Consider the following 144,179-nt stretch of genomic DNA (forward strand, 5'->3'; position numbering starts at 1 on the left):
AGAATATGCTCCAGGGTTGTTTCACTGTCTTTCCAGTAATAAAAGATGATGCGCTATAAAAATACTCAGGAGCGTGACAACCCAAGAACAGGCTACCTTCCCCTTATGATAACTGAGTCGTATCCTACAGGTCTCACCAGCAACCCCACCAAGTGTGCAGAGAACCCATTCTCCAGTTTCTTTTATTCTCTAGCTGTTTTGTCTCATTCATATAACTGTGGTTTATCTTCTGTTCCTTTTCTTCTTCATCTGATTTAATGCTCTCCTTCAAGCAGTCCTCCTGAGGGGAATCATTCATAAAAAGTGAGGTCACGGATAACCAACCATTCATCCACCAGGGAAGGAAACACTCGTTTATGGGGCCCTATTCTGGGCCAGCCCTGCAGCGGTCCCTTTCGCTACACTGTCCCCCAGAATTCCTTAGAGCCCCACAGATGGTCTCACTTGTCCCCATTGCAAGGCAACTGTTGCTAATAGGGTTAAAATTACTAAAATCTGAGCCCAGTTCCTGTAGACTCCAGGAATCACTGCCTCAGGAACACTTCAAGGCAATGGGCAAATTTGGTCTCCCTCAGGTAGGCAGATAAAACCTCATCTGAGGACTCAACAAAACACACTGCTTGATCTCCTTAAAGCATGCTTTTTCCTGCCTCACTTTGTAATTGAATAAGCTCATTGATGCCATAGATCATGTCACCACCATGTGCTCTGAACCATGGAATGTTTTTTATTTTTCAATTACAGTTCAGGTGTACAGCATAGCAGTTAGACAATTATACTGGGTCGTGCAAAAGTAGGTTTACAGTTCATACAGAAAATAATAATACAAGAACAAACCGTGTTTCATGTACTCTCAACTGTAAACCTACCTTTGCCCCACCCTTTATAATTTAACAAGTGATTTCCCCTGGATAATTCAAGTACCTATTCAAATACAATATTACTATGTTCCCTATGCTGTATACTTTACATCCCTGTGACTGTTTTGTAACTACAAATTTGTACTTCTTAATCCCTTCACCTTTTCACCCAGCCCCCAAACCCATTCCATTGGCAACCATTAGTTTGTTCTCTGCATCTATGAATCTGTTTCTGTTTATTTTGTTCATTAGATTCCACATATAAGTGAAATCATACAGTATTTTTCTTTCTTGGTCTTGTTTCATTTAATATAATACCCTCTAGATCCATCCCTGTTTTCACACATGGAAAGATTTCATTCTTTTTTATGGCCAAATAATATTCCATTGTATATATGTACCACCACTTCTTTATCCACTTGTCCATTCTTGGGTTGCTTCAATATCTTCGCTGTTGTAGATAATGCTGCAATAAACATAGGGGAGCATATATGTTTTCAAATTAGGGTTTTTTTAGATACATACCCAGAAGAGGAATTGCTGGGTCATAGGGTAGTTCTATTTTTAATTTTTTGAGGATCCTACACTTTGTTTTCCATAGTGGCCTGCACCAATCTGCATTTCCACCAGCAGTGCACAAGGTTTCCCTTTTCACCACATCCTCGCCAACACTTGTTAATTCATTGATGATAGCCATTCTGACATTGTGGTTTTAATTTGCATTTCTCTGATGGTTAGTTACACTGAGCATCTTTTCATATGTCTACTGGCCATGTGTATGTCCTCTTTCGAGAAGTGTCTGTTAAGGTCCTCTGCTTATTTTTTTTTTAATTGGATTTTTTTTTGGTGTTGAGTTGTATGAGTTCTTTATAAATGTTGAATATTAACTCCTTAGATGTATCATTGGTGAATATCTTCTTTCATTCAGTAGGTTTTTTCATTTTGTTGATGGTTTCCTTTGCTGTGCAAAAACTTTTTAGTTTGATGTAGTCCCATTTGTTTATTATTTTATTTCAGTTGCCCAGGAAGATATACCAGAAAAGAATATTGCTAAGAGAAATATCATAGAGTTTACTGCCTATGTTTTCTTCAAGGAGTTTTATGGTTTTTGAGTCATACATTTAAGTCTTGAATTCATTTTGAATTTATTCTTGTGTATGGTGTAAGTTGGTGGTACAGTTTTTTTTTTTTTGCATATATCTGTCAAATTTTCCTAACACCATTTATTGAATAGACACCATTATATGCTCTTGCCTCCTTTGTCGTATTTTGATTGACCATACAGGAGAGGGTTTATTTCTGGGCTTTCTATTCTGTTTCATTGATCTATGTGTTTGTTTCTTATGCCAGTACCATGCTGTTTTGATTACTATAGACTTGTAGTATAGTTTGATAACAGGTAGTATGATACTTTTGTTCTTCTTTCTCAAGACTGCTGTGGCTATTCAGAGTCTTTTGTGGTTCCATATAAATTTTTGGATTATTCTAGTTGTGTGAAAAATGCCATTGGTATTTTGATAAGGATTACATTGAATCTATAGATTGCTTTGGGTAGTGTGGACATTTTAACAATGTCAGTTCTTCCTATCTGCATAGTATATGCTTCCATTTATTCATATCTTCAATTTCTTTCTTCAGTGTCCTATACTTTTCCAGGTACAGGTCTTTTAACTCCTTGGTTAAATTTATCCCTAGATGTTTTGTTTCTGATGCAGTTGTAAATGGAATTGTTTTCTTAATGTCTGTCTTTGATAGTTTATTATTGGTGAATAAAAATGCAACTGATTTCTGAATATTTGGCATCCTGCTACTTAACTCAATTTATCTATCAATTCTAGTAGTTTTTTGATGGAATCTTTAGGGTTCTCTATATTATAATAGTTTAATGTCACCTGCAAATAATGAGTTTTACTTCTTCCTTTCCAATTTGGATGTGTTGTATTTCTTTTTCTTGTCTGATTGCTATAGCTAGGACTTCCAGTATAAGTGGTGAAAGTGGACATCCTGTTTTGTTCCTGATCTTAAAGAAAATGCTTTTAGCTCTTCTCCATTGAGTATGATGTTAGCTATAGGTTTGTTATATATGGCCTTTATTATGTTGAGGTATGTTCCCTCTATTCCCAGTTTGCTGAGAGTGTTTATCATGAATGGATGCTGGATTTTGTCAAATGCTCTTTCTGCATCTACTGATATGATCATATGATTTTTATCCTTCATTTTGTTTCATGGAATGGTTTTAATTTTTATTCTACATCTTATTTTGTTGAAAATGAATAAATATGTTTACATACTTGCTCAAAAGTTCAGTCCTTTTGAAAGGTAGAAAATGAAGTAGAAGAACATTGTCTTTGGTGCTCAGACTCCATCTGACAGCCTGTGCTCCATGCAAACTTTGCTACTATGAGAGGAGCCCAGACACTGGGAAGGCAGCAGTCTCCAGGGCACTCCTCTTGGCTCCAAACAGCTCTCTTATGATAGCAGGGTGATCTGGTGACAAAATCACAGTAAGATACCAAGGACGCAGGAGTTAACCCTTGTCCAGTAGTATTTGCATTTTTAGGGGAAGAGGCTAATTAACTTAGAGAAAGGGACTCTCAGATGACCCAGGCAGTGGAGCCCTCTACCAGCATCTCTGCCGCTCCAAGGTGACCCATCCTCTGCTTGAGCTTACCTCCCTGCCCTCATGGGAAGGGGAAGGGGGGAGGCCATCTCTTTCAGATAACAGGGAGGATAGGAAGGGGTGCAGTGGGCAAGGCTTCTCTGCACATTGCCAGTGACATGGTTAGGTGCTTAGTCATTCGAAGACTAGGTGCTGGTGTGACCTTTATCCCACTTTGCTTCCCCGGCCTGGGCCTCTGCCACCCTGGCTACTGGGGCTGTGCCGGGCTGAGGTGGCAGCCCTTCTCCCACGATGCGGCTTGCAAAAACTGCCACTGTGTCATTGTGCTGTTATTTTTCTTATAAATGTAGAAGGAAATTGAACTACTTCTTGAATCTATGGTTTTATCATAAGTGAACAAATAAAAGACCTAAAATGCCATTTTAAACACTGGAAAGGGCACATTTCTTTGTGGAGATGAAGAATGTTTAACACCTGGCCAGTTTTCCCCATCTCTCTCATCTTCCTGGCTTGGGAAGGAACTAGAGCTTGTGACTCCTGCAGAGGCTGAAGGAGATTCTTTCAGAAGCTCCAAGTAGGTGTGTTTTTGTTTTGTTTTTGGATGCTTAAGCCAAGAAGAAAGGATGTGCATTTTCCTGCTAGTTCCTTCGCCCTGAAATCTGGCCAACTGTAGAGTGACAAATCCTTTCATCAGATAGTTCATTACTGAAGGATCACTGTATATGTTAACAGTGGGGATTTCGGGATGCTGAGCTGTGTGGGTCATTCTTTCCTTTCTTGCTCATGTATTTTCTGCACAAACATGTAATAGTAGTAAAATAAGGGGAAAAGGGTATTTGAAAAATTCAAGTAACCAAATTATATAGCTTTTATTTTTGTGGAAACTCTAGACAAAAATCATTATATAGGTATTTAGAAAAGAACTTCAGAGGCAGACTTTTGAGGGGCATTTTTTATTATAAATTTAATATGATTGATTAATGAAAAATCACAATGAAGTACCGAGAAAATGTCTGTAAATATAAAAATTTTAGCAGCATTTCCATAGTTTCAGGCTCTAACATTAGTCATACTTCCTCCCACTATCAAAAAAAAAAAAAATCCAATGGGACTACAGTAGAGCATCAGGATGTTCAGCTTAGTGAAGGCCTCAAGGGAATTCTCAAATCCAGTGTATAGTCTGATATTTCAACCCCCCCCCCTCCTGAATTTCCAGAATGTCAGAGTACTTGCCTCAATGTGTGAGACAAGAATTCCTTCCTTCTGGCTGCAGGGGAGAATAGGAGTGAAAATTAAAACTGGATTTGACATGTAGTGCTTGAGTACACATCCTGTGTACATTCTCTACACTGACGATAATGAAAGGGCCACTGCAGGGCTGACCAATATCTGGCATGTGGTGGCAGTGGTGGGGGTGGGTGGGATGCGGAAGCGGGAGTGGGACGAGCACAGGATTGGGGCTGGTGCCTCACTGCGCACACTGCTCTGGGCAGGCCAGAGCACAGCGGTCTTGCCACATCCCAGGTTAATGGTAGGGTTATAAGGAGGGGAGACAAACAATATGAAAATATAATACTGGCAAACTATTCCCCTGCTTCTTTGGTACTTTCCAAAAATTCTCTGATCAAAAAAGCTAGGAAGCGCACACCATTAAAAAATTACAGTTTTAAGTATTTACAGAAGCAATTATGATATATTACATAATCAATACACAGTATATGAACAAACTCTTCAGTGAAAGCACTTGGGAACTCCTGTTCCAGTATTATTCAATAGCACTCTGACATTCGTACACCTTCCCAAATTTGTATCACACATCCTGTATCTCAGCTATCTTACAGTATATTAAATGGGAAAAACAGCATTTTCCAATCTACATTTTCCTTTTAAAAGGTTTTCAAAATTTGCCACTGAAATCACTATGTACAAAGATTTGCTGAATATTGAATCTAGGCAATTATCTCCACTCCCGTTTTGAATATATTTGAAATAATGCTACCTATTCTATGTATACAATATATATTTACTATATAAGTAACTGCACCACGTTATATCACCACAATACCAGCTTAATGCACTTATTATGTACAGTAGTTAAGTTAGCTCTGGAAGATGACTCTACCACCTAGGTGAACAGTGTGGTTTGGAACCATCTGAAGGTGCATGGAGAGGCTGGTTGGGAGACAGCCGGTGCATGGGCAGGATGCATGTACGTGTGTGAAATGTGGGCACACACCTCCCATGCATCCCCATGCCAGACTCTCCCTTGTTTGCTGGTTGGAAGAAGAGAAATCACACATATGGAAGGATCCCGTACATGAGGAGAGCCATGACAGCAGCACTGAACAGTCCAGCCACAGGGACAGTCACAAACCACGCCAGAAAGATGTTCCGGAAGAGGTGCCAGTCCACGGCCTTCCGGGAGCGGATCCAGCCCACAGCCACCACAGAGCCCACCTGTAGGAGCAGAAACATTTTCAAGTTAAAGGAAGCCCACAAATTCAACCAATGTAAACTGGCTAATCTCAAATAAATTATAAGATTACCAATTCTCTCCCCTAAATTTGCTAAAAGCTTCTAAAACAGTTTAGATTTTAGGTGTAATTGTGTTAGGATTATTCAATATACAGATCTGATGCAATTTTCCACCTATATATTCTGCTCTATTTGAGTGGAACTTTTAGCCAATTAAATGTTTCCTATGCTTCTGTACCTTATAAACTATGAATGCCCCTGTTTTAAATACTCCCCATGTAGGATATTGCTTACTATAGTATGTGAACCTTCTTTAATTACATAATGAAATGGCAATGATGTATCCTTCTCTTAGAGTAACAGCATCATAAAATGTTGGAGCTGGAGAAGACCTTTGAATATGTGACCACATAGCTTATGTTCCAGAGGATCAAATAGCCCCTGGAGGGTTCAGGGGCACCAGTAGATAATGTAGATCACAGCAGACTGAGGACTAGAACTCAGGCCTCTTGACGTTAAACTGTTTTTCTCCATGATCTCAAACTCCTTGCAGTCCTTGCACTTCAGCTAATTTTAAAAAATAAAATGGAGCATAAATGTTATTGGATCTAAACTGTCAATCAGGCCTCACAGAGGCATGACAGAGATACTTGAAAATGAGATCAATACTGATACAAATATTTTTCTAAATACTCGCAGTTCATTTTATGATCTGTTGAAAATCTAAAAAGGAAAAAAAAGACACTAAGTACCCTAAAAATCCTGAGAAAGTACATTCCCTTTACTATCTCATGCCTCGCTCAGGCCCTGGGGAAGCTCAGGGAGTATATAACAGGGTGCCCTTAAAGATCTCCATAAAATAGGCTTGTCTCTGCTGACCCTCAAATACTTCAAAACTGGCAGTGGCCAGTGACATTCAAATAACAAAAAATAAAATCTAGCACTTTAAATTGTATATGGAAGCAACCAGAATGCCAAAAACAGCCGCATCTTTAAAGGCAGTTAATGTGACATTTTGTCAACTCAAGCCATCAAATCCACAAACACTAGCTTCTGAGATTAAATTCTTGTTATTGACCCTCTCCCCAGAGCATCCCTCTCCAGGCACCTCAGTAAGGACTCACTGAAGTTTCTATCTTATCTATGCCCTCTTCCTTTCTTACATTTTTTTAAGCGTAAAGGTAATAATATTAGAGCAAGTTTATGTAATAGGAGGGACGAGCAATTACTGAGAATGCAACTACTGTCATATTTATACATTCCTTTCTAGTACATTAACATCATAATGTACTAATGTAACATCTTCCCATAGTACTCACAGCCTTTACGATAATCATGTAAAATGGTACATGCTTTAGGTGGATGCGCCTCAATTTATTTAACCATTTCCAGTTTGCTCCCAATTTTTCCCTATTAGAAATAGTTTCATGATTAACACATTCACTCATATAACTTATATTTAGGCTTTAAAAAAATAATATTCTCTGAAATGGATTATTTGTCCAACAGGGCATTTTAGAAACACCTTGAAATAATCTGAAACTTAGAGAAAAGCTCAAAGGACTCCCACCATCCTTACTAAATAATTCACCAATTTTTAACATTTTGCCACAATCTATAAAGAAATATTTCATACCATTAAAATATCCTGCTCATCAACTTCCCTCTCCTCCCCCCTCTGCTAAAGTTTTAGCAATCCGATCTTTATTATGATGGTTGCAAAATGGTGATTTACCAACAGCTTCCCACGCATCAAATGGAATGTTACTTTGAGGAAGGCCTCTTTGTCTCCTAATGCATCTAGGACCTCAATACGCACTGCCAAATAGTTTTATAAATATACAAGGTCGCCCATAATCTGTGAACTTCAGCACTCCACAACAATCCTGTAAATTGTTCTTTTTTGCTAACCAATCAACAAAAATGTGCTACTGTTGTTATAATTTGCATATCTTTAATTATGACTAAGGCTGAACTTTTTATTTGTCCAGTTTTACTTCCTCTAGTTTTTACATACAAAAAAATGGTCTTTTCATGTATTTTGCCCTTTTACATATTGGAATCTAAATGTGTCCCTTATTTATTTATGTGTGGTCTTTATTGAATAACAACTGTGATATTTAATGCAAATATTTTCCCAACCCAGTATTTTGCTTTGTTTCATTTTCAAGTTTCTAACTTCATGCAATAAAATATGCTGCACTTTTCTTCTGTGATTTATCCTTAGCTTGAATATTTGATATTTAATTCTATTTAATTCTAAATTCTCTAAAATCACGTTATATATTATCCTAAATTTTAAAATATTTAAAAATGTTATTTAAGCCATCAGATATATGTTCATATATTTTGAGAGTTGTGGGTCTAATTTTGTTCTTCTAGATTGACAGCCAGCTAACATCCCTTATTGGTTAAATTTTCCCTTCCTCAAACTATATGCTCCTATATAATAGGTTCTCTCTCTCGCCTATCTACTGTTTTTATATAAGTATCTAAGTTTTTCCTGTTATTGTGGTAAAATATACATAACATAAAATTTATCACTTTAACCATTTTTAAGTTGTACAATTTAGTGGCATAAAGTATATTCACATTGTTTTGCAACCATTCTCACCATCATCTCCAGAGCTTTTTCATCTTCCCAAACTCCATCCCCATTAACTCAATTCCTTATCCCCTTACCTCCATCTATTTTTTCCTCTTATTTCCTTATAATATACTTTCTATCTGGCAAGGTCAGTCCCTCCTTGTCATTGTTTTTGTCTGTTTTTTATGTTCTTGCTAATTTAACTTACCAAATTAACTTTAGATTCACTTTGTAAAGTTGTAAGAAAAATTTGGTTGGGGTTGTATTTGAGGAGAACTGACATCTTTACAAAACCTAGTTTTCCCATCCACTAACACAGTGTCTCACACACAGGTATTTCCTGTGTTCTAACTTCCCTCTTAGGAAGCTGAGTGTGTTTCCAGCATAAGGCCACCATCAGGCACTAACAGCAATTGAATTACTGAGAAGTAGGGGAACCAGAGAGCAAGAATTAGAAAATTAAATTAGAAATTATAATCCTAAATTTTAAAATCAGTAGTGCTTCCTATAAGCTGTCCCAAATCCAAAGGCTAGTTAAGTAATCATCTATGTCATCAACAGAGATGAACAATGTGGGGAATTCCCAAAAAAGAAGAATCCCAAGCCCCCCGAATATGAGTTAAAACAATTGGATACCACCACTCTGAATTCCTATTACAGAGCCCACAAAGGCCTGTCTGTATTAAATACTGGTACGCTGAGAGGGAAACAGGAATAAATGAAACCTACCCAGATAAATTGAAAAGCTCATTTTACACAATAGTTTCCTTTTTTTCCTGCCAAGTTCCTAACTTTTGCCCACCACCTTCTAATGGAGGTGACGCTAAGCAAAACACCAAAAAAGTAGATGGGAGACGATGCAGAGAGTAGAAAAAATCCAACAGGGTCAGATTATTCCGGGAAACCCGACGGGATTGTTAGGGTTTTATGTGGGTATCGACACCCTTTGAATGTTCCCAGGCTCACAGCTTCGCTCACAGAGGGCCTCATTCTTACTCCACCCCACGTCTCTCATATTTCATCCCATACTTGCCATTTGGGGACCGTTGCAAGCAAAAGAAAACGTGATGTAACAGAACAAGTATAATGCGGGGATGGCAACTGTGAACTCTTCTTGGCACTCCTACTATGGCCCTTGATGAGTGTCTCTGTCTCCTGCGAGTTCTTGAGAGCCAGGACTCTGGCCTTCAGCTATTGCAATAACTAGCTCTGGGCTTTGTCCAGAAGTCCATGATCAATGACACTGGACAAACTGACTAGATTCCAAGTTGAGCTCTGCCTCAAGTCTATTTGATGGATGACATCCACTGTGGTCCCATGTTAAGGAGACTTGTTTTAACACAAGTGCCAACAAGCTATTCTAACACTAATCAACAGCTCTAAGGAAACAATACCTATCATAAAATTTGTCTAGCTATTTTAGGGTAATGCTAACACACACATTTATTCACTAATGTCCTGTACAAACTGGATATAAATCCCTTAGTAGTGCCTCCTTATTATAGTATAAATATAAATATTGGGGAAATAGCATTTAAAGTTGACCATATAAGAATGTAGTTTTTATAGGCATTTTATACTTTTCATCTATTTCATACGTTGTATTATAGAATTTAGTGTTAAATTAGCAAGATTAGTAGTTTCAGCCATAACACTTCACTCTATGCATCAGTATAGGTTAGCTTACAAATACAGTTTGGTAAAAAACAATAATAACCTAGAAAAAACAAACTTGTGTTGTTTTTTCCAGAGAATCTTTAACCTGGTGTGAAAAAGTTGGCCTTCACTAGGCTTGCTCAAGTGCAGGGTTAATCATTAAAAAGAGGGTAATGCTTATTTTCAAGCAGCCCCAAAAGACTATTTATACCTACAGAAAAGTTTAAACCCTACTTCCTTGGGAAGGAATGAATATATTTAACATCATTTCCTCTAGGCTCCCACACACCACAGTGAGTTGAAGCTGAGCTGGAGTAAGGGGGAAGATGATCGCCTTTCATCCCATACAGTATTGTCTGACATATTTCAGTGAACATGGGCTCTCTTGTAATTTTTAAATAACCAAAATTAGAAAAATAACAATGGTAGGAGAACGGCAGGAGCGCACCACCTTCCTTTTCCTGCCTGCCTTCTTTGGACTTGAGAGGCATGTGCATGGAGGGCTGGGGAGCAGGACTCTGGGCCCCACTGCGCAGGTTGGACCTCAGCAGGCCACTCGCCAGTTGTGTCATCACACTGGACAAGTGAGGTAACCTTTCTACGTGTCAGTGTCCTCATTGGTAAAACTGGGTAGCATTGGCACTACTCTACCCTCAGAAGGTTTGGCGGAGGGTTAAGTCAGTTATTCAGTGCACTTAAAACAGTGCCCAGCAGAGAGCGCCTGCCCCACGCCCCTTACTTGTGGTTGGTGACCAGGATTATGATGATTATGATTACGATTAGAAGGTCCAGAGCATGAGGTGAAGGTCTGAATGCTTCTATCGCATGTTAAATGTATGACCTTGGGAAAGTGACTTAACTCTGGAAGCCTCGGTTTCCTTATCTGTAGATTGGGCATACCAGTAGCAATTTCGAAGGGCTGCTGTGGGGATTAAATGACGTACTTTGTACATACAGGGGTAGGCAAAAGTAGGTTTACAGTTGTATGTGCAACAGAGTTTATTGTTGTATTATTTATTTAGTAATTACTGTATGATTTGTTTATATTACTTGTCTTAGTAGTAGTAGTAGTTATTCTTTTGCATCTTTACGATTTATCTTTTAGGTAATGATGGCTGATAATTTAACCTACTTTTGCCCACCCCTGTTTAGAGCACTAAACACAGTGCCTGGCACTCTGTATATACTCAGTAAGTGGAAGTAATTTTTACAATGAAAGTGTGTAGAAATTGAAGTTATTTTATATTCTGTAGCAAAAAAAAAAAAAGAAGAAACAAGAAAACACAAACCCTCTCCCATAAGGCTGATTCTCCATGTAGGGCTCTAGTTTTGTCAGCTGGCCCACTAAAAAAGAGTCCCATGAACACTGCCTGGCCTTAATAGTTGAAGCACCACGCCATTCACATTTGTTCATAAACACAATGGTTGGAGTTTTTAAATTGTGTGTAAATGTAGAACAGTACCTCACACACAGCAGGTACAAATCCATTTTTCTTGAATGATACAAGCAAATAAACCTAGGAAAAATCTGGAGGTGACTTTTGCTTTGTAGAAGTTAGGGACTATTTTTGTTTACAGGGGGCCCATTAAAGCTGTTCTAGAATTTTCCAGACCTGGGTTATCAGGCCTGGGTTCTAGTCCTGGCTTCACCCTGAGTGACCTCAGATAACTCCCCAAAACTCACGGAGCCCATCTCCTCTTCATGACTCTTTAAGGCTCCTTACAGCTCCAACATCCCACCCCTATAGCAAGGAATTTCCTCTCGCACAGCCCTGAGTTTTAAAGCATTGGCAGCGAGCAATATTAAGCACGACCCCTCATCTGGAATTTCTAAGGAAATGCAGTCACTTTGACCATCATAGAAGGAAAAAGAACTGAAACAACTATGTCTTACAATTCCATTGAGATGACTTCTGCTTATCTCTAGTTCCACTGTCAACTCCCAGTCCCCTGCAATGGGTTAGAACTGAGTGGCCTGTCCCCTTTGAGCCTACAAATATGGTTAGCGCACACATGACTTCAATGCAAAATCCACCGTGGAAACGAGAGAGAAACAGGACAGATGGAAAGTGTGAAGCACACATCGAAGGAGAAAAGCTCTTGCCAGGCATGCATTGAAAAGCAGTCTGCACTACCACAGGTGTCACACTGCTGAGCAGGAGAGGTCGAGAGAGACAGTCTGAGAAAAGCAAACGCCCCACATCCAACAATGCTAGAGTGCACCCAGCAAGCCCTGAAGACTTTTTTCACAAACAACAATATATAAAGGACAACCAGCTTTTCTCAGATCCCAGCAGCCTGAAGAAAGGGGGTGCTGGCGGGGGCCTACCTTGCAGTGAGTGGTGCTGACAGGAAGCCCCACATTGGAGGCGATCACCACTGTGAACGCTGAGGCCAGTTCAATGGTGAAGCCGCTGTGGGAGGGAGAGAGGAGACACATCACAGGCGCTCTTTGTATCCGCCTCACTGACACCCCAGGGGCGCCAAAGTCTCACCAGAACATTCTTTGAATCGACTGTGGACTCCTGACTGGGCCAGATGACATTAATAGAGCTAGAAACTGCTGTACAATGGCAACGATTCACACTAAGGCTCCGCGTTACACTGTTTACAGCCCCAAACAGTCTTGTTTTTCTGGTGTTTTGAAAACCCACACCCTGTAGTAACTGGGTCAGAAATTCCTGCTGTGTAAAAAAATGACCACTTAGTCATTTCTAAAGTGGAGCACGAAAAGCTATATACTTTCATTTTTAAAATGTGTACTTATGAGGTAGTCAAAGAGGGGGGAAAAGGGGTACGTCGTAAAACTTTCAACAATAAAGATAAATTTTTAAAATGTGTACTTATTACCAAAAAAGTGTATTTTTCTCAAGATCATTAATTTTTCTTGAAGTCATTCTTATAAAAGAATCATTAAAATTAATTTCAAGAGGGAAAAGATTTCTTACAATAGGTAGTTCCAAATTTTAGTTGTATCTTTCTAAAGTTCTCCTGTGAGTTTGTTATTTAACCCCTACTCCAGCTAAAGGTTAGCGAAAAGGACAACAGGACTACAGAGAAAACCCGGAGTCTCCGGACCCCACCACCTCAGAGGGCTGAGGTTGGCAGGGGGACAGGACACAAAGTAACCTCAGAAGGGCGGCAGGTGAGAGCTGCTTGCGTCCACTAGGTGGAGCTGGTGTGGTGGAGAATTGGGGGAAAAGCAGGCCCTGGACCATGGGTGTGGTTTGCAGCCCCTCATCTCAGTGCCACTGGGGATGGGGCCTCAAGAGCGCCTGCGGGAGGGCGGTGATGGGTGGACAGCAAAGGTAGGGTTTGCTTACCCTCTACGCCCTGCTCACTGCAACTCCCAGCTGCACAGTGTCTGTGCTGAGGGGGTCAGGGGGTCGGGACGCAAAAGCAGCACAAGAGGACTTTCAGACATACCAACTCTGCACAGGCCTCAAAGGGCCAGCCCTGCCAACCAGCCTGTGCCCCTGGCTTACCTGGATGGTGTGATTGGAGTGAGGTCTCTCCCCATGGTCTGGATCACTCGTCTTCCCCACACCCAAAGCCCTGTGCAAATTCCAACTCCTCCATAAAACAGCAGCCAGATGGGAGTAGCTGCTTCTTGGAGGACTGCACCTTGTTCATAAATCAGCCACAAGGCTACCAGGGGACCAATGGCATTGCTGGGAGAATAAAAAACAGATGAATTATGCGAACATTGTACGGACAAACAGCACTGTACACAACCTGCAGTGACTTCTCAGTCTTGAGAATAGCCCTTCTTACTGTATTTATGGCTTGCCTATATATAGTCTAGTGGTGATAAAAATGATTTATTAATTTTTTTGTTGTGGTAAAAAATAAGAGAAAATTTACCATTTTAGCTATTTTTAAGTGCACAGTTCAGTAGTGTTGAGTATATTCACATTGTTGTGAAACAGATCTTCAGAACTTTTTCATCCTGCAAATCTAAAACTCTATAGCTATTAAACAATTATTCCCTTTGCCCCCTGCTCCCAGCCCCTCGTAACCACCATTTCACTTTCTGTCTCTATGAATCTGACTACTCTAGGTACCTCGTATAAGTGGAGTTATACAGTATCTGTCTTCTGAGACTGGCTTATTTCACATAGCATAATGTCCTCGAGATTCATCCACGTTGTAGCATGAGTTAGAATTTCCTTCCTTTTTGAAGGCTGAATAGTCCACTGTATGCATATACCACATCTTCTTTATAAGTTCATCCATTGATGGGTGTTTTGTGTTGCTTCCACCTCTTGGCTATTGTGAATAATGTTGCAGTGAACATGGGTGTACAAATATCTCTTTGAGACTCCTTTCAATTATTTGGGGTAAATAACCAGAAGTAGGATTGCTGGATCATAAGGTAGTTCTATTTTTAATTTTTTCAGGAACCTCCAGACTATTTTCCATAGTGGTTGCACCACTTTGCATTCCACTAACAGTGCACAGGAGTTCCAGTTTCTCCACATCCTTGCCAACACTTGCTATTTTCTGTTTTCTTTTATAGTAGCCATCTTAATAGGCACGTGATTTATTAATTTTTTAGAAGTACTGAAAAATCACAAGAAGTAGACACAAAAACCAAATTATTTTTTCTCTTTTTCCCCTGCCCATTTTCACTGCCAGCACTGCTACTAAGATCAGCTTCAGTTTTGGGCAGCGGTGTCGGGTCCCACACTGTGGGATCACAAACATTGCTAATCACTAGTTCTCACATCCACCCTGCAAACTAGGTATTGTCATTCCCATTTTACTGATGAAGAAACTGACACTAAAGTCCTGCCACTAGCAGGAGGCAAGATTGAGACAGGAGCTCAGGACTCACTCAGGCACTCACGTCATTTCCCCAAAACCTGCTATTATCATTCAGGCCCTTGGCAGCCACACACTGACTTTTTGGGGAGGTGCTACAGCTTCTTTTTTTTTTTAAATTTATAACTAAGACCTCATTCCTTTAGAGCAATTTAAGGTTAACAATGAAACTGAAGGGAAGGTACAGATTTCCCACAAAATCCCTGCCCCCCCCCCCACAGCCTCCCTCATTATCAACATCCCCAAGATAGGAAGAACTGACATCTTGACAATATTGAGTCTTCCTGTCCTTGAACATGAAAAAATCTCTCCTTTTATTTAATTCTTCTTTGACTTCATTAATCAATTTTGTAATTTTCCACATATAGATCTTTATGTATTTTGTTAAGATTTATACCTAAGTATTTCATTTTGGGGGATGCAAATATAAATAGTATTGTATATTTTATTTATTTTTTTCAGGACACAAAGTTTTCTTTACATATATTTTTGAGGGAAGGGATACCAAAGTTCTACTCAATTAAGAGAAACATTTTTTATCAGTACAGAGTTTTTTGTTTTGTTTTGTTTTGTTTTACACTTATGCCATGAATTCATAGCGAATGGGTTCCAGGAGCTCAGGCTCCTTTCCTTTCTCACAAAGTGTGCTTCTCTGGGTGGAGCAGGCTGACCCTTCAGTTGAATCCAACTACCTTTCTCTTTGGCTTCTTTCTTTATCTGATCATTTTCCTTCACACAGTTCAGGAAGCTATCTTGACTCTTAGAGTGCTTAATATGCTTCATACAGACATTATTCTCTTGGCAAGAATCTTGCCCTTGTTTGTTTACAACAATGCCCACTGCATGCTGGGTGACACTGCAGACTCTTCCAGTTTTGCCATGGTAACATTTGTGGGGCATGCCTTTTTGAACAGTGACCATTCTCTTGATGTCTACAGTATCATCCTTCTTGTAGATTCACATGTATGTGGGTGGCCATACAACTCCATGTTTTCTGAAAGGTCTAGAGAACACATCGCAGGTGCCTCTCCTCTTTCTCTCTGAGTTAGTCACTTTGGCAAATTGCTGGAAGATGGCAGTTCAGCTGAAAAGCAGTATTGTGTTTTAAATTTCAAATTCCATCTGTTCATTGTTGGTATGTGTGAAAGCAAATGATTTTTGTATATTAACCTTATATCCTGCAATCTTGCTATATAACTGCTTGTTAGTTCCAGAAGTGTTTGTTGATTCCTTCAAAATTTCTACATAGACAATCATGTCATCTGCGAACAAAGTTTTCTTTCTTCCTTCCCTTTCAGTATACCTTTTATTTCCTTTTCTTGTCCTACTGCATTAGCTAGAACTTCAGGATGGTGTTGAAAAGGAGTGATGACAGGATCCATGCCTTGCTCCTGATCTTAGTGGGAAAGCTATTTCTCATCATTAAATATGAGGTTAGTTTCAGGTTTTTTGGAGATATTCTTTACCAAGTTGAAGAAGTTCCCCTCTATTCCTACTTTACTGAAGTCTTTTTCAAAAAAATCAGAAATAGATGGTAGATTTTGCTAAGTGCTTTTTCTGGATCTATTGATACGATATTGTGATTTTTCTTTTTTTAAAATTTGATGGATTACATGAATTGAATTTTGAATGTTGAACCAGCCTTGCAAACCTGTGATAAATTTCACCTGGTTGTGATATGTAATTATTTTTATACATTGTTGGATTCAGTTTCCTAATACTTTGTTGAAGATTTTTATATCTATGTGCATGAGAGATATTGGTCTGTAGTTTTCTTTTCTTATAATGTCTTTGTCTGGTTTTGGTAATTGGGAAGTACTGGCCTCCTACAATGAGTTAAGAAGTATTCCCTCTACTTCTATCCTCTAAACAAAATCATAGGGAACTGGTATAATATATTTCTTAAATATTGGTAGAATTCATCAGTGAGCCCATCTGGGCCTGTTTCTTTCTGTTTTGGAAGATTATTAATTACTGATTCGATTTCTTTAATAGATACAGGCCTACTCAGATAGTTTGTTTCCTCTTGTGTGAGTTTTGGCAGATTGCTTCGGTCAAGAAATTGGTCCAATTTCATCTAAGTCATCAAATTTGTGGTCATGGAATTGTTGATAGTACTGCTTTATCTTTTTAATGTCTATAGGATCTACAATGATGTCTCTTCTTTCATTTCTGATATTAGTAACTTGTGTTCTCTCTTTTTTTCTCATTTAGCCCACCTAGAAGCTTATCAGCTTTATTGATCTTTTTTAAAAAACACAGCTTTTCATTTCATGGATTTTCTCTGTTGGTTTCCTAATTTCAATTTAATTGACTTCTGATCCAGTTGTTGTAATTTTTCTTCTTCTTACTTTGGATTTGATTTGTTCTTTTTCCCCCCTAGTTTCCTGGGATGAATATTTAGATTATTGATTTCTTTTTGGTTCTTTCCTAATATATTTATTCAATGCTATATATTTCCCTCTATGCGCTGTTTCACTGTATCCCACAAATATTGGTGTATTATTTTCACTTAGTTTAAAATATTTAGAAATTTCTCTTGATGTTTCTTTTTTGATCCATGTGTCATTTACAAGTGTGGTGTATAATCTCCACATATTTGGGGATTTCCCAGTTATCTTTCTTTTATTGATTTCTAGCTTAATTTCATTGTGGTCAGAGAGCAGGCATTGAATTAGTTCTATTTTTTTTTTTAATGTATTTAGGTGCATTTCATGGACCAGAATGAGGCTTATTTTGTTGAATGTTTTATGTGAGCTTGAGAATGTGAATTCTCCTGTTGCTGAAGTCTATAAATGTAAATGATATATAGTTGACTGATGGTGTTGTTGAGTTAAACTTGATTGAGTTCAACTATGCTGAGTTCAAATCCTTACTGATTTTCTGCCTGCTGAATCTGTCCATGTCTGCTCTGTCTGAAATTAATAGTTAGCTACTTCTGCTTTCTTTTGATTAGTGTTAGCGTGATATATTTTCCTCCTTCCATTTACTTTCAACCTGTATGTATCTTCATATTTAAAGTGGGTTTCTTATAGACAACATATAGTTGGGTCTTGTTTTTTGATCCAGTCTGACAATCTGTCTTTTAACTGGTACAGTAGATAGATGTCTGACATTCAAAGTGATTTTGACATAGTTGGATTAATATCTATCATATTTGTTACTCTTTTCTATTTGTTGCCCTTGTTCTTTGTTCTATTTTGTCTTAACCGAGCATTTGATATGATTCTATTTCCTCTCCTTTCTTAGTGTATCCATTATACTTCTTTGTTTAACTGTTTCTACCACTGGATCCCTCTGGAGTCTTTAACTCTCAGACTTGTCCCCACTGAGCCTGTAGGAATTCATCACTACAGTTCAGATTTTCCCACTGGGCACTGGTTCCCACAGCAGCTTCCACTCTTGAGCCTCTCCTCTCTGACTCCCTGTGTTTGACTGTATCTCCAATCTTGGGGGCAGTGGTTTGCTCTGTGTCTTCCTCTCTCTTCTGGATACAAAAAGAGTTGTTGAATTTTCAGTCTGTTCAGTTTTTTACTTGTTTTTAGGATAGAGTGACAACTTCCAAGTTCCTTACACACAGAACTACACACAGGCTTTTAACGGCTTAAGCTCCAGTCTCCTCCTCCCACCCCAGGCTACACTCTAGACAGAGTGTGGGCTGAGAGTCACAAAGAACCCAGGGCTCTCAAGTCTGCTCCTCTCTAGCTGTGCTATCCTGGGCAAGCATCATCACGTTTCTGAGGTTCCGATTCCCCACCTGACCAATACCACTGATGACCTCAAAGAGCCGTTTTGAGAAGAATGAGAATAAGTTACAAATGGTTCGGCACTGAGGCCTCGCCTGACAGAGACTTTTTTTAAAAAAGAACAGAAATGCAGTTTCATGTGGGCAGGCAGTGTATAGAACCCATGGCTGTGAAGTGGAGAGTCATATAACTGGGCAATAAAAATGCAACAACAGGCCCTGGCCAGGTGGCTCCGTTGGTTCGAGCGCTGTCCCCTGCACTGAAAAGTTGCTGGTTTGATCCCCGGTAGAGGCGCGTCCTGGAGGCAACCAGTCGATGTTTCTCTCTCTCTCTCTCTCCCCCCCTTCCTTCCTCTCTAAAATCAATAAACATATCCTGGGGTCAGGATTAAATTTTTTAAAAAAAGCAACAATAGCATCTTTGCCTGATTTGGACAGAAACATTAGCCCTGCATAATAATTATAATAATAGGAATAGTGAAAATGTATAGATACTGATTATGGGAGGAGCACCGTCCTAAGCATGTTATATAAAGCATCTCACTTAATCCTCATGAAAACCCCATGAGGTTGGTACTAGTTTTACTTCCATTTTACAGATTAGGATACTGAGGCTTTCAGAAAATCGAGTGACTTATCACTAGCTACCTAGCTAGTAAAAAAGGAGTAGAGATTCTATATATTCCTACATATTTCCTACATATTCCAGGACTCCATGATCTGCTAACCTTACAGTCTACATTCTCCCTCTGTGGCCTCCTTGCTCTTCCTAGGATACACCAGGCATATTCCTGCCTCAGGCCTTTGCACCTGCTGTTCCCTCTTCTTGAAATGCTCTTCCTGCAGATGCTCACATGGCTGGCTCTCTTCACCCTTTCAGATATCACTTAGTGAGCCTTTCCCTGAGCAGCCTCTCCAACACTGCCATCCCAGCAGCTCCAATCCCCTTTCCAGCTGACTTTTCCCTTTAACATTCATCACTGCCTAGCGCAGTACACGTGCTACTTCATTTCACTGTTTGCTCTCTGTGCCCCACCCCGCCGTGACTGACGGGTTTTTGTCTGTGTTGTTCGCTGCTGTATCCTGGCACCCGGAACAGTGCCTGGCACACGCAAACCCTTGGTCCATACTTGTTGAGTGAATGAATGTCCTCACCTCACATCATTGCCACCGTGTGCAAAGGATCCAAAACAGGCAGTCAGCACTTGCAGGAAATGGAAGAGGAGGTGGACCTCGGACGTGTCTTTCTCTTCCTTTTCTTCTTCCACAGGGTCCTCTCGAGGCCGGCTGGCCTCTGCCAGCTCCGACGCCAGCTTCATTTCCACGCCTCCCTCCTCCGCCTCTATCTCAGCTTCGGCTACTGCATTGCAGTAGCTTGAGTAGCTGTCATAGCGAAGTCTCTTTTTAGAATAGGACACGGTGTCACCCACCAGCTTTTCGCTGTCCTCGGGGGCAGGTGACGAGTCAGCAGCTTTGAAAGTGGAGTGGACGGGCATCCCGCAGATGGCCGCCGTGTAGCAGGTGTAGCTGTTGTTCCGCCGCAGGAACCGGTAGTTGTTCTCGGGGGCGGGCTTGTCGTCGGGGCCCCTGTCCGTGTGGATCCTGTGCAGCAAGTCTTTGTAGAGCCCCGAGTCCTTGTGAACGGTGTGGTACACGTGGCCGTCGCTCCTCGTGTGGCCGTCGAAGCCGAACGTGCCGTTGGAGATGGGTGATTTCGTAGAGCCGTGAGTCATGGAAAGTGCCCTTCCTGAAACGGGTGAGGAAAGAGTCTTATTTTCTAGCCTTTTGCATAGAAATCGTGTCTGGAAGGAAATACTCCCCACCGCGTCAGGATGGTAATCTCTGCAAGGCTGGATTATGGGTGACTTAAATTTTTCCCACAGGCCTTATTTTCTAAATTGACTATAAAGGACACGTAATATGGTTAAAACAAAAAAGGAAACTTGGAAACAAACTACAAAAGGGTAAAACTAATAATATGATATTTGTAAATGTTGTTATTTAAGTTCTCCTAAAAAGTGTCTTCCAGAAATTACTACAGCATCCTCTCCTGTTTCTAGTAACCAATGAAAGGAGAATCCTTATAAGGAACTTACATTAGAAAACTTCATACAGAAGGGGCAAAACCCGCCTCCCTGTGAGACAGATATTCTAGGTGCTCGTTAAAAGGCCAGTCATGACTGTCAAAGGCAGTGTGTCAGATCTGCGGGGCAAAATTAATTTGCTTCCTCTGGGCCAAATCTGAGACCACACCTACAGAGAGCGGGTGCCAGGCCCCCACCCTGCAGGGAGGTGGGCAGCCGCCCCGACAGGCCTGGCAGAGGCTGGGGCTCGCCCACCATTGTCTGTAAACGTTATGGGACAAAAGGACACCGGGAACAGTCTTGATGTTTTCTGAGGTTTCTCTATGGCGGGAGACCGCCTTGGTTCCAATTTTAGCTTCCTCTTTATGTCTGTCACGAGGAAGGCATCCTGATTAAGCTGGGTAAGCCAACCTTGAGCAGTTAGGTAACTGCAACGTGGAAATGCGCCCATGCAGCTGGAAATGTGCGCACGCAGCTGAGTGAGCCGCACAGCAGCACCACGTGCGCACCCTTGGCGCCTCTGATAGACTATAAATAGTTATTGGAAGAAAAGCACAGGGCAAGAGTAATCCTGCTCTGCTGATTGAAGGGCTGGTCTCCTGAGGCCTCTTGAGTCCCTGGGTTTTCTCAAAACCTAAAACTGGGGGACACTTTTGTGCACTGAAACCTAACCACCCACATGCAGGCCCAGCTGCTTACCCTGAGGAACTGCTCCCCGCCACCATCCAAACCCAAGCGCTCCAAATGGGTCTTACCATAGGCAGTCCGGGGGTGGTTGATCACTGATGTGCCTTCTGAGGCCACAGATGTCTCCCCAACCGGCCCCGTGAGAGGGACGGTGCTGTCGTCGTTAGCCTTGACACCCGGGAGCTCTTTAAATACTGGGGACTCCGTTTCCTGAATTTTATTGAGGCTTTCATCAGAGACTCGTGATAAAGCACCTTCTTTTTGTAATTTGCCTAAAGAAAATATAGTCATAGTTGAAAATTTTGGAAGAATTCTTGTTATTGAAAAATAAATACTAAAAATGAATATTTATCTTTATACCTTAGTGCTTATTTTGGAAATGAAACAAAACATTACAGCTAGATAGAGAAAATTAAATAGAGAGTTCAACCGATTATCTGGGACACTTAGGCCAGAAAATTCAGCTATTGAGGAAAAGATGGGGGCGTGGGGCCTGAATTATCTCATCAAAAACCAGCAAAACATAGCGGGTTAGAACTGATTCCCAGGGTCCCTGTACAGGGCTAGCATTCTGTAATTCTTTAACCATCCAGACTGGCCTTCTATTTTCTTAAACCAACCTCAGAATCACTGAAATGTTATCCTTTTTGTCTTCGCAGACATTGTTATAGTTTGTTTGGTTTTCTTTTGTTCAATAAATTATTGGTCTCAGATTTCTCCAGATCACTAAATCTTAAGAAACAAGTAAATCATTTTTCTCAACCCGCCATGCCCCCTCCCCCCAAAACCCAGAGAGGTCCTACTTATTTTTAAAAATCCTTTACTTTCAAAAGAAACAGGGGATTTTTTAAAAGCCGCTTTAAAGCTCACTAGCACTCTTTTTAATCAAATCTGTTATGTGGTGCTATTGACTTAATGATCTTACCCTTGCAGAATTTCCTGAGCAAATTTCTAAGCTCTCACCTCTGCTGAAGACATTCACACATAATCTCTCTCCCTATCATCTCTCTTCTCTCTATCTGCCTAGTCAGACAGAAATAGGTTTTTTAAAACTAAATTTCTTTTACATACTACAGGGGACAAGAAATGTACATACAGATCTATTGACTTCAAGTTGCTTATAATCTAGACGAGAGAAGATAATACTTGTATAATAATTAAAACAAAGATTGTTAACACATGAATCAGGTATTATTTTCTGCATTTTACTAATGAGCAGATTGAGGCACAGAGAGACTGAGTCATTTGCCAAGGTTTCACAGGTAGTAAAATTCAGGCAGTTTAGCTCTACAGTCCAGGCCCTTAACTGCCAATCTATACTTAAAATAACAGAACAGGAAATATAAACTGAAATATCAAAATGTATGACGTTGACAAAAAAAATCTCCTAGGAAGCCAGAATGGGGAGCAATGTCCGTTTCCTGTTGTGACGTTACCGTCTAAGGCCGGAAAGCAAAGCTTTTATGGCCCATTTGACATTTGGGTTCAGCTATTAGGAAAAACCTTTAAAAAATATCAAAGCATTTAAGTCTAGTTTATCACCCCCATGCAGTTAAATCAAACAAGCAGTATGCTTAAGGGGGCACATCTTAAGCTAGTACTCAGTGTGAATGGAGGAGGTGGTATTTATTCTCTGCAGACAGCAGGGAGTGGCTGGCTACCCAGGAAAGGAAGAACCAGAGTCAACATGGATTCACTATTTAGTTTTGAGGTTGCGTGTATTAATACGGATTTTTTTGTTATTAGTTTTTAAATTTACATGCAGTAAATGGTTTCTATGTGTGTACCAAACCGATTCTTATACATGTCTGGGTTTCTGTAACCCTCATTACGATCAGGATGGAGAAGGGGTCCATCACTCCCCAAAGCTCCTTTGCCCAGAGCTAAACCTTGACAACCCCTGATCTTGTCTCTGTCCCTATATTTTTGCCTTTTTCAGGATGTCATATAAATAAAGCCATAAGATATTTAATTTTCTGAAACTGGCTCCTTTTACTTGGCATAGTGCCTTTGAGATTCATCCATGTTCCTATAGGTATCAACAGTCCATTCTTTTGTGTTGCTGAGTAGTATTTCCACATAGGGATGTACCATAGTTTATTCATTCTGTGGATAATCTGGGTTGTGTCTAGTTTTGGATGATCACAAATAAACCTGCTGTAAACATTCAGATCTAGATTTTTGTGTAAATGTAAATTTTCATTTTCAAGGTAAATATCTAGGAGTGGGCAAGTGTATATTTAATCCTGTAAGAAACTACCAAGCCATTTCCTTGAGTGGCTGCACCATAATGTATGAGAGCTCCAGCCCCTCCTCATCCTCATCAGCACTTAGCACTGTCTTTTTCTTTTTAATTAAGCCATTCAAATAGGTATATAATAATATCTCATTGTGATTTCAACTTGCAGTTCCCTGATGGCTAGTGATGTTGAGCACCTTTTCATGGACTTATTTGCCATTCATATATCTTTTTTGGTGAAGTGTCTGTTCAAATGTTTTGCTCATTTTTTTTAACTGAGTTGTTTTCTTAGATTTATGTATTGTGAATGTAACTCCTTTGTCAGGGGATTTGCAAACATTTTCTCCCAGTCTACAGCTTGTCTTTTCATTCTCTTAATAGTGTTTCTCACAGAGCAATAGTTTTTAATTTAATGAAGTACAATTTACCAACTTCTTTTATGAGTCGTGTTTTTGGTGTCATATCTTAAAACTTAATCCACAGTCACACAATATTTCCCTGACCTTTTTCCCTAAGAGTCTTATTGTTTCCTATTTTACATTTAGATCTATGATGCATTTTGAGTTAATTTTTTACAAGGTGTAAGGATTAGGTCAAGGTTCTTTTTTTGGCATATGGCTGCCCAGTTGTCCCAGTACCATTTGTTGAAAGACTATTCTTTCTTCATTGAACTGCCTTTGTACTTTGATGAAAATCAATGTGTTATATTTGTGTATGTCTATTTCTGGACTCTGTTTTGCTCTATTAATCTAGATGTCCATCTGTTCACTAATACCACACTAATAGTTTTATAGTGAGTCTTAAAGTCGAGTAGTATGAATCCTCCAACTTTATTCTTTTTCAAAAATGTTCTGGCTCTTCTAGTTTCATTGCCTTTCATTATAAAATTTAAAAGCAGCTTGTCTAAATCTACAAAATATCCTGCTGGGATTTTTATTTAAATTATGTTAAATCTGTAGATCAATTTGAGAAGAACTGACATCTTTATACTATACTGAGTCTTCCAATTTATGAACATGGTATGTCTTATTTGTTTGGTCTTCTTTGAAATACAGATTTTCAAATTCAGATATATCCATATTGAAATGTGACTGTAAGGTCTACTGTGAGGCCAAAAGTAAATACTTCTTTTCTTTTGAGAATTTGGAGAAAACATGTGGCCTTAAGGTTTGGAATTCAATTATGTTGCTATTATGATAGTGACAGAAAAATAGCTCTTGCAGCTTTCCAAGCAATATTCTTCTTCTTTCTTTAAAAACTGTTTTTACTAAGGCATAATTTACATACAATAAAATTCATACATTTTAAATGTTCAAGTAGATGACCTATGACATGTGAGTATACCCCATAACCACTATCTTATTAAGACAGAATACACTTCCATGTCCCTGCAAAGTTCCTGCCTGCCCCTTTGCAGTCTGTCTCCTGCAACCCTTCCTTTGGCCTCAGCAACCAGCAATTTCTATCTATAGATTAATTTTCCCTGGAATCGTACAGTATGAACTCTTCTGTATCTGGCTTCTTTTCCTTACCATAAGGTCTGTGAAATTTGCCCTGTTGTGCCTATAGTGGTAGGTAGTTCATTCTCTATATCATTCAGCAGTCTTCTAATGTATGACTATACCACAATTTGGTTATCTATTAACCTTTAATGAGCATTCGGGCTGTTTCCAGTTTGGGGCAATTACAACTAAACAATCCATGTACAAGTATTTTCATTAACACACATTTTCACTGCTCTTGGATAAATACCTGAGAGTGGAATTACTGGGCCATATGGTAAGTGTTTACTTTATAGGAAACTGCTAAACTACTAATTTCCAGAGGCTGCACCACATTACATTTCACCATAAATAAAGTTCTTCCACTTCTTCACCGACACTTGAGATTGCTAGTCTTTTTACTTCGAGCTGTTCTTGAGGGTGTGAAGTGATACCTAGTGTGGTGTTAATGTTTTTCATCAGGCTAGTGGAACTGAACTGTGTAGTTAACTTCATTATCCACGGCAACCAGGGCCTTACTGCTCACCTGAGGCACAAGTTATCAGTGACAAGTGTGAGCCAGAAAGCAGTCAGGAACCAGGAGAAGGCCTGGACATGTATCTCAGTGTATGTTCTGAGTTGTCTGTGCTCCCGTTTCCCTCTGTTAGTAGGATAACTGTGTGTTGCCTCTGAAGTCTCAGGAACCAGAGCACTTTTGTAAATGAGAATAAAAGAGCACTTACCTGCTATTTTCCTCCTCATCCATGGACACACAAAGAGCCACACAAAAATGGAGAACAGCAGGGCTACGCCAAAGGAGATGAGCGCTATCGCCCATATGGGAAGGACCAGGCCGAGCACTGAGAAACAGAAACGACAGCAGCGGTCTCAGTGGGTACTTTCTGAACGGTCAAGCCTCACAGCAATGTACTTTCCATTCCCCTAACCTAAAACCAGTCACCTGGATTTTGTATTTAATAAAACTCTCAACCAAAAAGAAGGGCTATGCTTTTTGGGACAGAAAGCTGTGTTTAAGACACGCATCACCTTGTGAATACGTGGTTACACTGGTCAGTAACCTAATTATTAAAATGTTACCACTTTGGCACAAGCAGCATATTAAGTTGACAATAAAACCACTTACATCCTATCTCAATATCCAAATTCCCTAGTGGACAAACACGGCTAAGAAAGGAGTCCTATCAGCCAGCCCGTCCCAGAGCTGGGAGAGGCTGAGGTCTGGATCCTGCACAGAGCAGCTGACTGCTGCCTCTTCTGGTTTCTCACTGGTCAGCAGCCCTGCTATAAATGGACACGACACTCTGACCACATACATTAATCTTTTAAAAAGTCAGCTTAAGGCCCAGCCGGGCGTGGCTCAGCGGTTGAGCGTAGACCTAGGATCCAGGAGATCGGGGTTCGATTCCCGGAAAGGGCACATGCCCCGGTTGCGGGCTGCAGCTGATCAATGACTCTCGTCACTGATGTTTCTCTCTCTCTCTCTCCCTTTCCCTTCCTCTCTCTGAAGTCAATAAAGATATATTTTAAAAACAAAACAAAAAATAAAAAAAATAAAAAAGTCAGCTTAGGAATAAGAGTTTGAAAAGAATCTTGACCTTCAAACTTAACTCTTCTTTGCAGTGTCAGCTCACAGAATCACAACATAGAAAAACTTCTCATTGGAAATGCGATAATGCACACTAAGGTACAAGTACATCGGGCAGTAAAAGGGTAGAGTGCGCTTGGTTTAGGAACATTGTGTTCTCCTGGCCCTGTAACGTCTCCAGAGCTCATCACTCTGAATTCTGTCTGTCTTCCGTCGCTGGTGGCAACAGGCACTTTCACACACAATCAGAGAAGCACAACTTAACACGTGCTTGCTCGCACAGGAACACACACTAGGCATACAAGAATTCCTACGACAGCATTACTTGTAACAGCAAGAATCTGTAAGATAGCTCGTATATGCATCATTATGGAAATGTGGAATAGTTATAGTCTTCAGTCAGAAAAATGAGGTTGGATCTGTATTACTGATAAGGAAAGAGTCCCAAGGTCTAGTTAAGTAAGAAAGGCTGGGTGAGTAAGAGTATGCATAATCCAATTTATGTTTTCGAAAGATAACAACCCCACATTTACTCCTACCACATGCATGAATATGTAACAAAAGTTCTAGAATGACACAATGGTTACTCCTAGGGACAGACGGGAAACTGGAGGGGGCTTTCACTTCTCACTACATATACATTTGTACCTTTAAATTTGAAAATATATAATAAACACGCACTTTTGTAAACTCTTAAAAGTTTTTAAAGAGTGTTAGAGGAGTGAACTATTTAAAACGTTGCCTTTGGTTAAATAAATCTTTAATGAAGCAAGCTTGTTACATCATTAACCGTTTTACACAAATAAACCAACCCAAAGTTATTCAATTAAGGTATTACTGAACATTTTGGTAATTTGTAAGATTTAGAATAGGTAATTAATACTATAAGGGGAGTGAATTAGTATATATAAATGTGAAAAACAAAAACCCGGAATCACTTGGCGTAATTCTAGCTGGGGGCGCCATTGGTGCGAGTATAGACACTTACAGGCTAGACTGCTTCTTCCAAACTCCTGGGTACATCAGAAAGCTGGGGACTGTGGGCTGTGCTGGCAGCTGGCAGCCAGCTCCAGCCCCGGCTCGGCCCCAGAACCCGAAGCTTGGAGCTGCTCATAAAACCACTGGGGCTGACCTCACGGGGCCATGCTTGTGGGCCACGGCCTCCTGGCTTCTGCTTTCTGTCTTCATGTCAGTCTAATACATGTGATAAAGGATCACTCCAAAGCTGTTCCTTGCCAAACTGAATGGTAACTGTTAATTACCAACATCAAACTGACCACCTAACATCAACATGCATCATTCTTACAGCTTAAAAGTAGCTGGCTTTTGAAGAGGTTTCCCCTGTTTCCTTTGGCTCTTGGTTTAGTTGATGGTAAAATTGTTAACTGTGCTACTTTTGACTTCATTGTGTTACCCTGATCTAAGAAAGGCAAGCCCTGGATACTGTGGGGAGAGAGAAACAATTTGGGAGATATTTTTTCCATTCATGCCAAGCAGAGCCCACAACAAAAGCAGAGAAGGGCTGCTTTGTGGGTCTCTTCTAAGCCCTCTCCATGGTCCCTGCTGGGGTCAAGTGGGATTTCAGAGGGTGTCAGGGACAACATCAGAAAGGGAGAAATTGAGTCAGTTATAAGCTTCTGATTCTTAGACAATAAGCCACAGTGTCACCTGCTCTTTGAACCTTTACTGTCAGAACCATCTTTGCCATTGGACTGGTCTGGGTCATGGCCAGAAACCTCTGAAGTCACACTCCCAGGCACAAGGAACTGGATGGGAGGGCAGGGGACAAACACATCACCGAGGGTGGAGGGGGTGGGGCACAGAGTAAAACATCAAGGAGGAAAAGGAGTGAAGAAATGTAGGAAAATAGGGGCAAGTTGTTGATAGTGAGTAAAGTCAGGGGAACAGAATGGGGGCAGAATTTGGATCTTACCAAATTATTCCAGCAAGTCAGTCATGTAACTGAGCATCCAAAGAACACAAGGATTTACTTTTAAAGCCTCCATATGAGAAATGCAAACTGACAGTTATGTTAACAAATAATTTTAAATTGTACTAAATATATTAAATCAAGTTTCATGGATAAAAAATAATTAAATACAAAAATTCAGCATAGAAAAGCACTGGAATCAATGTACATCCAAGGGAGAACTTTTTTCTTCTGAAAAATTTAAGGCTGACTTACATACAACAAGATTTTGACAGAAATACTTTGCATTGAATTGTCTTCCCATGAGGATCTCAAAATGTTTTGCAATAGCCCGGCTGGTGTGGGTCAGTGGTTGAGTGTCAACCCATGAACCAAGAGGTCACCGGTTCGATTCCTGGGCAGGGAACAGCAGGGGCGTGCAGGAGGCAGCCAATAGATGTCTCTCTCTCATCGATGTTTTTCTCTATCCCTCTCCCTTCCTCTCTCTCTAAAAACAATAAAAACATATTTTTTAAAGAATGTTTTGCAATAATTGCACCTTCGGAGGGCAATAAAGCACAGCCTGCCCCTGCACTCTGTGGACCTGCAAAGTAGGACACGGCTTGAATTGCTCTGGTTCCCGCAGCCAAAAGCGGCTGCCAGGAAGCCAGGCTGGGCGCCCTCCATCCAGTCCTCCGCTCCAGCCGCTCAGTGGCCTTTCATCTCCAGCCCTTTCCACTTTCTGAACAGCAAAGATATGATGAATAGTGATTTAGCTCTAACCTCAAGCATCTTTACAATCCTATTCCAAATCCCCCAAAGATCAGAAGATTCAAGTGACTCAGGGAAAAAATAAATAGAACGTTTTAGAAACGAGCACAGTCTTCCAGAGTCATCACTTTGTTACCCCTCTTGCTGTTCATATATGACAATCATCATTAGAACCTATGAAATAAATAAAACTTCTAGACAACCGATCAGGCTTTAGGCCACATTAATTCCCTTATAGCCCCACTCATCAGCCTCTCGATACAACTTTCCTTCTTTCCTCTTCCTCATTTTAGTGTAATTTTATAATATATGCTTACAAAAATATCAGCAGTACAAAAATTGTAAGATGTACAAATGTGAAAATTCCTCATCACGCTCCCCTCTCGAACCCACTTCCCGGAGAAACACTGTTGGCAGGTAGCTTTCCAGGCATTATCTAGACACAAACCAACACACAGTGTAGAGTGTGGGCCAGAATGTTTTTCTTGTGTGTGTGTTTTTTTAAACTTAACAAATGTAGGATCTTACTGTATATACTGTTCTGTGCTTTCATTTCTCCTATAACAATATATGTGGACATCTTTCCACAGTAACACACACACACATTTACCTCACTCGCAGAATCACATTTTAATAGTCCTCTCATATCTGATAAATTGAGTTACTAGTTTCTGTTTAGTTTGTTTTAGATCAACCTGTTCAAAGCACCAGAGAGAATAAAAGGCATTAAAAAAAATCCTGGCCAACTTCTTTAAGAAAATGAAGTATTCTTTTGAAACTGAAAATGCGATTTTTCCTAATCTGTCCTATAACTGGGATTTTCTGTCCTTTCTCAAACCAGGACTCATTTAAAATAATTCTGAAAAGGAAATGAATTTAAGTCACCCTGCTTTGAATCCAGCCCTTGGTGAAAACTGGAGACTCTCCTCACCCAGGGCTTCCTGACCCGGGATCAAGAGTCACTGTCGTGGAAACATCCGGTTTCTCTACAGCTCAAAACTTTGAAATGGTACCATGGGATACAGAGATCCTCCGGGAACAAAGCTCCTTCCCACAGAGCCAAGAGGGGCCGTGGGGATACTGATGCTCTCATTTCCTGGGACTGGTCAGAAGAGCTACGGCTGGAAGAGGGAGAGGCCGAGAAGGGGGGGATGGAGGGGAGACATTGGAGGGGTTGAGGGGAGGGGGAGGAGGAGAGGTGTCAGCCCTGTCTCAGGTACAGTCTGCTCTCAGGAAGCCAGAAACCAAGCCTGGTTAAGTTTGACAGCTCATTTGCTGGTAAAAAAGAGCGAGCACATATTGCTGGTGAGAACTTTCGGAGGGTCCCTCTGCCGTAAGGACCACGACGAAGTAGCAGTGTGTGTGGTGAAAGGTTTTGGGAAGGACGTGAGTAGAGCAGTGGTTCCCACCTGTACCGTGGATCAGGGTCTCCAGATTCTGGCACAACACTAATTGCCGGGCTGCAGCGGGTCTAGGCCTGGGCCTGAGAATCTGCATCTTTACAACTTATGGTGAGAAGCTGACGCTGCTGGTCTAGAGACCACACTCTGACTTAGAAGGTTTATATATAACTGCCAGAGGCTTAGCTAGGAGATCTGCTCGGCCGACTCGAAGAGGCATGCAATGAATCTCACCATTCATCCTTCAGGCGCTGAACAAAAACCAGGCCCGCACAACTGAAGGCTTTCCCATTAAAAATAGACTTCAGGCTTCTATCCAACCCAAGCGAGCACTTTATTTCCTAGAGTTACTTTTGCTTCTTGCAAATTATTTTTTAAAGGACAAAGAAATGCAAAGGCAATTTTTCAAAGTGCTACCTTAGTCTTTGAAGTGTCAAGATTGACTTTTATTTCAGAAAAGTCATGTCAAATGCAAAGTAAAACAAATCAAACTAAGCCAAAGATATAAACAACTTCAACATAACTTAGAGTGGAGGACCAGAGGAAATCCAAATAAAACACTGTAACTCAACAGCCCGCGGGTCCCCGCTGGACCCACCTCCACGCACAGGAATGCTGTTCATCAAACCCTTCAAGCTGAAACGGTGCGGTGAGCACTGTCACTGGTTTCGTCCGAGACCTTTGTCCCCCCCTCCACTTCCGAGGCCCCTGTGTGCTCACTGAGACGTCTAAGAAGAAAGGGACCCAGGAGGGGTAAGGCCCAGACTGGCAGGAAGGCAGGCGTTCTGCAAGGAGCAGACGGCGCGAGTCACTGTTGAAGTGACCCTTAGCTCAGCCTTGTCGCCCGGCTACTCATGACGCAGCTGGCCAGGCAGAGAGGCTCCACGTGCGGAAAGAGCACGTGATTCAAGTCTAGTCTGGAGGGCAAAAGTCAGCCTTCAATGTTTAAATAAAAATAAGATTTAAACTCACCTACAGGAGATTCTGGAAACATTCCCCACAAACCAAAATATTTGCAAAGTCCTTTTCTGACGTGGTGGAAGAACAAAACGGCAGGTCCTTCAGTCATGACCTCCTCCTGCCCTCTCCCCGAGGACAGCCCCCCAGAAAACGTCAAGAAAGAAATATTTTATACCAGTAAGTGTGGAAAAAGTAGAAAGATAGGATGACTCAGGATATGATGGCGACTTAGGGCCGAAAAGATGAGGCTACTTAAGACTGATGGTGATAAAACAGCCCCTAATGTGTATTAAGAGGTATTTTGTTCCAGGCACTGTACTAAGTGTCCTGCCGCGTTGTCACGTAGCACAGAGCGCGTCCTAAACTGTCCTCACTTTACGATGGCGTCAGGGAGGCGAGGAAATATGATGTTCTTGACAGCACAGTCACTCAACCAGAGTACTTAACATGAACTCGCACTGAGCATACTGTTTGTGATTTCAAATGGATAACGATCGCCAAGATTCTTGTACAGATTTTTAAAATATTCATAATTAAAGAGGTAACTGCCTTCTTCATACAACCTGTATGTTAAATATATAAAAAAACATACAGCCAGGTTTCCAAATATACTGGAAGCCATTTGTAAAGAGACTGATGACAAGGGAAAGAACCTATTAAGGCTGATGTATTTTGATTGCCCTTAACGGTGACAGTAGGTACCAGGTACTAGACGCTAAGTATCTTACCCATGCCAGTTACAGTGTCAAAAGTCAGGTGTGTGATTTTTTTTAATTAAAATTTGACTTTTCTATACTTGGTCTATGAAGGTCATAATTAAGAGCCTGTGGCTCGAGACTAGACTGTCTACTTCAAATTTTGGTTCTGCACCTTACTAGTGATATGACCTTGAGTACCCACTATAGCTGTGCCTCAGTTTCCCATCTGTCAAGTGGAGCCAGCAAAGCAACGTTACCAATTTCCTAAAGGACTTCGGAAGACTAAAAGGATTAATTCAGCTCAACATAAGTTAGCATTTTTATTATTTATTTCTCACAACCTCTCTATGAAGTATTTATACAATCCTTAGTGTCTCATCCATTATATAGTGTAATTTTCTCTAGGATAATTTACTCTTGCAGTAAGATGATTCTTTTAGCAAATTTGCAATAAAAGTGGAGCAGAAGAGGAAAAGAAAAAGAGATGGAAAAAATACACCAAGTACAGAAAAAGTCAAATTTTAATTAAAAAAAAAATCTCACAGTTGACTTCTCCTGACTTTTGGAAGAAGAACCAGGGAGCAAGAAGAAGGGAGGGTAGAAAAAAATACAGAAACAAAAAATAAATTGTCGTTAGTTGCCAAGTCCCATTTTCAGGACTCAGCACCACAAAGACATCCCCAGCCTTCACTGGCTCAGTGTCTTCAATCACTAAGCCAGAGGTGTCTGGCTATTTTGGTTTGGCTAACTTGAGCTCTAAGAGCCCAAACAAAATTAAGAACAAGAACTCACGAGCAAGAAGATGGACAAAGAATCCCTCTGCTGCAGTTCACTCTCAACCTGGGGCTCCAGGGCCTGCCCAGCACTGTTTTTTCTCTGCCTCTGATTCTCTTTTATGGAGCATGAAAACTGTCTGCCAAACACACTTCATAGTCCATGAATTACAAAACCCAAAGGGCCGTCAGGCTGCTGTTATCTGAGGCTAGGGTTTCATCTCTCCAACCACCATGACCTTCAGCTTGGGGCTTTTCCTTAACTTAAAGCAGCTGTGATGTCTCCCGGCCAGGCTGCCACCCAGGGTCCAAAAGTCCTGATCACGAGTCTTCAGACCTTTAAGATCAATGTTTCAAATGCTTTGGAGATTCCAAAGTAGCCATATAATGTTAGGAATCATTCAGAAAGTTTTTTATTCATAGTATTGAGATGCACAACATATAAATACAGATGGCTATTAAAATCTGAGCAAAACTGCCATAAGAAATTCCTAAGGATTTCCCCCCATTTTGGAAGAGGGCATTTTCCTACAGTAATATGATGTGCCAGTTCAAGAAATTTTATCTTTTGATCGGAGAGGGAGAATTTTGTCAGATATGGCCAATAACTGAATCCTATTCCATAAAGGACATTAACAAGAAGAAAAACAGCACAAATGAATGTATCTGCTGACCCCGGTCTCCCCACAACAATGGGTATATTCAGGATCTGGCTGTAGGAGGGCATCTCACAGAGCAATGGGAGGAGCCCTCTCTACCCAAACACGCACAGACCTACTGAACTAGAATGTTCAGTCCATCCTCACTGAAATGTGTGCAAATAAGAACAGTGTACATAATTTTTCTTTAGCTCTTGAAAGTGGAAAAGAACAGAACTTTTAACCCTGCCCCCTAGACCCCAAACCCTTGTAAAGAAGAACAAAAGCCATTGGTGTCGGAAGAAAAGGAGTTCTGAAAAGAAAGTCACCACTGGTTTCAGTGTCTAAAAAATAAGTGTAGCCTCTAGTTGCTGGATGTGTTGGCCTGACATTTCCAGGGAGTTTGATATTTGTGCTCTCCACCATGTCACGCAGTGTCCCGTGGTGTGTCAGCAATGTGTGGACTACGCTCCCCACCCCTCCCCAGCTCAGGGAGGTGAGACACGAGGAGTTAGAGCCTGTTCTGAGACTCAGAAGGTGCAAGGAGGCCACTAAGGCAACACAGCTGGGTAAACGGCAGAATGGGAATTTCAATTTTTATTTTAAACTTGAAAGTCTTTGTACTTCACTTATCTCTTGAGTATTTAAAACTAGCAAATGCATTTACTGCTCTTTTTACGACTCCATAATGACCACGAGTAATGCTTTCCACTGTCAGCCCACAACAGTGCCAGCACCCGATACACCCACCGTCGGATGGTAACACCCTGCCTGCTGGGTGCGAGCTCCCAAGGAATTCTTACCTGGCGCTCCTGTGTACATGATGGAAAACACGTTTATTGCTATCGTAGCGGCATAGAACACTGGGAGTGCCCGGAGGCCGTTGGGAACAGGGTCCTCCTGTGTGAAAATGAGACAGAGCGAAAGGTCAGGACCAAGAAGCATCCGAGCCAACACAGGCAACATGATACAAAACACTATTAGGAGAAAGTCCTCCCAAGCACCAGCATGGCCAAAATCGCCGGTACGTCAGTGTCGCCTGAGCTGCTTTACAGAACAGCGGCCGCTTGGGCTGTCGCCCTGCACAGACGCTGCTTCAAAAAGAGCCCACAACTATGCCCAGCAGATACTTTAAAGCACTGGAATCACATGAGCTGACATCAGATTTAGAAACAGAGAAAAACTGTGAGGTTAGGTCAGTTCCTGGGGACCAAGCCCAGAGATTGGCATCTACTTCAAAACCTGTGGCACTCACTATTCTAGCTAAGTTCAGGTTTGGTCCCATAAAACCTACTTTCAACAAATATTCTGAGACCCAACCCCCTGAGGATGCCCAACGAGAGTTAAGTGACTTGAATGCCACTATATGACTATAGATTTTGTTACTCTATTACACAACACATTTGAGCTCTATCAAAACATATAAAGCAAGCACATTACCATGCGCTGTGATTTTTTAAAAGAGCTCCAATCATTAAAGGTTAAAAAACTGGGTTCTTTATCTAATAAAACATTTACTTACAACTGTAGGGTTCTAGTACAACATTCCCTAAATCTACTACTTCAACAAAATGGCGCTGCATGTGTTTTAGGCTAAATAACATCTCAGAGAATGCTAGAAATTTGGAGTTTTAAGCAGATCTACAGAGGATTTTGAAAGAAAAATACAGACTGAGAACTCAATGCAGCACTGACACGCAGATGCAGCCTAAACAGTTCAAAAAAATGACTAGCTTCTAATAACCATATGAGATACTCGTACATTTATATGAATCTGCTACCTTCTGTGATAAAAGGAAAATGAGACCTGAACACTGATGTGAACTACAGGACTGCGGTAAGCAGAGACCATCTCAAAGATTTCCACTGTCAAATGCAAACGTGTATGGAAATCAGGTGGCTCTGCAGAGCAGCAAACCTCATCAGGAACCTGCTCAGGGGCCCTGGCCGGGTAGCTGTTGGTTAGAGCGTTGTCCAGATACACCAAAGTTGTGGGTTCAATCTCCGGGAAAGGCACATACAAGAAGCAACCAATGAATGCATAAATAGGTGGAACAACAAAATCTGTCTCTCTCTCTCTCTCCCTCCCTCCCTCCCTCCCTCGCCCCTCCCTCCCTTCCTCCCTCTCTCTCTCCCCCCTCCTCTGGAACATCTCAAGCAGCCATCAGCACTTGTCAAGAGGCTTGAGTTGAACAGCAGGGAAGTGTAAGGATCAGTCAGAGAAGGAGCAGGAGGTGGTTGAACTGCATGGGAGTCGCAGCCAGACCGGGCAGGAGAGGTAAAGAACAGCAAATATGAAGAACCGATGCGCAGGAGCTGGGATGGGAGGCGCAGCGTCTTCTAGTCTGTCACGTCCCGCGTGAAAATAACCCTGGCTGAACTGATGACAACACGCTGAGACGCTCAAATGCCTACTGTCTCTGGTTTCCAAAATGTTGTTTCCTTGGGGACAATGGCTGCTAAACCAAGACTCCCAACCAATAACCTCTGAAGGTGTATAAGACCTGAGTTTATGTTTTTAATTAAATCACCTTATGTTTTCTCAAATAATCTATTCTTGTAACTCAAATGACAGCTGTCTCACTGAGACCTTCTCCTTTCCTCCTGTCTCTCTCCCTCTCTCTCCCTCTTTCCTTCCTTCCTTCCTTCCTTCCTTCCTTCCTTCCTTCCTTCCTTCCTTCCTTCCTTCCTTCCTTCCACTGCCACCCACCCAGTCATCCATCATTTCCTCTTAATATTCAATCAGTGTCTTTGAAGTGCTAAGCACAGTGCTGGGCACTGAAATAAAAAGTGAATGAGACAGTTATGGTTCCTAGTCTCACAGATCTTACAGTAAAATGAGAAGGTACCCAGGGCTGTGGGTATAAAGGAGAGGAACCAACCAAAACTTGGGGTGGGAGAGGAAAGGCTTCCTGGGAAGTGGCACCTGGAGGCTGAGTAGGAGCAGGAGTTTGCCAGGAAGGGATGGCTTCCAGACAGAGAACATAAAAAGGCTGAAGGCAAGAGCGGGTGGCACCTTCCAAGATGTAAACAAATATTAATATGACGGGAGCCCAGGAAAAGGAGTAGTAAGTCTGTACTTGTCCAAGAGAACAAGTCCTTCAATGGACTACTGGGCAATGCCAAGAAAGAAGGAAGGTATGTTTCCGATGCGCTCAGAGTGTGCTATGACACAGTGACCCAGGCCCGCTTTAGGGCTGATAGAGACCACAATAGCCCCTTGACAGTCAAATAAAAAATACAATCAATTTTTTCTAGAATACTAATCTCAGTAAGTTTTCATTTTAATCTCATTTTATGTTTGATAAACTACATCCCCCAAAGGTATATTTTCTTCTTTTTATGCTTTTTTCAATCCTCACCTAAGGATATTTTTTCTATTGATTTTTAGAGAGAGGAGAAGGGAGGGAGGAGGGGGAGACGGAGAGAGAGAAACAGCGACGTGAGAGACACGTTGATTGGTTGCCTCCTGCAAGCTCTCCGACCGGGGCTGGGGTTCGAACCACAACCGGGGTACTGGGAACTGAACCCAAGACCCTTCAGTGCAAGGGCTGACTCTCTAACCACTGAGCAAAACTGGCCAGGGCCTTTTTATCCTTTTGAGGATAGGAAAAATTCGGAGTCTCAGGCTTGCTTTCTCCATAAAAAAAGGGAAGGAAGAGGGAGGAGGGAGGGAGGGAGGGAGGGAGGGAGGGAGGGAGGGAGGGAGGGAGGGAAGGAGGGAGACACCTTACATTTGGGTAAAGGAATACTCCAGCTGTTTCTGGTAATAGTCGATTTCAAGATCTAACACTATGTCACTCTATTCTGTTTAACATTCAGGAATAATTGCCTTTCCTTTTTGAGGTCCATGCACAATGCCTGGGTGTGTCAACTAATGAACTCAATCACGGGGCAAGAAACAGTATTTATAATGCTGGGTACCAGGGGACCCCCTGGGTACTCTACCTTAAATCTTTCCTCCTACTTTATAGTAAAGTCTGATTCTAACTCCAGGTTACTGTGCCTTAAAAATGTTAAAATTCAATGATTCCTCTGACCTCTCTCACGATTAATTTCTATTGAGTAGAACCAAAATTAGTTCTACAACTTAATTTTAAAAAATCAGCCTCACTTACCTTTTTTAAGATGAAAATTCTGATCAGTACAAACAGCACGCCAGACATGAAACCAGACAACAGTGGAGATATAAACCAAGAAGCAACTGAATAATTAAAAAAAAAAGTATAATGAATGCTAAGATTCTGCATTATTCGAGTCAGATCTATACACTACAATGGTAACAATTATATGGTACATGCATTCATAAATATTCCTAGAATCATTCATCTTAACTCAGAACCTAACAAACCCACTGCCCTAGATGAGCTGCCCTTCGCACATGCACACTCCCCTCACGCATGGTCCCACAGAGCCGAGCACACTTCCAGCACACAACTGAGTAGGCGACCCCGAGCTCTGGATGCAGCAGGTGGACTTGATTCCCACCGAGCCCCCTCTGCCTGCTCTTCTCATCAATCCATATAAAGACTCAGTCCTTGTTCCAGCATAAGGGTGATTTAAAAGGTGGGCCACCTTCCATTTCATTTTCCAAGTCCAGCTGGGACTGTCACCCTGACACTCACTCTTAGCCTCTAGCCTAGTCGTTCCCAATTCTGGCTGCACATTGGAAACATCTGAGGCGTTTTCAAAACCTCCGGCTCCACCCTCAGAATTCTGATTTAAAAGGTTTGGAACAGGGCCTGGGCATTGATGTTTTTAAATTGCTCCCCTAAGTAATTCTAATGTGCAGATAGAGTTGAGAACCATGGTTCTAGAAGCCTGCGATCTAAAGTGATTTTCCTGGCCATCTGAGTCCCTGCTTGGCAGGTCAAGGATTCATTCGACCTAGAGCACCTGAGGTCACTGTGATTTTTAAAAGGATGAGCAACCCAAAGGATGGAGATGAGGGGAGAGAGCATTTTTTACGATGGGCAGGTTGGTACTTATGGGCTGAATGGATTTCCCTCTTACTAAAGCCAGGGCCAGGAAGCAAGTTGCCAGACCTCTTAAAAGAGTCCCTGTGGGCAGCCTACAGCCCAAAAGGAACACTAGCGTGCCTCCTCTATGCAGGACGGACTGGGCACTCTCTCAAATGCAGTGAGGTCAATAACACTGGGCTCACTTCAAGGCTTCCCCATGACCATGAACTCTGACTCCTAGACACCAAAGGCATTTTCCTCATTAGGACCTAGTTTTTCTCTGACTACAGGCTGATTTCAATGAGATAAATTTCTTTGCTGCCTGGGAACAACAGATAAATATTGGTTTTTCAAAGCTGGGTGACAATGTAACATTTAAGAGTGTTTGGAGGTAAAAAAAATTCTCTAACATGTTAACAGTTTACAATCTCTGTTAACAGAAATTTTAAGGAAAAATATATTACCCATTTAGGTCTTCTAAACCTTAACATTTGAAGGAAAAATATATTATTATGCCAACTTTTAATAAAACTTACTCTAGAGAACGTAAACTTTCCTTCTCATAGGTAAAAGAAAATGGCAATTACCAATCTTGACCAGCTCCATCCACTGTACACCTTTGGTGCCAATTGCAACAAGTGAGAATCCTATAGTTGCACCAACAATGCAATGAGTTCCTGAGATTGGAAGTCTCAGGAAGGATGCAATAAGCTGCCAAACAGCTGAACCTAGAGGTGGAAAGATTAAAAAAAAAAAAAAAAAGTCAGGTATAGAGCACAGCTTCTCAAAACAGCCACAAAAGGAAGAAATACAAATTATTGTTCTCCGTAACAGCACCCCACGGGGTTAATTTTCTGTGGGTGGTTTCTTTACAAAGCGCTAATGTCCTGACGAAACTACTCAATTAACTTGAGTCAAAGAAAAAGCTTCACTAATGGACAGATAACGATGATTTATTTAAAGAAAAGTATTTAAAGAAAAGTCTCTTGGTGCGGGTTATTAACTGCCTTTGTCACATGTAGGTAAGGGAGCTGGTAACTTGTTCTGATGGGAAGCGCGGCCAAGACCAAGCTAGTGATTAAGGACTGGAATAAACAGAATAACAAGAAAGGCTGCACACTGGAAAAGCTTTCGTTGTAGTTATGCCTTGCAGTCACATGATGAGGAGGGCCAAAGAGCGGCTGTGTCATGTTAGTCTGTACACGAGAGCGTAGCACCACGTTGCTTTTTGATTTTTGCCTCTCGCATGAGAAGGAACTGTGATGCTCAACCCTAAGTTGGGCATCTGCTCTCGGTCCCTGCCTGGAACGATGGAGCTTTGCCTTATATGCTCTCTCAAGCCTTCTACTTCTTAGTAGCTAAGAGGATCCCTTAGTTGTGGCTTTGTGTCCTTTTACCTCAATTTCACCACTCTTTTCCAGGCTTAATGTTTTTCTAGGCTATAGTTCACTTCGGATATTTTCATAAGCAGATCAGATTTTGCAGGGAGTATTAAAAGCATCAGCTGGGAGAGCTCACTTTCAGACACAGTTGTTGAAAAGTTCATATAGAGCTGTAAGGGAACAAAGGGTTTGGCTGATAAGCAGGGCCCGTTACTAATCCCAAATGTTAATTCTGGAAATCTGGTTGCTTGGCAGCAGCAGCACTTTCAAGCAGACCCTTGGCATTTTCTTCAAAAATATCTGAGTTACAGGGGATCATTCAAGGCTGTGCAGGTCCCAGTTTGTGAAGCAATGCTGACAGCTGCTCCGTGAGCACTAGGTATGCTGACCTTTGAGCTGCAGTGGGCTGTGACTCTGGGTCTGTCCCTGAAGCGTGTGTTGGAAGGAGAAGGGGCCACGCCAGTGCTGCCAAACCGGTAACAAGGGCTCCATGGCAGCACCCCGGCTTCCCAGGGGACAATGCCTTAAGCCTTCACTCCTAAGCCCTGGGTTCTGCAGGGACTACACGGTTGTTTTAAAAATAAAGCCAGAGTTTGAAGCATGTTTCACAGCATAGAACCATAACTTAAAAAACAAACTTTATGATTTCTATCCTTATAGAAATTAAAATAATCTAGTGATGTTAAGAGAATGGTAGAAACTCACCCACATGATTGAGACCATGAGATTTTTTCCTTCCTGAAAGCTGCTATTCTTTCTCTGGCTGACTTTTTAACGTAAGTCCTGGAGCAGAAGGGTTTATAAGAAAAGGTAGGGGGGGTGGGGGCTGCCTGAGAGAGGGAAGAAGAAAAGGAAGAGGGCCAGTGGGGAGGAGTGAAGGGGCAGCTAAAGAAGGGAAAGGAGGCAGGTGTTTGCAGGGGACTTAGCAAGGTGAGAGAGGGCGAGAGGCCTCCTTAACCCCAGGAATTTCTGCAGGCAAATGGGATTACATTCGTGTTAAGAAAAACAGTGGGAAAGAGAAATATATTTTAACTTAGAATAATGATACCCTACAAAAAGGAAAGGGGTTAAGCAGAGGATACGGGCATAAGACAAAACCTAGGGAAGGTTTGGAGGGAAATGGGCATCTCTGAGGCAATAGGTTCCTGGGAAGATGAAAGGCGGCAGAGCAAAGGTTCAGGGTTACCGTCAAGGCAGGCAGGCATGAGCAAGTGCGGGGCAGGGGGAATGCTCAGAGGTTATGGGCAGAGAGGGAGCTTTAAGGAGACTGCACTTCTTAGTGTGGCTCAGGGAGACGGTTTTTTCGTGCTGTGGTGGGCATTTCCATGGGAAGATGGTGAATTTTAGATTCTCAGTAGATTTTTGGAACCATTGGTGGTGTCATACTAAGTGGATTGACTATTGCTTTAGGACTGAGCTAGAGTCCCAAAAGATAACTTGTTCAAGAAGTTTAGCTGGCACAAACAATTTCTTCCACCCAACCAACTAGCGCCACCACAACTTTATCAGAAAGCACAGAGACCCATGGGCTTGGGGAGAAGTTTCTGGAAAAAAAAAAAAGAGAGAGCAAAAATAAAATAGAATAGAATAAAAGGACAGGGGAAGAGAGGGAGAAAAGATACAGATGTAGAATTTAGAAGAGGAAGATTAGGAGAATTCAGGCATCTGAACAGAATCAGCTTTGATTTTGGCCAATAATAATTATACCACCATCTTAAATTTACATAGTTCCCATTTGCAAGGAACCCAGTTTTTGAAAATCTAGGTAACCCATATAAATTCCCAACAAAATAGGCCTTGAGACTTGTCTAACCACACACACAAGAAAAGAAGGAGGGGAAGAAAAAGAAAAGAGAGAAACCAAAGCAAACAAAATCAAGTTATTCAAGCAAAACCCCAAATTGCTTTGGTTAACCTAAATTCTAGTTGAGGTAAGTATTCTTCATTCTTTCAGTGGAGAGCCAAGGGCCAGGGGTGGGAAAACTGTTGTCCACACAAAAAGCAAGCAGGGACACAGCTCCGCTCACAAGGCTTTCTGTCCATCGGAGGGCTCAGTGTGGCCTCACTAATGAGTCTCTTTAATAAGCACCACCATTCCTCGGGTTTCATCCAGCGAAAGGAGAAGCTTCTGTTAACACTTAATTTTATCAGGGTTCCTTTTCATTTCTCCCCTACCTTCAACATATCTTGCCCACATCATCCTGACTGAAAAAAATCTTAATTTCAGGTCAATATGATTACGTCTTAGACACCTATTACAGCTATACATGGGTGAATTTTACAAGTGACTTATTTTTCTATGAGAAATTTCAATTATATCTGACTATGATAAAAAATGTATGTTCACTGAAGTTAAGTAAAAATCTATCATTACAATAGCTGCTGGAATTAAAGTGATGGTGAACCCTACATCTTTGAAACACAGAATGTTCAGCTGAGACACAGGAACTCCTCAGCATATGTTACCAGCCTACTGCACTTAGTCGTATTTAATACCTTAGTACATCGGTCTGCTTCGGATCAAATGCCTCAACAACTTCTCAGACTAACTTGCTATAATAAAAAGATGATGGATCATCTTAAATCTGGCAAATCATTTCCACATCCTGGGTGCTTAAGTAATGCCAGTGACGATAAATAACTAGGAACCTGTGGAATGTGGCTCTGTTCTTGGTACACCAGCATCTTACCTCCTACTGCAGGACTCTTCCTACAGAAGGATATGTCCTGGTGAAAGCAGAAGGTGGGAGACTTCCTCCCTAACCCTCTTCTCCCTAACCCAGTTCCCGTACTGATCAGCTGTGTGCTGTGCAGTCCTCTCTCCCCAGAGGCAAGGAGAGAAAGAGTCCTGTCAGCTGTGCTTAAGGCACCTCTGCCCGAGTCTTCTTTTCTGCTGCAAGGGCAGCGAGGGAAGTGCCCACCCAGTGCTTGGAGTCTAAGGTCACCTTGGGCAATGGGGAAATCCCCCTGTCTGACCAGCCAATCTCCTATTAACATACTTCACTGCCTTCAACACTGCTCTCTCATCTAGACAACCTGAAACCACCAACAGGTGACACACAAATGACCTTTTGATCAGAAAACAAAACAAACATACCAAATGGAGCTCCCAGAGGTAGAATTAGAAAATCAAAACAAAAGCCAACAAAAGGACTACAAATGATGTAGAAGACCAGAACTTCTAGAAGCACAAACACTTAAGATTTATTTGGTACCTGCTCTAAAACTTAAACTGAGAATACAAGTAAAATTAATAAATATTGTTTTATTGGTATCCAAGTTTTCAAACCATTGCATCCTAATTGATTTTTTAAAAATTTATAAAAAATAGAAATAAACCTTAAAGGAAATCTCTTAAGAAAATCTTTCAAACACATTTTATTAGACACGCTATTTCTCTAATAACTTTCAAACTACTTTAAAACCACAAAGAGCTTCCCTACAAATATCTTTTTCTGTACTTTATAAAAAGTACTCAGCTGAAATCTATTTTAACAACTAAGTTTGCTAAAACTTTGAGAAAATGTGTTTGCTTGATAACTAAAAAAAAAAAAATCAAATTAAAATGCAGAAAGCAAAAATAAGATAGAGCAAATATAAAACACCAAAACAGTTTTTGCAAAGTTAAAGTAAAAATCACATTTATGGATATGACAAAAGCACTACAGGGGAGAAGGTCAGTGGACACATTTCCCACAGGTATAAAGAATAGTGCTACTTACCAACCATTGCACTAACTTCCCCAGCCATTAGTGTTTCTACTGTCTCGTTGTATAGGTTCACATCAATGATACCTTTTCGAATGGTCTCTCCTACTTTGGCTCCCAATAACACTGAGCCTGTAGTTTCAAATATTGAAGCCAAAATGCACGCCTGCCTCAAGGTCACCACGCCGGAGCCCACAGCAGTACCAAATGAATTGGCGACATCATTTGCACCAACAGAAAATGCCAAAATAAAAGCTATGATAAAACCTAAAATGACCATCCACAAATACTCATCCATGGCCATTTTGGAAAGCGGGCTCTGGGTACTTTTCTTTTGCAGATATATTTTAAATAAACGAAGCTTGAGGTTATAAATGTCGTAAGGCCGAGAGTTCTTGTAAACAGTGAGTTTGCTCTGGAAAGTGCTGGACAATGTTAGAGCCTGAACAAACTGCTAACTGCTGGTTTTCAAACTACTGTCAGTACAGTTCATTTGGTTGTGTTCAGTCAGCGGTAAAACACATTCCATATTTTTCCTCCCGATCTGGGAAAGCTGTGATGTCTCCTCCTGCAACAGAAAGAAAACAGAAGAAATCAATTACCCTAACCAACCTGTAACAGTTTGTTCTTTCAGAAATAGATGTTTTAAGCCTACTAATGGGATCTAACTTTGGCATGTGACAGATCTAACCATAGAGCAACTCAAGGAAGATTTATAATTAGGTTAACTAACCCCGCCCCTCCTAAAACAGCTGATTTCTAGAATGTCAGAGGTTGCAGCATGCTTTCTAATTACAGGCCTTAATGGGATATGTTTTTATACAATTTGAAAAAATATATTTGGTCATTATTTTCAAAAGGAAAAATTGTCCCAAATGAACAAAAGATAAAGAAATGAGGAACACATCAGTCCTGGCCCGCTAGCTAAGTTGGTTAGAGCATCATCCGGATATGCCAAGGTTGTGGGTTCCATCCCCCAGTAAGAGAACATACAAACAGCAACCAATGAACACAGAGATGGGTGCAATAGCAAATCAATGGTTTTTTTCCTCTCTCTCTCTCCCTACTTTCCTTCCTCTCTCTCTCTCAAATCAATAAATTAAAAAAACCTTTTTTAGAAAAAGAAATGAGAAATTCAGAGTTATAAATTTTTTCAAGAATGTGAAATGCGCCAAATTTCTTGGAACAGTGATAACCAAATCTGAATCTGTGACACCACAGGGTGTGGCTGGCTATCTGCCTGCACATTTATGCATAAGGAGTGGGATTCTGCATTATGACTACATCATGCATGTCTAAAAGGAAGTTTACAGGTTCTGGTACAAAGTGACTCATCCGGAAGGTGACAAAGGCCAGAGCTGACGAGCCTCACAGAAGGAACAGAGAAAGCTGGTGAATGAAGCCATCCTATTAAAGCACAAGTCAGGTCAATAAACGATTCCACTACTTCCCATCTCACTCGGAGGAAAAGCCAGGGGCCCTACCATGGCCTGGAAGACCCTCCAAAATCTCCTCAGGGCTCCACCCCCAGCTCAATGATCTCAGCTCCTGTTCACCCCCTTCCCTCACAGGCTCCCTGCTTTTCCTTGCAAACATCAAGCACTCACCTCAGGGCCTTTGTACCTGCTGACCCTCTGCCAGGAAAAATCTCCCTGACAGCTGCACAGCTCACTGTGCTCTCTATTTAGGTCTCTGCTCAAATGTCACCATCAGAGACATTTCCTGACCTTGTGAAAAGCAGCCTCTCCCCCACACCATTATTCATTCCTCTCACCTTCTTTTCTTTTCTCCACATCACCTCATACATACATTCATTCATTCATGCATTCATTCAATGTCTGTCTTCTCTCAGTGGGATGCAGGCACTTGGTTGGATTCACTACTGTACCTCTCGTACAACAGTGCCTGGCATGTGGTAAGCCCTAATGAATTTGTTGAATAAATGAAGAAAGAAGCTATTAAACAAATGGAGGAAAGTCTTACATATTCATCATTCTGAGATGAAGAGGAGATGTCACAAAATTAATATACCTGTGAAGTAAAAATGTTACTAAAGCTTCGGAATTATGGTATTCTATTATTACACAGTATGAAATCTGTATATTTTCTTTGATGGTATTAGGTGAATAGGCAGGTGCCTGGCACAGTGGCGTTCTTCATAAGTGCTTGTTAAATTGAATAAATCAGGCTCAACATTCAGGTTACATAGGGGATTAAGCAGGACACAAAATTTTATGTACAATGTGATTATGGCAATGTTAAAAATGCATATAAAAAGCCCACCAGGGCCCTGGTGAGGTGGGTCAGCTGGAGCATCGTCCTATACACCAAAAGGTTACGTGTTCAATTCCCGGTCAGGGCACATACCTAGGTTGCTGGTTGCTTACGAGAGGCAACCTATCAATGTTTCTCTCACACATCAATATTTCTCTTTCCTTTCCTCTCTCTCTAAAAATCAATAAAAATATATCCTTGGGTGAGAATTTTAAAAAAAGTCCAACAGGTAATATACTAAAATTATAATGGTGGGTGAGTTTGAGTGGTAGTGTTATAGATGATTTTTTTCCTTTCCTCCAAAAACTATACTGTGGTTTTGTGCTTTTCAAATTAAAATAATATATAATAAACAAAATAAACATAGGTTAAGCACCATCTCAGTATGCAATGCTATGAATATACAATGAAATAGAAAGTGTACTGTGATAGATCTGATCGCTTTCTCATATTTGTAACCTATGCAATTCTGGAGAGTACCATCCCAAGTGAAACAAGTGAAAAGACCACTCTAAAGGCAGAAGACAATAGTCCACTGAAAGAGCATTTTATTAATATTATGGTCACAATAAACCTATAAATGAAAATACAAAATAAAAACTATTTTTGACCAATATTATCTATCCTAAAAGATAAAGAATTTTTTTTTTTAATATATCTTTATTGATTTCAGAGAGAGGAAGGGAGAGGGAGAGAGAGATAGAAACATCAATGATGAGAGTCATTGATCGGCTGCCTCCTGCACGCCCCCAACTGGGAATCGAGCCCGCAACCCGGGCATGTGCCCTGACTGGGAATCGAACCCCGATCGCCTGGATCCTAGGTCTATGCTCAACTGCTGAGCAACACCCGGCCAGGCTAAAGAATTCTTGAGAAAATCTTGTTTGCCAGGTTAGATTTCCAACAGGGCAAACAAGAACCACATTCAACAAATATTTACTGAGAACGTCCTTTGTGAGAGTTACTAGGGATATAATGAAGAGTAAGAATGGATGTGGTCCTGGCACATATGGGGCTCACAGTACAGTGAGGGAAACAGACACTAATCAAATAAACTCAATATATGACTAGAAACTGTGATAAGTACTACAAAGGAGAGAGGCACGTGTCTCAGCATCGTGAGAGCACAGCTGGGGGCTAGAAAGACTCACCTGCAATCTAAGAATGGGGGAGTTAACTCTGGGACTGGATGGGGCATTCCAGGCATTTCCTGGGTGGGAAGGAGCCAAATGAGGAGAGGAGTCTGGAGGCAGGCCAGTGTGAGGAAATCACAGTGAAAGTTGGGTTGGGCCATACTGAAGACTGTAGCCACCATGAGAACAATGGGGTGACACTGAAGCATTTTGAACAGAGGGATGTCACCCTAATCACACTTTAATTTTGAAAAGATTATTCTGGCTACAACAGGGAGAATAAACTAGATAGAAGGTGAGAGTGAATGTGGAAAGACTAATTACAAGGCTACATCATGGTTCAGAAGCAAGGGAGGTCTCCTGTACTCAGGGTGGTGGTGGTGATGATTTAAGGAGGTACTTCAGCAGCTAAAGTCAATAGGACCTGCTGATGGTTTACCTATGGCTGTTGAAAGAGGATAGATGGTTACTGACTTGTGGAACTGGACTGAAAAATAACTGAATGGTTATTTTCCCCTTTGGGGCATTGTTTTTAGGTGTTAGAATGGGGTTGACCACAGGCTCACTTTGGACATGTTGCACACAGAAGTAAATCACAGGAGCACAGATGAGAAGTGTGGTTAGTTGAGGCACCAGAGCAGGTGTGTCCTCAGCCCAGTCTTGCTTAGGGAGGGTATAAATAATCTTTATGATTTTTGTGGCACCATTTCAGACCAGGGATTCCCTCTCCTACTTAGATAATCTTAAATAACTTATTTCCACAGTCATGTCTGTGTTCTTTAATTTGGCTTTTCTCCTTCAGTCATACCCTCAGTAACCAGCTCAAGTCCAATAAGCATCTGGTTGAAGAGAAAGGCTTTCCACTTTTGTGAGACCTAAATGATTTCTATCTTGCATTGCATTTACAAAGCCTGTTATGTGTTGCAAGTACCAACACCTTGATTTTCTCCCCTTTCCACTGTTATCAAACACAAGCAAAATAAAACGAAGTGCTTAAATAACAACAAATCTGCTGCACAGAGAAAGATGGCAATACCGAAGACACCGAGTCACAGGCAGCCCAGAGGACCACCATGGTGGAGGCCAGGATGGTAATTTGCCAAGAATGTAGAAAGCCCACATTCATAGTGGCTGAGGGCTGAGGGCTGAGGGCTGAGCAGGTGTGGCATCTGAGAGTGCTGCTTGTTTGAAAGTAGGACTTTTAAGGTGGGTGATCAAATCAGTGGGGAAAGATCAGACTTATTCAATACATGATGTTGGGACAACCCGCTGACTGCTAACTATCTGAAAGGAAGAGAAGAAAGCTAGATCCCTACCTCACACCAAAACAAATGAAAGATTTAAATGCAAAAAGTGAAACCTGAAGAAAATAAAAGAAAACACAGGCAAGTATTTACTTAGTATTGGGATCAGGAAACCTAGACATGACATCAAAGGTAGTGAATAAAAAGAATCAACAGCCCTGACTGGTTTGGCTCAGTGGTTAGAGTGTCAGCCTGTGCACTGAAGGGCCCCAGGTTCAATTCCAGCCAAGGGCACGTACCTCGGTTACAGGCTTGATCCCCAGCCCTGGTCAGGGCACGTGCAGGAGGCAACCAATCAATGTGTCTCTCACATTGATGCTTCTCTCTCTCTCTCTCTCTCTCTCTCTCTCTCTCTCTCTCGTCCTTCCACTCTCTGAAAAGCAATGGCCTCTGGAGGATTTAAAAAAAAAAAAACACTTTAGAGAGAAGTCATGTAGCTGGGAGACAGAGAGGACTGAGGTGTGCAAGCATCACATGGAATTGCCTCTTCTCTTCCTCACTGATGATTCTTAACAGGATGCAATGCTGTTTAAAATAGCCAGCCACTGCCTTGGTTCTTTCTGACTCTCCCACCAAGGCTTTCTCTACAAGAGGTCAGAACATGAAGGAGAGTGAGAATGAGCTTCCTAACTCTCTCTCTCTTCCTCCCCTGATGTGAAAGACCTACAAGGGTGGGATTCACAGCACAGAGGTTACAAATTATTCCTCAATTTTCAGATGCCACTGACCTCTTGCATTTTAGGAAGAGGGGCCTTAGAGTGTTTTGAATTATTGTAGGAGGTGCTGAGGGGTTTCATAAATTCTGTCTCCCACACTTGTAATGTTAATAAGAGCTTCACTTTTTCTCAGGACTCTGATGCCTTCTGAACAAGCTTCTCAACTTTTGGTTCTGCCTGCCATCACTTGTTTCTTGATTTCTGAACCAACTCTACTTCTCTCACCGGTCCAAGGAGCGCCCTGGCAGGACTCTCAGGTGTTTATAGATTCTTTCCCTGTAACTTCCTCTATGAGCATCTGCTTCAAATCTAGCCTCTTATCAACATTAGGAATCTGAATGTGCAAGTGAAAACAAACATTCTTAGAATATTTCTAGACAGATATGTATACTGCTTAAAAACAGGAATGTTGCTGAGTTGTAACACTTCATGGAAATTTATGCCAGAAGAAGTTTGGGTGGGAGAATCTCTTCTCTCAAATGCTGCCAAAGGTAACATCCAAGGTGACTTCTCCAAGCAAACGTGCTAAGGAGATGTCTGTCCAGTTCTCCCATCAGCAGACCCTCCTCTCTCAGCCTTAAGAGTCTAACCATCTCCTTGATCGACTTGACCAGCCCAGACAACCTGGTCTGTAGTGGACTGTGGCTTAAGTCCCCAGGGGACCTGCCATGTTAAAGGACTGGCCGAGCTGTGGCCAGGTACTCAGTTGGTTAGAGCAGCATCCTGACCTGCAAAGTTGCAGGTTCAACCCCCAGTCAGGGCATATACAAGAATCAACCAATGAATGCATAAACTAGTGAAAAACCAAATCAATGTTTCTCTCTCCCTTCCTACTCCCCTCTCTAAAATCAATGAGAAGAAAAAAAAACTTAAATAAATAAAGGACTGGCTCATAGCCAACCTCCTTTTCAGGTGTTTGCTTCTGGCCTAGGAGGATCTGTTACCTGAGATTTCATGGACTGCCCCCAGATCAAGCCCCCTTCCAACACATGAAGGAAAGGAGCCAGGTCCCCCATGCAGAGGACCGGGTGCTGGGAAGTAATTTTCCAATACCTCTCCTAAAACCTAAGACCTACACTCACCTCTAACAATGTAAAACCCACTTTCATGGCAGCTAGGGCTGAATCTTGCATTCTGACACTTAGGTAGAAATATGAAGACACAGATATCTCTCCAATGGTACAATGCAAAACCTAATAACTCTGTTACAAGTGAGTCAGCCTGGTGACTCAGGTGAAAATTACTAGCTTTTCCTGGTAATATTTAAATAAAATGGAAGAGTCATTATTGAAATTTTATTCTTTGCAAAATAGTATAGCAGAGGCATTTTTTTTCAACATTCAGGTTGTAGATCTTGTTATAAGTAGTTTCTATTGACATCATTCTTGAATAGCTCATGAAAACATCTACTTTACACTCTTAAATTTTTAAAAAAAATAACTGCAAAGTCAGAATCTGTTTGTTAGAAAATACTGAGTTTCATATTTTCACATTAATGATGAAAGATCAAAACATTACTAAACAGCTCTGAAACTTGCCTGAACTACCTTTAAATGGCAAATTTATAAATATGCAAAGCCGTCTATGGGAACACAGGAGGCTAGAGAAAGAGAGATGATATTCTGACCGAGAGAAGTGTGGAAGAAAGCAAGAAAGGAAGGGCGGGGGAGAGAGAATGAAGGAGAGAACAGAAAGGGGGGAGGAAGGGGGGAGGGAACTGATGTCTGAAGGAAAGACCAGCCAACTATGAGAGCCAGCTTAGAGCACGGGGTCCCAGAGGCAAAAGAACGCAGGTAACGGAGCAGGAAGAAGCAGGTTTACTCACTGGGGACAACCAGCATGACCATAAAGCCTAACAGTAAAGATATCACACTCCAAAGTGAACAAGCCGGCATTTAACTGTCAGCTGGAAAAGAAGAGGCAAGGGCAGCTTGCTAATCCACTGTGGCTCCTGCCCGGCACTGAATGTCCTTTTCTCTCTGCTGTTAAAAAAAAAAAAAAAAAAGGAATATCTGTTTCTCCTGAACCGAGAAGGGGGAAAAGCAAAGTACCTGCAGTGAGAGACCCTGTATCCGTTCCAGTCCAGCCAGCTACTGGCTATACAACCCTGGGCAAGTCACTTAAATGACTCACTTAAGAATGACAATAATGGTACGTAGCGTGGTGGTTGTGTAAAGGGGCGAGCACCGTGCCAGAAATCACAATGTGATGACTATGATCATTATTAGCAGATAAAGCCCTGGGCCAAAGGTCGAGAAACCTGAGGCTCAATCCTGGCTCTGCTACTAGCTAGCAGTGTGACCTTGGGTAAGTCATGTACACTCTCTGAATCCTGTTTCATCATCTGTAACATGAGGACAGTAATAACACATGTACTTTATAGAATTATTGTCAGAATCAAATCTCACATATGCGAAGTGTTTTGAAAGTTGTGCTTAGCACCAAACAACTAGAAGTTATTGGTATCACTGTAGTCACAGGAAGAACTTAAGTTTCCAGAATCCTTCTAGAAGGATCTTATGCCCCCACCTCCTCTAATAGTCTGTGGATATACCCAGCCCACCTCCCTCTATGTACAAACTCTAGCCCTGTAGTTGGTTAAAGATTGACATATATTATAAAGCACAGGAACTTTTCTGAGGGAGGTGAAGAGGTAGAGAAAAGAAACTTTAAAAGGTGCTTTAAAAAAATCACACTAAATGGTAAAGCCACTTTGGAAAACAGTTTGGTAGTTTCTTATAAAGCATACACTTAATCACACAAGCCAGCAATCCCATTCCGAGGTATATTTATCCAAGAAAAACAAAAACATATGCCTACACAGGAAACTTTTTGTTCTGTATCTTGAGTATGGCGGTGGCTACTCGTGTGTCAGAACTCATGAAACTACACACTTGCAGTGGGCAAACTTTATTGTACATAAATTACAGCTCAATAAAGTGATTAGAAAACACTGGCACATAAATATGTGAGGTGATGGATGTGTTCATTAATAGATGGGAGGGAGCCTTTTGTAATTTATACATATATCAAATCATCACGGTATACACTTTATAAATATCTTACAGTTTTGTCAATTATACCTCAATGAAGCTGAGGGGAAAATAGAAAACAATATTGGTCATAAAGGGTAATATTCACTTTTGATATTTTTCCTATCCTATACTGCCAGCATTGTGTCCCCCTGCCTTCAAGGCCCTAGGGTAAGTTATGTTAATTAAAATGGTTTAGAAAAGAAAGGAAGAGTAGTTCCCTTATTCAGTGAAAGAAAGAACACTCCACACAGACACAGTAAAACCAGCCAGTTCAACCAACAGAACAAGGGTTCGGGAGCCACTGTTTAAAGCAATGGCTCAAGAAACAAAGAGCGAAAACAGATCAATTAGAGGAAGTGGTTGACTGCACTGCAAATAGAAAATTCCTCGGACACAACTGTTCCAAGATCAGAGATGAGAGAGAAAGGCCTGCTGCTGGGACGGACCCCTGACCTCTCTTCAAACCAGGCACTTAGCACTTCCACAGAGAAAAGGAAAGCTGGGCCTTCCCAGGGAGACAAGTCCTCAGCATTGCTTCCACAGGATCCAAATGGTGCAAAGCCACTTATTAGCATTCCCGTTTAGGGCAAATATAAACACGTCAGCTGAAAACCACTCCTATGGAGGACCACAGATTGAAGATACTTTAAATGTGGACTTGTGGGCATTTCATGTACCAAAAGCTTCTAGGAGGTCAATTAAAGTAAATGAGAGTATGAGCAAGCGATAATGTCACCTTGGTCTGCAACTCTGTTGACCAACTCTAAAATCAGTTCTGTAATGTCCCATAAGTATAGTTAGAAATCAGTGAAACAGTTCTTAGTAATAGCATTTATTTTCATATGGGAAAATAAATGCGTCATTGATTATGATCATGAAAAAGAGGAAACTGTTTAACTGTCCCCGGACAGGAGAATGGCTGAGGAAATACCAGCGACTTCTAAAGATGAAATATTATGTAGTCATAAAAATGATTTAATCTGAGAGTTTTTCCTGACATTGAAACATAGTGATGCTAAATAAAACATCAGTACACAAAACGGTATGTGCCATATGATTTCAACTATGTTTACAAATGCACTGGCAGTAATTCTAAAAAAACATGACCAAGGTTAAGAATGGCTCTCTCTAGGTACTCTTTACATTTTTAGATATTATCCAAATTTTTCTACCATGAGCAATTACCACTTTTATCATTAGAAACACCCTTCAAAACACTACATAGGAAAGAATACTTTTTTTTAAAGTTAGGAATGTACCACCAAAATACTCTTTAGTTTTTGCTAATAAATACAGTGGATTTCACATGAATCTGTTTGGTTTCAGCCTAGTCCTCGCAGACAATTCTTTCTTCAAGCTTTCTACCTACAATTTAAGACATAAAAGAACATCTCCTCTTCTAGTTATTTAGCTTATCTTTGTTCTTCACTTTCAAGAGTGCCCTTTTGTTCTGGTGTCTGAGTGCTTGGTCTCGGCTTGGTTTTGGAGTCTTCTCTTATATTCCTGTCTGCAAAATTCTGAAGGTCCGTCCTCAGTCCCACTTGGTCTTTCTCTAAGACTCTTCTCTACCTTCCTCATGCTTCACTTGAGGGCTGGCCGTCAGGGTTGAACTTAACCCAAAGAATAAGAAAATGTCCTGATGGAGCCAAGTACTTTGCAGCCTTTTTTTTACTAGAACAGTATTTGAGGTTAACACTTACAAGAAACCACCTGTAACTTTTTTTTACTACTACTTTGGTTTGCAGAATTAGAAAATCATAGAACATTAGAGTTTGAGGGGACTTAGATGTCTTTAGTCCAATTTTGGTAGTTTTGAAGATGTGACTGTCATAACTGAAAGTATAAGTTGGATAGAGTCCCTAAGTGCATTATCTATTTACTATGCAGGAGGTACTCAGATGAAAGCAATGTAAAGACATTAGGAAGTGATGCTCCTGGTTGACATTCATCAGCCCTTCTTAATGGTACTAGCTCCTATTCTGGGAGTTGAGATTCCTTGGGGTGCTGGTCTGGGATGGGGAGACAGAGACAACAGAGAAAGAGGAAAGGGTGATAAAGAGAATGGATTACTACGAATGCTGCAGAGCCTTCACCCTTGGAAGTTTTCAAGATTAGATGATATCTTTAATTCCTTTCCAACTCTATTACTCTTCACCAACCAGAGACCACAGGATTAGGAAGAGGCAGTTTAGCCTGGAACAATGAACCACAGGATTGTTCTGTGGGGAGAGGGGGTGGAAATTTCTGACCCTTTCTTGAGCAAGTGCAATCAACAGCCTTCATGAATTTATGGAACATGAACAAACTAATTTTGGTCCTCTATCTAAAGTTTCCACTGCAGACCCTGTGGACTCAGCTCCAGGCCTCATTCCTTTTATAATAAGTCTCTCTCCTGCATTTTTGTCATGCTGACATTTAAATACTTTTTGGCTCATAAAGCATTTGTGTTATTTAGATGTTTTCCACACAGCCTTTTGCTCTCTTGGAAGGCATTATATAAATCTATTAGGTAAATATATTTTTGAAAGGATAAAGAAATAAAAAGCAAAAATAATTAAAATGAGATAAAGTTAAAAGAGAATGATTTGGCCTGAAGAAAGTGCAAATATAGAAGGTCCCGCATGAAAAATATTTTTAAAAAACGGAAAGACTGCCTCAGCAGGTGTAGGTGCTATTCCCCTGGAGACGTCCAAATGGAATCTTAATGACTGTATGATGAGCTATAGTAAGAAAGTTTTTATTTTTTCCATTTTAAATATATAATTCAATAATCCCATGAAACAGTTCCTGTAAGGAAATACATATCAGCCACTCTAATTTAAATATACAGCAAACAGGCTTTCATTATAATAACAAAGGCTACACTCGAATAAGAAAAAGTTGTAACTGAATGGGTTGCTGCACATGAAACGATCTCCCACTGGAAATGTGCGATTACCTGCGGTAGAGATTTTTAAAATAGATATCACCACCTTGTTGGGGTGTTTTAGGTAAAACATTGCTTGGAAGCAAGGAATAAGACTAGCTGAACTTACACATTTATCCCCACTCTCAGATAGAAATAGCTGTTAAACATTTCCCTTTCCGTATGTACTATAGATAGATCTCCCCTTCCCCAGATAGTCTAGGTAATTTTTTTCCTTCTCTCATAACCAAAAATAGATTAGTTTTCAGGAGCAAATCACTTAACATCACTTCTATCAAATGGCAAAACTAGGATGACTTGTTCCAATTCTGTGCCCTGAACTGCTGGACTGTTTGGCTACATTACAAGAGCTATATTAGGAAATACTTTCCCTTAAGTCACAGTTTAAAATGGAACTATGTATGTAAATAGATATCTTGGTTCTTACATACTTATTTGCTAATTATTCCTATTAGAAGCTCAATAAAAATGTGAATTATACTTATAAAACATTGATTCCTGATACTTTCTATTAATAGAACATTAATCTAAACAGAAGAGCTGATAAATGAAGATTATTATCTTAACTATTTTCCATGCTTAACTTTCAGTCCCATATTTCTTATTCTCATTCCAGAGGTTGTCAAGCAATAGTTCTTAGGCAGCAGAAAAAGCAAGAGAGGGCAAATAATTTATTAAATTGATTTAGTCAGACTTTTCCTTTTGCAACGTAGGAAACTCTGTTCAAGTCTCTGCCGACCTGATTCGATTCCATCAATAACTTACCAAATTAAGAGTGTAAACAGTCTAAACAAGGCAATAAGCCCACAAAATTGTTCACTGGATTGATAAGTAAGGTGAAAATTTAGCAGTTCTTCGTATCTCCCACTGAGACTACTGAAATAAAAATCTTTTTACTAAATTATGAAATCATAACCATCTGCTTCTTATCTCCTTAAAGGAACCATGGAAATGGAAGTTTAAAAATACTATAAGAATTATAAGACAGTTTATAAGACTTCTTTGAAAATGATTTCTTAATTCTGAGGGTGCTCCTGGTCTTAATTCTTTATATGTGATTAAGATAAACTTTCTTGGGCAAGTTACTAGCTCTCTTTGCATGTTTTTCCTCTAGAAAACTTAGAATTAGGGAGGATACTTTAATGTGAACATAAAAAACTTTCTTATAATAACTAGAAAGCAACCAGACACAAGATGCTCTTTAGTGATGTTTGAAATCAATTGAGAAAGACTATACTTTCAGGGATCATTTCTATAGTTTGTGAAATCAATTGAGAGAAAGAAAAAGGAATATGTAATTATACCGTCTTCTATCGTTACCTACTTAACCTTTATTGGAGCTCGAGTGTGTGTGTGTGTATGTGTGTATTTAAATTACTGCCTAGTGTCACTTCCTTTCAGCCTAATGGACCTCTTTTTTAGTATTTCTTGTGAGAAAGATCTACAAGTAATGGATTCTCTCAGTTTTTATTTACTTGACAATGATTTTATGTCACCTTCACTTTTGAAATATAGCTTTGCAGGATATAGAATTATTTCAGCACTTTAATTTGTCTTCTCACTTAATTTGCCTTCAGGCCTCCACTGCTTCTGATGAGAAGTCGGTGGTTAATCTTACTGGGGATCCCTTATACTTGGCAAGTCACTTTTCTCTTGCTATTTTCCACATTTTCTCTCTATCTTTCAAATCTTGACTATTATATGCCTGGGTGTGGATCACTTCGTGTTTATCCTAATAGGAGTTTAAGTGTTTTGGATGTGTACATTAGTGATTTTCATCAAATTTGGGAAGTTGTCAGCCATTATTTCTTTGAATTTTCTTCTGTCCCTTGCTTCCAGTTCTGGTATTCCTATTGGTGCACTTAATGGTGGCCCATATTTTTCTGAGGTTCTGTTCATTTTTCTTCATTTTTTATGCTTTTGTTCTTTAGACTGCATAACCTCTAATGCTCTATCTTCAAGTTTGCTGATTCTTTTTTCTGAGCCCCTTTAGTGAGTTTTTCATTTTGGTTATTGTACTTTCCAACTCCAGAACTTCCTTTTTTTAAAAAAATGTAATTATGGTAAAGTAAACATAATATTTGCCATTTAACAATTTTTAAGTGTACTGTTCAGTGGCATTAAGTACATTTGCATTATACAAACATCATCACCACATCTACAGACTCTCTTCATCTTATAAAACAGAAACTCTACATCCAGTAAACAACAGTTTCTCATTTCCCCTCACCCCTTCTCCTTACACCCATTCTACTTTCTGTCTCCATGAATCTGACTACTCTAAGTATATCATACGAGTAAAATCATATAGTATTTGTCCTTTCGGGACTGCCTTATTTCACTTAGCATAATGTCTACAAAATTCATCCATGTTGTAGCATGAGTCAGAATTTCCTTCCTTTTTTAGGCTGGATAATATTCCATTGTATGTATATACCACATTTTGTTTATCCACTCATCAGTTGATGGATATTTGGGTTACTTCTGCTTTTTGGCTATTGTGGATATACTATGAAAATGAGTGTACAAATATCTCTTCAAGTCCTTGCTTTCAATTATTTTAGGTATATACCCAAAAGTCGAATTTCTGGGTCATATGGTAATTGTTTTTAATTTTTTCAGGAACTGCCATACTGTTTTACACAGTGACTGCACCATTTTACACTCCCACCAACAGTGCACAAAGGTTCCAATATTTCTACATCCTCACCAACGTGTTATTTTCTGTTTTATTTTTTAATAGTAGCCATCCCAATGGGTGTGAGGTGATATTTCACTGTGGTTTCAATTTGCATTTCTCTAATAATTAGAGATGGTGAACATCTTTTCATGTGCTTGTTGGCCATTTGCATATCTTCTTTGGAAAAATGTCTATTCAAGTCCTATGCCCAGTTTTTAATCAGGTTGTTTGTTTTCTTGCTGTTGAGTTGTAGGAATTCTTTATATATATATTCTGGATACTAACCTCTTAACAGATATATGATTTGCAAATATTTCTTCCTATTCTGTAGGCACCTTTTCATTCCACTGATTTTACCCTTTGATGTACAGCTTTTAATTTTGATAATCTTCAATTTATCTATTTTTACATTTGCTGCTTATGCTTTTGGTGTCCCTTCTGCATTTTGGTATCTTCTTTAAAGACAGACTCTATTTGATGAGTCATTGATACATCTTCCTTTAACTCTGTAAGAATAATTTCTTCTAAGTCTTTGAACATATTTATAATAGCTGCTTTGAAGTCTTTGTCTTCTAAGTTCAATATACAGGTCCCCTCAAAAGTAGTCTCTCTTGTCTGCTTTACACTTGCTCCTGTGTATGCATCACACTTTCCAGTTTCTTTATGTGTCTCAAATTTTTTTTGTTGAAAACTAGACATGTTAGATAATATACTGTAGCAACTCTGTTACTGATAGTCCCACCCCCTCAAGATTTGTTGTTTTTATTTGGTTGGTTGTTTATTTGGCTGAACCTAATTCTGTGAAGTCTACTTTCCCTACAGGGTTGCAGCTGTTGATGTTCCTTTTCATATTTCTTCCTTTGTATTTATATTTTAGTCTGGCTTGCTAGGGATTACCCATGGGACAGCATAAGTCATTTAATGGTCAAAGACTGTACTTAAGCCCCCTTAGCTAGTTAATTTTCACCTTTTACGATGGCTGTGTGTGGGGCTAGAGACTACTTTCATAGTTCAGGAAGTTAGGGATGGAGGGAAGGTCTAAATATAAAGGGGCTACACAAGGGTAATCTTTGGGGAGTTGGAAGTATTATGTATCCTGTATGTGTTGGTAGTAATAAAACCCTGAGCATGTGTAAAAACTCATAGAGCTGTACACAAACAAAGCTGTAATTTTACTGTATGTAACTTTTTAAAAAGTGACCACGATTTGCCTTTTAAAAAGATACCTTGCCCAGCTGGTGTGCTTCAGCATTGACCCATGAACCAGGAGGTCACAGTTCGATTCCTGGTGAGGGCACATTTCAGGGTTTCCAGCTTGATCCCCAGTAGGGGGCATGCAGGAGGCAGCTAATCAATGACTCTCATCATTGATGTTTTTTTCTATCTCTCCCCCCCTCTCTGAAATCAACAAAAACTTTTTTTTTTAAAAGATACCTTTACGTCTGTATTGCTCTTACATAGCTTGATCCAATTTGATCCCTGAGTTCTTTAGAAGTTCATTACTTAATATTTAATGGGGAAATAGAAAACAAAATCTTCCTTACTATAGTCTTGCCTACTGAGGGTCATTTCCTCTCAGAACACAATAAAGATTAAACGTTTTAAAAGATGTATAATTGTAATATTTAAAAGCATCTTGATGATAGGCTGAAAGATCAAACTGTTGCACCAAACAGTGAAGTTGTGAATGAAAAACAAAAAGATCTTGAAGTTAATTAAAAGTGCTATTTTGAAGGATAAGAAAATAAAACAGCCTTTATTACTGATGTAGAGAAAGTTTTAGTGGTCTGGATGCATATATCAAACCAGCCACAATATTCCCTTAAGCCTAAGCCTACTCCAGAGCAAGGCCCTAACTCTTTAATTCTACGAAGGCTGAGAGAAGGTGAGGAAGCTGCAGAAAAACAGTTTGAAGCTAGCAGAGGTTGGTTCATGAGGTTTAAGGAAAGAAGATGTTTTATAACATAAAAGTGCACAGTGAAGCCGCAAGTGCTAATATAAAAGTTGCAGCAACTTATCCAGAAGATCTAGCTAAGATAATTAAAGAAGGTGGCTACACTAAACAACAGGTTTTCAATGTAGATGAAACAGCCTTATATTAGAAGAAGCAGCGATGTAGGACTTTCATAGCTGGAGAGGACAAGTCAATGCCTGGCTTCAAAGCTTCAAAGGACAGGCTGACTCTCTTGTTAGGTGCTAATGCAGCTGGTAACTTTAAGTTGAAGCCAATGCTCATTTACCATTCCAAAAATCCTAAGGCCCTTAAAAATTATGTTAAATTTACTCTTTCTATGCTCTATAAATGGAACAACAAAGCCTGGATGACAGCACATCTGTTTGCAACATGGCTTACTGAACATTTTAAGCCCACTGTTGAGACCTACGTACTGTTCAAAAAAAAAAGATTCCTTTCAAAATATTATTGTTCTTTGACATGCACCCAAGAGCTCTGATGGAGATGTACTATGAGATTAATGTTGTTTCCATGCCTACTAACACAACATCCATTCTTCAGCCAGTAATTTCAACTTTAAAGCCTTATTAAAGAAATACATTTCATAAGGCTATAGCTGTCATAGATAGTGATTCCTCTGATGGATCTGGGCAAAGTAAATTGAAAACTTCTGGAAAGGATTCACCATTCCAGATGCCATTAAGAACACCTGTGATTCATTGGAAGAGATCAAAATATCAACATTAATAGGAGTTTAGGAAAAGTTGATTTTGACCCTCATGGATGACTTTGAGAGGTTTGAGATTTCAGTGAAGGAATTAACTGCAGATGTGGTGGAAATAGCAAGAGAACTAGAATTAGAAGTGGAGTCTAAGATGTGATTGAATTGCTGCAATCTTATGATAAAACTTATAACGAATGAGGAGTTGCTTCTTATAGATGAGCAAAGAAAGTGATTTCTTGAAACGGAATCTATTCCTGGTGAAAATACTGTGATGATTGTTGAAAGGACTACAAAGGATTTAGAATATTATGTAAACTTCATTGATAAAGCAGCAACAGGGTTTAAGAGGACTGACTAATTTTGAAAGAAGTTCTAATGTGGATAAAATGCTACCAAACAATTGCATGCTACAGAGAAATAGCTCATGAAAAGAAGAGTCAATTGATGCAGCAGACTTCATTGTTGTCTCATTTTAAGAAACTGCCACAGCCACCACAACCTTCAGCAACTACCACCCTGATCTGTCAGCAGCCATCAATATTGAGGCAAGACCTCTCTACCAGCAAAAAGATTATCACTCGCTAAAGGCTCAGATGATGGTTAGCATTTTTAGCAATAAAGTATTCTTAATTAAGGCATGTTCATTGTTTTTCTAGAAACAATGCTATTGCACACTTAATAGACTACAGTATAGTGTAAGCATAACTTTTATATGCACTGGGAAACCAAAACATTCATGTCACTGGCTTTATTGTGATATTCGCTTTATTATGGTGGCCTGGAACTGAACCCACAATATCTCTGAGGTATGCCTATACCTGATTAAAGAAGTTTCTTCTGGATTAGGCTTCAAATAATTTTTCTGCAAGTAAACATTCTGGGCTTATTTAACTGCTACTGACAAGTCTCATGGAGCCTTAAGACACTATGACTCAAAGATCAGGGGAAAAAATAAACAAAAGTAGAGATGGCAAAAAATCAGGCCTGACAGAAAGAGGTGTGCAGCTCAATGCTCTGCCCTCCAAGTCCCTAAGGATACTTAACTCTGCATAGTAGGCTGAGGCAGAAAGCGACAGAACATCACAACAATTCTCTCTTCCTGCTACAGCCACCACTTTAATTTCAAGTCAAGTCTAAAGTAATCACTCTTTTTTTAAAAAAAACACACAAAAAAACCTTCATAATAATAGATGAGCTCTTTGTAACTCCCAACCACCTCACTGTGTTGAGTACATTCACACCCTTACTTCTGCTTTTAGTCTTCACGTAAAAGTAAAAAGCAAACAAAGGAAGAAAATAAACAGTCTGAATCTTTAGCTGAGATTTCTTTTCCTCTGGCTCTTACAAAAGCCAGTCTTCTTTCCCCTGACAGACACCAGTCTTACCTTTTCTAACTTTGTCTATAGTCTCAGGAAATATTTTTATCTGCTCTATTCCTTTTAAAAAGATGTTCTCTTTCTTCCTTTGAGCCACTAAACTTGCTTAACATTCTTTAATCAAACTGTAAGCAGCCAGCTATTCCCTCTCGATGTGGCATGTGGCATTTCATACATCTGTACTCACAGTGTGCAGCAGAGCTTGTGACTCACCTAAGCTGAAATCACTTGGCAGCTATGACATGCTGAGGTGACTACCACAGTTCTCACTGGGAACAGCACTCTATCCATTGGATATCCAACTATCTGGGTTAAATGGTTCATCCACATCTTTACCCACTCTCCAACCCAGAGAAAATGAAGATAAACCCATACGGTATGTGTCTTTACTTCTACAGGGAGAAAATAGTGCAGAGGGAAACTACATGATTATTCCTAAAATATAACTGCAGGAGCAAGAGACAGGATAACAAAGAAAGAGAGGAAAGGATTAAAGATGAGCGCTTACTCTAAGGATAAAACATGGCAAGAAGGGAACTTGAAAAGCCAGCTTTTTTGGTTCCAAGAATTCCGGAAGACACTCCTATATGAGTAACAAAGATTCAGAACCAAAGGATAGGCCAAAATATGGTAGGTCGTACATGATAGTAGATTCTTTTTGGTTTCTCAAGGCACTTTGGCTTTAAATTAAGTTTAAGGTATCAGTCCTGCTGAAAGTGGATTCAATTCAATGTCAATCTAAATCTCTATCGACGGGTAAACCTGATGATAGATTCCACTCATTTAGGCTTAGGATTAGGTTTAGGAATATACCTCAAAGAGACCCTTCAAATAACCATCAAAAGTACTTATTCTCACATGTCACCATACAAAGTGGGCTGAAAGGGAGGCCTGTTTTTGCTCAAGATTGTCTTAAATCAACTGCCACCAGTACCAAAACAGTTACCCAAAAATAACCTTCAGATTAAGGCCACAAGGACATCCTAGCAGCACTAGGCAGAAATAATTGAGGGAACCAGTTCTCTGTTAAACAATGGTGAGATACACTTTGATACTACAAAAATAAGAGCTTTGGAAACACTAGCTAGGAGACTTGTTCTTTCCATCAACCCTCATCGCCATCACTCAAAATAGTATCCAAGGTCTATGGCATACAGTTCAATCATTTACTACTTTATATCTAAGATCTAGAATGACAGTCCCTTAAAAAATTTAAATGGATAATCCTAACACCAGAAGTATTATTTTAATGACTTGAAGATATGCTGCATTCCCCAGCTCCCTTCCTTTCCTCTCCAAATAATACTAAACCCGAGATCCTGGCCAATTTGTGATCATATTAGAGTTCATTGAGCATCCAGAACAGTAAGTAGTGAAAGCAAACCCTTGCTGAGTATCTTTCACACTGCAGAATTAACAGAATTAATCATTACCAATGATACATATAAGTTTGTGTGGGCCTCTTCCCAAAAGCCTAGATTTCAAGTCTCTCCTCTAAAAATAAGTCCATTACCAAAAAAATATGCATGCACATAAGAATTTGGTAACTACAGAAAATCAGAAAGTAAAACAAGAAAAAAATGCTCCTGGCCTAGCACTGCAATATAACCACTGTTTATGTGCACATTTTGGTGTACTAGTTTTAGCTGTTGGGTAGGCATTATTCCCATTAACCACTGAGAGGCCACTGCCAAATTAAATAAAATATAAAAGTCAAAATAAAAATGAATTACAATACTTTTTCTAAAGAAAGTTTTTCATTATTACATAGATAATATATGCTCATTGAAGGAAAAAAAAATCTAGTTTGGCTGGCATGGCTCAGCAGTTGAGCATCGACCTATGATCCAGGAGATCGAGGTCCCATTCCCAGTCAGGGCACATGCCCCGGTTGCTGGCTTGCTCCTGGGGGGCAGCGTGCAGGAGACAGCGGATCAATGACTCTCTCTTCATTGATGTTTCTATCTCTCTCCCTCTCTCTTCCTCTCTCTGAAATCAATAAAGATATATATATATATTGTTTTAAATAAAAGAAAAAGAAAAAAATCTAAAATAAGTAACCAAAAAGAAGGGAGGAAACATCACACATCAGTTCATCGGCTAGAGGCAACTATTGCTTACATTCGGTTCACAGTATTCTTATTTCATGTACATATAAGTGGCACCTTTTAAAAAAAAAAAGAAAGTCATTAAGCCATTAAAAAATGCCTTCCATAAAAAATGGGGTCACACACATGTACTTTGTAACCTGCTAATTTTACTCAAAATAGATCTAACATCATCATTTTAAATGGCTGCGTGGTGTTACATTATATGACAACACCATATATTATTTAACTATTACCTTATTAGGTTGTTTCTGGGGATATTTAATTAAATTATTAGATCAGTAATTCTTGTAGTCTAATAATAATAAGCAAAAGAGTTTTTTCCTCCTGCTTTCTGTTCAAGTTTAATTTTCTTGACTAAACAAAATTTATCCCAAACCATTTAACCAGTCTCATTTTTAATGACACATTTGTGGACTAGATATAAGATTGATTTTAGAAACAAAATTATTTTTGCCAGGGATAAATACTATTTAGTAATTTCTCTTTAACTAGAAATAAAAATCACCATTGCCTGCCATCATTAAGAACCAAATCAACCATTTGGAATTTCCCCTGTTGGATATAAAGTTATGAGAAATTGCAGATTTTCAAGAAAATATTTCACATTCAGAGACTAATTCAGGGTGTTAAAAATCAGCTACCTCTGCTCTGTGGATTAGTGAGACATTTTTATCTTATCAGTGTGCAACCACCACACAGAGTCTCGTATCCTCTGTAAATAGACACAGATGTAGAAAAAACAGTGCAGGCAGCTTAATGTCTGAGAGGTCAGTTTCTTCGAACATAACAAGGTTCCAAGATTGTATAACAGCATCAGTATACCCACTTGCCACCTTTATCCCTCTGTCTCCCATTACAAGGTGAACTAGAGTTTGAGCCAGACTGTCTTCATTTGTCTTTTCCCACTTCAAGGAATTTTTAATGCTCTGCAAATGTGTAATTAATTACAGCTATAAAAGCCAAGGATTCTTCCTATCTCATTATTTTAGTGCTAAAATATTAGGGCCATAGGCCCTGGCCGAGGGAGAGCAGGGAGAGCATGTGTACATTGGAGACAGCAGTGTGCCACCTGTGAAAGACATTTTGAGCAGCACTGGCAAAACATGTCCTCAGGGAACCCTTTCTTCATTATGATCACAAAGAGCTTTCATTGTACTAAATGCTACACAAAGTATAACAAATAGACACACTCTCAGTACTTTGTGTTTTCAACCCAAGACGATTCTGTCAAGCAAAAGCATAAAGAAAAAATATACAAACAGCAAAGATGTAACTAAATTAAGATGCATCTGTATCAGGTGCAAAAAAGTGGCAGGAGACAACTAGAGGGACTCTTGGGAATAACTATTTTGGCTGGCAAGGGTAAGAACTGCCAACTTCCTGACTCTAGATCATTAATTACATGGAAGAGGGCATTTCAACTGAATAACCACTTATTTGTAGTAAGGGCCTACTAATGTGTACCATTGGCTGTTTCACGCAGATACAAAAATGTCAAGATGAAATAGGTCCCTATCCTTCGCCTCTCATGGAGACCCACCAATGTGTCATCCTGTCTTTGCATTCTCTTGGGGTCCTTCCATTTTGCCCCTCCTTCCAGGGTGCCCAATGGAATTCCCCTTGGCAGGGATGAGGAATGCCATTCCTGCAGGTGGTTAAGACAGCTCACCCGCTGCCCTCCCCTCCTATGGAAATGACAGAGTTGGGAAAATGGGGCAGAGTCAAACTTTCCCTCCAGACACCTCTCTTCTGAAATGGGCTTCATGAGGAGACCAACTGATCTAGCCATCAGTCTGTGACATGAAATGATCACGGGCTAACATCAAGGGGCTCCTCGTTTTGACCTCTGCCCTGATTTCCCTTCAGATGGCTGTGAAAAAGTCACGTGGGGCAGAGGGAGTCTATTAAATAACACTGTGGTAAGTGGAATCCACCTGACAACACAACATTACTACTATCACATTATCTCATTCGATCCTCATTTGAAATGGGCACTGCCTTAACTACCAAGTTCAGAAAGGTAATTGCAAAATTTTCCTGGTTGATTATTAATCTTCTGTGAGTGCCAGAGGAAATCCAGAGCAAAGTCAGAGCAAGAAGGGACTTTGAGAGGTCATCTATCCTGACTTCAGAGAGAATACTGAAAACATTGCAAACAAATATAAGCCCATTTTTCAATGACTTCAGGGAAAAAGTTTACATTTTCCAGTATCCAAATTCCCTATAAGACCCTTTTTATATCTTGTCTAGTGATCCTCAAACTTTAATGTGCAGCAGAATCACTTGGGGGGCTTGTTAAAACACAGATTGCTGAACCCCACCCCCAGTTTCTGAGTCCGTAGGTGTGGATGGGGCCTGAGAAAGTGTATTTTTCACAAGTCCCCAGGTGGTGCTGACACTGAGGGTCCTGGGACCGCACTGTGAGGACCACAGTTCTAACCTAACCCCTACTGGACTGAGCTCCTATGTTCTCAATGGAAACAGATGCCAGTTGGTTGCTACTCCTTGGTACTGAGGCATTGTTATACTTGAATAGCTATTCGAGAGTCCCCAGCCACTTTTTTCCCTCCAGGCTAAATAATAGACGTTCCCTAACATCTAATTATAGGTATCATTTTTCAACCCTTTAATCATTTTTTAAGGTTCTTTGTTGAGCCCTCTCCAAGTCTCTCTCAGTTGTGGAGACATGAACTAGACCCAGGTTCTTAGTCAGAGGCTGGCTGAGGCTGAAGACAAAGGGAAAAGTGACTCACGAATTCATACAGTGTATTCCTGTCTACTAACCTCCATACCCAAGCTGGCCTTATGAGCTCCCTTCTGATTCAGGCTCTTCTGACTCCTTTACAAGCCGCAGTAATGCTTCGCTGGCTTCTGTAATGCCTTTCTTCTGAGACGCTCAAAGCACTTCTCTAATTTAACAGTTGACTCAACATCCTAAACCAGTACAGAGACAGGTAACTTGTTCTAGTGCGTATCAGTTCAGGAGGCGAGAGAAAATCTGGAACACAAATTCAGATTTCTATCCAAATATAATTGTACGGGGAAAGACACTTCTTACATTTATTGGACTTCATAAGATATCGAGGTTACCTCCTCCACATAATAGTAACAGTTCCAGGTGTAGGTGAAACTACTGAAACTCCTTCCCTTTGTGGGGCACTGTAATAGAGAACAGGAGTTGTGGGTAAGGCTTCTGGGGTCAGCCTCTCACTCATTTTCATCACTTCCTCAGCTGTTGGTAGAGAGAGTAGCAGCACCCCAGGCGGCACTGCAGTCTGTCCTAATCTTATTGGGCAAAAGCCCCGGTGGACAGAAAGCTAACCCACAAGCTACCCTTGACCCTCCCCACACCATCCTGATTTCCTTTTCTTCGTTTCCATTTCTTTTTCCTGCCAGTGTCCTCAGTGTGTACGTCAAGGGCCCAGCCTCTGGGTGCTGCCTAATTTTAGCACGTGAGCTCTTTGAGAGTGGGAACTATGCTTTCTTTGTGCATTGTATGTGCTCTGGGGGTGCTAAATAATAACAACAGATCCAGTATTTCCAGGAGTAATCAGCATTCCTGCTGACAGGCAGATCCTACTACCACTTACTTGTATACAAGACAGGCAAAGCTGAAGGCATCCCTCTGCTCACTGTTCTTTCATTTTAGATAAAACAATTGAAACTCAATATAGCAAAGCCTATTCCTACAAAATTCCCTTTCAAAAGAGAACATTCTAGAGATGTGATTACTGAGCACTTGCATTTGGCTCCAAAACAAAGGAAACTATGTAAGCTCCCGTATAGCTATACAGACATATAGCTTTATAGACAAGTTACCTATTAAGAACCTCATGTGGATGAAAGAGACCCAGAGAAAAGATTGCTCTTTGCTTCCCTGAAAAAACCCTCAAAGCTTCAGAGCAGAAGGAATAAAGTAACAGTAAAGAAATCTACTGCAGTCAGGAGCTACACTGTCCGAGCCTCTTGGTTTGTGACTATTTTAAGAGGTAGAGGAGTAGGAGAAGAGGGTAGGCAACCCCCAAAAGCAGCTTAAACAGGACTAGAGGACGGATATGCACAGTTAATGGTAGTGATGGCGATGGTGATGGAGGTGCAGGCATGCACGGCACATGGTTGAAACCATGGGCTCCCAGGCACTTCTACAGGCCACAAAGCTGCCTGTGTTTCTCGGCATCTGGACCCCCATCTGTGACTCTGAGTTGAGCTCATTGTGATCTGTCAAGGCCAAGGTCATAACTAGTCAACAGAGCCTCTACTCACACGGGAACCATAACCAGTATCACTTCATCAGGCACACAGGCTAAGAAGCAGCGAAGGGAGTCACAGCACCAGCAAACATGAGAAATTCCGACACTGACACTTACATAATAAAAATGATCTCCTTTTTCATTCACCTGTATCACTGTCTCACAGCCCATAAATCATTAAAACAAATACTCTGAAAGTGTTTATGAGCCTTTTTAGCAACTCTTAAAAGAACACATGCTTCCGAGTCGTAATACCACCTAAGGAATCGTCTTTCTGTTAAATTAACAGTGTCCCTTTAAAAACGCTCCACTGAGATTCTGATGGCGCCTTATTAACAACTAAAAGTAAGAAAAAGAATGGTTACTTTCTTTGAATAAAAGTATATATTATGAAGCATATACTGGAACAAAGTCTGTTTTACTGCTAAAGATGACATTACAGACTTTTCTGTTATAATCACAATTAATCTGGACTGCAAATTTCTCTTTTGGTCAATAAAAAACTTAAGTTTAAAAAAAGTTTCTTACCAAAAATAGCCCAAGAACTCAGTTCTATTTTCCTTTCTTACATTCTTTTCCTACTAAATGTACCACTGAAACACTTCCTTTCATTGTTGACACCTTAGGTCATTTGGATTTAAAATCAGACAGCACATAATAACAAAGAAGTCTTTAAATAAAGCTTTCAAAATGGCAAAAATGGCATTTGAGGGCATGCCTCCCTCCTTGCTCATATAGATGACAGAGACAGGGACGCCGGGTAAGCTGCTACTACACAGCCTATTAGAATTGTTACATTAAAATCAATGTTCCTAGAGGAGGGATATAATTTACACATTAACTGGTAAATAAGTTCCTGCCTGGTTCTCTGTTATAAGCAAGTTGTTTGGCATGAAGTCAGTGTACCCTGAATTAAAACACTTTAAACTAAACAAGGTGATTCAGATTTAATTAAAAATATTCATTATTAAAATCTTTAGTTTTCTTCAGTCCAAGTTTACGTTGGCAATGACTTGTTAAATTAAGCAGTTAAAATTAGAGAACTTCATGGCCTTTGGTTAATTTTGAAACTAACTCAAACTTCCAGAGGATGCTTTCAGTTACTTTCTAAACCCTTCATCCTAAAAGTATTTTTTAAGTGCTCCTCCTTAGGAATACATGGGTCTATTATTAAGAACAAAATCCTCCCTAAAAAAATAAAAACTGTCCATCTATACATTTTACAAAATTACATTTGACACTCCCATTATTTCTGGAGCATGAGCTTGTAGCTCAGGGTAAGTATAACAGGAATCCTTTTAACTTTATGTGTGTGTATATATATATATATATATACACACACACACACACACATTAGGTTACTATAGAAAATAAAGCTCAATGATACAACCACTTCCATTAATCGAATATTTTAACAGATAAAACAAGTAATAATCTACAGATTGCCTTGCAAAGATAAAAATAGTAAGAATCAAATACTTTCTCTTGGGAAAACTGAATAAAGCAGGTTTCCTGCAGTATGATACATTAAAAGAAAAACCTCTGGCCAGCATTCTTAGAATCCTCTAAACTACTCACCCCAAAGTGTCCGGTTTTCCCGAGATTAAAAATGACTATGATAGTAATGTTAAGAAGATTTAAGGAGAAAAGAACAAAGAGAACTCTTAGAAATTCTCCCAGTACTTACAAGTACTTTCAAAGGAAATCTGAGCCGCAATTCTTCAGAAGACTGCTCTCCCGATCGTGAACACAATCTGAGGTCTAAAATAGATACCCTATCATGCTGGGCGGAGAAGTCACATTTCAGCTTACTAACTTCTACTTGGGTAAACAGTTTTACAACTCATAGAACAAACCCTGGCTAAAATTAACTGCACCCGAGCGGCAGGCAGGAACTCGCTGATTTGTATCATGTGTGCCCGGATTTATTCACTAGGACAACATCGGTGTCCTCTTAGTGGGAAATGTGGCCAAGGGGCGTGCTCTGGTGAACAATACACAGCATCATGATTATGCTAATTATTGAATTCAGTCCAATGATACTAACTTCTTTTAAGATGCTTTTGCAAGTACTGACAAAGAGAAAGAGTAAGCTCTTTTTCACTACAGGCATTCACTTGATTTTTAAGCATATTCAAATCAGACAAAACTTTGGCAACAAGGTGGCAGTGCTGTATGCGCTTCACAAGGAAAAGCCTGGTAAAAGGACATTCTGTCAGATTCCTTAGACAGTGTGACTAGATGTGGTGCTATGTGAAATTAAATAGGCATCAAATACACACACCACTAAGTCTATCAACAAGTAGCCTTTCCCTTGATATCTAATGAACTAGTTTCATTTACTTGTTTTTTGGCTGTGTCTTCTGCACCTCCCAAGGAGTTGCTACGAGGACACAGGTTCACTGATAAATTGTAACTGAGAACATCTCGAATATTTGCAAAAGGCATCATCCTTGGCAAGAAGCATTTTGAAGTGTATTTAACTGCCTGGCTGGCTGTAACTAGTTAACTGTCCTCTGTAGGTGACTGACCTTCTATCTATAAAGCATGTTGAAGCTCAAGTTAACAGCTAAAGACCACAGGTATACAGCTGATATTCAAAGAAAATTAGAAGTAACATGGAACTTTCTTTAAACAATACAAACTCCCTTACTAGGAAAAACTTATACCAAAGACACAGAACTGCTTAATATTTATTCAAGATGGTTCAGGCTAGTTTGTTTTAAACGTTTAACTTCTGATGACATATTTGGCTCTTACTGGACACTTCATGAAAAATATCAAACCATGCTACAAATATCAATCAACCCTCCAAACAGCTCTGGGAGATGTCATTTTCCCATTTTTAAAAAACAGGTTTGGGTAAACAAGGAAATTCAATCCATGATTGTCCAAGGCTTCCTTCTGAATCAACACTGGGCTATTTCAACCCCCTCCTACCCTCCTTATCACATGTCTTCCTTATTAACCATTTAGCTATAACCCGGTAGATATTTTCAGAGCTGTTAGTTTTCCTAATTTTAAAATGTCATGTCAGTTTAGATTTCAAGAGTTTTCTTCTACTCAGCTCCCAAATTCCAGGTCTGAGCTCTAGAGGCTCGTTCCTTAACTCACGATCACAGTCAAGTGTCCTGTAACAGGGACGTGACCATGTCCTTACAAAGCACTGTCCACCTGTGGCATGCATACCCAAAGGGGCAAAGGAGATGCTTTTCATTGGCATGAGCTGGTAACCACCAACACAATCCCTTCCTGCCTGTTTACAAAAACTGTAGCTGCTACTCTGGGATTCCACCCCTACTGACCGATCTCAGGCAGCTGTAGCCAGCAGCCGTTCCACCCTCATGGGATGGTAGCTGGTGGCACCCACCACCATCCCACCCCAAAGTCACTGGAATGGGCATTTCCCACTCTGTGCAAAAAGTCAAAAGTTGGTACTTTTCATAGATGGCTGGCCTCTGATTAATATACATAGTCCTCAATGACCCACAGCAACCTTACTCTGGAATTCTTAAAGCCAAAAGAGGATGTTGTGAGGCTATTTTAGACATAATTATCTTTATCCTATATGTCATAGTTCAGTAGAAGAGTTTCTTCCCTAAACCAGAAAGAAAAAGCAAATACACCAAGTTTATTTCTGCATCAGCTCTTTCATCAGAGAGCAATATGATAGATCCTACATCAATTATACTGAAGGCAGGGGATGCTGAGCACTTTTCGAGCTCATGTTCATGCTGAGTATGACTCCACTGTTCTTTCTAAAGTGGCCACACCTGTTCCAAAATGCAAGAACCAAAACATTGCAAAGAAAATAGGGTATCCTCCAATTTACATTAGTCACCCTGCTGCTTTCTTTTCATTAGTGAAAATAATTTAAGAGTCAACTGTACTTTTGTTCCAGGCATATTTACAACAGTAGAGAAAAATCTATGTGCATCATTAAAAGTAAGATGAATTCATCCCATTCGTTCCCATGACCCTTTGGTGGTGGGGGAGGAGGGGCAGGCAGCACTATGCCAGTGGAGGGTGGTGATCTATGGACTCTTTCGTCCAATAGATCCATGAAATTAAAACAAAAACAAAAGAAAAACAACTGTTTTTATGAACTTGCATGAATGAATTGACCCAGATATAGATCCTCTAGAGGAGCTACATATATAGTTTTAAATTTTCTAGTAGTCGCATTAAAAAAATAAACAGGTGAAATTAATTTTAATAATATATTTTATTTAACTCAGTATATCCAAGATACTATCATTTCAACATATAATGAATATAAAAAATGACTAATGAGATGGTGGGAGAAATGGAAAGCTAAAGAACTGAGACAGACAGAAAGAGGAGGGAAAATGATTTTTAGAAAGGAAAAAGAGCTAAAAGGCGGACACACGGACCAAAAGAAGGGGACAAGAAAAGAAGAAGAAATTTCTTCCTAGGCACAGGATTCCCTCAGGCACACAGGCGCTCTCCCTGAACAGCCACAGCTATCTGATCACATCCTTTCTGCCATCAATATAGTCCTTGCTGAAGATCAACTTGGGATATTTATTGAGTGAGATTAAAGGCTCCCTATTTTTACAGCCCAAAGCTTCCAAAAATAAAAGGTAGAAAGGAGGTTCAAAGTATTTCAGGTAACCCGAGAGTCTATAAACTGTCTCTTTGAAAACTCTGTAGCTTTGACAGCCTGATCAATTTTTCTCTATTATATCACCTCTTGCTAGTCTAAGGCTGCATCAGAATTTAGAGACACTGACTAAATAGCACCTGTGTACAAATTCCATACCTTGGTGGGTTGTGCAGGAATAACCACTATTTTTCCTGCTTCCCTGCATCCATGCCCTTGGATAGTCCCTTCCCACACTGACTCTGGGTTGGACAGCAAGACAACAGCAGACATAACCCAGAGATTTGAAAAGTGCATGCCCATTGAGGCTTGTCCTCTCTTGTTGCACTCTGGAACCTTGAGACCATGGCATGAAGCAGCCCTGGCTAACCTACAGAGGATAAGAAGACGACATGGGGCAAAGATGCACCACTGCTGCTGAGGCCCTACACCAGCCAGCAAGACGACTGCCTGACATGAGTAAGGCCATCCCAGACCATGTGGCCCCAGCCAAACGGCCAGCTAACCACAGAGATCGGCCAGGCCAGCCCAAACCAGAAGAACCACCTAGGTGACCTATAAAATTGTGAGACAATAAATATTTGTTTTTCTAAGTATTAGGTGGCTTGTTAGGCAGCAAAAGCTCACTAATATACAATGTTCAAAAAGTCTATTACTCCATTCCTTTACTTTCAAATGAAACCTTTTAAGACTAATCTATCTTACTCTTAAAATTGACAATTCCATAAAAAATTTCAATTCTGATTACTATATTTACTTTACCTGTCATATCAACTATTGTTAATCAAACTAAAATGAAGCAGTGATAAAATTACTAAAATAATAAATGTTCTATTTATTTCATCCCGTCATTTCAAACAAATATCTGTGGCCTTCAATGCTACAATTATACATATGCTAAAGAAATGATTTCTCCATCCTAGCCCTTAGAGTGATTACACTGGCACAGTTCCTAGCTAGTCAGTCTGTCAATACTTCAGAAATGGATTAAGAGTACCAATTTATATGCATATGAACAGGGGAATCTAACTCAAAGAATAAACCATTTTTTCTTCAGCATTAATTTTTTTGTAAGCTAAAGAAAGATATACATAGTAGCAAACTTCAAGAGAGTTCTTTTTAAGACTTTAATAGCTAATTTAGCATAATTTTATAACATAATTTATATCAATACTATGGAAGTATTAATTCTATTTTAAGACTTATGTTAATGGAGTTGATTTTTTAAAAAGTATCTTAGAATTCTAGTAGGAAATTTTACCGTTGCCATACATTCCTAATAGTCGTCCATCTAACCAACATTTATTAAACGATTGCTTCCTGACATTATGAAACTCCCAAGCATTTGCAAGCTTTGTACAAAAGGCGTATGCCTTTGACTATAGCAGAAAACAGTGTAAATGACAGTTCTGCCTTCAAGAGGCTTACAATCTTATAGGAGATGTGGTAGTATACCGCATTTTCCATCCAAGGTTGGGACCGACTTAAGTTATATGTGGATTTCCTATTCTGCAGAGGGTTGGTGCCCCTAACCCCCACGTTGTTCAAGGGTCAATTGTACATAAACTTTCTATCAGATGAGAGAGTAATCAGTAAACATTCCAAAGAGTAAAAATTCATTCCAGTAGAAATCTAAGAAAAAAAGGAGAGACTTGCAGTTAAATTAATCAAGAAAGGCATCTTGGAGGAAGTGACATTTGAACTGAGCCTTTGCATGCTGATACGCTTTCAACAGCAAAAGGAGTTGAAAGAACATTATACAGAACCAATAACATAAGCAAAGACAGAGAAAAAGGGAAGATTTAATGTATATCTGGGGAATGGCTTGGATTCAGATTCCAGCTCTATCAATAGCTATTTTGACTACTAATAAAATTCCTTGATTTCTCCAATATCTATAAAATATCCAATCAGAGTATGGATATGGAATCTACAGCAAGATTGCCTGGGTTCAAATTCTAGCTTCATCACTTAGTAATTGTTTACCTTGGGCAATTACTCTCTCTTTGCCTCAGTTTCATCATCTTTAAAATGGGGATAATAATATACATACTTCATAAGGTTATTCAAATATAAATTAGTATACATTTGTAAAGCATATGATTAAGTAAACTCAGGCTTATGCATATACAGCAAGATAGAAACACAGATGTGTATGAATATAGATATAGCTATATCACCAAGGACAGCACCTGGTATGCAGTAAATGCTAAATATATATTTAAGTTTTTCCCCTCTTTCTGGTGTTCAGAGAATCACACTAGAGCAAAGGGTCAGACATGTTTTCATGTGCTCCAACATTAGCCTTCACTCAGTTAGGAACAGAGACTGTCCCTCCTCTACTTTGAAACTGGGGGATTCCTCCTTTCTCTTGGAGGTAACAATTCTGCACTTGCTAATATATTAGATGCTAGGCTTGAAAGTGCTAGACAGACACAGCATGGCTGCCAGATTCCAACAAAGGAGTACTAATGTCTTATGTAATAAATACACCTTAAACAGAAAAATAAGCATAGGCTAATTAAGTATAACCGGAACCTCTATAATTTATTAGTATTCAAGCTAATCTAAAACAAGAAACTTTAAATGTACTACAATTTGAGATTTTAGGATAAAAAACACACCATTAGATTTAAGGCCACAGTGATTAAAAAAGTAGGTTAAAAAAATCTTACTAATTCCAGTCTAATTTGACTTCAAGTAGTTATATATCCAAACTAAAAACACTTTTAAAAAAAAATACTTGTTTTTATTGATTTCAGAGAGAGGAACGGAGAGGGAGAGAGAAACATCAATCGGCTGCCTCCTGCACGCCCCCTACTGGGGATCTAGCCTGCAACCCAGCATGTGCCCTGAGTGGTAACTGAACCGGTGACCTCCTGGTGCAAGGGAACACACTCAACCAACTGAGCCACACTGGCCAGGTCTGAAAATACTTTTAAATGCAGTTTTATTACTTGAATCTATCAACAAAATGTTAAACTGAGTTCCCTCCATTTTTAAAATGAAAGTACTAATGACAGTTAACAAATGATACTAAAAAAACAACAAAAAAACACAGTAAACTGGTAAAAGTACTTGAAAATATTTTACTATGTTGAAATAAGTAAAATTTTCCTGTAGTCTTATACTATTGATTTAAAAACCTTTTTCAGAAATATTGCAAAGGTACATTTTACCCATCACAAACCAAACTTTATTGCCAATTCTGCATTGGTGGATAGAATCTGAATTAACGAGCTATTGTGAACTGCTAATCATAAATGCCCACTTCTCAATTTACTCCATCTAATTGCAGGAAAAATATTAAGAAACAGGCAACATGCTATTAACTTCCAAAATCTTTTGGTACTTTAGTACCAAACAGTAATTTGTTATTTCAATCCACACTGCTTCACATGCAAGTTTACTTCAAGAACACCTTCAAACATTTTTAGGGTAAGGGCTACCCTACTTCTAACCTGAAATTTAAGACTTTTGAGGAAAAGAGGGCTGTAGAAGAGTATTTTAATAGAGCTGTACTGCTGTGTTCATTCAAATCCCAACTCCACCACTGACCAAAAATGCACATACAGCAATCAGAACAGTACTTAGAAGAATTTTTAAAATACATATTTTTTAGCTGTATAAAGTAACAGTGAAGGGGAATTTCCTGATTGAAACACCTGTATGAGGTAGTTACAGGATCTATTTGGGGTTTTAGGTTCTCTATCTTATTTCAGGCAGGTAGGGAACTTGGCCCAAAGTTGCACAGGAACAGCCCAAAGCCACCCACTTTACTATTAATAATTTCAAATATGTTCTCAAGGCTCCAGCTATTCCACTCTCAAGTCCCCAAGCATTTAGAAGACTTGTTTGAAGGGAAGATAGATACCCGAATGTGTGGTAGAACACAGCACTTGTTACCAATTTACCAAGAGTCTTGAAATCAAGAATTTATTCTCTAGTCCTAGTTGGTGTGGCTCAGTTGGTAGGGAGTCGTCCCATGTACCAAAAGGTCCCCAGCTGGATTCTCTGTCAGTGCACAGGCCCAGGTTGCAGGCTCCACTACGGTGGGGGGCATACAAGAGGCAGCCAATCAGTGTTTAGTTCTCACCTTGATTTTTTCTCTCTCTCTCTTCTCCTGTCCCTTCGTTCTTAAAAAAAAAATTTTTTAAATCTCTAATTAATTTTTAATAGTTTTGCTGTAAGTGGCTGTGGTCTGCTCCCAACCAAGATAAACTGAGAAGTGGTCACTTTTAGGGTAAGCAGTTCAAAATCAACCTCACACTAAGAACTTCAATATTCTTTATTATTATTATTTTTTAATATATCTTTATTGATTTCAGAGAGAGGAAAGGAGAGGGGGAGAGAGAGATAGAAACATCAATGATGAGAGAGTCATTGATTGGCTGCCTAGCCCGCAACCCAGGCATGTGCCCGGACTGGGAACCCCGATCGCCTGGATCCTAGGTCGACGCTCAGCCGCTGAGCCATGCCCAGCCGGGTGTACTTCAATATTCTTAAGGGATTCTAACTCCACTTGGCTTCAAGAACCCAATTGGTGGCTAGTTCCTTCAGGGGGTATAGACTGTTCTCTTGATAAATGTACATAGTTGCATCTCTCAAGCACCAAGTATTCATTTTAAAAAGTGCTCCAATGAGTGCTCATTTTCAAAGTAGCAGCAATAAGCAAAACGAAAACAAAAAAAAAGAAGGCTCAACAACTCAGCTCTAAGAACTATAATAGCCCAGTAATTATACTAACCCACGAGGCCATCCTCAGAAACAGCAAAGACCAGTTCCTTTACAGAGGCTGGACCACAAAAAGAAACGGACAAACAGTACCAGGGTATCTGTGGTTGACTGCAGACCATGAAATAGACAACTATGTATTTTAGATCTAATGCTCCCATTGTAAGAATTGATTTCTTCTTTTTGTTGACATTATACTCTTGTTTCTGTTTGTTTTTTTCTTAAATGCTCTTAAAAATGACTAAAAATTATTCTTTTTAGTTTTGCAAGTTGAGATCCTTTCTTGTAAACCACATTTAAAGGAGGAGCTCTTGATAGAGCCGGATTTCTTTAAGGCTTAAAAAAACCTCTCTTTTTAAGTAAGATGAATGGAATCATAAAAGGGTAGCATGTTAATAAATTGCAACTATCATTCTGATTTTGAATAAGAAAAACCTTGTCCTTATTATTCAAGCTTAAAAGATACAACATTATAAAATATTAAGTGGCCAGTTAGACAAAGGGTATTCTATTTGTTCATACACAGTATATCACAACAAGGTACACCCAAATCACCACATCAGACTAGTACTCACTGTTTTTTGTATAAGTGTTAAACAAGCTATCTCTTTTTCTACGTATAGGGGTGGGTCAGTGTCCAGGAAAAATAATTAATATAATCCAAAACATTCCCAAAAGCACGAGAGCAGATACTAAATTAATCTCTTTCGAAATCATCTTTAATTCTGGATGCTGAAGAAACAGGAACAGTAAGTCACATTTAAGTCATGATTCTTTAGAATGTATTGGACAATTTCTGAGACACACTGAGAAAAAAAAAAAGTATTAAAAATAGCCAAGAGAGGGACTAGGCAGTAGCTAAAACATAAAGGCCAGGGGTGAGATCAAAATTAGAAACATATAATGTCTGGTGAACTGTCCATATAAGGGTATCTTTAAATCAGTAACTAAGTAAGGATAATCCACTGGGCAAAATAAACAGCTGCCATCATCAGAACGGCTGGTTCTCCATCTCTCATTCAGAAATCTCTCCAGAGCCCCAGGAGACAAGTATGACTTTATGCTTCCATGCTCAATAATGCTCAACAATGTTGGGAGGTATTTTCAAAACTGGTTTCAACTTTCCTGGTCCCAGATGAGAAACTTCAAGTACTTGGATCTTTCCTTTTTATGAAAGTATGAAAAAGCAACAGTAGAGGGAAAAGCGCGGGCTGAGCATTCCTCACCACATCTAGTGTGCCATGTTTACCTACGTTCCCCTACCCCATGGACACCCTGCCGCCAGGGGAGGCTGCTGTTTGCTGTTCTCTTTCCTTCTTCACTGAACTCACGGGGAGTCTTAACCTGGTGCCGAGCACTCGATAATTGAAATAAAAAGGACCCTACCTTCTAGGAGTTCAGAGTAGTGTGGAAGATAGATACACGAATAATTCTAATACAGTGCAGGGCTTATAACAGAAGTTTGTACAGAAGTAAGGGCTGCAATTCTCTTTGGGGCTTGGGGAAGATTTTGCTATGGAAATGACCAGGCAGAGAAAGGGTGAAAGGTATTTTAGGCAGAGTGATCAGTGCAGGCAAGAGCTCAGAGGCAGGAAACAACACGGCATGCTCTGAAAATAGCAAAATAAGAGTATGTGTCTCTAGTGTAAGTAATGGGATGTGAATGAGAGAAGAGGTAGGAGGAGATTAAGCTGAAAAAGTAGATTGGCGCTAGGTTGCCGAGGTCCTTACGTGCCAGGCTAACACTTTAGCCCATTATCCTGTAGCCCTGGGGCTCTCAACTCTGGCTTCACAATAAAATCTCTTGGGAAGCTTTACAATGAAATATTGATGCCTGGCATTTGTTAGTATCAATTAATTGGTCTAGGATGAAGCATCAGTACTTTTTAAAAAGCTTCCCATGTAATTCCAGTATGTGGTCAGGGGTGAGAACCACCGCTATAGGCAACAGGAGTCAACACAATTGTGTAAATAGGATGATGATGTAACATGTGAAAAAAAATGTCATGGGCAATATTGTAACAGGTAGATTAGAGCACAGGCTAGGGAGCAACGTCCGTTTATAGGCTAATGAGCACAGGTGAGAGATAAGAGTCTGCTGGCAGTTACTAACATTTTATGGGTCACTGACCTGTACGAAAGGCTAAAGCCCTTCCCTTAGGAAAAATACACATCAGAAAATGTACATATATTTTCTGGGCAGTATGAATCTCTTTAAGTAATTGATTCAAGTTAAGAAACCCTGCCCAGCCAGGTATCAGGAGGTTATGGTTTGATTCCAGGTCAGGGCACATGCCCAGGTTTCGGGCTTGATCCCCAGAAGGGGGCATGCAGGAGGCAGCTGATAGATGATTCTCTCATCACTGATGGTTCTCTCTCTCTCCCTTTCCCTTCCTCTCTCTGAAATAAGCAAAAACATATGTGTATTTTTAAAAAGTTAAGAAACCCCAGTGATGAGAAAGAGCAGAGCCTTTTGAGGTAGAATCCACAGCGTCGAGGACTTTCAGGTGAGGGGAAAGGAAGTAAGGGTGACACTACCATTCATTCCTAGCTTCAGAGTTAGAAATAACAGGTATTGTGCACTTAAGTGTCAGGAATCATAGCGAGCGCTCAACATGCACTTATCTCACTGAATTTTCCCAATTCTGTAAGCCAGGTTGCTATCATACCTATTTCATAATTGAAGAAACTGAGATTTGTATACATTAAGTAGCTTGTCCAAGGCTACATGGTGATAAGTGCTGGAGGAAGAATTTAATCCCAGAGAGTATGACTCCAGAGTTTGCTGTATTAACCTCTTTCCACACTACCTCTGGCAGGTAGTCCCCATTAATTAGAAAGAGGAGACTGGAGGAATAAAGCAGGAGTAGGTTTAGGATGAGGTTAGTTTAGGGGTAGGGATATAAAAAAATAGTTTTAGACATGTGTTCAAGTCAGTACAAAACATAAAGATGACAATATATGTTAAATCAGAAAAAAATAGAAGGGAGCTCAAAAGGTGAGAGCAGCAGATACGGTAATAGAAGGTTTACGGAGCTCTCTCCACGTGCCTGGCACCGTGCTAAGTGCTTTCTCAGTGGTGTAAGCGCTATCATCTTCTTTCCTTTACAGCTGAGGACACAGACATGGCAGATCAGGGACACGCAGCCAGTAAGTGGGGGAGCCCATCTTCTTAGCCCCTAAACTAGATCTCTCTGGCACTGTGAAAAGAAGTGGAAACCATGGTGTCACAAGTGGCAGCAGCTCCCAATCTGCTCTAAGATCCAGAATTTTTTTTCTTTGAAGCTTTATATACTAAAAAATTGACAATATTTATCCAGTTTCATAACCTAAAGGATTTTTATATTGTTTCAATTATTTAATGATAAATAGGTGATATCTCTGTCTCCACCAATTTAAATATCAGAGATACATTTTCATAGGAAATATGCAAACTTAGGTGCAAACCTATGTAAATGACAAATTCCATACAGTGTTATCATCAAAGTCAGAATTCAGAACAATCAGTCTACTGGAGATAGTGTCTTGTGTTTCCTGAGGCCACAAGGAAGCCAGGAAGTGGTAAAATTTCCTTTTTTTATACTCTTTTTGTAGTTTGAAATTAATGTGGTTTTGGTGGAGGAGGGTCAATGAAGGGAAAAGGGGGACATCTGTAAAACTTCCAACAATAAAGATAAGTTAAAAAAACTACCACCACACTCCATAAGTCTAGTTACTTCACCTTTAACGGTGGAATAATTTATGCACTGCAGTTTCAGGTAAAAGCCTGTTATATTTCAACATTTAAGCATCTTTAAAATACCTGTACTAAAAATGACATAGCCTGTGAGTCAAAAGCATTTCTTCTATAAAAGTACAATATTATCCTATAATTTTCTCCTGTTTTAGAATTAAAGTACCTGAGAGAAGAAATATAAAATTCCAATTAAAAGAGTCTTGAACTACTGTTGCACAATCTTTCACTTAAGAGCAAGAATTCCTTCTACAGCCCCTATTCCAGTCACCTGCCTCTACGCTTGAAGGGCTCCACTGATGGGAAGTCACTCTTTTCTAGGGCAGCCCACCTCATTACTGGAGAACTCTCACCAGAGCTCAGATGAAATCCAAATTCTTTGCCTTGTAATTTTCATTCATTCATACAAACATTGACTGAGCACTCCTTTGCCCCACCATAAACAAATTCTACATACCACCCTCTGCTCTTCCTATTCCCCATTTCTATGGGGTTGCTACTGTCTTTCTTTTACACCCTCTCCTTCAGATCCAACAACCAAACACCTTCAGCAGTGGTTCCTCATGTGACATCCCTTCTCAGTCCATCACTATCCTTGTCTCCCTCCTTTGCCAATGGCTCACCTAAAATGTGGGTTCACAGACGTAAACACAATTCATCAAATGTGGCCTAACTAGCTCAGATTTTTAACAGCCACATTATAGAGATGCTCATATAAGCCTGTGGTCAAATAAATTCCTAGCTCTTTTTCATCTTAGGTGCATCTGAGATTTCCCTCCACCCCCAAGCATTCCTCAACTCCTGCAAAAGGCTTCTCCTTGGTATATTTCATCTTGCTAATATTAGAACATTATTACAACCTATTCAGATTTTTCTGAATAGAGTCTGCTATCTATGGTATTAGTCATTTCTTCTAGGTTTGTCATCTTGAAATGAAGTAAACTTATTTCAATCCAGATATTTATAGAAAGAGGGCATTGTTATTAAAAATATGCTATCAATGGGAACTCAAAGTAATTTACAGATTCTCTGGACTAAGTACTACTCTCTGATACATACGTTATCAATTTTTTGTTCATTTGTACACAGTTTTATGATCAATATCAGACGGCTCATGGACCTCCATGAAGCCCATCCACTGGCTTCCTACTAAGGTGCCCTACCTTAGGGATTCTAGTACCTGTGAAAAACATTTCTGGTCACTAGAATTCATTAATATCCATTTTAAAAATAATTGATTCTCCTATCTAATGTCCAACTTAATACCCAAAAGGAACCAACTAACTTGAAATCGACTGACATTAACTCACTCGTTCTATCAGAGAAGGTATCCAGAAACTAAGAAATCTGGCCAAAACCAAAGCACAGATTATAAGAACACTTTAGAAACAAAGCACAAGTACCTACAGTTATATATATCAATATATGAATTGCACCACTGTTTGTAGTGGGGGAATAAAAAACAAGAGAAAACATTCTAGATGTTCATTCACAGGGAAAGAGTTGAACAAATTATGGTATATTGAAAACTTTATTTATTTTAAAACCAAGAGTCAGACCTATTATCTATTGACCTCAAGAAATATCCATGATCTATTTAGGAGGAAAAGCAAGCTTCAGAATAATGCATAGAATATAATCCTATTTTAAAAAGAAAAAATTCACAGACCTTCTATTGTTAAAAGTGCATTTATGAATACAGAAAAATGTGTGGAAGAATTCACATCAGGCCATGAACATGGGTGGAGGATTCTTTTTTTATTCATCCTTGCATACTTTTACTTTTTACAAGTAAATACTGCTTTTACAAAGTAAAACATTAAAATTTTTGAAAAAAGGGGAAAAAAACTAAATAAAGGCTGACAATAGGATCTATCAATAAAGACTCAGTTCTCTTACTCCATCTCTCCTACAGGTTTTCTAAACAATTTCCCAAAAAGTTTCCCACCCATAGTACGTCCTGGATGAAACCTAACTTCCTTTTTGACTTCCAGTGATTCTGAGTTTCTCACTGTCTTGGGTGTTTATCTCTACTTCTTAGGCACTCTTCTGTTAGACATATTAAAGTTGTATTATATAGTGTAAATGTGTCCACAATTCACAAGTGTGCTTTTTCCCCCTTTGGAAAATATACATGTCAGCAGAGCCATGAACAAAAGGTATGTGGAATCTACGCTAGTCCACAAAATGCCTGCAGTCCAAGCACTATCAAGTCTCAAGTGAAGAAATATGAGCATAGAAGCCGTTCCTGTTGGCTCAGTGGTTCTCAACCTTGGCTGAACATTAGAATTACCTGGAAGCATTTTAAAAAATACCAGTGTCAGGGTGCCACTTCCACAGATTGTAGTTTAACTGGCTTGGGCCTAGGTGCTTATTTTAAAAGCTTTCTACATTATTTGAATGGACAGTGTTCCATTTCATCCTATTCCTTCCTTCTTCCAAATTTTTACAAAAAGCTTTTCCTTTATCAATTAAGGCTAGTAGATACATTTGGGAAAGCCAAACTGATCAATCAGCTAATACCATAATTTATATTGTCCTATGTTGACTTTTGATGCCTGACTTAAAGTTACTTAAGTCTATGGCTATCATAATCAGGAGCCCTTCACATGTCAAAAGAGTATTTGTAGCCTCACCTTAATAATCATTTATCATTTATTAATCTTGGAGACAATGATTTTATAAAACATCTTAGGACCTCAAACATTATGTTGGGGGGGGGAGTGTCAATAATGCCCTGCCGATTATTTAAAATGTTGCTGAACATTAGTCAATTAATAGATTTCCTAATTTTTTGTGCTAAGCTTTATAAGTTTTTAAAATATTCATCATCACATTGCAAAGAATTGATAAAAAAACAAAAACCATACTTGAAATATTTCCCCCACTCAAATTTAGTACACTAGAACAGTAGGATACCCCACAAGAGAAACATCAAACTAAGAAATTCATTAACAAAATGAAATATTTATTAGTACATATAATAATACAGTGAAGACAGGATTCTATACTTTGAACTCATGCTGCAAGTTATGCAAAAATATATTTTAAAACAAAGGACAATTATATTATTTATAATGGCTGGCATTAAGAGATAATATCTACAAGTGCAGACAGATGAGCATGTATTTTCTAGGACGCTTACAACGGTCCATTAAAGTTCTGACCCAGGAGTTGCATTCCTACACATTTACCCTAGCAAAATGAAAGCTTAGGTCCATACGAGAAACCTGGACACAAATGTTCACAGCAGCTTTATTGGCAATAGCCAAAAATCAGAAACCACCCAAATGTCCTTTCAATGGACAAATGGTTAAACTGCAGTACATCCTACCAGAAAGAGCACTCAGCGTAAAAAGGAATGAACCACTAAAACTTGTGACAACTTGAGTGGATATCACAGGCACTATGCTAAGTTTTTTAAAAAAGCAAGTCTCAAAAGGCCACATACTGCATGATTCCACTTATATAATATTCTCAAAATGACCAAATTATGATGCTAGAGAACCGAATAGTGGTAACCAAGGGTTGGGGTGGTTTATAAAGGGCTAGCAAGAGAAAGCCTCGAGTTGATGGGTCAGTTCTATGTCTTGATTGTGGTGGTTACACAAATCTATACATGATCAAACTGCACAGAACTATATATACACCACACACACACACACACACACAAATGAGTGCATATAAAACTGGAGAAGCCTGAATAAGCTTGTGGGTTGTACCTAGGTTGATTTTCTGGTTTTGATCTTATACTATAGTTACCTTTAGGGGGATCTGATCAAGGATACATGGGACCTCTCTATATTTCTGCAATTTCCTGTGAATCTGTAATCATTTCAAAACAAAAAGTTTTTTAAAAGTTTGAGAAAAACCTGAAGGTGGTCTTTTATTTAAGACACATAAATCATTATTCTTTTTTAAAAATTGAATTTATTTGGGTGACACTGGTTCGCAAACCCATACAGATTTCAAGTGTACAAATAAAGCATCATCTGCACCCTGTATCGTGCACCCACTGCCCAAAGCAAAGTCTCTTTCCGTCCCCATTTTCCACCCCTTTGCCCACCTCCCCCTCCCCTCCCCATTTCCCTCTGATTATCACCACACTGTTGTCTGTGTCTGATGTTTTTAAATCTCTTCACCCCCAACAACCTTCCCCTCATTTTTCTTAATCTAAGTGAAAGTGTAAACAAGTAAAGAGGAAAGATAAAATATAAGGCTAGAGAGAAAATGATGACTGGAATCGCTCATTTAACACAACAAACCAATGAGGTGGCTGCTAATCAATATCCTCACTTTTCAGATGAGGAAACTGAAAGTCAAGACATTCAATTACGGTCACACAGTTGGCAAGCAGCAATGATGTCAAAATTAAGACCATTTCAAAGCAAAGAGGATTTTAAGAAAAAAAGTACCATTACTGTAACAACCAAGTGTTTAAAAGTGACTTAAAACAGGAAGGTGGAATGCTACAGAAGTAAATCACAGCACCCTGCAGAATATGTCTCCCAAGAACTTACGTCCATGATACACATTAGCCTAGGATAACTGAATGCACTTGACCAGATGTGTATTTGAAACTGTGGTTATTTTTTATTAATCTTTCAACTTTTGCTTAGAAACAAGAAGAAAAGTAACACTGATTACTCCTCTTTAAACGGTATTTGCTGAATAAAAATAAGTAGATGAAAGTGAGCCAAAATTAGAAAATAATACAAACAGGCTACTCAAAATGAGAAGAAAATAAAGCTGATTGACTATCACAAAGCCTATTCACAAATGAGAAAAGGCTACAACATTGTCAAATGCAAGGCAGAAAAGTCTAAATTAGGTTAGAATAAAACATGAATCTGCATATAATGAACAATAGAGCTAGCAAGATGAATATTTATTTGTAATAAAATACTTTTAAATGAAATCATAGTTAAGACTGGTTTCAGTTTGGCTTAGAAAAAGCAAAAGGGAAGTTTCTGCCCTTCTGTATCATTCCATCTCCAATACAGATTATTACATATTTAACAGCAGCCCAAAAACAGGCAATCGTTTATTGGATAAACTCAATGCAAGTAAATGGGTATTTAAAATGAAATTTGCTATTCCGGTTGTAAAGCCTCTGAGAGAAGGGTTTTTTTCTAGAGAGAAATAGCAACTCAATTTGAATTTGAAAGATCCAGTAAAACTTCAGGAAAAGACAAATTTAAAACATTGGGAGTATTAATCACCCTCTTAAACTGTAGACAATCAAGTAACCCACTTTGTGTGCTGCTTGAAGAAAATAGAGTAATTGCAGTCAGTTCTGTCCTGAGGATCATCTCTGAAATCAAAGGTGTTCTTTCCCCATCAGTTATCTTCCTAAAAGCAAACAGTGATGTCAACATGTTGGTTTTTAGAAGCTCTGTAAATCACAACTCAGAAAGCAACATGCAGGAATTTTACTCGAGACTCAACAATTTACAGAAGATTGGAGTGAAATGGCCACACAACTCTATTCCCATCCATGGCTTTGGTTAATACAGTAAAATCTGAAAAAAAAATTCTTGTCATCACATGTCCTTGGAATTTCTTCCTCACAAAGGGCCAAAAAGCAAATATAAAAAGTTAGAAGATATCTATCATATACTCTTTATGAATTTCTCTGCCTCTGAAGACATCACATGTGGTTTATTTTTTCCAGGTAGGACCCTAATACGTTATTTTGATATGTCATAATGTATGCCATTTTTGCATGGTAGAAAGATATACATTAGAATCTCTCTATAGTCCCTGGAGAATTATACCAAAAAAGTACATTTTTAGTAATGCCAGATTATAGTTCACAGTGAATACAAACTTTGGAAGTTTTCATAACTATCCTTGAATAGAAATGTTTCTAAGGTATGATGATGACAACTGTGGCTGTGCTTTGAAAAAATATTTTTAAAAAATATATTGAAATATTTAGATGACACAATTTAATAACTGGGTGGGATATGTTTTAAAATAACATGGTGTGGGCGAGTGGGTAGGAGTTTAAACAAGATTGGCCACAAACTGATAAAGCTGGGTAATGGGGACATAGAGATTAATTATATTATTTGTCTTCTTTGGCATTATGTTTGAAATTTTCCAACATAAAAAGTTTTGTATTTCCTTACACAGGATCTAAAATATACCCATGTAACAAGAAATTCTGAGATTTATGCAGAAATCCAGATTTTTAAAAAATGTTTTTATTGATTTTGAGAGAGAGAGAAAGGGAGAGGGAGAAGGGGAGAGAGAAACATTGATCGGCTGCCTCCTGCTCACCCCCTACTGGGGATCGAACCTGCAGCCTGGGCATATGCCCTGACTGGGAATCGAACCAGTGACCTCTTGGTGCATGAGTTGAGGCTCAACCACTTAGCCACACCAGCCAGGACAGAAATTCAGATTCTTGAATGCTTCTGCTACTGCATATTCCCAGGCAAATCATCTCACCTGACAGTACCAGTTTCCTTTTTCTAAATGCAGAATGGTACATGATTCCTAAGGTTGCTTCCAGTTTTTACTCATTGAGAATGCTGTTTTGTTTTACCGAGTTGAGTTTAAATTCAGCATATTAACTGTCTATAGTCACTGAAAAAAAAACAGTGGCAATTATAAACACTCCACTATTTCCCAATGATATAGTGAAAATGCTCACTCCTCAGAAATCTATTTGAGAATCTTTAAGAGATTACACATATCACAAAATGTAAAGTGAGCAGTCTCCTTAATACAGCAATTTTTCCCGAATAAACTATCAAACAATATTGCATAAATATATTTTTTGATGACTGCTCACTCATCACAGAATTGTTTATAAGAGTAACAAATGTAACCAAATTACCCTCTTAATAAGGGACTAGTTAAATATATTATGGCATACTCTTATAATGTAATGCCATGCAGCTATGCAGAAAATAAAGATATTCATTCACAAGGATAGGAGTATGGCAAAGGGACACAGGAACCAAATGAAAGAGCTCCCAATGGCCAACGTGGCAACAATTAGAGCAACAACCTTGTATTGGATTATAACTCAAAGTATAAATATCCATTCGCCTTTACTGATATAAATGATTGAATAAATAAATGGGGGAGCACAGCTAAATCTCACAAGCAGCATTCCAAATAATATATGCAGACAATGCCTCTGCCCTCAAGGAGGTGGAACATAAGTCCCCATTTCTTAAGTGTGAACTTCCTTCCCAAGAGTACAAGATGGAAAAAAAGAGAAAAAAGTAACGACAGTAGAGAAACCTGACAAACGCTACCTCAGCCAGGACATCAAGGTCAACATCAACAGTGGTAAGGCATGCAGATAGCATGCACCCTTGAAACAATGTGATGAAAATGGCACTTTGCCTCTGTGGTCTCCCCTCCCCAAACACACCACCCCAGTCTAACCATGAGACAAATCCTGATGGGGGGGCACATTCTACAATATCTGACCAGTACTCCTCAAAATTGTCAAGGTCATAAAAAAACAAGGAAAGAAAAACTGTCAGAGTCAAAAAGAGCCTAAGGAGACCTGATGGCTAAATGTAGTGTGGAATCCTGGATGGGATCCTGGAACAGAAAAGGACATGAGGTGAAAACCAAGGAGATCTGAGTAAGTATGAACTTTAGCTAATACGTGTCAATATTGGTTCATTTATTGTGACAAACATATCACACTAAGTGTAAGATATTAATGATAGGGGAGACTGGGGGTTCTCTGAACTATCTTTGCAATTTTCCTACAAGTCTAAAACTGTTCTAAAATAAAAAATTATTTATATAAAATAAAAAGGGAAATTTTAAATGAAGATATAAACTTATGATGTGGAATGATGGCCCATATATAATAAGAGTTATTACACAACAGACATGTGATGAACATATTTTTGTTTTTAAAATATACATACATGTAGTTATACACCAAAAAGTCTGGAAAACTATCCATTAAAATCTTAATGTCTCAGTGGTAGAATTACTAGTGATTTTCACCACCCCCTGTTATGCTTTTCAGTTATTATCTGGTTTTGTGCTTTCACTAAGCATTGATTACTTTTAATACTGAGCCCCATTACTTCTATAATCAGGAACAAAGTTATTTTATTTTGGGAAAAAATGAGATGTACAGCATGAAATAGCTCAAATTACTATGCATTTATAAAACCACTAAAATTTACTTTTTCAAGGGGAAATATTTTTAAAGGCAGTATAGAAAAGTGATTTCATCACACCTAGAGTAAAATCCTGTTTTCACCATTTACTATCAGTGTGACCTTCAGTAGTTCAATAACCTCCTTCAATTTCTCCATCTTTATAGTGGGGAAAATGTAATGCTCCCAACAAGCCTACTGATCTGCAGAACTGCCCTAACATTTATTTATTTATTTATCAATATAAATACATATTACATACTACATATGAATATATATTATATAAAATATATTCCATAACATCAAATTGTTAGAAAATTATATAAGTAGTAGCAAAGAGTTCAATGTATGTCAAGAGCCTGAGCCTACTGAGGCTCTATAATGGTTACTGTTACTGAGATGAATAATAATTTAAAAATTTAAGAAAAATAAAACACTATCAGGAAAAAAATTAGTTTCTCAAAGAATATAACAGGGAGCAGTGAAAGAAAAAACCAGTACCTCAGCTCATTCTACATCATCTGTAGCAGTTTCCCAAACATCTCTGCAAACTAGATATTCATTATGGTGATTAAACATGTTGTCAAGATGCCCATAGGACTACAAAGAATCTTCCAGAAAAAAGACGTGAAAGCCACTTTTTTAACCATAACCAACTTAAACTAAGTTTTGGAATATTAATACACCAAGTCTCCCTTTCTATGGAAATACTATTTCCCTATCTATGAGTATAAAGGCAATACAAATGAACACCAGCCATAAAATACAAACTAAACTTCTTTAAATCTCTTAACTGTAGCTATGAACTTTAATAAACAGCTTTTACTCAAGACATATATTTTGATCCTTATCAAAATTCTGGGCTGGGAGTCTATCTCAATAATATTTTTAAATTACCCCAAGTACAACCCTTACAACACACAAAAATTGCAATACAATAGACAAGTCTAATCACACTATGAATTAGTGAACTTTTATAACAAAGCCAAACCCAGGTCAGAAGAATCCATTTGATTCAAGTGAAAAGTTTAACCAACCTAATTTATCATAAGGTCGAGGACACAGACCCCTATTTTAAAGACCTGCTAATTTAGGAAGAAATTAATCAACATAAACAAAATAACAACAAATCACTATGTCAATTTTTTCTACTACATTAGAATATGCACAATGTTCAGTTTGGTTGTTAAAGGAAGTTAATTTAAACACCTTTTAAAATAACAAAAACATAGACATATTCCAGGAACTATATTCAGGTTGGTATACACAACCCAGTGTTGGGATTACAACTATACAAAGACTGATTTTACAACATACTCCAAAGCTTCTGTACCCAGCAGTAAGTCTTACTCTAACTCTCCTAAAAGCAGTCATTACAGAGACCTATTCCGATGATGTCATTTTTGCTGAACACTTTAGAAGCCTGGAGCTCGCTTTTGTCAAATATGCTTAATTGTAGCAAATTTTAAATTCTCTGAGAACAGCTATGATTTATGGGAAGGAACAATTGTCATTCAGAACTACTTTTGGCAAACAGATCAAGCTAAATAAACTTCTGGTTAAAAAAAAAAGAGGGGACTGACTACAAGGTTTTTAATAAGGTTTTCTTAAAAATTATCAAAGCAAATTTAAAATGGGAATTCCAAGCTTTTGAGTAGCAATGGTATCTAGGTAATGAGTATATTCCTATACAATGTTCTCTATTGTATTAGTTCTCTAATCCCAGAACAATCCTATACTTAGCACATCTACACAAATTTCTTGTTAGTAGCTTAACTGTGGTTCTGATGTTTTTACTAGCTGCTCATGAGTGGTGAATATCACAGTACTATTACTAAACCATTAGACATTCCTCTAGCTTCAAGATACCCAACAACTACCATCATAATTAAGGAAGGCTCAGAAGAAGGAATACTCAATATGATCAGTATCAATTTATAGGGTTACTCTTAAAACTTAGACACTACATTATGTGATGTATAGGGTCTTTCTTTTTTAAGTTTAATAAAGCTATACATCTGCACTCACATTAGTCTGCCTCCGGTTCAGACACACTATAGAAACTAAATTACAGGACAGCATCACATTTATAGTATATACAAGGATAAAAGAAAAATATAAGACAGTGTAAAGCATCAACAGCATAAAATAAAATTTTGCCAAAAAGCTTCCTTTTCATTACACTATGACTACAGAGTCCAGAGGGGCAAGACCATACAATTCATACGTTTTCCCACACAAGAAACTAACACAGTCAGTTGTTAATGGCATTTTGAGAATGTTACAGTATAATTACAAAATGACACAGGTTAATATTTAAGGAGAATCAAATCTCTTAGAATAAAATAAATATTTATAAGATTCAGTTTCTGTTTTGTTAAACATTAAAGAAAGTCTTGGAACTTAAAAGGAAACATAAAAACAAAGATGACCTAGTTAAACAAATTCCTGATACGGTTTATTATTTTAGGGGACCTTTTACCTATAAATGTTAAAGCATGTGGTTTGTGGTTTTGGTTTTTTCCCAGTTCTAGAAATTGACTATGAATCCCTTTGTAGTATTTACTTCTCTCTTCCCATCTGACCCCCAAACCTGCTTTGGATGTCTTTTGTAAAATCTTTCAAGACGAGTGAATTCAAAGATCATGAGCTCCTGAATAAAGAGTTAAAATGACAGTATCATGCAACTATCCTAACTCTCTTTAAAGTAATGTTAGTCTTCTAGAATACCAATCTAATTCTTAGAAGCAGAAAACACAGGAAGCTCAATGTTCCAAGAAAAATTAATAATAATTGATTCATCCTGGCTACCCAGGAAATACACAGCAAGGATCTGTGTTCTATGTAAATACTGACAACAAATCCATCTAGTAATACCCACCACCCAGGGACAAGAAAATAGAAAAAGAGGTCATGGAACAAATGCACACTGACTAAAAAGTACAGGAAGAAAACATAAATTTAGGGACGAGAAGGAATCAGAGCTCGATGAAATGCGATAGATCTGTGAGCTATAGAGACAGAAGCAGGTAGAGGTGGGAGAAGAGATCACCACTGATGGCAGTGAGTGGAATGCAGGTGGGCAGGAAGTGAAGTGGACAGAGGTGAGGGGTAAGACAGGCAGGAGCTAGAGATGAAAGGAGCTGAATTACAAGAGAGAACAGCAACAAAAGCTGGGAGGTGGCAGACCAGGAAGGAAGCACACCCAAGGAAATAAAAGAGTAAAGGGAGTAGAAAGTATTTTCAATGGGAGGCTGAATCATGAAAAAGGCAGGAAGTAGACAAAATGCAAAGACACTAAACAAGAAATTACAAACAGATGACAAAAAACATAAAAGTGAGACCAAGTGATCAGTAGATAGGGTAGAAAGGGGGTTAAAGAAATGAAGTAAAACAGGCGTACTGAAGAAGAAAGTACTTTTTAAAAATTGTTTCTGGAATTTCACTGTATTAAATTTTAAAATCTGTTCTTCTGCACCCTGGCCGGTGTGGCTGAGTTGGTTGAGCGTTGTCCCATGCACCAAGAGGTCGCTGGTTCGATTCCAGGTCAGGGCATATGCCCAGGTTTTGGGCTCAATCGCCAGGAGGGGACATGCAGGAGGCAGCCAATCGATGTTTCTTTTGCACATGAATGTTTCTCTCTCTCACCCTTTCCCTTCCTCTCTCTCTAAAATCAATAAAAACATATTTAAAAAATAAATAAAATTAAAAATACAACCTATATTTTGCTTTTATTTCTGTTGGGTAAAACTTGATACATAAGAATGAAAGTTTCCTCAACTTACAGAGAAGAAAATTTTTGATGAGGTCAACTGACTCAGTTGCAAAATGTAAGAAGAGCTGAAAACAGTAAAATTTACTTATGTCAGTTAATAATCTTAGCTCTAACCAACAAACTAATTTTCATAGCAACACATTAATGACCTTAATGACCAATTGCTGTATTTGTTAATTACAAAAGCTTTCTCTCTCTCTCTGTGCTTATCAGTAGCATTTGGAGAGATCCCCACTACAAAGGAAGTTTGACAGAAGTTTAAAACAAGGTTAAAACCATAACGGTTAAGATACGCTGTAAATTTTCTATAGATTTTTACTACTCATGTTATTCTATTCTCCTAGGTAACTGAAAACAGAACACAGATGAACTGAAAAGTTCATCCTTCATTTCTACCTAAAAACAGCAAACAAGAAAAAAAAACATTAAACAAGAACATAAAAATAGTAAAGAACAACTGCGAAAAAGAATGGCAATTGTTCTGTTCTTGATCCTAGAAAATAACCTAGAGGGAAGAGCAACTGTACCAAAGGTCTATTTATAAAGATATAATTCTTATTTTTACACTAAAAAATAAAGTCATGAGATCTTCAATCCAAAAAATTGTGCAAGAAAAAAGGAGGCACATGCAGAGACTCAGAGTAAAGATGAATCTGAAATCGCAGACTATGACAGCAGCACATCATTATGAAGCAGCAATTTATCAACATCCTGCACTTTTACTAATTATTCAGTGAAAGTGAATTTCTAGTGGCCAATATCCCAATACATTGTTCCTATTTCTCCTATTATATCTACTAGCTCTCTATCCACAAAGAATAAAACTGATCATGAGTAGATTCCTAGCTACTGCAGTACAGGAAAATAACTCAAATATTATATGCAAAAGCAGAGGAGTTAATAACGAAAATATATGAAACATGTAAAGAAATATGCTAGCATTCTTGTCACTCGTATTTTCAGAACTATCTTCTTTCAGCTGCTCAAAAATCCTAAATGACATGGGGGTCGCTTCTTAAAATCTGCCATGTCTTCAGGATTTTACCATTCTTCCATGAATATCTTAATAAGTCTCTTGGCCACACAGTCCATTCACAGGCATCCGACATTATTGTTTACTTCTAGAAATAGCTGCTGTTCCACAGGCTTGAGCAGACATCTTGAAGGAACAAACCTGGTTCTTTGATTTCTACTGAGGACATGCTGAAACTAGGATTCTCTCTCATATTCAAAGATAATATGGAACTCGAACTGTGCTGTTTCCAACGTAAGATGCCTTTAAAAAAAAAAAAAGTTAAAAATCAACTACATTTTAAAACACAAAACTCTAAAAAAAAAAAGTGTAAATTCTCATACATTTGTCTTACATTTTGGCTACGATGGAAAAATAAGTAATTTAATTAAAAAATTTTACTCTTTCACTTCAACTTTAAATATACTATATTCTCCCAAAAATTTAAGAGGGCATCACAGGGTACATAATAAAAATACTCCAAATAACTGACAGTTCCTAAAATTAATTTTAAAAATCAGCTGAAACTGTAAAGAAATTCTGGTGATTGACTTTTTGAATTTTACCATGGCCAGGATAGAAGATGGGCTTTGAGAAAATACTTTCTTTATATTCATATCTTATTTGGAAATGGTATGAACAAACATGGTTTGTGCTGACCTGTAAAATGGGCTACTAAATTGATGACCTGAAAAATTTCCCACAGGCGTAAAAGTGTGAAACTACATATTATCTGGTAATAAAACTTGGTACCATTGAACCAGCTGTAGGCAAGTCATCTGACTTTGCCCCAATTTTCTTATCTATAAAATACAAGGCTGGTTCTTCTTACAGGGGCAGGTGGTTTAAAATACAGATGCCCAGACCATGCTCCCAGGGTTAGGCTAAAACATCTGTTACTTTTACAGTAAACCCTGGGTCATTCTGATATACACTTCTACTTAGAGAACCACCACACTAGAGCATGTTCAAGATCCAGTTCTACAACCCTAAAATTCATAAAACAGGATATACAGATTTCATTAAATTATCCAGCTAGATAGGCTTAAAATATGAATCAGTGTATCACCTTTCCTTTCCCTAAAACCCCCCATTTAGAGAAGAGCCTGAAATTAAGGCTAACATGCCAATGGATAAAAACTTCAATACAGATTTTAACCCAAATTTTCCAAATTATTTTCTAGAGTATTTAAATAGAACACGATTGCCCGGTCAGCGTGGCTCAGCGGTTGAGCATCAACCTATGATCTGGGAGATCACAGTTAAATTCCCAGTCAGGGCACATGCCTGGGTTGCAGGCTCGATCCCCAGTAGGGGGCGTGCAGGAGGCAGCTAATCAGTGGCTCTCATCATTGATATTGATATTTCTCTCTCTCTCTCTCTCTCCTTCTCCCTGAAATCAATAAAGATATATTAAGAAACAAACAAATAAATAAATAAATAAAACATGATTGTGGGACAATATTCATAGCTGGTTCTATGACAGGCCATCTCAAAACATATGCTGATGTTAAAATGACAGCAGCACACGTCATTTCTTTACTGATTCAAATTATAAAACTACCCCCAAGACAAATGTCATAACCTCCTATGCAGCAGAAGTGATCTGTAACACAGAATACTATACCTGCAGAGCGTGTCTTCCCTGGCTGCTAACCAGGTTTGTGGCCCATGCTTCATTCAAAGGCACTTCCTCCTCTCATTCCTGGGCTGTGGGTGGGGTGATGGATGTATTCTCCTATCTGTGTAATCATTTAGAGCCAGTGACTCTTTTGATGCCCAATACCCACAAAATAATAGTCAGCTCCTGACAAAGGGATACAAAACTGGAATTTCAGAGAATACCACTTTTCTTCATCTTGCTGGATTTTGTTTGTAGGCCCTTGTCTAATTCCACATGGCTTCAAAAATGACTTCACTCCAGGTTTGTTACCAAATGAACAGCATAATTTTATGGAGGTTTTTCCCCACTAAAGAAATATTACTTGGTTTGATGAGGATTCCTGTCCCCAATAGTGTACTCTACTGCCCAAGACAAGCTGAAAAAATGGATCAAGATTTCACATAACAAAGCAAATGTATAGAAGTGCACAGGAAACTGTCAACACTCTGGTGAATTATTACCTCTAGGAGCTTAAATCTAATAAGTGTTTTAAAGAGAAAAATAGCAAGATATCAAGTGCCATTTAATGTTATTTTATTTTGCATTAGTTTTCTGACACTGAACAGTCACTGTCCTATGTCCTGATGAATTACTGTTTTAGAATTCTATACTTAAAGAGTTACAAATGATACTCAGTTTTCAGATTCAAAATTCAGCTTCTGACCCAAGAGCCAGTCTGCCTGAGTTCATATTTCATGTCTCCCTACTTATTATTTTCGTTGTGATTTTTGGCAAGTAACTTAATTACCTTGCTGTGCCTCAGTTTACTCATTTGAAAAATGGGATTATAATTGTACCTATTTCAAAGATTGTTGCAAAAGTCAAATAAATTAACATGTAAAGGCGCCTAGGACAGTGTCTGGCACATTTTAAGCCCTACATAAATGTTAGCTATTATTATTACTTTATTTAGCTCCAAATTCCCATATTCTTTCATGTGTGTACACAATGTCTGCCCCACTAAAATAAACAACTAACATTCACAGGGCTCATCATGGGCTGCCAACTCTGTGGAGTGGGTAAGACTGGAATAGCCCTGCCCCCAATGGTAAGTGGGACCCCATGGGCTGCAAACTCTGTGGAGAGGGTAAGACTGAAGTGGCCCTGCCCCTAATGGTAAGTAGAACCTTCACTCCTGGAAAGAAGGGAGAAGATTCCAAAGTACTTTTGTTCATTTCACAAATATTTACTCAGCACCTTCCATATGCTAGGCTCTGTTCTAGGCTCTGGGGATGTGGTAATGAGTGGCAGAGAGGTCTTTGCAATCTGGAATCTTAAAGAGCACTCCATTTGAGAGCTAAGTTTTGAAGTAAGGAATGAGAAGGACTTGTCTTCCAATTCAATGAAACACAACATTGCTTATATGCCTTACAAGCAGGAGCCAATGCTGGCATTATGGGTCACTCTGGCTTTCTCACAATGACAAACATACAGAAATGGCTGCAAGGAAAAATTCAATGACTTTCCATGTACTGTACTCTAAGTATGTTCCATTGCTTATACAGCACATTAAAGGGATAGTCTCCATATTTCTGCAAACAAATAGCATATAAGAGATTTACAAACACATACGGTCAGTCAATCTTATTCTAACGGTTTTCATAATAAAAGCTGTGAAGGCCCAGCTCCTAAATTTTGTCCAAATGTAACCTATTAATGCATTGCTGTATACCCTTGTGCTTTGTCTCAACCCCCACCCCTCTTCCCCTTCTTCATTTTATCTCCAAGTGGCTACATAAAAATATCAAATATCTACCAGGAAAGTGCCTGAAGATGAATGTGGTAGCAAGAATCAGTAAGTCAAGATGGGTGCAAGTATTAACTCCAAAAGAAAACACATGCATCTTTTCTTCTTACATTTTCCCATTAATGACAACTCTCCACTCATCCCCTCCCCAAAGAAAATGCCTTTAGGCAATGGAACCCTGCTATAAATATTGACTGGCAAATCATTGGACCAGTGATTTCCTCTCCAATGATGAACCTAGGCTAGAATCAGAAGACAGATAAAGTATAATATGCTCTAATCACAAATAAGACACATTTTCAAGTACTTCCCTCATCCTCTCCAGTCTTTTCAACAACTTCTACTCTCACAAGATGCAAACCATTAGATCCCACCATCACTCTCATCATTGTTATGCCTATATAAATCATTAAATTGTACCTGTGGAAACACAGTCGAAATAAACTTCTTGCTTAAGGAAGCCAAAACTGCTTCATTAAATCAAACTAAAAATTTAACTTCCTAATGCTCAAAGTACTGGACTCAACTGAATATGTTTAAGATATTTACAGGCAAACTGAAATACTAGGTAGAACCCCTGCAATGTAGATAATATAACATTCTTAACACTCATATACCCATGAATGTTAGACTTATCAACAAAGCAATAGCCAGCCCACTGTTTTTTATTTCCTTGTTTTGGTATTGGAAAATTACTCTTCCTGTTTGTCATCTGTTAATCCTTAATTAGGAAGGTGACTTAGAAACTAAATATGGAAAGAAGCCTTTCAGAAGGGCCATTAAGGCTTTCCCAACATTTACTTTTTTCCAATGTCCAAGCATAGCCTGTTCATTGGGTGACAATGGGAATTTGAATAAGTAAGAGACACAGGGCTTAGGAAACTACTGAATACTCAAAAGTTCTATGCAATTTTAAATCCATCTTCCAACTTGAAAAACACATTAATTTACTTCATGAGTCATTTTATATTGCCAACACCCTTATTTTACAAAAGCAGAAACAGAAGTAGTAATTAATGTAAATATTCCACATTTGGGTACATTCAAATCAAATATGTGTATTCAAATATTTTTGAGCAACCAATCCTTATGCAAAAAGTTATCCTGGAAGATTGACTGTGATAAAGCATGTAGATCACTTGGCGCAGGCCTGGCAAACAATCAGTACTCAACACTGCCCATTAATACTGTTCCTAATTTTCCAACTTTTTAGTTAAACTAAATGGCTGTAAATTACATGTGATTATGCATATATAATATGTATAAGCTAACATGCATTAATACTATAAATAAAGCCAGTATGTTAGTGTACCAAGTAACACTCTTCATCTAGACAAAGGTGAGTTTAACTGTAACAAAATGATCCACAGAGAAGAGAAAACTTCCTAAGGGGTAGTGTGAAATATTAGCTCTTATCTCTGCTTATCAATTAAGGATACAACCTCTACATGATTTAACGTGGATTTTAATTAGCAGTCCGGCGATCCTAGAGAACTAGCTCAAAATGAAGAGTTAAGACCTCAAGCATGTGGACAAGTGGCCATTTATTCGCAAGGCTCCATCAACCACTGAAACCTAATAACTTCAATGCTAATACTGGAACCTACATATTCATTACCTGTCTCATACTGGAAAATATATTTTTCAAGTCCCTATACAATTTTTTTTAAATACCTGAAAGTCAAACTGTCACTATTACAGTATCCAGTTTTTTAAAGAACTTCAAAAGTCTCAGCCACGCATCATTTACCACAGGGAAAATGGAAAGACAGTTTGGAGAGCATATGCTTTCTTAAATGTTGAGGTAAATATTAAAAGTAACCCTACGCCCTTATTACGAAAAAAGAAAATCTTCGTGTTTCTCAGCCTGCTCTCCATTCGCGGGACAATGCACATTCCCCCCTCCCACGCCGAGTCACACCCGGGGTGCGCCGAAGTGGGGCGGGAAGCGGCACAGAACTCCCGGGTAACGACCTGTCCCCGCTACTTCCACGCTAAATCCACGTGGACTTCCCGGCGGGGGCAGCGAGACCGTCCGCCGCTGGAAGCCCCAGCCGGACCCGACCCGCCCTCCCGCGGGGGCGAGGGTCGCGCGGCCGAGGACTCGGGGAGGGCGGCGCGCGCAGCCCGGCGGGGGTCGGGGCCGGGGCGGGGGCGGGGGCGGGGGCGGGGCCGGGCGGTGACGCACCGCGGGGGAGGGGAAGGGAGCCCGGCTCCACTCACGCGCGGGGGCGGCACCGGGGCCGTCGCTGCGTCTCTCCCGTTCAAACATTGAAAGGGGGGCGGAGGGGGGAGGGAGGGAAAGACCTGGTTCCTCGTCTCTTCCGGAAACCGACGGGCCGGCAGGAAATGACGAAGGCAGAGGTCGTCCAGGTCCGTGAGGTAACCGATTCCCGCGAGCCCGGCCCCGACTCCGGGGGAAAGGGCCCCGAGCCGAGCAGCCTGGTCGCCTGCCGCCTCCGGAGCGAGCAGCGTGAGTGGACCCGCGTCCCCGCGCCTCCCGGGCCCTATCTCGCGTCACCCGGCCCCGCCCTCCGCCCGCGCGCCGCCCCGCCCCGCCCCGTACTCGCTGAGGAGGGGAGAGGAGGGGAGGGGAGGGGAGGTCGCGCCGCGCCCGCCTCACGCCCGCGCGGGGCGCCGGGAGGCTGCTGCCTCCTCGCCTTTGCTCCGAGCCTCCCGGGGCCGCAGGGGATAGTGAGCCTCCGAGTTCCAGAAACGCAGACGACGGAGTTGAAGTGGCCGCATCCGCAACGCAAACTTAGGGCGGGCGCGATGGCCCCGGGCGGTTGGGGTTCAGCGGGAGTGTTTCAGGACCGAACCCTCGTGCTCAGCCTGCGGACGGCGGAAACGCTTACAGCCGCCGGCTCTGGAGGCTCCTGCCTGCGGCCGCTTCCTGACAGGATTATATTCTGTACCCGCTCAACTGGATTTTTTTCCGGGAGGAGCAGGTCTCACAAGATTGAGGTCAGGGCCCGAAGAGTTAAGGTTTGGGCGTCAGATGCGGGTGACGGCCCTCTCTAGACTGCGTGACATTGGGCAAGTTAGACTGTGTAGCCGCCACCACCATCCCACTTGCTTCTAGGAAATGGAGTTTTAGTGCCTCCCAGCAGGGTGGTTGTGAGGATTAAAGGAACATACTGCCTGCCTCCCGATGGCGTCTTCCTCCTGAAGGCCTGTTAGCTTGTACCCTTCTGAGTCGGAAACAACCTTTAGTGTTTCAAAGGACTGAGAAAAAGAAAACCACATTTATGCAGTGGCTTGTGTCGTAAGGAACTCTTGGAACTGTATAAATGAGTCTAATCTGAATTTGTATCAACATAACAAAGCACTAAGTGAGAGAAAAATGGTAACATTCTAGACACGATAACAAGCGATGATCAGGTTTAGAACCACCTGGACTTGGTATCAGGAACCCAAAATCAGGAAACTAATTTTAAAACATGGTATAATCACTGATCCCTAGAAAAGTTCTAGTTCTCAACCTAAAAGTTTATCAAACTAAAACCAAACCCTAGCTGTCACATTTTGGCAGCTTTATCTCTGGATGCCAATATTTACCTGGGACTTAGTTCAGCTCATCCTAGCATCTCCCTATGGAAATTGTTCAAGCATTACTCTACAGGAAAAATAACGTGAAAGAAGTTTAGTTATCTCAAATGACGAATTTGAGAAATCTATGAATCATGATCCAAGCACATGGCTAGCTACATTGTGATCTTGCTGAAACTTGGAACTTGCCAAGAAGGAACCACTCACTGTATAATAGCCCCTGGGCGTTTTGCTGTAGACTCCAAGAAGGCTATGGTGGTATCCAGGAACCACTCAGCAGGTGTATGTGTACTTGGTTAGACTGTGGTGTGCTGGAAGGGATGGTCATAGTTCAGGCCACATGTGAGCCATGAGTCTGTACTGTGACTTTGGACAAAACCATTCTTTATTCTTGGCAGTCTTACAAAGTCATGCTATTGGTCATGATAGAGAAGTGGACAGGAAAGGTCTACCCTCAGTGCAGATCTTTCACAACACTACTAAAAATAACTCCAGTGCATTTCCCTGGAACTGTGGAACAGTAGTGTCATTGCATACCAGTGATGTTGTCTAATGTATGTTATATAATTCACGTTAAAGTTTTTCCATCTGAGTCAGCAGTAATTTGAAATCCTCTGTAATTACAGACTGGCATATTTGTATCAGGAGGATGAGAAGTTCTGTAGGAATACACTATTTATTGAGTGGCACATGAACAGAATTTTGTAGAAAATCAAAGCCAGAAATGAACCTGGCTCAGATCCATTCAGGTGTTAGAAAACAGGTAGGAAACACTTTCATAATTTGTTACATAAATGGCACTTGCAGAATGTTCTAGTGGCCACTACTATATGTTTCCTGTTTCTTCCCTGACTAGTTAATAACTGCCAATCCTGAAAGCTACCACCCTTGCTGCATGATTGTTCCAGGCCTTCTTCAGCATGTTAAATCAGACATCTAAAGTCTTTTTGCAAAACACAGTCATTGTTATTCTGCATTTTGGAACCAACAAAATTCTAAATTCCATAAGCCATAAACAATTATTAGTCTCTGGTCTTCCAAAATTTTCATTTCTAAAATTGATTACTTACTATCAATCATAATTATTATATTCAGAGAAACCCTGGAGTTCAATTTTAAGGAATAGGAGTTGAAACTCTGACTATGCCAAATCCCCCTGTGCCTCTCACTCTCTTGAAAGAAAATTCACAGCCAGACTTTTATAGGAATTGGGTATGGTCTGATGTTTAATATTTAGATCTTGCATGTGTAGATTATTATAATTTAAAGTAAGTTCTGTTTTTATTATTCCCTAGCTAATTTTTACAGTACATCTTTATGTTCATCAGACATCAGTGGATGTGTTAGAGAAATTATTCTTGCCCTCAATGTCAACAGTTTAAGTTAAATGGCCACTCATGATACTCACTTTATTGTAAATGAGTACATTATGTCCCCAAATGTCTGACAAAGACTTCAGATGTCAGCAAGGGACAAACATGGCACTTGGCTGAGCAGTAGACCTCTGGGGAAATTTAATTTTATGCAGAGAAACACTATAAGAAAGAAAACAGGCTCTGCCCTTAATACATACTTATTAACTTACTGAGCCAAAACTACGTTAAAGAATATTTTGAAGGCTTACAGGAGAGATTGCAAGATATTTAGTGGATGAATTTCTGCAGTGCCTTCATTGTTATAGAATATCGGGAAAAATTGAAAAACAATTTCTTGGACATTTCAGATACTATTTTTCTTGGTGTTAGAAAATGGCTGTCTTATTCTTAAAAACTACAGGATAGTTCTCACCTATCATTTGTTCAGTTTCTCTCCTTTTTATAGAATGTCTAAAATAACACTTCTGGATTTCTTTCACATATTAGGTCATTTTACTTAGACTTACCTTTTATGTCCAACACAAAGGAGGAACTCTCTCTTAAAGGAAATATTCAGTTATCTTCCCAAACACAAATAAGAAGCCATTACTCCTTTACTTGCTATGTGATACAGTTGCTATTACCACCCTTATTTTCTGTGGGAATGTCCAAAGAATGCATTTCCTTGAATAGAAGTCACAGCTGTGTAAATAGCAAAAAGTAACTTTTTATACCATAGCTTCTTTCAACTACATTTGGCCAGCAAGCCAAAACTAGATAAAGCTCCAAACGTTTTCCAATTGCATCGGGAGGCATGTGGAAGAGCATTGTTACTGGTGTCGCATCTTTTCTAGGTTAGGCTGCTGTCACGAGTGCAACCCTGTTCTGAGAGCATCACAGCTCAGTTGTTTGGGTGTGTGTTTCAAAGTATTCAGTTGCTTTAATCTGGGTGATAGTTACTGCTTGGAAACTGTACATTGATATTTCAAACTGTATCCCTTTATTAATATGATTTTTTAATCCCAAGTTTTAACCTTTATATAGAAGCTTTAATGTTTCAAAGTTACAAATAAGGGGGAGTATGTTACATGCTTTAGTTATCTCAACCAGGGGTTGGCCAACTTTTTGTTAAAGGACCAGATTGTAAATATTTTAGGCTTTGAGAGCTGTGAGGCAAAAATCAAGGATATTATGTAGGTAATTATAACCATTTAAAATGCATTTGTTTAGAAATGTAAAACCATTCTTAGCTTCTGGGCCATACAGAAACAGGCAGCCTGGCTGGGGCTGACCAGCCGTCCATATGTTTACCAGCGCTTTTCCAGACAGTCATACTATCACTCACTAACAGAAATCCTGTTCTTTTTTCTCCCTTACAGCTGCATGCCTGGGGATTACGGAGTGATGGGAGACGATGGCTCTATTGATTACAGTGTTCATGAAGCCTGGAACGAAGCCACCAACGTTTACTTGGTAGTGATCCTCGTTAGCTTTGGTCTCTTCATGTATGCCAAAAGGTAAGTCTTTGAGTACCTCAGGGGAGATAAGAAACTGGGCATTTAAAAGCTTTGCAGGCTTGTTTATTTGTTTGTTTGATCTGAATTAATTGCACAAAAATAATTTCATCAGCATTTTTGTTCCCACCATGAAAGCACTGTCTACTGGGGCCCTCAAGCACTAGATACCAAAGTTTGGCTTGGAAAACCCTATTGCTTTAAGAGATGGAGATTTAAGTGCAGCTCTTGGCACCCAAACCAGCTGCACTATACTCCCATTCTATCATTTCTAATACAGCTCAATTTTATTACCCAGCCTGTGTTCACTGGCACCCTGGGATGAGCACATTTTTTGGCCCATGTCCCTGAAATGCAGAAACACTAACTCCTGTGTGTTTAGCAGTCTCTCTTTGCACATTTTAAGCTTTCCCTTCTGTTTCTTGTGCAAGACTGTATCATAGCACTTCTTGAACAGTATTGGTATTATCTGATTACTTATCTGTCCATTCCACCAAAACTTCAATCCCTTGAGAATAAGGCCCTTTAACCTTTGTGTCCCTGGTGTGCCACTTAGTATAAATTCTTAATATTTTCTGCTTTAATTCTTGATGCTGTAGCATGATGAAACTGTTCTCTCCCACACTCTCTCTGGCTCCTATCCTTTCCGTACAATAAGAAAAAGAAAAGGCAGAGGGAGCTTTGAAAAGGAAAAGCAGTATTAGTTGGACTGAGTTGCTTCTGCTTATAGCCACATGCTTCATGGTATTCTCCACCAAAGTCAAAAAGGCATTAGATAGTTCAAATAATTAGTAATCCACAAATTATTGACGTTTGGTCTGGGGCACAGTTCAGAGCCTATACTTTCTCTCAGACACGCAGATTCTCCCTTCCTAGCTGCCTGACCCCTAGAGCAGCTAGCCCATTGGTTGCCTAGACTCTAGGGGGTGGGTGAGAGAAGGCTCCACATATCAGCACTGGCCCACTTGCAGGAAACAGCTTTCTGCTAAAAATAGCGCTGCCTTCTCCCCACCCCACTTTTAAAAGCAGGGGCACACTGTTATAAATTTTAAATAGATACCCCCCCAACTAAGGCCATCCTATTGTATTTAAGAAATATGCTTATTCATTCTTCTCCAAAATTAAGGTCTGCTCACATTGTTTATTGTCGAACCCAGAAGTTAGCTTTATTTGGAGGAGATGAGAGGGAAGGGAAAAAATCAGATGTTTTCTTGTTTATACATTTTCCCATACAATATTTGGCTTTTGGGAGAGTAGGGAGTGGAGGCACAATAGAGGTATATACATCACTGTTGTATTAAGTGGATGTGTTCAGCTACTTTCTTATATCCCTGTGGCTGTACATATATAGCTTCATACTTTTTAGTGAAAGAAAAAGTACTTGAGCCAAGAAAGCATCCACAGAGACAAAATAAAAGATAGATTCCTTGCCATTTAAGTCCTTAAATGTAGTTTTCGATTATAACGATCATGAGACTATTATGGTCCTATTGATATTAATACAAATCTCTCTTCTGCATTGTTTTTCTGTTTTAGGCATAAAAGGAAAATAATGAGGATATTCAGTGTGCCACCTACAGCAGAAACTTTGGCAGAGCCCAACTTTTATGACACAATGAGCAAAATTCGTTTAAGACAGCAACTGGAAATGTATTCCATTTGTAAGTACATTCTGTGCTTGACTATATGCATAAGCATGCTTAAAATAGATTTTTTGGAATTAAATCCAGTCATCAGAAATAGATGATAATGAAAACAGAGTTGGCAAGGGCAGGTTTGCATGAACTTAATGCCTCAGGACCCTGTACTTGTATGGGGCCCTTGCATGACTCTGAGAAGAACCCTAGGAATGTGTGCACGGGATCATGCTTTTGTAAATTTTGCAAAAAACTAGCTACTTTAACAATCAGTGGATTTTGCTATCTCTTTCTACTCTGATTTGCCCTCCTTTGTACTTCGTGTTGTGTGGAATGGCATTGAGGTAGCCAGGAGTATTTTGAGAATCTAAGGGAAAGTTGAGTTGGAGCTACTTTTAGTTGGGATTTGAAGTTTGTATTTATGGAGTTTGAAGTCCCTTCTATTATAATTATATTATTACAAGCCAAAGCAGTATAGGAATGGCTTCCAGGAACATGGCATGTGACATCCATGTGCATGGTAAGGGGTCATATCTCAATATTAATAAGTTCTATAGTACTGAACCTGGTGAGTTAATGTAGGTATTGGGAAAGAGTCAGAATGAATTGTAAGCCCAGCCATTTATGCCACCATTTAAAAGAATAAGGGTATTGTTTCTGCGGTGTATCATTAAGTTGAGAAAAACAAAATATAGTAGTATATTATACGATGCCACTCTTTTAAAATCAAATGACCAAAACATCCCTTGTATTATCTACAACTAATATAAGTGTTCTATGTAATTATGCAAGCATGGAGGAAGGCTTGGAGAGATGCGCATCAGATTATTAACATTATTACCGTGATGGGGACAGTGCGGTATTTAAAGAAAAAGACTAGACATTTCAAAAAAGAAATATGTCTATAGTAAAAACTTAAATGTGTGTGTGTATGTGCATAGGAAGAAGCAAGAAGTGAAATTTTAGGTGAAAAGTAGAAAAAATATATATGTACATATATATTTTATACAAGTAAAACCTCCAAAAAATTCTTTAGCATAAATTTTATCCTAAGAAATGGTAACAACAGTTCCTTTGGGGAAAGCAACTGGGTAGGTAACTGCAGGACTGATCAGGGGGAGGAGAGCACACTTTCACTGTTTTTCTTTTGTTCCTTCTGCCCTTTGTACCATATGCGTGGGTTACCAGTTCAAGCTAAGAAGTAAAACTAACATAGCGGCTTCATTCACAATAGCCAAAAGGTGGAAACAATCCAAGTATCCTTGACGGATGAATGGATACACAAACCGTGGTACATAAACAGTAGAATGTTATTCAGCTTTCAAGAAGAAGAAAATTCTGGCATATGCTGCAACACGGATGAGCCTTGAAGACATTATGCTTCATAATTCTTATAATGAAGTGAAATAAGTGAGCCACAAAAGAACAGATATTGTATGATTTCACTATATGAGGCAAATTCATAGAAACAGAAAGTAGAATGGTGGTTCCAGGCCCTGGCGAAAGAGAAAATGGGGAGTTGTTATTTAACGGGCAGAGTTCAGTTCGGAATGATCAAAACAGATCTGTGAATGGATGGTGGTGATAGTTGCACAGCAATGTGAATGTAGTTCATGCCACTGAACTAAACACTTAAAAATGGTTAAAATGGCAAATTTTATGTATATTTTACCACAACAGAAAATACCCTTTAAAAAACTTAAGTTTTTTTTTTAAAGTATAGAGTCAGAAGCTCTGTATGGAAAATTGTAAGGGAAGAATTAAGTTATCATTGATGCCTAGTCAAAACAGAAGTTATCTCCTATCAGTAATATATTCAGTAGTATAACATATACAGTTATAAACCCAGTGTACATTTGTTTTTCTCCTTTGATGGGAATGGCATAAAATAAAATTTATCAGAATTCCAGTCTTTGTAAGGTGCATCAGTTTTCTATTGCTGCTGTAACAAATTATCACAAATTCTGTGGCTTAAAACAACACAGCTGTATTCTCTTACAGTTTTGTAGGTTAAAGATCCTACAGTAGTCTCCCTGGGATAAAATCTAGGTCAGCGGGGTTTTCTTTCTGCTCTGGAGGAGAATCTGTTTCTTTGCCATTTCCAGCTTCTGGAGGCAGCCCACATTCCTTGCTTTGTGGCCCGATTCCTCCACCTTCGAAGCCAGCAGCATGGCATCCTTTTGATCATTCTTCCATTTTTGTATCTTCCCCTCTGTCTGTACTCAGCCAGGAAAGGTTCTCCAGTTTTAAGGGCCTATGTGATTAGGTGGGGCCAGATAATCCAGTCATCTCCCCCTCTCAAGGGCCTTACCTTAAGCACATTTTCAAAGTCCCCTTTGTCCTGTAAGGAAACATATTCACAGATTATGGGGATTAGGATGTGGACCTCTTTGGAAACCATCATTCCTATAAACAGTGAGTGTGTGTGGATTTGCACATTTACTGAATTCCTGCACATTGGAGGATTCTCAGTGTTTGTGACATATGTAGTCCTAACAAAGTCTGGCGGTTCAAGAGGAAATAACAAACAAAATTATTTTTCTTAAAGAAGACTCCCAAAGTTGTACAAGCTTTAGGCCTCAAAAATCTGAATTCACCCCCGAGTAGCGTAAACATCTCTTTCTTGACTAGGAAAAAATGAAGAGACTGAAAGTTTTAAAGTTCAGCATTGAATGCCATTCATAAAGATTTCAACCCTCTACTTTCTCGAGTTTTAGGTTAAGACCATTTTAAGACCATTCTTCAATATACATTTCTCAAAAGTACAAAGAGAATACAGAATTGTATTTTTCTAGTTTATATTAATCACAAAGTTCAATAACAGATCTCTTAGGCTTATAAGGTAAAATATAGTCAAATTCCTTGTGATGTAGACAAAAGCATTATTATTAATTTATCTTAAGGTGGAAATAGCAGGGCAAGAAAGGAAATTACAGAATATTAATTTAATTTTAATAGCTTAATTAATGCTTACCCATATTTTAAAGCTCTGAATAGTCCTGATATACAAATAATAATAGAAACGTATAAAAATGGGTATTAGCAGTGTTGAGAAATTAGAGGATCACAAAGTATAATAAATTTCTCCAATTCAAAAAAAGTTCAATTTTAAGCTAATTCTTTACTGAGATTCATGACTTGACTGTGATTTAGTAATATTAACTAGTAATTATTTTGCTATTTTATTAATTTTTTTCTCTTTCTTTCTTGTTTTGTTTTATTTTTTAATAGCAAGGAAGTATGATTATCAACAGCCCCAGAACCAAACTGACAGTGTACAGCTCTCGTTGGAATGAAATCTCAGAAAATGAGCAACATAAGTAATTGTTAAACAATATGGTAGCAAGCTCCAAACAGCATTTTAAAAAATCTTCTGTTTCCATAAAATCATTTTATTTGTGACTTTTTCCCAGTTTTTTTGGTGTGTTTGTTTTGCTTTTTAAAATGGCATCTTCAAGTCATTTGTTACACAAATAAAAAATGGCTCAAAAAAGGCCAGAAATGGTGGTTTTACGTTGAGAAGAAGACCTTTGATTTCTTCAGGATGCAATCAGTCAGGAATGAAAGCCCATCTTTGGAATTGAGAATCTGGAGCTTATGCACTTTTAGCTGAGCATTTTTGCAAAATTAAAAAATGAAAATCCAGTCATTGACATTATTTCCAGATTGTATTCTGTGATAAATGTAGTATGGATAACAGAATGATTTGTGTTCTCATTGCTGTTGTTACCACTCTTTAACTGAATTAACTATTCACTTCTTCAGAATTTGCATAGTAGACTGTCTTTTCTACATCATGAGGCATACCCATCTGCTAATTATAGAAGCTTTCTGGAATTTTTCTCCCTTAATTGTGTTCCTAGGAGTGAGTTTGCTTTTTTCTTTAATCCTAGCACTCATTTCCACCACAGAAGTCTTCTTTAGGCCATACTGGGGCCATGTTGCCAAATAAATGGGCACCTCTATAATTGGTGTTTAGTTAGCAACTTGCTTTTTGGTCATATGATTATCAATGTTTAATGTAACTGTCTGGTTTCTTATGCTTTTTTAGCATAATATTCCCTGAAGACTCTCATATCTTGTACCATTTTGTACTGTACATTGAAATGTTTTTACCTAATTTTTCATATTTATTTAAGTAAAAGCTGGTTGGAAGTAGTGGCAGGAAAGTTTAACTGTCCATGTAACTGGCCAAGAATTAGTTTTTGAATCAAAGATAGTCTTAATTCTAAGAGTTAGAGTTAATATTTCAGCATCATTTTCTTTTCCCTTTATAATTGTAAAGTAAAAGAATATAAATTTTAAATGAAAAGGTTTAGACCAAATAAAATCATTCAGGGAAATTGCATTTTCTTTCAAAATTTAATTATATCATTCAAAAATGTATATACTGTAGAAGGTGAATTGTTGACCAAATGGAGTAATTCATAGAATGAAAAACCACATATAACTAAAACCAGGTATAACTAAACAGTTATAATTACAGGCTGGGGGTAGCAGAGTGGCAAGGAGACAGACTTCTTAAACTTTGCTTTGCTCTGGGAGACACTCTGTATATTTCCGTGAGCAGAGAATGTAATCGAGCAGGTGCAGTTTGTTTGCTGTCACTGACATGGGGCACGATCTAGACAAATTACAAACCTGGCCGTCTCAGATGATTTGTAAAAGTAGTGTACATAAATAAATATAAATCACAATGGAGTTGTGATTGGTTTTATCTGCGTCCACTAGATAGAGACAGCTACAACTGAAAACTAGTAAATCATTTGGTGAGCATCAAACCCCGGCAAGTAAGAGCGGATGAGTTCCTAGTGTTTTCTCTAAAGCTAGCATGGGAATCACTCACCCCCACTGGCAGGAATAACAGCAGGTCTGCCTTTGAAGTCTCTTCTCTGCTTCAACAGCTGAGCTGGGAAAGGGGTGGAAGCCTGCAGCCGCACTTCAAAGCCACACCGGCTGATTGTCCTGCTCCTGCCCCTGAACCCACCAAGGATTCAGTGGAACTATTTTCTTTGGAAGAAAAGGGGAATGACTAAAAACCGGTAAATAACACTTGTGTTCTGCTTTTCTCATCTCTCCTCCTCCTCTCTTTTTTTTTTTTTTTTTAAATGCATAAGATACTCAGCAGTAAGCACTGGTCAGCCTCTATTGGTGCACAGCTTGAGCATGTTAAATAGTTGATGTTTAGCTGATGCCAGCCAGCTGCACTCAGGGAAGAAACTGGCCTCTTAAGGACACAGATGTTTGCTATTGGCCTCACACTGTTTCAGGTGGAGTTATTTATATGATTCATCAGAAAATGAACTGCAGAGTTTATGGTAAAATTGGTGTAATGTCAGAAATATTTTCAAGATCAGATAGTGGTAATAAAAAGAAGTTCAGATATTAAGAACAAATATATCTTAGAAATATAATTAAAGAGAAAAGGGACAAAAGTATATAGAACAAAGTAATTCATTCAATAAATAGTTATGAAATACATACTCCATACGTTAGCCACGTGTGATCTATAGACTATTCAATTCTAATAACAGAATTAGAACAGGAGCAGGTGCTTACTAAATGGAAATAAGGGTACTTATTTGCATACCTTTAACCTGTATGCAAAATAGAGAAAATAGGGACTGGAGCTTAGTCTTAATCTCTTTCCCATTTGACTCACTAATAAAGCCAGAGCCAAACTTGCACAAAACTATAAAGCAAGAACAGTTTCCCACCTACCTTTTTGTCCCTCTTCAGCCTCCTATAAGTCTATGGGCAAAACAGGTCTTAAGTGAGGATTTGAAAGTAAGGATGGGGTACTAAGCTGAGAACTAAGGCGGTAAACCCCAAGTCCTGTAGCATGCATGCGAACTGTCGGCAGCAGGTCATCTTCCTACTATCATTGACCTCTCACCCCCAAATAAAAGTGGCATTTAGCATTGGATTCTGTACTGATGTATTTTCCACCTTTATTTTATTTAGAGATAGTGAGAAACTAAAGCTGTTTATGCAGATTAGTAACATTCCTAGGTAGGCAGGCAAATGAGATAAGTCAAAGGTTGAGGCTGCTTACTGCCCAGGTCCCATTGGTAGTACTGAGCCCCAAATTTGATACTGAAAGAGCACTGTGTGGTTCACTTTTACTTTTGATGTTTACTAGTTCCAGTTTCTTGAAAGAGTGGCTCTATCCCAGGGACATTATTAAAAAATATTTTGACAAATTTCAAGCTAGCTGAAGAAAGTTGAGGATTTTTCACTGCAACCAACCATTGGCATTGTTAAACTTAACTGCAAATGTTTTTGGCCTCAGAAATGTGAATTTTTTGAAAAAAATGCACCATATAAATATAAAGTATTTATTACAGAACAAGTAAATGTATGTTTACTGTCTTCATTTTTTTTTGGAAAGAATTGCAAATGTCTCTGAATAACATTTTATTTTGAAGTTTAAAAATCCAGGCCATTTCAAGTTGACTACAATCTAATATAAATCTTATATCTAAATACTTTCTATCACCTACTATTAGCATAGTAACTAGACCAAAGTAAATGCTTGGTGAATACTTGTTGAATTAATTTACTTATAATAATTTATAGAACCAATGTTTTATTTTTATGTTTCTGAAAAGTATTTGTAGGTTCTGCTTCTGATAATAGAAGAGTAAGCATATCAGACCAACTCACAGATAATGATTATGAATTCAACATGAAACAAAGAACAACTATTTGACAGTAACCATAAGCAGACAAACCAGAAAGAGGTTGACTCTTGAAAGAGGGGACTGCATTGACTGAGATTTGTGTTTATATGGTTCTTTGAAGGTATTTCCAAGTCTAACAGTTGAGAGTAGCTAGAACTCAGGCAGAAAGCTATAGTGAAATTGGCTTGAGAATAGGACAGAGTTCAGTGCTTCTAGAGAGACTGGAAAGTAAGGAGGGAACATCACAGAAGCAAACCACAGGAGGGGGAACCCTAAAATCTGCATATAAATCTGACAAGTCCTTGGCTGACCCTGAACTATGAATCTATACCCTTCAGAGCCTGGCAGAAAACAACTTTAAAAAGCTGAAAGAACTATAAGAGTTTTCAGCTACTGCCCATCATAGGTGATACAGTTTGAGTCCTGCCAAAAAATAACACTTTTCAAAGATCGAATCTAGAATCCCTGCACCATATCATCCACAATGTCCAATATCCAATAAAAAATTACAGGAATTAGAAAAACAGTAAAATGATTCACAGTTAAGAGAAGAAATGAGACAATGCGGTCATAGTCCAGATTTGTTTTGCTATGCCAGTATTTTAATTGTTTGCAGTTTCTTAGACTCATTACACCTAATGATAATTGCCAGCAAATGCAAAGCTATTTGAATTCCAAGGGGAAGAAACCTGGCCTGGGACTGTGAGTAGAGTTGCAGGTATTCTAAAAAGATGCCAGTTGGTACTCAAACAAACTTAAGTACACTGATTCTATTTGTTAAAAGAGTGGTCTTAGTGCAGGTGATTGTTTTCACAAGTTAATTTCTCCATTATTATATGCAAACATAATTACTGCAGCAACCTATTACACATTTGTCACCATCTTCCACAACTTATAATTCTCAAGCAAAATCTAACATGTCATTACTGTCTTTTATATCAACAAAACATTAATAAAATGTTGATTGGAAACCAACTTCACCTGAGGAAATATGTCAACAGTCCAGAACATGGGAGGGGATGCTGGCCTGGTTAATTGTAGACAAACTATATATATGCAATCTTTTGGGGGCTGTCAAACGTTTATCAGCAAATCTTTTGGGGAAAAGCGTTGCTCCCTTCCTTGAGACAGATCATCAGAGTTAGCTTTCTCTTTTCATCATCAAAGCCTGTGATGTTTTCTGCAGAGGACGGGAGGCTGGATTTTAGAAGCGCCAGCCGAAGGACAGATTTTCATCTGTCTACAAGTTATAAATGAATAAAGGTGGTTGGAAACTTAATTACTCAACATTTGCTTATTTAGTTGCAGTCTAATTTACTTAAGGCTCTGGATGCTTTTAGTAACTTCTTAGGTGCCTTACTGAATGGCCTCTAGCCTGTTGCTATGGTGAAATAGAATTAATAACAATTCTTATTATGCTAACTTAATACTTGTAAAATATACCCTTTATTAAAAAAAAAAAAGAACCCTGGCAAATCTAGTACGCTTCAAAAGGATTATAAAATTTTTAGAAACACTAGTCCTTAATTATAGCTGTGGGGAAATTTGAGCTGAATGTATTAACCAACATTTTGACAAATGTAGACACTTAAGCTGTTCTGCTAGCTGACAAGTTTGAAGCTTGACGTTTCCTTTTTCAAGCTGTTGTAAATTTAGTTGGAAACAGCTCCAAATAGAGGGAAGTCACTTCATGATCCAAATAATCTTTTCTTTTGAACTTTATTATACTTGTCATTTTGGGCCAATCAAAAGGATGTAGTTCATCTTTCTCCTAAGAAGTTAAAATAAAATTTGAATTTGATTTAGTTTGTATAAAGTCATGTTTAATACAATCAAAAGACAACTCTATATTTCTGTATGTTTCAGGACAATTTTGAAAGCACCAATATAGATAGGAAATGAACTGTAGAATGATTTAGTTGATAGAACACAGAATTTGAAACCCGAGTGTCAGCCTGCTTCGATCTGTGCTGTGTCTATTTGAGCATATCATGAATCTTCTAGGCCTCAGTTTGTTCATCTGTTACATAGGAATACGACTGCCTTTATCCCAGGGATGGTCAGATCCTCAATGACAAACCACCTGAGCCCCTCAGAAGGCAATGTAAAGACCCTTGGTGGTAGCAGGGTTCACTATTCTTTCACTATGTAACCAATTTATATGTTTAAGAGTTCTAAAGAGCAAAATCAGACGTGAACGGAGTCCCTAGTCCCTCCAGGCCACCAGAGTATGTATTCTGTAGCTTTCTCTGCAGTCCCAGGAAAAGCAGCTAGCTAATGAGAACTTACAAAGTACACGAATCAAGTCATCTAAATATTATCACTCACTTGGACTACATTTTCAGACCTTTAATGATAACATCTCCATTTTTCAGATGGAAATATGGGTACAGAGAAATTAGGGGAGAGGCTCAATGCTGAAAACCAGAATTATGTTATCTCTTGAGATTCTTTTCACTCTATGTATCTATGATTCTCACAACAGAAACAATGGTTTGGAGGTTCAAGCGTTGTTTCCAGTAGAAAGTAATGCCGATGTTATTGCTGGGAAGCTGTAGCATGCCTTATTCAAGTCCTTCTCAGATAAAAGCCAAGCAAATGGCAGCAATAAGTTTTCCTTACAGTATTTTTATTAAGTATGACCGCCAAACACTCAAATATAGAGGATTTTTTTTCTTTGTATTTATTTGATTACCCATAGTTTATAAATCACACGTCTGTTTTGTACACTTTGTACCAGGCAAGTCTGGGCATGCAAGGACTGTAGCGAGTTCACGAAAGCCACTTAACATATTTGGTTGTCATTTAAATTATGACTTTGAAAACAGAAGAAGACAGCCCTTTTACAGTGATAGGCAGATTTATGTTACTTGCCGCACAAACTAAATTTAAAATAACATAGAAAATGTTATTCTTTCATTGCCACTCTGCCATAATACCCTGATATTTTTTAAAACATCCGCAGTAATTAATAAGCATGACATGAAGGTTTCAGTACCTCTTCTTCGGTGCATTTGTTTTGTAAGTTACAGAAACTGCAGCCACCAGGGCTTTCTATTGACGATTGGATGAAATCTAGCATTTCCTCCAAAACACTTATCCTGACATACTGCAAATCAGGGAAAGAAAGCCAAGAGACATAGCCTTAGGAGCACATACAGGACCTGGGGTGTGTTCATTTGCTTCATCTAGTATCCCTTTTTGCTACAATTTCAGTTCAGTGACTCAAGAATACACAAGTTTAAAAAACAAACAAAAAAAAGCAGCCTGCAGTTCAGATGCCACCAGAGACTCAGCGAACCTGGAATGAGTAGATGTGTTCTGCGCGCATGTATTGGAGGGGCTACCAGTGTGAGCTGTGGCCAGAGAAAAACCTGCCCTACATCCCAGCTCCTTTCCTTACCAGCGGCGCTTTGTGCCCTCTTCTGTAAAGTGGAGATAACTCCCACCTCAAAGAGCTATTTTCAGGATTAAATGAAATCCACCACATTAACTGCTCAATATGATGTCTGATAGAATATTTATTCCTTAAGAGCTGTTCTATACTCTCTTTGAGCCAGTCTATCTAACTTATGCTAAAAATCAAATGAAGTATTATTACTAAGATGAATCAGGAAAAAAGAACGTTCTTGGGAGTGAAATATTTGTATTATATAATTTTAAAAATATGAAGTTTCTTACTTTTAATAACATATAATAACAGAACTACATGCATGAATTAGGGCAAACCTGTTTTAATGTACAAATAAGAACCACTTAGAGTTATCATAGCAGGATATAATGGAAAGGGTGTTGGGCAAATAGGCCTGATTTCAATTCTAGCTTTGTCCCTTGAGCAAATTTCTTTATCTTTGATCTTTGACTTCCTCATCTGTTAACACTTGGAAGGGGTGTAGCGAGGATGATATATTAAAACTATATATATTTTTTAGGATAATACATTAAAACTAGATACATGTTTTTGTCATCTATCTATAAAGAGCACACAATAAGCTAGAGTAGTGATTATTTCAACATTAAAATAATTTTTTATTGCAAGTAGGACTTCAAAATTGTTTAAGTGCTAAAAATTAGTCTGATAAAGCTCTCTTCCCATAATCAGCCTGAGGTAACCTCTGAAAATGCTTCACTAGTCACTTAACCCACAAAACCCCACAAAATCATGCAAGTCGAGAGGTTCAAATCTTTGTGTTCACTCTAAGAACACTCAGGAAACTCCCCAGGCCATCAAGGGTATGCGTATCCTAAAGCCACCGAGCATTCAAAGGATGTCGCTTTACAGAAGCAGTATGTGCCATTCGTCCTTACAATGGTGGCGTTGGTAGGTGTGCCCAGGCCTAACGGTGGGACTGGACAGAGGGTGGGTGCCCAAAAAGAGTGTTGAGTTTTTGCTGCATGTGCTTAATAATGCAGAGGGAAATGCTGAACTTAAGGGTTTAGATGTAGATTCTCCGTCGTTGAGCGCATCCAGGTGAACGAAGCCCCCGAGATGCATGCAGCTCAGAATTTACAGAGCTGATGGGCAGATTAGAACGTATAGAGCCAAAGGTCAAAGGTTAGCCCACACGTGAGCTCTCCCTGCCCACGGAGATGATCCTTATGGAAAAAGAGCAGATTGTTCCTAAACCAGAAGAGGAAGTTGCACGGAACAAAAGTATACCCCAGAAGAAACCGAAGAAACAAAAGCTTATGGCCCGGGAGTAAATGCAACATAAAATAAACGCTAATAAAAGTAAAAGCAGAATGTTCATTGTCTTTATTCATAAATATGTTTCAAGTGTCCTTACAAGATGAATCAAACAAGTTTTCTTTTGATTAAATTAAAAGGATAGATTATTCTGTTAAAAATTAGTCTGATATAAGTAAATGTTCTCTTTGAAATGATTTGCACTATTGTCACCTAATCCTTTTGTCATTTATATTATTTATATTATTTATAATGTCATTTATATTATTTATATTATTAAACATTATCCTCAAGGGGTGTGTGACTATGATGGGGCATATCTAGTGGCTTCTGGAGTGAGTGGCAAAGTTCTATTTCTTGACCTGGGTGGTAATTACAAAGGTGTGTCTGCCCTTTAATTACTTATTAAGCTACATATTTGTTTTGTTTAGATTTTGATGTCTATGTTTTATTATACAATAAAAAAAATTTTTAATAAAAAAATTTACTCAACCTAATTATTGTATGAACTACTACAAAGGTGAAATCATAGAGGACTGCCCAGCCGGGCGTGGCTCAGCGGTTGAGTATCGACCTAGGTTCCAGGAGATCGCAGTTCGATTCCCAGTCAGGGCACATGCCGAGGTTGCGGGCTTGATCCCCAGTTGGAGGCGCACAGGAGGCAGCCAATCAATGACTCTCTCATCATTGATGTTTCTCTCCCTCTCTCTCCCTCTCTCTCTCCCCCTTCCTCTCTCTGAAATCAATAAAAGATCTACTTAGGAAAAAAAAAAAAATCATAGAGGACTGATTTAGAGGGTTTTATCATGTTTTTAACAAAACAGAATTAACATGCAAATAAATGAGTGATCTTGATTTTTACCTTTCTTTGGGTCCTTCCACCAAGGCACCAAATTACTATCTGAGTTTTCCATTCTCATGTGAAAAATGTTGGGTGTCATCAACTATAAATATAAAGTAGAATTAATGTCTTAGATGGTAACAGTTTACATGGCAGCAATATACATGATCAATGACATTAATTCAAAAAGATGCACCAAATCGTAATGAGGCCTCATGAATTCAGTCACAGTAAGGATGGTAGTGCCACTTAAAGTATAAAAAGGGATCCATGGATGACAAGTTGAATGTGAGTCCACTTTTGTGTGGCTATTAAAAGAACAGAAAGATACCTTAGCTATAATAAATATTTATTGAACAAGTTACTATTAGCACTAGTGAAAATTGTAAATATTCTGTTCATTTGGAGAAAATGTATGAATAGGTATCTTTGGGATACTTTGCTTATAAAGAAGAAAAACCTACTCAAGCTTTCTCTAGATAAAGGAATATCGAAGTACCTTATGACATCCATGAGGGATCAGAAGCAGAAAATCTGTGAAGAACCAAGGAAAAACCAGCTTCCCTCTCCTGCCCCCATGGGCTCCTGCCCTCTTCCCTCTGCAGTCCACCTCCCACTCTTTGATGATCAGCACACATGACCCTCAATGGCTGCCCTATGCTTCTGAAACTCTTGGGGCCATCATCTGATGCTAAAGGACCCATTGTGTCTGAGACCCAACTCCAAGTAACTGTGGAAAGAAGAGATCATGGGAGCAGAAGGTTCTCTGCTGAGGCATGGTAGGGGTAAGAGGAAATGACTTAGTAGAATTCAACACAGACAATGTGGTCATGGCCACTAAAATGGTCGAATAATTTATTCATTCCACCACTGCTGACCTACCATGATTCAGACTGTGCTGGGGATTCAAGGGTGAAAAACGGCCAGAGGTCAGACTTCAGAAAACATGACAGGACATCTAAAGAAATTCTTTAAAGAGGAGAGAAAAAAAGAATTTTGAAGTCTTTCAGGATCCTAAAGGAGGTGATGACTAATTTCACAGAGGAGATTATAGTAGAACAATCTTGAAGCATGAATATTAAAACTCACAAAGTACAGTCAAGCAAAAAATGTGTTAACAGACCTACAGCGAAGTTGGGAATTTCTCTTCAATGAAGGACACTATGGATAAAATCTTGACAGGTCCAGGAGAAGACTTTGCAATATCTAATACTGACAAGGAGCTAATGCAAACCAGTAAGAAAAAAATGATGGGTGCTCCAACAGAAGATGGGCAAACATTGTGAACAAGCAATTAGCAGAGAAGAAAACAAAAAGCATCAAGCCTCATTCACTCTTTCATCATCATTTTACACCGATCAGACCAGCAAAATCAGCAAGCCGGGTAGCACCAAGTGTGGGCAGGGGCTGTGGGCCCTAGGCTCTGGGATGGGAGTACTAACCGGGGCATCCGTGCTGCAGAGCACTCCAGCAGTGCTTATCAAAGTCCGCGTCAATACTCTGCATCCAGTGCTGGAGGAGGGGACAAAGTTGAGAGGCTGGCTTGGAAGGGTTTTCTGTGTCACAAGCTCAATTTTGATTCTAAAGACAATGGAGAACCAAGAGAAGATTCTAAGCAGGCCAGTCGCATGGCCAGAACAAAACTGATGGCAGTGTGGAGTTAAAAACAGAAGCAACAAAACTGATGGCAGTGTGGAGTTAAAAACAGAAGCAACAAAACTGATGGCGGTGTGGAGTTAAAAACAGAAGCTTAGAAAATGAGTTCAGAGGCATGTATATATGAAATGACTTACAGTGAGTAAAGCGGAATGCAAAATAGCATGCAGATGCAAGCTACTACCGTATGAGAGTGGCAGAATGAATTTAATAAAGATCAGAAGTGAATCTGGAATTAAGCAGATCATATATAACAGTCACAGTTTTCTTTTTTCCCATGTAGCAGTTTATGATTTTTTAATTGTACAAAATATTCTTTAGAATTCTGGTGTCTAAGTATTAAAAGCATTACTTTAAAAAAAAAAAAAGATACATAGAGATTCAAGAATAAAGTTATTGTCCTTTGATCCTGTCTGGATGGTGAAGTCTTGGCAGCTTTTGGTGGTTTCAGACAGTTCCTTTTTACATGACTGTTCTAAAAATTTAGAGCCTAGTTATACATAAATTACTCTTTAAAGAATATAACTACATTGAGTTTATGGGATTATGAATGTTTTTTCAAAACATGTTTTATATTTTCTATAGTTTCTACAATAAGGTAACCTCATAATCTACCTTTTTTCCAACTAAATTCTTAGGGTTTATTTTAGGTAGAGGGGCAATGAAATTGTAAACCTTTAAGCTGAACCTAGTCTCTCTTGTGAAGTTAACTGGCTGGTGCAGCCAGTAGATGACGTCTCTGGTGCCTCAGCCAGTGGGGTGTGGGGTGTCAGGCTGGCCAGCGCAGGCTCCGTGCAGGGATGTAACCTACAGAGAACTTGGGACCTTGAAGGCATGAAACTCACCGGTCCAACAAAGCAGACAGTCAATAAGTACTTCTCTTTCATATGTGCAGAGGGTTAATTTCCTCTACTCGCAGAAACTGTTCATTTTGGCTTCCGTAACCTGAATGTTAACGAGCGTCCTTTTGTCTCTCCTGTACATCTACCCACCTCAGGATGGTGCCAGTGCTGAGAACACACAGAGTCCTTTTTCTTACTTGCTTCTAGTTCTCTAACTTCGCTTTCTCCCTCTGCCTCTCTCCGTTGTTGTTTTTCTCAGCCCCAGCCTGCTGTGTTTCCCTTGGTATCCCGTGTCTGGCTCAACGGCCTGTTTTCTTGTTCACCTCTGAGAAGGCTGCGTTGAGACCTAGACACAATCTAGACTGATGCACTCGCTGGGCACAATGTCGGTGTGGTCTTTTCTACCAGGACTTCACAGAGATTTAGTTGTGAGGACTTACGCTCATTAGGCGGTGATGTATTCTAAAGCTGAAGAACCAATGTAACCACTATGCTACTTGCTAGAATGCTAACAAAAAAATACCTAGGATGCGGGCTGGCTCTTTATTTTATTGAAAATATAATCTAACTGTTAGAAATGGTATGCAGTTGTGTGTGGGATCATGATATGTGCCACGTTCTGTCAGGCCTAATTTCCTTGCTGGTCTTAGACACTTTTAACAAATTGCTTCACACTTTTTTGGCCATAATGATGCGATTTACTATATTAAAGTAATAAATGATAATAAATAATTAACATAGCTACTCTGTACTTGATGCAATAGGTGAGCTCCTGGAAACTAGTATGTAAATAAAATTATGAGTAGAAAGAATTTTAAATTACTGAGCTCTGAATAACTTTTATTTTTGATTGCCTAAAAATTAAAGAATCCTCTTATAGATAAGGAGGCACCATTATAAAGTGGAAAAAATAATAAAATTTGGAGTAATAAGCACTAGGCTTCAGTTCTGATTCTGCAAAGGATGAGGTGTGTTATATCAAACCGCTCTTAGCCAAGGTTTTCATATGTAAAACAGGAATTATTTCACAATGTTTCTGCGCTTTGCAAATTATAAAGCACTATACAGGTGTGAACTATTGCTCTGATTACCTGCAGAGCCTTTTAATATCCATGGTCTCATGAGAGTCTCCTGCAACCTGTGGTTGAGTCACAGATGATTTTATTGTACTTTGCATATAGATGGAGAAACTAAGCATCCGAAAAGTCTAGTGATTGATCCAAGGTAACATCACTAAAGGTGACAGAGGCAAAACTAAATTCCAAATTTTTTGACTCCTAAATTGGTAGATTTTTTCTTTTTTTTTTTTTTAATATGTTTTTATTTATTTCAGAGAGAGGAAGGGAGAGGGAGAGATAGAGACATCAATGATGAGAGTCATTGATCGGCTGCCTCCTGCACACCCCCGACTAGGGATCAAGCCTGCAACCCGAACATGTGCCTCCTCTTCATAGCTGATAATCAACCACTGAGCCACGCCGAGGAGCTAAATTGATAGATTTTGAAATATACCACACTACCCCAGACTCGGGGTGGGGGGAAGAGGAGAGCAATACTTATACATTAATACGCTTTTCTCCACTACAGTGGAAAGTGGGAAGGAATGAGAAACAGTCTTGGTTGAAATTCTAGATCTACCCCTTATAAACTGTGTGAGCTTGGATATAATACTTAACCTCACGGAGTCTCCATTTAGAAAATAAAGATGATAATATCTAATTTGAGGGTGGCTAGGATTAAATAAAATGATGTGTTTATTATTCATAGTACATAAAAAGCATTCATTAAAGAAAATATTAGTATCAAATGCAGACCTACCTTTAGAAGAAAAGAAACCAAATACATCTAACGTGGCTTGGGGGAAGTCAAGAGTTCGCCTGCGCCGATCCCTGATGGGGCCCAGCAGAATAGAAATACCTTCATCGTCCATGAGTTTCCTCCACTCCAGTCATTCTAGCCATCGAAATTGCCTGCAGTTCAGAACGCCCTTTTCATTTCTTCCTGAGAGGCAACAATGAAATGATTTCTTCATTACTAAAGGAAATGGAAAATTTTCCGTCTCGGGTGGCAGACCAAGTACATACATTTATAAACTCTGCATGAAAACACTAATAAAACAATTAAAAACTCCAACAATACAAAGAATAGGAGGGGCTGTCCTCAATAAACAAGGGAGTTCAACAAATTTCTATAAAAAAAAGTTTTATGGAAGGCGGCTGACTGATGAGGCCGACCCGAGGAAGCCTAGATGATTGAGCGGGACTGCACTGCAGGCGGTGACTGAAGTGGGGCTGAACACAGGGGCGTTTATTAAAGGTCTGTTATACATTAAAAGAATCCTCCCCCCATAATTCTCCCCCACTCCCCTATACAGGGTGTCTTGTAGCCAGGAGTTTAACCCCCAAGCAAAGAAAACCCATCTTTTCTAAAGAAATCAAAAGAACTCTCCACGGAGAACTCCAGTGGCTCACATGGGACTGGCGGTTCCAGAGAAGCTTCCTCTTCCCGCACTGCCTGAGGGCGGCTCCCAGCCCAGCCTGGTCCAAAGCAAAGCCCGTCCTGGCCACAACTCCCACCTCCGAACCCTGTGCTCCCAGTCAGTCTTCCCACTTCCCCATTTCAAATATAAACAGACACCCCAAAATCATCAGACGTTTGAGTCAAACCTACAAAATGGAAGGGAAAGAACAAGAAAACAAAGATTAAAAACTGCCCCTTGAAGAGATTCATGAAACAAAACGAAACACATTAATTAATGAAACAGAAGGTAACACGTTAAATACTATAATTAGTACCACCACAGAGATATGAGTATATCTGTGAAACAAGGATGGGTGTCTGTGGGAAAGAAACAGTCAGGAAATTAGAAAGAGCTCTTGGAAATAAAAAAAAGAAAGAGAAAAATATTGCTTAGATTACAAATTCCATAAAGAGATAAGATAAAATCAAAGAAATTTCTCAGAAAGTGAGCCAAAATGACATACTTACAGAAAACTGAACCAAAAAAAATAAGAGACATAGGGGCTTAATCTCAGAGATCCAACATACAACTAATAAGAATTCCAAAAACAGAACAAAGAGAATAGAAGAGATGACTTTATAAAATAATAATAATAATAACAACATACTTTCCAGAAGTTTCAGGGAAGTCTGAATACAGGGTGTCCAGAAACATAAGTGCAAAAAGAACCACACCTAGAAACTTCACTGTGAAATTTGAGAATCCCAGAGATTAAAAAAATTCTAAATGCCTCCAGAGAGAAAAGCAGAAGAGAAGACATCTATAAGACACTCATTCAGCCAGAATGATGCCAGCGTAAAGGCATTTTCAGACAGACCTGCCCAAAGAAAATTTATTTTTACCCCCCCCTTTACTGGAAACACTGGGAAGATTTTCTGGTGAAATGAGGAGTAGGATGTAGGATGTGAGCCAGGGGAGTGATGAAGGATCACGCATGATGACAACTGTGTAGCTGTCCCAGAAAACACCCATGTCCAGATCAGAGCACTGGGGCTCTGGGAGGAGGCCCCTGGAAGAAAATGGTACAGCCATTTATTTAGACCAGATAGAATGGCTATGCACTCAGAAAAAATAAACGAAGATACAATAAAGGCGTTGGTTCCAAGAAGGCAACCAGAAACTCCAGGAAAAACAAAAAGCTGTATCACAAAACCACAGTCTAAATATTTAAAAAACTGGCATTTCAGGAAGAAAAATGGAATAGTTTTCAAGCAACGGAGAACATAAGAACATGGGAGACAGTAGGGATACGGTCAAAAAGACATGTTACGTTAACACTGTGTTCCTTCTTGCAACAATAATGAAAGGGTAACGAGAAACTCCAAAGGAAAAAAGGTATATGAAAGACACTTTCCTAAAAACGAGACAAACTGAAACGTGGCGTGCTTGAACTTTATACTAGGACCCCTCGTGTTTGAACAGCACAGGTGCTCGGGAGAAAGCATTGTTTATAGACACCACTTGACTATTCAGTGAACAATTTTTACAGTCATAATAATGTAAATGCTGTTAATTCTTTTTAATATTTAGAATCAACCTATAGACAACTAGCAGAGAAATTTATTATGGTTGCGAAGCAGGCTACGAATGGAAGCAACTTGGATATTTTAAAATAAAGGCTCAGCTGACAAAGGTTGAGAAAGAAAGAGCTGAGTCACTAACATCATATAAAATGAGGACTGGGATCATGTTTAAAATGGGGAAGAAAAAAAACCCACAAGAATTTGAGTATTTCATATACTATTTAGAAATAGGAGAAATAGAAATACATGAAGAAATAACTAGGGAAGTTGAGCGTGGTTTCCTCTAAGGAGATTAGGAATTATTGCCCTTATTAAGAGAGAAAGAGACACAGGAGAGGAAAAGATGAGTGGGCAGAACCAGGAAGAGAGCTCCCACCAAGAACTCAACCACGCTGGCACTAGTACCCTGACCTCAGATTCCAGCCTCCAGAACCCTGAGAAATAAAGGCTCGTTGTTGAAGCCACCCAATCTACAGTAATTTGTTATAGCAGCCTGAGCTGACTGAGACAGTGTAACACCTTTCTTCTTCTCTAATATCAGCATTCAGTGCTATGAATTTCCCCTGAACTGCTTTAGGTACATTCTAGAAATTTTGGTATGTTGACTTTTAATTTTCATTCAGTTCAAAATATTTTCTAATTACCTTTTATACTTCTTATTTGACCCACAGGTTATATATGTGTTTAATATTTTGAGATTTTGGGGGTGTCTTTCTATTAATGATTTTTGTTTTATTTGGTTATGGCCGAGGAACATATTTAATACAATTTTAATTTTAAAAAATTTGTTATAATTTGTTTCACAACCCAGAATATAGCATATTTTAATGAGATAATAACTTTCCTTGGTGTTTAAGAAAGAGTAGGTTATTACTTGCAGACAGAAGCATCCCAGTTGATACACCCTTCTACTCTTAACTGACTGAAAGCAAGAAACTAGATAATGGAAGTAGCTCCAAATAAATGATAGCACATCTGGTTAACTGCTTCTTCCTGCTGCGGAGCATCCCATCAGGTACAACTACCACAATTCTCTTATCCGTTCCCTCTGTGACGGACACCTGGGTTATCTCCACATTCCCACTATACCAACCAATACTTCAGTGAACATCCTCATACATGTCCCCTGTGGACCAGTGTGAGAACTGCTTTTCTGAAGGGGGACAGCTGGGTGCGGGCTAAGAGAATACTTACCTGATTTGACTAAGCACCACCAGGTGGCTCTCTGGAACCCACACAGTCTGCACCCCATTGCAGTGACCACATCTCCACTGGCTCTCAGCAGCAGCAGCTTTCTACTTTGTGCCAATCTAGCACTATAAAGGGATGTATTCTTGTTGTTTTGCCTCATTTCTATTACTACCGCTGAGATTGTGCGTATCTTCATATATTTACTCCTTTGGGGCTTCCTCTTCTTGAATTGCCTGTTTTGTTGTTGCTGTTATTTGGGTTTACACTTTCCCCTTTTTTTTCAGTTGAAGTTCCTGTCTTTTTTTTTCTTTCCCTGTATGCTCGAGATATTAGACCATGTTTGGTTTAAGATACCACAAATATCCTCTCCCAACCTGACTTCACTGTTATTTTTTCCCATGGTCTCTCCTTTTCCATGATGTTAGAAAATTCAAATTGCCTGCACCCAGAGTAAGTCCAGTCCACTGCCCAGTGTTCCCAGGTGTAGAAACTGTCTGGCAGACACTCTCACCGGCAGATGCCAGGTGGAAGAGATGCCTGGACCCTGCCCCAGGTGATGCTCCACCCCCTCTGGCTTCGCTGTGACAACTACTATGAAAACCCCTCACTCCTGCTCCCCCCACAGCAACCACGAAACCAAAGGTAATCTGGGCACCCAGGGAGGTAATGAGGAGAACCCTCACAGGAGTGTGTGTGGGACTGGGGTGGGGAAGGGGCAGAGAGCCCACAGGAGAATTCTGAGGTGGGCACAAACACGCCACTAGGCTTTCAAATACAAAAGGCTTTAGTGAAGGCAGAAATTGGTACAAAGAGTAGGTTTAGAAGTAAAAGACCCTCAGGAAAAATGTGGAGTTTGGGGCTACTGAGGATCTCCTCCACCGAAGGAAAGCTGGTGATCTACTATAAGTAAGCAATGAAGCCCCTTGGGCCTCAGATCATAGGCCCCTGAAGTTAAAGCTTAAGTCAGACTCAAAGCCTTGAGTGAAATGTACCAGCAAAGTGACAGATTCCAGACCAAGGTGGCTTGGTTGGAAATAAAAACACCAAAGCCAAATATTTGAAAAAGCCAAATATTTCAGATATCAAATTGAAATATTTGATATTATTCAAAGCCAAATATTTGAATAATATCAAAGCCAAATATTATTAGGCTGAGATCTAGTCTAATAATTATGTCAAATTGCAATAACTAAATTCTATACTTTGCTCCCACCTCTACTGCTAAGGTTTAAGCCTTAAGAGCTGGATTTCTGGTGATTGCAATGGGCAATGCATGGTAGGAACTTGAACTACTAGGAAACCCAAACTTCTAGGCCTTGCTGGGGCATTTCCCACTGTGCACCCAGATGCCTCCATTTCAAAACTTCTTTGGATGATTGGCTTAAAATGCAGCATAAGTGGATGTTTATGCAAAGGAAATACCCCTTCTGCAACCTCCCCAGTCTATTTTTCCTAGCCGTAACCCAAGACTAAGAAGTTTTAGTGAGAAGCAGAGCTTCGCCTACTATTTCTGTCAAAAAAACTGGATAAGAAGGTGTGGTCCAACTCCAACTGTTTAGCTCACTGGTAAAGTTATTCACAGAGCTGTGGGGCCCAGCATGACAAGATGATAACTTCTGTATTGAATTTTGACAAAAAAAGTGACCCAAAATAACACCGACAAGCAGCTTACTAAGGCTCCATGGAGTTATGTCACCGGAACAAGAGGATCTGCTAGTGGGGCCTGTGGTTAACTTTACATCTAGTCTCTGTTAATAGCGTACATATCTAAAAACAAGAACCACACCCAAAGAAGCAGAGCCAATGGACAGAGACCAATTGTTTAAGACATCATATGAATCCCTGAATTTAGCCATGATAGAAGTAACTTCTGTCTATTCTAGTACTTTCATTCCTTGCTTAAGACAGTTTAAGTTAGATTTCTATTGGGTACAAACAAATGTTCTGACTAATATAAGTGGTATAAGGAGGGTGGAAAGGACAGTATAATTTCCACTAGTTACATTAAGTAGCTGAAAAACCTCAGAAAATCAATGGGAAACTTATTCAACCATACAAGAGAAGAGATACATTCTTTTTTTCAGTAAGTGGTGTTAGGACATTAGATCCCTACCTCACACCAAAATAAATTTCAGAAAAAAACGATTTAATTAAATCACTTAAAAAAATAGAAGAAAATATAGACACTTTTATCTGCTTTGGAAGTAGGAAAAACCTTTCTTAGCATTGAGGCAAAAACAGAAAACAAGCAACAAAAAAGACAGACTTGTAAAAATTAACTCTTATGTTTTAATAGTAGATAACAATAAAGCACAGAATAAAAAATTCATTAAGATGAATTTTGGAGGAAAATCAGGTTTGGGGCTTCCATGGGCCATCTCTGGAAGTGGAGAAGCTGATTGATTTGATTTGGGACATATTGGTATCTGTGGGAATGGCTCTTTCTATCCAGATGAATTAGAATCAGAGACACCTGTGTAAAACTGAGGTGTGACCACAAGTTAGAGACGTATGTTTGGGACAATTCAGCATATAAATGATAGTTAAATCTACTAGAGTGGATGGGGTTACTCAGGAATGAGAAAAGAAGAGGTCCCCAGAATCTTGCAAAACATTTATATTTAAGGAACATGGGAGAAAACCTAGGAAGACTTTTAGTTCTTTTGAGGTAGGAGATATTCCAAGTCAGGTTCACATTGTGGCCTAGACAGTACCTAGCACCGTGCAGGGTATGTATTGGATATTCAATACACACTCATTTGATTTTTTCCAGTTGTTTCTTAAATTTAATTAACTTAAAAATAGGTCAAATCATATGATTCAGAATTCAATAGGTATAAAAGGATATTCTTTTTGGTAACCCTGTCCCTCTGTTTTTCCTCCCTGGGATCAGTGAATATCAATACATTCTCGTGTATCCTTTCACAGATACTTTATGAATATGCAACCGAATAAGAATATGTTTTCTTCCCTTTTTAAAACCTTCTGGTTTCAACTCTTTGTTTTGTTGTTGTTGTCATTTGTTTGTTTTAAAGATTTTTCAAATTGATTTTTAGGGAAAGAGGAAGGAAGAGGGAGAGAGAGAAACATCTATATGAGAACAAAACATTGATTGGCTGCCTCCTGTAAGCCCCCTGCCAGGGATCCAGTCTGCATCTTGGGCACGTGCCCTGACCAGGAATCGAACCAGCAACCTTTCGGTGCACAGGACCACAACCAACCAACTGATCACACCGGCCAGGGCTCAACTCCCTGTTTTAATTGACACAGTATTTTAGAGATTGTGTCACGTCAGTATATAAAGAGCGTTTTCATTCTTTTTATGACAATAGTATTTCAGTTTATAAATTACCATAATTGTTATACCAGGCCCTTTGTGATAGCTATATAGGTTTTTTACAATATTTTGCTTTAACTAACAATGCTGCAATAGAAAACTTTGATTGCATGTCGTTTGATGGTGGTGGTTTTAAAATGTGTCAGCTTAATCAGGTGGAACCATGGGCTTCACAATTCCCTTCCTTGTATATTTCCTGCTAGGGTGGGACACAAGAGACATATTTATCACATGAGATTGGAGGGCAGAAGTGAAGATGCAGCCATGCTGTTTTTATCTTGGAAGGTCAGGGTGGGATCACCAGGTGCTTTTGTAGCTCATAAGAGTTGTTGCTTAGCTGCCGGATCTCCTCCTTAGAGTAGAGCAGTGGGCTATAGCCACTCTACATTTAGAAAAAATTCTGCTGTGGTTTCTCATCTGCCTTTACAGCTTATTTTTCTATATTTAAATGTGTGATCCCTTTGGAATTTGTCCATGTGTTTACCCAGAAGTTCCAAGACCATTTATTAAATACTCTGCTTTTCCCCCATTGATTTTAATGCCGTTTTCATCATATTATACATTCCTATAATTATTTGGGTCTGTTTCTAGACTTTTTCATCTTTTCTACTGATTTGTGTGTAATGGTATTATTTTATTTATTGAAATTAACATTAATTAAAATATCTGGTTGGTCTAGTCCCCCTTAATTACTGTTCTTTTTTAGAATTTTACTGGCAAATCTTGTTTATTTTTTTTATACGAAGTTTAGACTCAACTTCTCTGACTTAAAAATCCACCTAACAGTCCAGCCGGGCATGGTTCAGCGGTTGAACATCAACCTAGGATCCAGGTGATCGAGGTTCAATTCCTGGTCAGGGCACATGCCCGGTTGCGGGCTGCAGCCGACCAATGACTCTCTCATCATTGATGTTTCTGTCTCTCTTTCTCCCTCTCCTTTCCTCTCTCTGAAGTCAATAAAGATATATATTTTTTAAATTCACCATTTTTACTGGAATTACATTAAATTCCTGGATCAACTTAGGGAGACTTGAAATCTTTATGAGTCTTCCTAGCTAAGAACACAGTATACTTCTATTTAATAAGTTTTTCTACTGCTTCCAAATGTAAATTAAAAAAAAAAAAATTGTAGAAACTGCACATTTATTAGGAAGTTTATTTCTAGCTATTTTATCTTTTGTGAGACAATTGAAATACATTTTTTCTTCCATTGTATTTTCAAATTGGCTGTAATTTACACATTTTTTCCCCATTGTGGGACACAACTGAACTGTTATAGGCTTGTTATTCTTGCTCTTTTTTACTTCTCAGTAAGTTTCCTAGGCAGCCTTAAAAACAGTAAATTAAATATTGCAGCTCTCTTGCAAATTTCTCTCTTACCCATTCAATTCCAAAATTCCTTAGCAAGGTCACAGATGGTGCCCCTCTCTGCTGGTATTTTAGTGAAATCAAGGTTTTTGTTTATGCTTTTTTCCTATGGGCCAAATAGTGGAGATGTTTTTGGTTAAAATTGGAGTTTGATCTCATCAAGTCTGCAAACTGAGCAGTCAGGATGCTGGCCAGCAGCGCTGTTATCTGTTCTGAGGACCCCACTGGTGTGGATAATTGTGCAAGTCTGTAGAAATTGCTAAGGCCATATTTTCATACCCTTTTGTGAACTAATACAACTTTGCAGTGCTGAGAGTATAAAAATCACTATGATTTCATCACATTAATTAAAAATGGTTAGAATAGCAAGGGATTTGAGATCACACATCTAGTCTAAAGCTTTCATTTTATAGATGAAGGCAGCCATGGTAAAGAAACTGTAGTTAAAAAATGATGCTTCAAAATATTATAAATAAAATTACCATATTACCCAGTAATTCCACTTCTGGGCATTTATCTGAAGAAACCCAAAACACTACTTCGAAAAGACATATGCACCATATGTTCATTGCAGCATTATTTACAATAACCAAGACATGAAAGCAAGCTAAGAGAAAGACAAATGCCATATGATTTCACTTACTTGTGGAGTCTAAAAAACAAAATAAATGAACAAACAAAACAGAAACAAACTCATAGATACGGAGTATATTTTTCTGGTTGCCCTATTGGAGACAGGTTGTAGGGATGAGTGAAAAAGGGGGAGGAATTAAGATGTACAAATTGCCAGTTGTAAGAACAGTCCCAGAATGTAAAGTCCAGCATAGGGAGTATAGTCAATAATATTGCAGTAACTATGTATGGTGTTGGGTGGGTATTACGGTGATCATTTTATAAGTTATATAAATATCTAATCCCTATGTGCACACCTGAAACTAATATAATGTCAACTTTAATTGACAAAAATTATAAACAACAAAAAGAAGGGATGAATCAAAACTTAAGACTTCAGATGCCAGGGTTGGTACCATCTCTTCTAATTTAAACTGTCCTCTCTTCTTTATCTTGAAATGTCTCAACATTTGAAAGGAGTCATCTACACTAGTCACTGTTTTCCACTGTAAGCACTAGAGTGAAAAATATCTGGTCAACCACAAAATGCACTCGTTGGTAAGTCAGGCCAACTGGCCTAATTTGACTCTATCTCTAGACGTTTCTATAATTTAGCAGTTCTCAAAATGTGGTCTGGGGACCCCTGTGAGATGGCAAGACCCTTTCAGGAAATTTGCAAAGTCAAAACTTATTTTATAATAATATTAAAACATTATTTGACTTTTGTACTTTCATTTGCTAAGGAATGTTTTCTAGAATTTTCTAAGAAGGTAGGTTTAAGATACAAATATATATGTGTATTTTCAGAGGCTAACTACTTTCTCAGTACTTTTACTGAGCCCTTACTGCCTTCAGTTATACTTGCTATAATCTTTAACCTCATTATTGTCCAATAAATTTATTATTTATTTATTTATTTATTTATTTATTTATTTATTTATTTATATATCTTTATTGATTTCAGAGAGAGGAAAGGAGAGGGAGAGAAAGAGATAGAAACATCAATGATGAGAGAGTCATTGATCGAGCCCACAACCCGGGCATGTGCCCTGACCAGGAACCGAACCCTGATCGCCTGGATCCTAGGTTGACCCTCATCCGCTGAGCCACACCCAGCCAGGTTCCAATAAATTTATTTTGAGGTCCTGAAATTTGCCTCTAGCCTACGTGGAAACCCAAGAAGTAAGCACACTTTGTTGTTTTGATCTACAATCATTATTTTTAAAATTTTAAAAATATTTTCTAAAAATAAATTTTAATTAAAAAAGAAAAGTAATATGGTGCCCATTAAGTTGTGGTGTCACTTGGAGACCATTCACTCAATGCTTACAGAAAAAATAATTATTTTAAATGTAAGTGTGATGAACTCTTAAAAAGCTAAAAGTTATTTGTTACAGCTTTTCATATTAGAAATGAAAAAAACCTCTATAACGCTCTACGGAGTAAGTTATCTTATTATGTTGGCTGGAGGAGTGTCCACAGTAGTTGAAAGATTTAACAAAACCTTTACAGTTTGTATTGCTGATCATTGAAGATCTTTGATGGGAACACTTGGCAACAAACACAAAGCACTGAATAACTTTCTTGAAGCTCCTGGTTTATCCTGGAACCAGTCTGTTGACATTTTGCGTGGTGATATAATAGCCAAGGTGAGTAAAACTGCTGGCATCTGAGCATGAACCAAGGCAGTGGAGTTGAATTGTACTAGCAGCCTTTGTATTCTTCACAGTTACAACCACCACCCAGTTTTACTTAGGAATGTGTTTGATGAGGCTGTAAAAGTTGTAATTTCATCGTCTCAGCTCCTTGAATACACATCTTTTTAATGTTGCTGCATGACAAAATGGAAAGCACTTGTGCTGAAGTGTGATGCTTGCTTCAAAGAAAAAGCACCTGTGCAACTTTTACAGTTGGGAGCTAAACAAGCTACCTTACTCATGGAACATCATTTTTACTTGGATGAACAGCAGACAAATTCTGATTATTCAGAGCAGGATATTTGTCACACAGTGTATTGAAAATGCACATAGTGAGCCTTTTGTTTCAAGGAAAATAGTTGACAGTTTTCCTTCCAATGATAAAATTGAACTTTCAGGGGAAATTTAGAATACTATAAAAACTTGAATTCACTACCATGAGTTCGACAACTTCCCAATACTCCCTTATAAAATAGATGGTGATATTAATGAATTATTTTGTATTGTATGAAGCATGTAAACATTTGGAAGATCTATGTACTTCAGTAAATCAGTATTTTCCAAATAAAAAATGTGAGATGTTATTGAAACATTTATAAGTAAAGTCTATTCATAGTGTCACATAGGCTAATGGGTTTTAATGTAACAAAGTATGAAAATGATTATTATGGCTTTTGGTTCCACATTGCAACTATTAAATACTATCACTTGTCAAGTTTTGGTGTAGTATCAAAGAATATCCACAATTATCTGAAAAAGCTATTAAAATACTCCTCTCTTTCCCAACTATCTATCTGTGTGAGGCTGGATCTTAAAATGGGACATACTAGAGGGCTGATTCCCTCTTTGTCAGTGGATATTGTTGTTGGCATATGAAGCCTGAAATCACTGCAGCCATTTGGGGCCCATGAGGAGAGCCAGTCTAGTAAATAAGCCAATGTGGGGAGAATGGCAGAACATAAAGGCAACTTGGCCCCTGATGACATTGCTATTATATAAAACTAGCTCTGCCACTGCCCAGTCACAAGATTTCTTATTAGATAGTCAGTATGTTTCCTATGGCTTAAGCCACTTTAGTGAGGGTTTACCTTTACTTTTAGCTGAAAATTTCCAAACCCCTCTGGATATTCATACAAATTATTTTGTCTTGCCCCTGCCCACTTCATCTGGCCCTCCATTCTCTGGTTTTCTTGGGTGAGAAGGCAGTGTAACTGAGTGAAAAGCACAGGCTTTGACCCAGACTGCCAAGGCCCAGAGCTGGGCTCAGTCATATGTTAACTGGTGAGACAAGGGCAAATTCCTGAATATGCTGGACCTTGGTGTCCTCATTTGTGAAAGGTGGCTAATAAGGAGCTAAATTTCATGAAGTCATGATGAAGAGTCAAGGAGCTAGTATATTTAAAGCATTTGGAATAGTTTTCGCCTTCTCCCCAATCCATAAAAGGAGGATTCAGATAGGCAGTTGTTCAGTGAATGGTTTCTGTGGTAACAAAGTTGGTTTAGACCTAAATATTAGGTTGGACTATCTGAAGTTACCAATAACCCAACATTTCTGACTTACAAAGACAGTAATTTCACTTGGTTCAGTCTACTACCCCTGAAAGTTATGCTTCAGAGCTGTGAAAGAAAGCTTTATTTTATTATTTTATTTTTTAATTACAGCTTACATTCAATATTGTTTTAGTTTCGGGTGTACAACATAGTAGTTAGATAATCATATACTTTACAAAGTGATCCTCCAATATTTCAATACCTACACATAACACCACACATAACAATATTATTGGCTATATTCCCTATACTGTACTTTACATCCCCATGACTATTTTGCAACTACCAATTTGTAATTCTTTTTTTTTTTTTTTTTTTAATATATCCTTATTGGCTTCAGAGAGAGGAAGGGAGAGGGAGAGAGGGATAGAAACATCAATGATGAGAGACAGTCACTGATCGGCTGCCTCCTGCATGCCCCATACTGGGGATTGAGCCTGCAACCTGGGCATGTGCCCTGACCGGGAATCGAACCATGATCTCCTAAATCCTAGGCCGATGCTCAACCGCTGAGCCACGTCCGCCCCAGCGTCAATTTGTAATTCTTAATCCCTTCATCCTTTCCACCACTGTTTGTCCTTTAAGCAATCTTTGGTGCCTTATCCATGAAAAAAATAATTTCAATAATGTCTATTTGATATTTCAGTTTTTCACTCAAAAAGACCAAAATGTAAAGGAATTAATGGCAGCAACAAAGATAAATTTTATTCATCTCATAATCCTGGGTGAGTCCCACGGATTGGGATATGATTTCTTAAGCTTTTAAGAGTCTGATATCTCAGTTGTCTTTTTTACTAAATTGGTTTAAATTTAAATTAGAGGGTAATTCCACAAGTAAGAAGTGTTGCCTTTCGACACTCTCCCCATGGGATAATAACATACCAACCACCAGCTAAAATGACCTTGAGTTTTTCAGCACACCAAGAATTTGGCAAATGCTGTGCTGAACCACTCACCACTCTGCTCAGTGAAGGCCAAGTGCTGGAGCTCCCCTCCCCCATCACCACTCTGCCCCATGTGATATGCAGAAGTGTCACAAATTGTGAAGCTAGGCAAGGTGGCTGAGAAGAATGTGATAGCCTCACATTCCCTCACAGGCCATTTTCCCTTAGGACAGGGCAGGGCACTACCAGGTTTCCAGAGGCAACAACCCTCCCCTTTGTTGCTTACAAGGTGGAGAGAGCAGCCGGCTCCCAGGTGTGGCCTCTCCTCCAAGAAGCAAACCTGGAGGTGATGAAGGGGTTAAAAGGAGCCTCCCAGTGTGGGCCGGGGTGGGGGTGAGGGGGTGGGGGTGAGGGAAGAGATGTGAACACTCTGAGGTTCACTCTCTGTGCAGAAGGGTCACTTTCTGCTTGGAATCCGAGTCTGTGCACTAGAATTCTGATGTGGGCCTATTCATGCCCATGGAAACCACCCTGTGGAGTCCTGGCATGAGGCCACGTGGTGAACTACACTTGTACCAGGAACGGAGCCAGCTCAGGAGCTCCCTGGTGGTCTGAGTTTCAACCCAAATCTCTCTTTTGTTTCCCAGATGGCTTCTATCCCAAGCTCTGGGAAGCTAATATAAGCAATGTTAAATGAGAAATGATCATGAGGCCCATAGGGACCCCACGCTTGGCCTCAAAGCCTGGCCTTCAGGACTGGCACCCTAAGCCCACTGTCGGGTACCTTGGCTCTTTTTGGAGCAGTCTTGGGCTGAGGGGCCTACCACCAAACCTCCCAAAGCTTGGCTGTTTAGGATTTCTGGGCTTACTTTTCTTCTTCTGCCTTCCTCCTACCCCACTCCCACCAAACACACACACACACACACACACACACACACACACACACACACACACATACACCCTATGATAGGAGTTACCTCTGGTGAGGGGAGGGAACAGGATTGGGGAAAGAAGAAAGGCAACTTCAATTTTATTTGCAATATTGTATTTCTTTTATAAAATTAAAGGTCTCTATATTTTCTTTAAACTTAATACAGTACTTCAGATGTTAACAGTAGTGAAATTAGTAGTGATACCTTTCTTCTCCTTTTATGTATTTCTCACATTTCTTCTAATGAACATATGTTTCTCTTCTGATCAGAAAAAATTTTTTTAAAGCATGAGTTGAGCAATTGTTTATACAAGGCACTGTGAGATGGGTGCTGTTGGAGAGCTATTTGGACATGGGCCCAATGCTTGATAAAAAGATGACACTGGAGAGTACACACTATATGTACAGAGTCATTGGGGAGCAGAATAAAAACATTTAACCCGATAGCGCACAGAATGAGACTGTAATGTTACATGTTGAACTCCTGACCAGGTCAAAGGTAACTACGTAAGTAGCATGAAGAGAGGGCACCATTTTCAGATTGTACTTCAATCAGAACATTAACCCATCATCCAAAAGGAGGTTACATGACCCCTCCCATGCTGCAGACCCATAAGGGAGAAAACAGAGCAACAGCACTGGTCTGAGGGAGAGGCCACGCCCAGGAAACACAGTAAGGAGGCACTCAGGATATAGCAGCAGCCCACAGCCACTGCAGGAAGCTGAGAATCAGATCAAATCAGAACCAGATCAAATCAGAACCAGAGCTCTTTGCTTAATGGCTGAGCCTCTCTCATTTGCTCAGTAAGCCTGGAGAGTTATAGTCTCGGGATAGACTTTTTATCTTTTATGTAAGAGTACCTGAGTTGTGTACAGTAAAATCCATGTCATACATGAGACCTCAGAGCGTAAGTTCACTCTCAGCAAATACCTTTGGCACTTTAAGGTAGTCCCAAGTTAAAGAAGCTGGCCAGGTATTGTTGAAGGTTTGACTCCCCTGTCAAAATTCAGCTTCTAAGAATGAATAAAACCAGGTAACGTTATTTTGATTATGTCTCCCAGCTGTGGTGCATGTTACAAAAGCATCTGGTATACCTTCTCATTCCACACAAACAGATTGAGCACAAATATGCCAGGCACTGAGTTAGGCACTTCAGTGCCATAATAGCTAAAACAGATTCAGCCCCTACCATCCACGAGGCATTCCTTAAATGGGTGTTGTTGTTCTTTCCTTTATAAACATTCCACCTGGCCTATACCAAGAACTCAGAAGATTCTTGACATTGTGGAAAACAAATTCTTTTCTCCATTACAACTTATTTCTAGGTAAAACCAGCTGATACATGTCATGATGGTTTAATTTTATGTATCAACTTGGCTTGGCTATGGTGTCAGATATTTGTTCAAACATTATTCTGGATGTTTCTGTGGTATGTGTGTGTGTTTTTTGGATGAGATTAAAATTTAAATCAGTGGATTATGAATAGAGCAGATTACCCTCCCTGATGTGGGTGGGCCTCATCCAATCACTTGAAGGCCTTTAACAGAACAAAGACTGACCTCCCCTGAGCAAGAAGGAATTCTGCCAGCAGGTGGCCGTCAGACTTGAACTATTTTAGCCTGAGTTTTCAGGCTGCTGGACTATCCTGCAAATTTTGGACTTGTACCTCCACAATTGTGTGTGACAATTCCTCAAAATAAATTATATATATCAAATATATATATATCCTGTCAGCTCTGTTTCTCTGGAGAACCCTAATACACATGTACAACCATAAAACCTCACACAATGAGTGAAATGTCAAGAAAAATGGGGGTTGGAGAGGGTTCACAGCTACTAATACCACTGTCAGTGAACATACGTGAGCCTTAGTTGCTAACGCTGAAAGAATTCTTAGATATTATCTAGATCTATGTTATTCAAACTTGCATTTCCCAAAATCTTACATAGAATTCCAACATATCAAAAAGGGATAAAGGAACCCACTTATTTCAATTGCTTTCCTCTTCTCCCCACTCCTCTTCCCCAGGCACCCCTGGACATACATCTCCTGAACTTCCATGTTCCACTCATTGTTTATACATAGGATTAATGTATATGCTCCCCAGTTACATATTCTTGCATGCCCTAATTTTTATTGTAGTGCTACTCAAGTCTGTACCAATATTATATAGATATAAATTCCTTATTCTCACAGCTCATGAACAACTATAATAAAACAGTTGCAAATTCAATAAAAACATTACTACCAAACCAATAACATTTAACTTGATAACATTAATTTAATTTGCCAAATGATGTTGGTTTGCTCAAACTAAATTGCTACTGTAATATGGATATGGTAACGACTTCCATGGAGAAGGTTTTTGTGTATTTAACATGCCCACTCACTTTGTTGTAAAATTACTGGGCAACCTCCATTTCTATGAGGCCCCAGGATATCATTTAGCCTTCACTTGATGTGAATATTGCTGAGACATCTTCACAGCTTTTCTGGGTATCTTATGGAAATTAAAGTATGACATCAGGTGCTGAACGGAAGATAAACATGAACAGACACCAGGCTCTGGGTTAAAGTGGGCAGCTGAAGGATTCAGATAAAAGCTTGTATGAATTTTCATCAACGTGAAAAACGAATAGAAGACAAAAGGCTGATAATTCTTGAATCTAAATGAAGAGTGCGTGGATGTTCTCATCTTATCCTTGTGACATTTTTTGTAGGTTTGAAATGTTTAAAGTTAAAATGTTGGGGAAAAGAGAAATCTTCATAGAGTCCTCACAGTTCCCGAGAATCTGTCTATACCCCGCAATGTGAGAAACATTGATCTACTTCAACCCTCTCTTTTATAGATTGGAAAACTGAGGCCCAGAGAGCAGAAATGACTTACGGGGATATTACCAGGCTAATTAGTGGAGAATCAAGATTAGAACCTCAGCCTCCTTGCCCAGACCCTTCACCATACTGACTATGAGTTATAGAGCTTAGAACCCTACAATTCTCACAGGCTTATATTTTGCTGTAAGAAATCAGTAAAGATTTCACAATACATCTGTGTTTTGAGAGCATTGCAAGCTGATCTTTAAGAAGATACCAGCTCGAATGTCCCAAGTACATCAGAGGCATAATAAGGAGTTCAGCCCACAGGGAGAAGGAACAAAGTCTTCACTTAAACGGGGCGGGGGAATGACTTGGTTTTTTAACTGCAGTGACCATTAAACCCTCCATTCAGTAACACCTGAGGCTGGGCAGGACCAGGGACAAGGCCTGGGGCCATGCCCATGCCTGGAACCACCTGAAGACACCTTCTAGGCACTAAGTCCTGCCTCTAGCCCTGTCCTTTAATTTTTCATCAGTAAAAACTAATAATAATATAAAGCTGAGGGAAAGAAGCAAAAATTAATACATAACAGCACCTCGAAAATAAGAGTATGAGATAAAATGCAAAATGTTTTAGGAACTGCTCATCATTTAAACTATCATTTTCCCCAAGGGACAGGAATCTGATTCCAGGGTTAAATAGTGGAATGATCCAAAGATGTAATTACTGCTAAAAGGACTAAAATGTCTAAGGAGTTAAGAAGTATTTGTAAAAGGTTTGAGCAAGTAGTATTGTCTCTAGCATACTGTGAGGGTCAAGTTCATGAAAAAAAGCCAGGGGGAAAAGTCAGGTCATGTTTAATGTGAAATACAGACACTCTAGGTATTCATCAGAGGAAATTACATGCAGAGAGAGCTACTCAAAGGAAACCCTATTCCCCCTACTGCAAATACACAGAACTGCAAATATATGGCCCAAGTGTACCATCTTTTGGTTTTCAATAAACAGTCAACAACCTCTGTAAGCTATAATTTAGTTCTTAAGAATCTACACTTATGATTAAGTTGTGGATGAACCCATTTGACCACAAATCTTAGAAGTTGCACAATGTTTTCCACAAATGTTAGGTTCACAGTCCATTACAAGGATCCTGGATCTTGGGCCAGGGTGCCTGCTAGCATTGTGGTGCCTTTGGGAGAGTCTGGTGGTGGGAAATGAAAGTCTGTAAACTGGGTAGTTGGGAAACAAAAGTTTATAAGCTGTCTGGGCTATCCCATTTGTTCCCATTTCACCTCCCTTTGGAGTACAGAGGAAACCAGCCTAGCTGGTGCAGCCAGGGGCTGAAAGTCTTGGAATTACTTTCAGTGGAATGGCTGGACTGGCCAAGAAGGTGGTTTCTGAAGAAAGGGGCTTCTTTGATATTTGCTGTTCTCTAAAATGTTGCCCCACTGTACTCATTCCTCATACCCACACTGCCACTGAGTACGCCTCACAGCTCCATGGGTGCGTCCACCGTCCATCTGCTCCTCATGCACCTTTCCAACCTGTGTCCCCAGCCCAGATCTCTAACCCAGATCTGTCCTATACACAGACTTGGAGTCCTGCAGGCAACTCAGGCTTATGTTCCCACCCCATGCCTTCTCTTTCTGTGTTTGTTGTCTCCTTGGAAGGTACCACCAGACACCTGAGAGTTGTTCTTGACCCTTCCTGACATTCTCGTAAATATTTCTTGACTCTATCCCCTGTCCATGACTAGCTGTTTCATCCCCTCTTCCCGTAAATTGTCTTGAACTTATTCTTCAATAAATTGTCTTGAATTTATTCTCCTTGACTCAATCCTTCAGTGGTTCCTCGTTGCCCATAGGAATAAATTCAAGTTCTTCAAGACAGAGTAAAGGCCTTTCAGTCTGATATCTATCTTTCCTCAACTCAACTCTGGCATTCCACCCACACCAGAACGTTGACATTCTACACACTCACAACAGCAAAGCCACATACCTCTTTCACACTTTCCCTTATACCTGAAATGTATGTGTTGGTCCAGCCTCACTTCCTTACTTTGTCTGGCTAACTTCTAACTCATCCTCTCAGATGTAGTTCAGGAGTCCACTCTTCCTAAAAGTGGTCCTTGCCTTCTGTTGTGGGTGGGTGTGGCCCCTCCACACAACTTAGCACCTATAATATTCCTGTCATTTGTGTTTTATAATAATCTCATTGTGTTTCACTTGTACACTCATCTGTGAGCTCCATAATGAGCAAGGACTTTGTATCCTCATATTCAACGAAAGCACTGCAAAAACATTTGCTGGATAAATGAATAAATGATCTAAGTTTATTTTGCTGGTCCTCCAGGAACTATTGCCAAAACAAATATGCACAATATGACACACCCATCCCAACAAGGGGCCTGTTGGGCATCCCTGGAGGGAGGGTGAGCTGGAAGCTCTCCTTCTTGAAACATGGTGAACAACAGCCTTGGGAGTGCTAGAGGGCTGAAGCTATAGGCCAGAGATCTGTAATGAAGGTCTTAAAGGACTCAAGAAATGAGGTTGTAATCGTGGTTTACTATTTCTATGAATTGAGCTCCCATCTGGGCCTTAACCTTTAAAGAAGAGCCTTGACTTTGATCAACTCTAAATTCTCTTTAGATTTCAAGAAATACCATCAGCTAGAACAAAGTGACTTTGCCCAGGGACTAAAAAGGATGAACTTTTAGTGAGAAGAGGACAAACACATGTGCTGCGGACACCCTCCTATGGCTCCCTAATGTATCCCATTCTCTAGAACAGTGGAAGACCTTTGGCAATGCTAGAGACACTGTTCTGACTGGGGGTGGGGGAGGAGGGGTGCTACTAGTACGTAGGGGGCAAAAGTCACGGATGCTACTAAACATCCTACAATGCACAGGACAGCCTCCCACAACAAAGAATTATCTGGCCCCAAATGTCAGTGCCAAGAAGGAAAACCCTACCCAGAGCTCAAAATTTACCAACAGACCATGGCTCAGGCACAGTGACTCCATACAACACAGATCAGCAAACACACCTGTGTCTTCTTCAGAGGTCACTATCCCTAGGCCACCAAAGAGAGTTTGAAGGGGTGTGTGTGTGTGTGTGTGTGTGTGTGTGTGAGTGTGTTTGAGGCAAAATGTTCAGGCTTCAAGTAGGCCAATTTATCCAGACTGCCACATTCCAATGTCCTAACTGGATTAGGTGGAGGTAGGCAAAGTTGATTCTGGACAAAATTGTGCTGTAGTCAAATGTATCATATCCCATCTCCTCCCAGTGAACTGTCCATTATCATATTGGTTCCTGCCCTCTAGTCTAGAGGAGGATGTGACACTTTAGTGGCCACTTTCCCTCTTTATCTTGGAAACATTTCCATGATACCTTCCCAAGAAACTGGGAAGCCCTCTTTGATCCCTTTGCCTTTAATTCCACACTTCTTATGGTTTCTGCTGCACACTCCAGTGCTTAGTGTGACTTGATGTTATCCACTGAAGGTACCTGTAACCATAGTCATATCCCTAACTGGACTACAAGCCCTTTTAGAGATTTCTGTGGCCCCTCAGTGCCTACCATGCCACTGAGTTTGTAGCAGAAATTCATTAAAAACTTGTTTGATTGATTTCTACCTTCTAAGGAGATAATTAGCTAATTACAACAAACTAAATCATGCTAATAAGGCAATGCTAGCCCTATCAAGTTTACTCTTAATGCTTCCTTTTCTCTGCGGGCGCACACACACACACACACACACCCCTTGCAGCCCTACCACATTTTAGTAGGAGCTCAGGCTGGGTAAGAGGAGATAACTTGCAAAGAGGGGAAGATGTGTGGGCCACCAAAGGTTGGATGGTTCCTTTCCTTCATATCTGGTTAGGGTGGGAAGTTGACTCCTCTCACAGTCCCATGGGAAGTGGGTGGGGCTTTGCTCTTTTTGCTTTCTTTCCAAACTTCTAGTTGAAATAGAAGCAAAAGTGAGTGGACATGGAGAAGTGGTGGCAGAATCAACTGATGGGAAAAGGGTCTGTGGTATCTCCCCCTTTCTGTGTCTCTTCATCCCATTCTTATCTTTGCAAGCCAATGCTCTAGTTGTTACTCATGTAGGCTTAGCTTAAGATTCAGGACTGTAACAGTGGGGGATTTTTGTGGTTATAATATATCATGCTCCTACTTTTGAGATGATACTGGCAACATCAGTTACTATCAGATGTTCTTATATTAGCAGAATATATAAAATTCTCAGGACCGCTACCCACCTTCCAAGTCTGTGAGCACAGAATAGGAAATACTTTCAGAAACCACCTGGTTAGAGCTTTAGAACCAAAGTAGTCAAGATATGGACATTAAAATGACTATTTTCTATAATTGCTTGTATTAGGTAGTCACTTTTGAATACTGGCTCATCGAAGCATAATTGAGGAGGTAGCAATTAATGTTAGATCCCTGCCTTCAAATCTTCATTAAATCACATGTGCTAATTAAGATGCTTATGCATAATTCTAAGTCTTGATGGAATGAATCCTTGGGTAAGAGTCAAGAGACTTGGCACCTGACCTCTGCTTTGCCACTGACCTTCAGTAAGTGCTTTCAGTAAGGCACTTTACCCCTCTAGTCCCCTTTTCTAAGACGTGGATAATCACCACCTGCTTTAGCTGCCTCCCAGGTTTGCTGTGAAGATGAGCCGAGTACATGGCGGTGCTCACTCCCTAATCACCCCACTGTTAAAAACACCTCTGAGAGCCATCTGACTCTTTTCATCTTGTGAACAGAGCCCTCACCTTAATGTGTTCTGCATAGTGACCACAAGAACAGCTGGAGGGAAGTGCCAAGGTAGGCTCAGTAGGAAGAGAAGGCAGGCCCAGGGCCAGGCGGCACCCCTTCACTCCCATTTGGCCTGATTGCCTTCCATTAGTAGGCTCCCCCTTCTAGTCATGGGTCCCCAGACCCCCCTGGAGAGTTGGAGACTTAGCACTTCACAGATGATGACTGTTGGC

The 144,179-nt window shown here is 39.4% G+C and overlaps 2 protein-coding genes across 11 annotated transcripts; one reads left to right on the forward strand and one right to left on the reverse strand.

Moving 5' to 3' along the window:
- Nucleotides 1-4,326: 4,326 nt before the first annotated feature.
- Nucleotides 4,327-100,510, reverse strand: SLC20A2 (solute carrier family 20 member 2). 8 transcript variants are annotated; one of them, XM_081129048.1, is made up of 13 exons: nt 100,289-100,466; nt 96,199-96,313; nt 94,734-94,835; nt 44,079-44,631; nt 39,562-39,702; nt 38,132-38,217; nt 34,817-34,913; nt 26,002-26,118; nt 21,607-21,810; nt 19,923-20,514; nt 13,684-13,869; nt 12,528-12,612; nt 4,328-5,937 (listed from the first exon to the last, which is right to left on the reverse strand). In XM_081129048.1, exons 4-13 carry the CDS (start codon nt 44,365-44,367, stop codon nt 5,773-5,775), a joined length of 1,962 nt encoding a protein of 653 aa, XP_080985174.1. In that variant the 5' UTR covers nt 44,368-44,631; nt 94,734-94,835; nt 96,199-96,313; nt 100,289-100,466; the 3' UTR covers nt 4,328-5,772. The 8 variants fall into 8 exon arrangements, with proteins under 8 accessions (XP_080985171.1, XP_080985170.1, XP_080985174.1 ...); XM_081129047.1 differs by having other exon boundaries at nt 96,199-96,378; XM_081129049.1 differs by lacking the exon at nt 96,199-96,313 and having other exon boundaries at nt 100,289-100,504.
- On the forward strand, nt 100,182-109,738 carry SMIM19 (small integral membrane protein 19). Of its 3 annotated transcripts, none has more exons than XM_081129054.1 (4): nt 100,182-100,363; nt 104,265-104,402; nt 105,936-106,060; nt 109,268-109,738. In XM_081129054.1, exons 2-4 carry the CDS (start codon nt 104,269-104,271, stop codon nt 109,330-109,332), a joined length of 324 nt encoding a protein of 107 aa, XP_080985180.1. In that variant the 5' UTR covers nt 100,182-100,363; nt 104,265-104,268; the 3' UTR covers nt 109,333-109,738. The 3 variants fall into 3 exon arrangements, with proteins under 3 accessions (XP_080985180.1, XP_080985178.1, XP_080985179.1); XM_081129052.1 differs by having other exon boundaries at nt 100,336-100,454; XM_081129053.1 differs by lacking the exon at nt 100,182-100,363 and adding an exon at nt 100,544-100,945.
- Nucleotides 109,739-144,179: the final 34,441 nt, after the last annotated feature.

This window comes from Miniopterus schreibersii (assembly GCF_964146895.1).
Source record: "Miniopterus schreibersii genome assembly, chromosome: 2".
Lineage (NCBI taxonomy): Eukaryota > Metazoa > Chordata > Mammalia > Chiroptera > Miniopteridae > Miniopterus > Miniopterus schreibersii.

Bases quoted from the DNA above. Each gene is read 5' to 3' on its own strand.
- SMIM19 (XM_081129054.1), top strand. From the start codon at position 104,269: ATGCCTGGGGATTACGGAGTGATGGGAGACGATGGCTCTATTGATTAC. The intron at 104,403-105,935 runs GTAAGTCTTTGA...TTTCTGTTTTAG, and splicing joins CTCTTCATGTATGCCAAAAG to GCATAAAAGGAAAATAATGA. The intron at 106,061-109,267 runs GTAAGTACATTC...ATTTTTTAATAG, and splicing joins ACTGGAAATGTATTCCATTT to CAAGGAAGTATGATTATCAA.
- SLC20A2 (XM_081129045.1), bottom strand. From the start codon at position 44,367: ATGGCCATGGATGAGTATTTGTGGATGGTCATTTTAGGTTTTATCATA. The intron at 34,914-38,131 runs GTAAGTGAGGCT...ATTTTCACACAG, and splicing joins GAATTTTCATCTTAAAAAAG to GAGGACCCTGTTCCCAACGG. The intron at 21,811-26,001 runs GTAAGTGCTCTT...TATTTTCTTTAG, and splicing joins GATGAGGAGGAAAATAGCAG to GCAAATTACAAAAAGAAGGT.